Consider the following 143,855-nt stretch of genomic DNA (forward strand, 5'->3'; position numbering starts at 1 on the left):
CTAAAAGAGCAGGAAGCTGCACAACAAGATTTAGTTAATGATTTACTCAAATTAAAGTCTGTCGACACTTCTTCACAAGTTGCACATCATGTTTATCATCCTCCAAACCAAGAAGAACCCACTTCTCCAACTCCTTCTGATTTTGAAACAACATCGGTGAATCACCAATTACTTGTTATAAACAAACCACATAAAATACGATGGAGGAAGCTTAAAGCTGACATTGCTTCTGAGGAAAACATCCCCAGAAGAAATATTTTTAGAAAAAGGTATTGTGATGAAGAAAAGCTAGCCATATATGCCGAATTGAAAGCTTTTGTAGAACAATACCAATTTGAAATATCTTTCTTTGATTTTATTGAAAACCATTATGAAACAAAAAACAAAGTTACGGTTGTTACCAAAGAAAATTGGGTTAAGGAAGACAAAACATTGGTTTCCTCTAGTCATCCTCCCAAAAAAACTATTTTAATTTCCACTGGTAATACCAACATTCCCGCAACCCCTTTCAAAATTCCAAAAGAAGATTCTGGTTTTAAACCTGTCATTGAACAGAACAATTTTACAAACCAAAGTCTTCACACCATTGGAAAACAGTTAGACAAAATTGAAACCAAAATCGACAAATTGTCTCAATCAATTTCTTCTCCAAAAGAAAAACTTTTAGTAAATTTTACTAGTACTTCTTCAAGCTCTACTGCTTTAAAGTCTATAACTACTTTACAAAGAATTGATCATATGCTCACTGAGCTCAAAAAAGAGAAAGTTGTTAGTGTTTTGCAAAACAATGATGTTTCTGTCGAAGAAGAAAACACATCTGATCCAGATTCTTCTCAGGACACGGAAACTAGTTCTGCTATTCAAAATATTGAAAATGCTTTTCACAACATTGATCTTCAACCAACTCTTGATTTAAAACGTATTCGTACTCATCCGGTCAACCCTACTTCTCTCACAAAAAACTGGTATCCCAGGCCAACTCCTCCTGACCTTCAATTTAAAGAACGAAATATTCAAAATCAATTTTCAGTTTCAGCCGACAAACTCTATGAGTGGAACATAGATGGCTTATCCGAACAAGAGCTTTTGAACAAACTTCAACACATGTCCATGGTTGCTAATAGCTACATTTCAAATCACAATTTTACACAAACACAAATCGTTGATCTTCTCGTCACTGGTTTCACTGGAATGCTTCATTCTTGGTGGGAGAAGCACATAACTTCTCAGTCCAGAGATGAAATACGCTTTGCGGTAAAAAAAGATGAGGAAGGATTTCCCATTTTTGACGAAACGATAGGACAGGGAATACCCGACGGAGTAAATACTTTACTTTATACGATTATAGAACACTTTATAGGAACACCCAGCAACGTTACTACGCGTATTCACGACCAACTGAGTAATTTAAGGTGTCCAACCTTAAGTGATTTCAGATGGTATAAAGATGTTTTCATATCCAGAGTTATGCTTCGGGAAGATAGTAATCAACCTTTTTGGAAAGAAAAATTTATCAATGGTTTACCAAATCTTTTTGCTCACAAAATTCGAAATGTTTTAGTAAACGAAGAAGGTGTCATACCTTATCATACCCTTACTTATGGTAACATAGTTAATGTTATTCAAAAGGAAGGATTGAAAATGTGTATCGACATGAAGATTTCAAAACAAGTTCATAAAGACAAATCTATTGCTAAATACGAACTTGGAACATTTTGTGAACAATATGGTTTACCTCCAATCGCTCATTCGAGTAAAAAGAAAAAAGCCCAACAAACCAGCAAGTTTTCTAAACATCAATCCAGATTTTATAAAAACAAAAGATCTTCCAACAAACCTTTTCAAACAAATAAATTTTATGAAAAACCATCTTCAAACAAAAAACCTTTTCGAAAGTCTAAAAAGGATTTTCAAAATAAAAAGGGAAAGTGTTACAAGTGTGGTAAATTTAGTCATTATGCAAATGAATGCAAGGTTAAAAAGGTTATTAACCAACTAAAAATCTCTGAAGAAGAGAAAGTTCAACTTATTCAGGCTTTAGAAATTAGAAATACCGACTCTAGTTAATCTGATAAAAATCCCGATTTTTCCGTCTCCGACTCTAGCAGTTCTAGCGACGTCTCCTTCCCAAACATTAAGTTTGGGTGCACGGACACTTGTTGTAATAAAATTTCAGTGCTTAATAAGCAAGAAGAACAAGAAGAGTTTTTAATGGAATTAATTAGTAAAGTCGATGACCCTGATTTAAAATCTTTTTATTTGAAAAAACTCAAAAATTTGATTTCTTCTCATGAACCTGGCACTAGTCAAACTTCTTCTCAAAAGATTTCTCTCAGCACCACTTTGGAACGGTTTAATAAACCAAAAAAGGATTTAACCATCAAGGATTTACAAAAAGAGATTAATCAAATTAAATAAGAAATTAAGTTTTTAAAATCCGAAAATACCGAAATTCGTTCACAACTCAGTAGAGTACGTACGCAAGAGCTCGTCCAAAAACAAGATGGTTCTCCCTCAAATTCCGATTCCGACGCTCACTCAGCTAAATCTTCTTCTTCAAAAGAACTTGTTTTAAGTCTTTTATACAAAATAAGAATTCGAAAATGGTATTCTAAAGTTACGATAGTAATCGAAGATTTTCATTTAGAAACCATCGCTTTAATTGATTCAGGTGCAGATTTAAATTGCATTCAAGAAGGGTTAATACCTACTAAATATTTTCACAAGTCTACGGAAACACTTAGCGCTGCAAATCAATCCCCGATGAAATTAAACTATGAAATTCCCAAAGCCCATGTTTGTCGACAAAATGTTTGTTTTAAAACTCCATTTGTTTTGATCAAGAATATTTCTGATCCAGTCATTTTGTGACTCCCTTTCATTGCATTAATTTATCCTTTCAAAGTTCATCATAACTGTATTTCTACCAAGGTTTTTGGCCAAAAAATTACTTTTGAATTTTGCATGGAAACAGATCTTAAAAAGTTAAAACAACTTCAAAAAGATAATGTTTCAAAAACTCTCAACCAGATTACTGCAAAATCCCAACAAATTGCTTTTTTACAGGAATAAATTCTTCACAAAAGAATTGAAGAACAATTAACAAACAAATCTTTATTAGATTCTATTCGCCAGTTTTCCGATAAGCTTACTAAAGAAATTTGTTCCGATCTTCCAAATGCATTTTGGCACAAAAAACAACATATTGTTAAACTACCGTATGTTAAAGATTTTATTGAGTCAAAAATCCCCACAAAAGCACGACCGATTCAAATGAATCAAGAAGTTTTAGAGTTTTGTAAAACTGAAATTAATCAACTTTTAGAAAAAGGAATTATCCGTAAAGACAAATCTCCATGGTCTTGCCCTGCTTTTTATGTCCAGAAAAACGCAGAATTAGAACGCGGCGCTCCACGACTAGTTATTAACTACAAACCTTTGAATGATGTTTTAGAATGGATCCGATATCCAATTCCTAACAAAAGAGACTTTCTCAGGCAACTGTTTTTTCTAAATTTGATATGAAATCAGGCTTTTGGCAAATTCAAATTCATGAATCTGATAAATACAAAACTACTTTTGTAACTCCTTTCGGACATTACGAGTGGAATGTAATGCCTTTCGGCTTGAAAAATGCACCAAGTGAATTTCAAAATATCATGAACGAAATTTTTAATCAGTACAGCCATTTTTCGATTGTTTATATTGATGATGTATTAATTTTTTCAAAATCAATAGATGAGCATTGGAAGCATTTGCATGCATTTGTTAGGATCATTAGGTCCAATAGGTTAGTTGTTTCGGCATCTAAGATTAAGTTATTTCAAACCAAAGTTAGATTTTTAGGTTACCATATTTACAGGTCTACCATCCAACCAATTGATCGAGTCATCCAGTTTGTTGATAAATTTCCAGATCAAATTATTGATAAAACCCAGCTTCAAAGATTCCTTGGATCTCTCAATTATGTTTCAGAATTTTATCCTCATCTTCGTCAACAATGTAAACCTTTGTTTGATCGTCTCAAGGAGAATCCTCCATCATGGTCTCAAAATCATACTTCCATTGTTAAACAGATAAAAAATCATGTCAAGACTTTGCCCCGCCTTGGCATTCCAACTCCCGACTCTCTCAAAATAGTCGAAACCGACGCATCCGATATCGGTTATAAAGGTATCCTCAAACAGAAAACTTCTTCCGAATCTCCTGAACAAATTGTTCGTTTCCATTCAGGAATTTGGAATCCGGCTCAAAGCAACTATAGTACTATTAAAAAAGAGATTTTATCAATTGTATTATGCATTAGCAAATTCCAAGATGATTTATTAAATCAAAAATTTTTAGTTCGTGTTGATTGCAAATCTGCAAAACATGTTTTACAAAAAGATGTTCAAAACATTGCATCAAAACAAATTTTTGCACGCTGGCAAGCCATATTAAGTATTTTTGATTTTGAAATTGAATACATTAAAGGCAGCCAGAATTGCATACCAGATTTTCTAACCAGAGAATTTTTGTAGGGAAAAATGGGTACTAATCCTACTCAGCAACGAATGCTCCCAGCCACCCTTACCCAAACCCCAGCACCAGTAAAACAAGAGTCTACTCCCGACTCTTCATCGGCCATCGCCATTACAAACAGATTTACTCCCTTAGGATTAACAGTAGGAAATATCCGACCAAATTACCAAACGGCCTTAGCCACCCCTTATGATCCCTACTTTTCAGTTCGTTCTCCAGCACCTTCACAACCTAAAACACCTAGCTATGCTAAAACATCTCCATATGTCCAAAATCCCAATTCAGAAAAGCTTTTTAGCATCCCTCTTCACATTGACAAAAACCAACCCCCAGAGCGCATTGCCAAATTACTCCTTCCACCAAATTTTCATTTCTTACCAACTGAATCCTATAAAAGCCTAAAATATTACCAGGCTATCCTTTCAGAAACAGAAAGCATTGCTATTAAGCCAATTTACAGTACCACTAACCAAAACAAAATATTGTATCATTCACTCCATATTGGAAAATTCCTTACTGAACTCGAATGGGGAATTCCCCTTTATCACACAAAACCCCTTCATACTCAGCATGTTCTCATCCCAAACAATCATTACAATTACTATGATTATATCTAAGCATGGACCAACATTTTTCTCCACCAGACAGAAGACTTTAGTCATTCATGGTTCATAACTTTTGATAAGAATTTCAGATTGCGGTTTCCTGCATGGTTTCCAGATTGGTGGGCTTCCCATTGCGGTTTCCTGCATGGTTTCCAGTTTTGACAGAATTCGTTTCGACAACAGAGTTACTATTTTTTCACTGCTCATGGCCAAGTACAAGATCCCATGGATTCTCAAATGGAACTTTGAAGTGGACACTAGTGGTATTTACAGAACCCGATGGGTAAAATGGTGGGATAAATTCAACCACCAAAAAATTATTGATCTTGTAAAAGTGGAATTTCCCCAGGCATCTTCTCAGGCACTGCCAATCAAAGTTTCAACTTCGTCCTCACAAGCTCTGCCAGTTCATCAGCAATTTCCTGAGTTGCTAAAAACCCAGGAGCCGATTCAATCCCTATCAGACATTAGTCCGTCATATTCCCTCAAAGGAAAACCTTCTAAGTCCTCCAGCTCAAAGAAAAAGGAGAATTCTGATAAGTCATCCCAGCTTCTGGACTTGGCTCAACAGCTCATGGCTGAAGCAGCAAGGCTACAGAAAAAGAAAGGTTCCGACTCGGACTCTGACGCTTCTGATGCAGGGTCTCAGCCTCCCGCCAATTGGGCTGATCAAGTGGACCTTCAAGATGCTCAAGATCCGTTTGATTATTAAACTGCATTTTTTGCCCATGTGATTGTGTCAGCCCAACAACATCATCAGCAGTAGCTGCTATCATCTCTTCCGCAAAAGACAAGGCATTATTCTTCAATAGTGAAAAACAAAAAGGTCACTATTCATTTAACTTTTGTAAAAGAATCAAAGCATCTTCACTATTCATTCAGCTTTTGTAAAAGTAACAACGTGACTCCACAGTAAAGGATCATCAGTCAGCCAGCTTTGCCAGCTTTCTTCTCTTGCCAGCGGGATTCCCGGATCAAAATGGCATTCTTCAATCATTCTCCTCCCTCTATAAAAGAGGAACTCATCTTTAGAAGAAGCATATAAGTTTTTAACTCAAGTTTTCCAGTTCAAGAATACATCTCTCTGAGATTATATTCCAAACACTTGTAATACATATATTATTCAGGATGCCTACGAGCTCCATCGTGTTTATTTGTTTCATCTGCCATTAGGCAATACCTGTTTGTAATCTGCATTGCAGTAAGTTTTCAATAAAACTTATTTTCAAAATATATTTGCATCATTACATTTAATTCAATATATTGATATGCTACTCTGTTTTTATATGTTTTATTTCCGCACTTTAAATTCTATGGACGGCTATGCCGCATGCTGCTATTTTATGTTTTACTTCCGCACTTTATATTCTATGGCCGGCTTTGCCGCCTGTTGTTAGTTCCGCCCCATTTGGTATCAGATATATATATATATATATATATATATATATATATATATATATATATATATAAGAAAAGACTCACTCACACATACTTATGAGGTCACAGCCGCTTGAACATGTAAATATGGATCACCAATGTTAATTGTACCTAAGCATAATAGAGAGCTATTAGTAAAACTCAATCAAAACATTTGAATTTGGAGAAACAGACGGTGGATTCAGAATCAGCGTGTTGAAATACGGGAAGAAGGGTCCCGAACAATTTTCGTAAAATGTAAATAGTCAACCCAGACACCCCGGTGGTCAACTACATTAAAAATTTGGAATTTCACTAAATGGATGTTAAAAACAGACTCGGGGCATCGAAATTAGCCTATAAGGGTTTCTGAGAAAATTTCGAAAAAGTCAACACAAGGAATATTTCAAGAATATTCCAGAGAATATTCTCATAATATTCTGAGTCCATTTCAAAAATGGGCCGGGCTGGAAAAGTGGCCCAAAGGTTTAGGCTTATGGTTTGCGCTGAGTTTGGGCTTAAGCCTTTTTTTTAATATACATATATATATAAAAAAACAGGTCGGGTTGACCTATTGGACTCGTGGGTTGCACCCGCCAAACCCAGCAAGGAGAAAGCTAGAACTGGAATTGCCTGGGAAACTTCCTCGACTTCGTTTAACTTCAAATTGGTTAGGAAACTTCCTTTGCATTCCAAAAGTCACCAAACTTCTCAAAACTACTTGAAATATACAACAAAACACAATCTACTAGGTTTTAAAAGGTTTACAAACGTTACCTTGTTGGAGACGGCGAGAACTCGCCGCAGTTCTCCATTTTCATTTTTTTTTACTGATATGAGTGCGGGTTTTGAGAGTTGTTCGAGTTTTTTTTTTTTGTGTTTTTTTGGGCTCAGGTAGAGAGATAGACGAGGTGAGGGTGATGGTGGTGCAGCTTGCTGACGAGGTGAGTGGTGGCAGTGCTGCAGTGGAGCACAGAGAGGAGAGAGAGAGAGAGAGGCCCCGGAGATTGAGAGAGATGGGGAGAAAGAGATGGGTGAGTGGAAAGAGAGAATCCCAAAATGTGGGAGACAGTGTGCCAGATGGCAAGGTAGGAGAAGAAAGTTGAGATATGGGCCCCATGACCATAAAATTTTTAATTAAAATAATATAAAAATAAAAATAACTAAAATAGTAATTTTACAAAAGTATTTTTCAAATTCGTAGTTCCATAAAATCTTCATCGTAACCCCGAATTCGATATCACTTGTGCCTACGCGTTTGTACCATCAGGTACTTTGAGAATACGGTAAAATAATAGCTCGCATACTTCACGAAAAGACGGTCAACGAAAAGTCAACAATCTCGCCTGTAGAGCTTTTTTGTCAATTCACTATTTTAAAATTAATAAAATCATAAAATAAGGGGTGGGTTGTCACATCATTTGACTCAACAAAAAAAAAAATAGTAATATAAAAAATATTTCTTATTTCTAGTTTAACTTTGTCACATCTCGGCCCAGGCCCCCACCACATCCTGGGCTCAATTCTATTGTAGCACGATATTGTCCGTTTTGGGCCCCGACCATGCCCTCATGGTTTTGTTTCTAGGAACTCACACGAGAACTTCCCAATGGGTCACCCATCATGGGATTGCTTTCACGCGCTACTCACTTAACTTCGAAGTTCTGATGGAACCCGAAGCCAGTGAGCTCCTAAAAAGCCTTGCGCTAGGTAGAGATAAGAATATACATATAAGGCTTACATGATCCACTCCCTTGGGCGATGTAGGATGTTACAATCCACCCCCCTTAGGGGCCCGATATCCTCGTCGGCACACTTCCAGTCAGGGATTGGCTCTGATACCAAATTGTCATATCCCGGCCCAGGCCCTCACCACATCTCGGGCTCGACTCTATCGTAGCACAATATTGTTCGCTTTGGGCCCCAACCACGCCCTTACGGTTTTGTTTTTGGGAACTCATATGAGAACTTCCCAGTACGCCACTCATCATGGGATTGCTCTCACGCGCTACTCGCTTAACTTTAGAGTTCCGATGGAACCCGAAGCCAAAAGGCCTTGCGCTAGGTAGAGTTGAGAATATACATATAAGGCTTACGAGATCCACTCCCTTGAACGATGTGGGATGTTACAAACTTAACCAAATTAATTAATTAAAAGCCAACAAGATTAGAGTTCAATATGATTACCAGAAAGACTTCAATTAATTAATTTGGTAAAACTTAATTTGGTATTAGCAAACAAGAAATAAGAAATATTTTTTTATACTAGTATTTATTTCACTTGGTTAGCTAAACTAGACAAATCAATGAGTCAGATATATCTAGACATTATACTTAATCCAAATATTAAACTTCACTGTCATTTACGTTAGTCGAATACAAGACTTTTCACATACTAATAAACAAGAATACTATTATCTATGATTATTTTACTTACAAAAAAAACAATGACATCATTCATTCAATGAATTAGGACACTTCAAATATTAGTAATCAAACAAGGAGGTGGATTGTTTACCCTCCAATTTTCATACTCTTCTCATGCCCTCCTGTAATGTGTGGTCACGGTTAAGTCACGTCAATATTATATATTAATTTTTTATAGAAATAATAAAACAAAAGGTAATAGGAATATAAAATGTTGACGTGGTTTAACCGTGATCACACAAACAGAAAGACATGAGGAGAGTATGGAAATGGGAGGGTAGACAATCCACCTCCATCAAACAATCTATTGTGATTTTAATCGAACAATGATGACCAACTTATAACATTTTTGACTAATTTTATTACAAAGTTAAATTGATTTCTAACCAAAAGAATGAAATTGACCACGATATTATAATTCAAAGAGTACAAAAACGGAAACAATATTTTGAGGTCTCTTCCAAACTTCTTCTAACATTTGGGCAGATCAAGTGGTGGCGGAGGCAAAGTAGAGTCTGGAGTCGGTCCATTTTCAACCTCAAAAGCCAAGGCTAGCCCCCATGACAGATGAACGTCCAAATGACAGTGCATGAACCAGATTCCTAAGACAATTGTTTAGAATAAATATCCAAACATTAATTATTAATAATATAACAAAATATAAGACATTTAATTGATGAGGTGATTAAAAAACTAACCCGGATTATTTGCTTGAAACCTAATCACAGCCCATCCTCCGACCGGCACACCAATTGTGTTACGTTTTTGTGGATTAATGAAGTTGAATTTTTTGGGGTCATTAATCGGGTCGTAGTTACCAAACCCTTGTGCCAGCACGTGAAAATTGAAGCCGTGGAGATGGATAGGATGGTTCTCGATCGCCAAAAATGCTGTGTTTTGAAGCACGATCTCCACCGTCGAATTGTACTTTAGCATCTTGACCTTGGTTGATTTTGGTGCGTATATTAGCGACTGGTCGAAGCTAACATTCGTGTCCGTGTAGTCAAACCTCACCGGAGGCTCGTTAGGAAAATCTCTGGTGTAAACCCCGCTTACGTTGTTAAAATGTGCTTCCATCATTGAAGTATTGCTCGGAAGCACGAATGACTCGTTATTCATGCTAGCGGACAATCGGCTAAAGAATGGGCCCTGACATGTGGCATTTTTGGGACACAGTTCCAAGTTCACACCGATTGTCACGAACATGTGCTTGTCTACTTGAAGTGGGACTGGGACCCACTGGGGCCCGCCGATGAGGCAAGTGAGATTAGTATAGAACTTGTGGGCCAACGACGTGTCGTTAGGGTTGGGCAAGGCCGGCATAATGGGGGTTGATGACTTAGAGTTCTTGTAGACGATGACGCCTCTAGTGGTCGTGTTATCAAATGCAACGTTTGCACTAGCATACGGAGTGGCGGCCATGTAATAAGATCCGATAGGTTGATTGAATTTGACAAGAACGTCAGTGGTTTGACCGGGTCCAGTAACCACCACGTCGGTGACATATGGAGTGGTGTAGGAGGCGTCGATGGCGACAACTGTCATTTTGTGATTGGCTATCTTGAAGAAGAGTTGGTTATTAAGTGCAGCATTGATAAGGCGTAGAAGGTAGGTCTTTCCTCTCACCACACTAAGTTGATATGTCTCTGATAAATTGATGTTAAACTGTTAATATTCATCATTCATAAGTAATTTATAAAAATAAACAAATGTACATGCATGCATACATGGTTACATACGATTTTGAGAACAGTCGTAAAGATCACCGGGAAGTCCATTTATGGTGTAAGCATTTGAACTATTAGGAGCAATTCCGGTAGCTAGACCTTCTTCCTCAATGTCAACAACATTCCCATTGTACCACTCTCCTGCAATTCCATCAAACATTTTATAATTAGTCACAAAAATTACTGTTTAAGTGCGTATCATGATGAATGTTAACTATGTTGAATGGTATTGATCGTTAATTACCTAATAAGATAGGAACTTCTTCGGTGGGCTTGAGGAAAGGGAAGGATTGACCGGCTTTCGGGTGGATTATGAGTGCGCCGTGGACGGTTGCGCGGAGCCACGAAACGTGGGCATGCCACCAAAGGGTGCCTTCTTGTCCGGTGATATTAAATTTGTATGTAAAACTTTGTCCAGGGCGTATAGGGCATTGAGTTACATATGCAGGTCCATCTGCCCATGCACTCAGAAGCTGAAAGATTCCATGCCTGCATTCAAAAAGAAACTATAAAACATTAACAAAACATAACCCAATATTCCCCGCCGGGGGGGGGGGGGGGGGGGGGGGGGGGTTTGCTAATCCAGAAAAAAAAAATGACTAAGAAAATATGGATTTGCATTTTGTTCTAAGTAATGTGATTTGGATACACAAAACTCAACACTCTCTAATACTTGTGGGTCCTAAATAATTTGATGGGTCATCTTTATTGAATGGTGCGTCATTAAGTGTGTCCACATAGAATTCTTGTTTTGTTCAAGAATAATGTTGAGCGGTAAATGATTTTGGATATGTAAACTATTATTTACCAGTGAATAGTAATGTTGTAGGGCGACTGGTTTAAAACGTGGACGATAAGTGTGTCTCCATCTCGTGCATATATTGTTGGTCCAGGATAGCATCCATTTACTACAGTAATCGTTTGATTCCGGCATAATCGGCTAACAGTCAAGTTGTTCACCTGAAGCAGTTGAAATAAAAAAAAATACTATTATGACTACTATTATTCAAAGGAAACATTTAAATAATTAGTGAGAAATATGCATGATAAAACAAGGATCCTGAAGGGCATGTTTGAATATTGTTTCGAAAAACCGCTTCTATGAAACTATTTAAATTTTTCCATCAAATTAAATCAGAAGTAATTTTGAACGTCAAAATCCGGTTTTAGCGATGCTAGAAACATTCATGAGCATATCCAAAAATTGAAGCTCGACTTACACTAAAAGAATGCTCAACAATTGCACCAGAGGCTACTGAAGAAGCCAACAGAGTTAGAAAACAAGCTAGCACAAAGGCTGAGTGTGCCATATGGGGAACAAAGGAGCTAGCTGATGGGGAAATGATAAGTTTGAGAATCGTATATTGTTGTGAAGATATATGTTATGTTTATATAGGCATTTGAAAAGAAGTTGCTAACAAATTAAGCAATAAATTTTACGTGCTTTGATAATTAAGGACTTTGAAACGTGGAACGTGCAGGCATATAAAATGAATGGTATTGTATATCCAGCTAACAGTTTGATTAAGTTGGCGATTAATCAATGAATGCTCGCATGAAGTCATGAACACAATTCTGAAATATTATAAGACAATATTATTTAGGATATTTGATTTCCCTTGATTGTAGTAATAGATTGGCTCTATTTAAATCATGTATTGATATCTTATGAGTTTCTGGAATATAGCTTCATTTACAATATATAAATTTTATATACGAAAATTAATAAAAAGGGTTTTAAAATTTTAAATTTTAAATTTCAACAAAAAATCATGTAATAATTTTATTTAATAGTTAGGACATAGCTCAACCTTAATTAGTCCAATCAACATGGCCCAACCAAAATAACCTAACCAGTTTCCAGTTTTACCCCTAACAATGTTTATTTTTTTTATTTTGAACCGACGATATTATTTACATTAAGGGGGAGAAGGTTGACTAAGTCTTACTATGAGCTAGCATTAATGTGGTTCAAATTCGCCTTTAGCGAGAATCGAATCTAAAACCTTTCACTTACAAGTGAAGAGAAATACCGTTAGACCGTAATAAGTGACTACTCCTAACAATTTTAATTGTTCTGTTTGTTAGTTTTCTGTTTGTCAATCTTCCATTTTTGCTGCTAAAATAGAATCTTCACTGCTATTATCCACCAAAAAAGAGGCCAAAAGCCAACAACACTCGAATCAAAACCTTATTTTGTTAATATTTTTGTTTGAATATAAACCGACTTCGGTAAACAAGAACATACTGCAACTGAGTATAATATACGCAAACCATTACTACATTTAGGTTCCGTAGCTGTCGCTTCCTCCACCACTGCCACCACTGTTTTGCCAGACTACCACAAACACAGCCGGCCCCTCTGAGAAGTCATAGCCCTATGCCTATAAATTACTCGCCGATCACCCCCAATTGCAAATCCAGATTACTTGTGAGCCTGATTCCTTGCTCAATGACCCATCATCCATCTCAATTTCTTCACCGCTGCGCTTTCCAAGACTAAAGCCAGTTTGAACCTACCGTTCGCTAAACAGTATTTCTCGTACTGTCAATCGTTTAATTTTGTTTTTTATGAAATCTTCTGCAAATAGTTGTTTGATTGTCAAGGCAATGATTGCAGAGACTTTGAATAATTCAAACAGAAGTAGGTAAGACATAGTTGTTGGATGCAGGTACGGTATAATAATATTATTATTATTATTAATTGGTGCTCCCTTACTAAAATACCCTTAATATTAATATAAATAATGCATCTAACCATATTACCAAAATAATAATAATAATATTATTATTATTATTTCTATATTTCTATAGGATAGCGTATTGGGAAGAGGTTGACCTGAAAGAATTACTATTTTGTTTTATTCTTTTGACTTTTAAAACATGAATGGAAACATATCGCATATTATTTTAGGGAAACAACTTTGCTGCTGAAAAGATCAACAGTTGCTGTTGTTGATGAACTATCACACGCAGATACATGTTTGAATTTTAGTTAAAAAATTTAAAATTTAAACACGTGTTCATGTTTGATTGGTTATCAACAGCAGTTATTGCTGATCTTTCAGCAGTTGTTGCTGATTTTTTATCAGCGAAGTCTTGTTTTTAATTTAGGACGTCAAAACGACTAGCGTTCGGTGTTCCCGCTTCATTGCTTTCCTGGAATCCTGGCTGCTAACAGACATCCATGTGGTGCACAAGTTAATATTTATTTCCATTGCAATTTGCAAAAGTAATATTTAAATACATTTACAATCAGACAAGCTAATGTCCCCTTAATTTGTGTCAGTGACATGAAGTGTCAAAATGGAAAACAGATTGTTTAAGTGCTCAAACTCCAGCGAATATTTTTTAGAATAATGTAAAAAAGATTGTTCAGTTTAAAAAACAATCATTGTTCAATTTTAAAAATAATGAGAATGTTGTAGCCTATATTTAATAAAGAGGTGCGGCAAAGGGAAAAGTAAGAGATTGGAGAATAAGCTTGAGGAATTGTGTGTTAATTCCTCAATTTTTATGCTTTTTATTTATAGTAATAAGGATGAGAGAAACTTGTTCTCAAAGTAATACAAAGTATATTAGAAAAAATCTTCTAGATCCCAAAAGATTCCTACTTTATCTCTACTCAGGATTTACACAATCACATATTGATAAGAACATATGTCACAACACTCTCCCTTAAGTGTGCAAATACTCAAGTAGATAACGCATCAAATCTTCAGGCAAATGTAGAAGCAGTTGATGAAGTTGTCTCATTTAGTCGGCACAAGTAGCAAATGCGAGTCTCAAAACAAACGGAAGAATACATGGGTAGTAAAACTCACAAAACCTTGTTATGGTAAAACCCAAGATAGGAGAAAAACTTATAGGCTAAGGAGAAAAGTGAGAAGTTGCATTAAGTCAAAACTATACGTCTTCTGGAACCAAGTAGAATAGCTCACAAGGGTATGATAAGCCCAGGATGGGTGCCTCGTTAAAACCTAGTTAGGTAGCAAAAACCCAGTGGGAAAAATGCTCCTAATCGTAGGGAAAAAGAGTACATTAAGATCAAGTGAGTATACTTATGGATACTCCCCCTGAGTTTGACAAAACTTCCAAATGAAACTACAAGCATCGCAAGTGAGAAAGTTACGCATACCAATTCCTTGGACAAGCTTCTGAAAAAGGTAGATTTCGGCAATGACGTTGTAAAGGTCGGCAAGGTTGTCTAGGATTGGACTGCTTGACTTCAATCTTCTGATGCTCATGCTAATGTAGACGCAATATGCTTGGTGTTGACTTATTGGATGTATCATGATCTGGTCAATACATACAGCGCTGTATTTATGGATCGTCATTGAGACTTAACGATGAATGAAAATCGCACGGATTTTGAATATGCTTAACAAGAGTTCTCGACCATATCTCTCACGTGATGAGACATAGTGAGCCTTGGAATGATTCAAAGGTTTCGCAACAAAAGGTCTAGCTGGTTAACCTCCAAGATATTGCGGTGTTCCTTAATAGAAAAGACATAACCATGCGGGAACGTACCTTGTGCGGTCAGACAGATGGTTTGATTCAGCAAATCCCACAAGGTAGGCATCATTCCGAAGATCAAGGGGTTTGATCTATTCTGAGATGCATAAGGATAGATAAGCCCAAATCCGTTAAACATCTTTAACACCAAATTGGGTGGTGGCATGTTAGGCATAGTGCTACTTTATGCCAAAAGATTATCAGCGCATAAGATGTTCGATCTAGTGCATTTGAGCTAAGTACAACAAACGCCCATGGTACTTAGATATGGCTGCCTTACGTTCAAATATGGAACCTTATGCTCCATACCCTTCGTAAAGGTCTCATTTGCATCTAGCATATAGACAATCAGGGTATACTCAAAATGTAATACCTTCTGGGTCTATTTTGAGTGGTGGACCATAATACCATTAGAACTAGCTTGAAACTTTAGGTCGAGGTAATGTTGAGATAACTGAAAGGATGTTCTTGTGGTCTAGAACTATTTGAATCAGTAGATGTAAGTCATTTGGAAACTCCATGTAGGTTCATATCACGATCCCAGAGATACTACAACCACGTTTATAATGCTGCAAACAACCACATGGCCTATGAGAGAAACATTGCACCACAAGGCGTCATTCACACTATTTCATTCTTCTCATTCGTCATAGATTGATTCTTCTAGTTGACCAATCAATTCTACGTCAACACTAATCAACGGAACGCAGTTTGTTATCGTCGCTTTTCATTTATGTCGGTAGTAACCATATAAATGAAACATCATCTATGATAATTTCATTCCAATTCCATATCTCATCCAAATTAGCATACAAGACCAAGAACTTCAGGTTTCGGGAGTAATCCGAATTTAATCTCATGAGATGAAAAGGATTGAGACAGCGATCGAGGGGCGGATTTGTTCATGCCATATTCTTCCATATTTGGGGAAATGAATCCTTGAATCGAGTGATCTATCAAGCTTCTGGCGTATGACAGATTGATTGGCTAGCCATTAATGTACGAGGGTCGGCCACAACTATGGCGTTCTTGCTTTCAGGACGAAGGTCCATCGTACATTTGGTACATTCTTCTTTGCAAGCACATTTGCAGCTAGTATATATGATCTCATCATTTTTGCTAGATCAGAGGAAGTGTCTGGTTATACTCTGACGATCTAGATTAGAATCGATATGAGACATAGTGGGGATGTCCACGATAATTCATGTCGTTCTTTTAGGAATGTTGACGTTCTTATCTCCCTCTAACAATGGGAATACTGTTTCATAAAAGTGACAATCCGCAAAACGAGCGGTAAAGAGATCGCCTATCAAAGGTTCTTAGTAACGAATATTAGAAGGAGAATCATGACCGACATAGATTTCCATCATTCCCTGAGAACCCTTTTTGTTCTTTTGTACGTAAGGGCGGCGCAAAATGACACATAGACCACACAACCAAAGACGCACATATGCGATATGTTGGGTTCGTATCTAGTAACCAACTGACACGCGCTTTATAAAGTTGGGTCGTGACGGGCTTCAGGCGGACCAATATGGTTGCTTGCAATATTTAATGGCCCTAAGCAGAGATCGGGAACTTTGGTATGTAGGACCAATCGATTGCGCAATCATTTAAAGGCGTTTAATGAATGCTTTTGCTGGGTCATTCTGGGTATTAACATAGGACTGGATGTTCAACTTCAAAACCCAACCGACATGTAATATCCATCGAAAAATAATGTTTTTTTATGTAAATTCTCCAACTTAGCAAATCAAATAAATTTGATCAGATAATCAGGGTGGTGAGCCCTGAACTTGTTAATCTGAGCTACCAGTATGGAGAATGCAGTTTGTGGACAACAGCCACATGTGTGACAAACGTGTAGAAGCATCAACCGATACTATAAAGTATCTAAATAGTCTGCAGAGTGGCTGAATTAGTCCACAAATGTCCCCTTTGAATCCTTTGTAGAAAAGATGGAGGGTGCTAAGGTATAATATGTGTCCAGGTATGATTTCTTTACTTCTAGTAAAATGATGCCCAAAACGGCGCATCACGAATCATCCTAGATATCCCAAACGTACATCCATAACGAAAATTCCTTTGGAATCGCAGGCTTCTGGCCGGCCACTTAGTGGCTTAAATAGGTGTAATCCACTCGTTAAGCGTTCCATCTTCTTTAGAATATGCATTTGCCTATATTCATAGGAAGTGCAATATAGTAATATGCTAAGGAATTTTACTCCATTTTTCTACATTGGTTTCAATATGGTAATAGTGCTTTCAAATATCCTTAAAACTCAAAAATGGCGTTCTGTAGGAACGAGTGAGTATAAGGCTTCCCTTTATGGTAAACTTAGTACCATTGGACAATATAGGGCAGTGTCAAGCCCCACAATCAGGTTGGATAAGCCTGAAAGGTTGTCAGGGGGTGATCAGGTAAAAAGTTAGCATAGAACCAGACTGCTAACTTCCCCACAAAACATACCTAAGCATGAGTTAATTGTAGTCACATGTGGTAATTTCGTTAATTAACTCTTTATTCAAGAATAATAGTGACATCCAAACACCAATCTTAAATTCGAGAACAAAATAAATTACTCGCAAAGTAAACCAAAAATAGAAGGGGGTTCGGCCAATAGGGCCTTCCATGTCAAATTTCGCTCTTCCAAATGTGTTAGGTAGAGCACAGATTGACTATGGGAATGGTATTCCTCAACAACATTTGTAGAATCACTGAAAATTGCATAACCAATGATCTATTCCGTCAAAATAGAGTAGATTCTGCAGGGTTGAGGTTCGGGAATACTATCCCTTATTCTTGAAGTTTTTAGGTGGACGAGAAAGGTTTTCTCCTAGGAAAAATTCGATTGGATATAAACTTCAGAATTGTATTCATTCATGGACGTAAAGGTTTCAATCATGTTTTGCTTCGGGCAAGAATTTATCTTTGCATGATTGGAAATGGTCCATAGCGTGTCAAAGAGCCATGGAGTCCTCAGCAGTGAGGTACTTCCATTTGATTTTGATTAAGGCATAAGTCTTCGACTGAAGAACTGGCTACAATGATTTTGCAACTAGTCGTAGTCAAGCAAGGTGTCATTTTTTGTATCCACATAAAGTAGTTTCTTATTCAAAACTTCCAAATCAGTGAAATTGAACTTGTTACGGTTTGACAATACGCTGAATGGCTGAAACAAGAATTTGATTGGTGTTTTAGGAAATAAAATTTCCATAAACATCAAAGTTGGTGATTATAATGCATACACAATTTATGTAGAATCTAAAATTCGAAAAACGTAAAGTTGGGTCATGAATTATGGTGAATGTTCATGCTATCAAGGCTATAAAAATATCGCGTTAAAAAACGTTGTTTTGGAAGAACCTGATTGCGTTATGATATTGATGCACTGGTTTAATGCTGAAAATTATTGCTTCAATTTCGGCCTTCCATCTCCAAAGCTTGTATCACGTTCAACATAAAAAATAAAATTGAATCAATAAAAGTATATGAATTCAAATAAAATCAAACTTTAATCAATTAAAAATAATTGAAACGTAATACTCCCCTGATTGAAGACGAATAAATTCTCTTTAGCACAGCGTGAAGAGCATGCTGATAACGTGTTGTGGCCTATATTTAATAGAGAGGTGTAGCAAAGGGAAGAGTAAGAGATTAGAGAATAAGCTTGAGGAATTGTGTGTTAATTCCCCAATCCTTATGCCTTTATTTATAGTAATAAGGAGGAGAGAAACTTGCTCTCCAATTAATACAGAGTATATTAGGAAAGATCTTCTAGATCCCAAAGGAGTTCTACTTTATCTCTACTTAGGATTTATACAATCACATATTAATAAGAATATCTATCACAACAGAGAATACCATTGTTTAGTAAATTAAAAAACTCTCTACAATTCCTTTAATCTTCAAGCTTCCAAGGTGCTCAGATTCATATCTATAAAACCTTTAAGGGAAGAGATTCCCATATTTTTATAAAACTAGGGATTAGTTGTGAGGTCCACACCATGTTTACTTTTCAAGTTGCAGCTTATAAATCATCCTTGTAAAATATTAATCAAATCGGAAATGTTTAAAACATCTAATTAAGTTCAAAGAAATTAACGAATATTTTATATAAGAAATAATGAAATTCTATCTTGATCATTAATTAGGCAAATAGTTTCATATTGAGTTAAATTTTTGCAAGAATGATCTATGAATTGAGACTTAACAAATAGACGGTTCGGATTGTTGAAGTTCAATGTGGAGTAGGCCCCGCACCTAATCCTTTTCTTTTTTTTTTTAAATGAGAATCCCTTTACATAAAAGGCTTGTATATATGTATTCTAGTCTCCTATACCATAAACAATCCAAATGCAAAAGCCATGCTTCAACTTTTCTATGGTGGTATAGGAATAGACAAGGGAAATTTGGAAAAATAACCAAAATTTAGACCCCATGTAGAATTATAGCCACAATTTTAAGTTTATGATAATTATAACAAAAAATTGATATAAAAATACTAATATACCCTTAAAATAGAAATTGAGAGATAAGGAAAGTGTTTGAATACAGATCCAAAAAAACTCAAACACAAGGATTTTCTCAGTTTGATTTGTACATGATAAACAAAACTTGTTATTTGGTTAAGACGGTGGGGAGGGTTAAATTGTTTATCCAAACATCTTGTTCTTGTTTTCAAGGTAAAATGTCCTGAACAAAGGATTGAACATCATGGGTATCCTAGTTTTCTGGACATGGTTTCCTCTCCTCGTTTCGTGTTTGCCCAGTGAGAGGGTTATGTTTGTGCTAGCAGCATTTTCATTGACATCGCTCAAGCACATCTAGTTCACATCGAGTCATTTCTCCGGCAACACCTATCAAACATCATTTGTGTCACGCCCCAATCCCGACATACAACCAGAATCGACACGTGACATCATCAGATACCTGTACCTCGAACATACCCTGCCTTCGGAATATGTACATAGCATAATTCAAGATCCAAATCGCGTAGAAATTTTTGTATACTTTATAGCTGCATCTAATCTCCTTGTTAGATTGCCTACGTATCATCAATAGGGATCAAGTCATTCGTAGTTCACCATTTCACTATACTCGAATATTCATCAATTAAATCGCTATGTCTCAACAATATATCACAATGCATAACTACAATATTACAAGGGACAAACAACGGAGCACAATCATAATCACTAGTCATAAAGTTCAATGAGTCTAATCATAATTACCATAACCATAACCAACATCATTTCATAATCACATCAATCAATAATGTCAACCATCACATCATCAATAACACATACAACACGTCGAAACGCGCAAGGCTAGAGCAACACAATTCAGCTGAAGACTACATCTTTGGAAAAAGGGATTTTGGACCACCTAATGGAACCAAGGCACCAAAGGGGATTCCGGATCATCACTCAACGGAATCCAAATCAGGATATGATTCCGAACCATCACTCAACGGAATCGTGGAGTAGAAGGGATTCTGGACCATCACTCAACGGAATCCAAGCAGAACTCAGTTCCAGACCACACAATAGAATTGAACGGAAGTCCAAGAAGCATAACAACAGCTCGAAGGAACAAGACATGATTCAAGTTACTCAATTCACGAAAACTCAACGAAACGAAACAATATCAAGCAACAAATCCACATCACAATGGGTTATCGGTCAATTACTAGACCTCACATCTCCCAAGCAATTCAATATGCATTTCAATCACATGTCACAACCATTTCCAATACACAAGTCAATTCACATTTCACTTCATCATACCAATCACTATGCTTCCAACATTATATCTCAATACATAGCTTGTAACATATCAAGGAATCACGAAGCACAATATTAATATTTAATTACGTTAATCAATCAGTGAGATAACATATCATTTCACGAATTTAATTAAAGAACTCTACATAATTCCCTACTTGGGTTATGAATAATAACATGGTGATTCTAATTTGTTATCACAAGACCCATTGTTGGTAATTCCCATTCACTTGAATCTAGGATTCTAAGATAACCTTATGAAAATGAGCAAGAGCAAGGATTCCAGACCACCACTCAACGGAATCCAAATCAGGAAATGATTCCGGACCATTACTCAACAGAATCGTGAAGTAGAAGGGATTCCGGACCATCACTCAATGGAATCCAAACCAGGATACGATTCCAGACCATCACTCAACGGAATCACGGAGTAGAATGTGTAACACCAATCAATAAAACAAGACATGGATCAAGTTACTCAAGGTGCAAAGACTCAGCGAAACGAGAATGAATAATGACACGAGGGTCGAAACATGTTTCGAAGCAAAAAACCCCATAACAATGGGTTAGTGATCCACTACTAGCCCTCGCATTTCATCACATCAATCCAATCATACAATACAAACCATATTTCCAATGCACAAGTCAAATCATACTTAATGAAAATAGATCAATGGCCAAAAATAAAATAACACTTCAATAGAATTCACATTTAATTAACATGGGTCTATGGCATATATATATATATATATATATATATATATATATATATATATATAAAAGTCACATTTCAATATGCAATTCCAATCACTTTTCCACAAATATTACCCATCCATGAATCAAACCACATTTAATAAAAATAGATTGATGGCCAATTATAAAAGAATCACATTTTAATAGCTTAGTTTGGTTAGCAATGTGTGCTACTTGTATTTATACTCTTGATTGTACTTTTGTGTTCCGATTAGGCTCTTCAAAGGAACAAAATTAATATTATCTAAAGAAAGTACACTGATTCTGGAATCTACCACTCAAGTAATATCACTCAATTAGTAGTAAAGAAGACTAGAAAGGAATCTGGAAAAGAAAATAGGTGTGGCAAAAACAGTACCCTGCTTCTCCACAAAATCTGCAGAAAACAGCACTATTGGACCAAGTTTAGGCTCCCTTTGGAACATTAAAAACTAAACTGATAGGAGCATATTTATGCGACTTAAATGGCTTGTTCTCGTACATTTACGTTATGTTTCTTTAGTTATTTTAGTACTTTAAGCTATTTTCGTGTGTTTGTAGGTCCAAAGGGCTAAAGGAGCAAAAAGATGCATTTTGGAGACTTTTGGAGCACTTTTGGGCTAAGGACGGATAGCTTATGCTTGAAGCCAAAGTGTTGGACGAAATTGAAGACCTAATTGGAGCCAAAGTGTTGGAACCTTGTTCTCTTTAGTTTTAGGACATTTAAACCTTTCCTAATCCCAATCATGCCATGCATAACACACATCCATTCTAACACATTGTCATTGCACATGCATTTCCTTCATTAGTTAACCCACATGCACTTATCACTTATCATCACCACATATCATATCACTTAATCACTTATCACTTATCATCACCACTTAACCACTTATCATATCATAACCACATATCATATCACTTATCACTTATCACTTAACATATCATCCACCTACTTCACCTACAACATCCACCCACTTCACCTACAACATCCACCCACTTCACCTACAACATCCACCTACTTCACCTACAACATCCACTTCACCTACAACATCCACCTACTTCACCTACAACATCTACCTACTTCACCTACAAATGACATAGCCATATGTTCCCTCCACTACTCCTATAAATACCCTTGCATTCATTTATTCATGGACATCTCATTTCATACACAACACATTACAAACACATTCTCCCTTCCCTAGCCGTGAGCTTCCCATCCATTCCCTTATAATCCAAACACCACTCCTCATCCATTTCCATAATCCCCCAAACCTCACCTTAGACCTTGTGCTACAACAACGAGGAAGATAAGAGGGCCTAAACGTTCATACAATTCAAGTGTGAGTTGTTGGAATGTTTAGGTGTTTCTTTGATTTCAAAGTTTAAATTCAATTCTCTTTGTTTTGTACGTATGAGGAATGGAAGAGAAGAGTGCCTAAACGTTCATACAATTCAAGTTTGAGTTGTTGGAATGTTTAGGTGTTTCTTTGATTTCAAAGTTATGAGGAACTAAACCCCCTTTAGCTAGGGGGTGATTCGAAATATATGTTTATGCTTGCATTTTGATTTGATTACTTCTAATTGCATTTCATAAGTTGTGGATTCAATTTGTTTAACCGTTTGATTGATAACTTATTTATGTATGTTTATTGAGAATGCGCGCTTAATTTTCATGCATGAATATGAGGCTAGAATATAAGTGAGTTTCACCTAATAGTTACGAACTTATATTCACAAGTAGTGGAGGTTGCTTATAAACAATCGCGTTCAACGAATTCTTGGCATAAGTTTCATGCGTATTCCATAGTAACGAATGCCTCGTCAACACTTATAGTTTTCATGATGCTTAATGATCTTTGATTGTATCTTTATTGTGCTTTTCACGTAAAGGACTTTTGGAGAATGTTGTGAATTGCGTTGCGCTAACCCATCCAATTCATTAACTTAAGGAAAACTTGACGGTTAATTTAAGCGGGCCTAATTAACCCGGGGCGTTGAGAATTAATGATTTATTGAAATGCAATTGGAAATCTTTTTATTATGCAAGTGTAACATGTATGGAGATGAACCCCTTAGCTATTCTATCATCCATTCATTCCATTTCATCAATTCCATATTTACATTCTGTTTTAATTTGTTCATTTAATTTAATTTCGTATAAACTTAAATCCCCCTTTACTTTAATGTCAATTTAATTAGAAATCATTTTAGTTTGTGTTTTTAAAAGCATTTTGAGTCTTTGGTTTGTCTTAGTGTTTTAAAGTTTAGTTTTACATTCTTTGAGTCTAGTTTAGTGTTTTATATTGTGTTTTTACGTTTTTGAGTCAAATCCAAGTGATTAACAATCCCTCCTAATCCCCGGTCCAGAACGATCCCTACTTGCATCTTTACTACAATTGTCAAAAGAGGGTTTAATTTGTGCGCGTATAAATCCCGCATCATAAACCAAATCATGTAATATTATATAGGTTTTGAAGCTTGTGTTTTGTACTTTAAAAGCATACAAAGTTCGTAGAAAACGGAGCTCTAAATTGGAAGTTATGCCAAAAGGAAAAACGGAGTCTTGAAACTGGAAACCCAATTTTCTGCTGCTGTTCGGCAGCTCGCGATCCAAATTTAAAGAAGGTTTTGATCAACCAAAACTCAACGGAATTGAGTGAAAACAATTGGGTTACGATCATGAACATATGTACTTTCAACACACTAAAATTTTTCTCCAAAGGAGCACATAAAGGCCTAGAAATTAAAAGCCAAAGAAGGCTACTCGAAACTTGAGTTTTCTTTGCAAAGAAATCGATTTTGTGCAACTTACGTAACAACCCACTTCCAATTCATATAACAAATCCCAAAATACTTCCAGGTAGTCCAGAAGTCATGTATACAACATCCAAAACTAACATGACTCAAAATTAACAAGAAATTCATCTTTTCAACCAAACCCTTGAACAAGAAATTTGATCTACACACCCAATCTGATTTACCCAACTCTAATTCATGTTTAGACTAGTTCACTGAATGATAGAAACCCTAAATAGAACTAAGAACTCCAATATACCATGGCAGTTACAATTCAACTTAAGAAAGTTAAATTCAAAAATCAAGATAATGAAGTAACAAGGAATTTACCCTTCAAATCTCTGAATCCTTCCTTTACAATCACATTCTCTAACTCCTCTCTCTCCAATTTTTTGCCTGAAGAAAGAAGGATTTTCTTCCAAAAGTTATGGAAGAGCCACCTCCTCCCTATTTTTTTTTCTTTCATCACAAAGCCAGGAAGAACGTGAAAGAACGTTCTCCCGCCTTCTCTTTCGCAACTCCCTTTTTCCTTCCTCCCCTTCCTGCCATCTGGTCCCTTCCTCTTTTATTTTTATTTTATTTTTTTAGTTTTTGGTCTGATTGGTCCACCCTAACCCTTACATGATTGGGCCTCTCTCTCACAAAGTGGGAATTTACTTAATTAAAAACTGTAGTTTAGCAAACGATTTCAAATGTCTGTAAATATACCGTTAAAATTCAGATTTGCAAACGGTTTTCGCCTAAGCATTCGTGGCTTCGAGATCTATTTGAAAACATTACTTGTGACCTCGAAAGGTCTACGGATTTTAAATAATTAATTTTCAAACTTCAAACTTCGTAACTAGTTTAATTAAAATCTAAATTCAAACAATTTAAAATAAATTCTCGAGAAATAATATTAAATCTCAATAATACAAATATATAGATTATAATAGTGAAATCCAAGAACGGGATTTCACAATTTGTTTCCGCGAATGCCTTGTGGACAACTGAGGAAGATTGCTCCAACTGTGAACACTCATGTCTGATACCTCTTGGAGAGCATGTATATATAGATTTACTGTGGCACCACCCCGCCACACACATTGATTCGTTTACATTTCGCAATTTTTTTTTACAAGTTTGGGGCATCTAACTAGCATAAAAAAGAAGATGATTATCTATAAGCTGGGTTTTGTCGATTTCGAATTTAATATCATTTTTCATTTGGCATTCCTCTTCTGCATTATATGATTTTGGTATGTTTTGTCTTTGAACTTGCAGTGGAAATAGATTTAAATATCCATTTTGTGAGTTTTAGTTTGATACAATTATTATGCAAGGATATATTAGTACTTTCATATCAAGTTTTGGTTATAATTATCATAAATCTCAAAGGATAGTTATAATTCTATTTGAAGTCCAAATTTTAGTTATTTTTCCAAATTTCCCAAGCAGAACAAAACCGCATGACTGAAGGGACGACATCTGTACTAACTACAAATTGCACATCACAATAACCTTAAACTAACCAGTAGCACCAAACCGTCACACCCGCCACCTTCGATAATGCAAGGACATTCAAATTTTATGAGAGATAACTATTTTAACTGGTCAACTAATTAGGTTAACAAGTTCTTCTATGGAATTAACGAAGTCGTTTGTCTTTGCTCGAAAAAACTACAGGTATTAAAAGCAAATAGTTAATCTATTAATCTCCTTTTGTTGCCTTCTAATTTGTATACGAACAATGTTAGGGGAATTAAATTTTTAAACAAAAATCGTAAACCAAATGATGTGTCATTAATAAAAAAATAAGCACGTTAATCAATACTTGAATAAAAATCCAATCTTCAATAACAACATCATTTGGTTTACACATTTTGATTTAAAAATTATGTCCTGCTAACATTTTCCTTTAAATATATCAACTTTATGTGGTTTTGGTGATGAATTGAAATTATATCAAGAGAGAAAAAAACTGGAAGAACTCTAAAAATTCACACATGTAAAGGAACTTTGATCGAGTCTATAAATAGCAGGTGGGCTATTAGGTGCTTTTATTTTGTTTTAATTCTTGTAAGTGAGAGGTCTTAGGTTCAAATTTCATAGATGACGAATTCGATACCAAATTAGGTTGTTCATTGTGTGGCTTAACCTGACTCCTCCTCCTTTTAATGTAAAATATAGCGTTGCACTATAAAAAAAATTTTTTTTTTTTTTTGAGCTTCTGTAATGCTTTTTTCTTTTAACGATTTTTTTTTCATTTTACATAAATTGAGTAAAAACTTCTTGACAACGAAGAGCATCTCCAGCAAGCTCCCATTTGTATTTATAATTGGGTTAAATTGCTCCCAACTCAAAAAAATATTATCTCTACCAAACCCAAACTGAAAAATCTTTATTGGGCTTAATATTTCCGGCAATTGCAAAGGCTTTTTTTTTATCTTTTTATGTTCAAAAAAACAAGATTTTTTAGATACAACAAGGACAAATCTTTTATATATATATATATATATATATATATATATATATTCAAGTATAATAAAACTAAGTGGGAGTTAGAGACTAGGGTACCAAGTAAAATAATTCGAAATTATAAGAAGAAAATACAAAGAAATATGCCTTAAACAGAAAAATGAGGGCAAAAAAGAGGGATGCAAATAATAGTTGATTAGGTAGCTTTAGAACTAATTTTAAAATCGAATTTTAAAACCTCATTCCTGAGTTTCACTAAACCACAAAGACAAAGTAAACAAAACTGTTAAAAAAATATAAGATACGATGCCATTTGACTCAACCAAAAAATTAGCAGTATAAAATATATTTCTTATTTCTGTTTACCTTAACCAAATTAATTAATTAAAGGCCAGCAAGATTAGAGTTTGATATGATTACCAAAAAGACTCTAATTAATTAATTTGGTATTAGTAAACTAGAAATAAGAAAGGGAATTGTTATTAACACTCCAAAAATCTCATTCTACACTCCAAACTTTCTATATTAGGAAAGAAAAATACACTTGTGAGGAGTGTCGAATGAGATTTTTGGAGTGCCAATAACACTTCCCATAAGAAATATTCTTTATACTAGTATTTTGTCTTGGTGTGCTAAACTAGACAAACCAATGAGTCAAATATAACTAGGTATTATACTTAACACAAATATTAAACTTCATTGTCATTCATATGAGTCGAACATGAGACTTTTTACGTACTAATAAACAAGAATACTATTATATATGATAATTTTACTTATTGAAAAAAATATAAGGTCAGAGGTAACGAGATTAAGTAAACAAAAGGATGTCAAGTCATTCGGTGAATAAGTTAGGACACTTCAAATATGAGTAATTAAATAATCTATTGTGATTTTAGTCAAACAATGATGACCAACTTATACAATACATCTGTGACTAATTTTATTACAAAGTTATTGATTTGTAACCAAAAGAATGAAATCGATCATGATATTATAATTTAAAGAATACAAAAAACGAAACAATATTTTGAGGTCTTCCAAACAACTTCTAACATTTGGGCATATCAAGTGGCGGAGGAGGCAAAGTAGATTGTGGCGTCGGTCCATTTTCAACCTCAAAAGCCATGCCTAGCCCCCACGGCACATGAACGTCCAAATGACAGTGCATGTACCAGATGCCTGGGACAATAGTTTAAAACAAATAATCAGAAATTAACTAGTACTAATATAATTAAAATACAAGACATTTAATTGATGAGGCGATTAAGAAAACTAACCTGGATTATTTGCTTGAAACCTGATCACAGCCCATCCTCCAACCGGCACACCAATTGTGTTACGTATTTGCGGATTAATGAAGTTAAATTTTTTGGGGTCATTAATCGGGTCATAGTTACCAAACCCTTGTGCTAACACGTGGAAATTGAAGCCGTGGAGATGGATCGGATGGTTCTCGATCGCCAAAAATGCTGTATTTTGAAGCACGATCTCCACCGTCGAATTGAACTTTAACATCTTGACCTTGGTCGATTTTGGCGCATATATCAGCGACAGATCGAAGCTGACATTCGTGTCCGTGTAGTCAAACTTTATCGGAGGTTCGTTAGGAAAATCTCTAGTATAAACCCCGCTCACGTTGTTAAACTGTGCTTCCATCATGGATGTATTGCTCGGGAGCACGAATGACTCGTTGTTCATGCTAGCGGACAATCGGTTAAAGAGTGGGCCCTGACATGTGGCATTTTCGGGACACACTTCCAAGTTCACACTGATTGTCACGAACATGTGCTCGTCCACCTGTAGTGGGACCGGGACCCACTGGGGCCCACCGGCGAGGCCAGTGATATTACTATAGAACTTGTGGGCCAACGACGTGTCTCGAGGGTTAGGTAAGGCCGGCATTATGGGGGTTGATGACTTGGAGTTCTTGTAAACAATGATGCCTCTAGTGGTCGTGTTATCAAAGCCGATGTTCGCGCTAGCATACGGAGTGGCAGCCATGTAATAAGATCCGATAGGTTGATTGAATTTGACAAGAACATCAGTGGTCTGACCGGGTCCAGTAACCACCACGTCCGTGACATAAGGTGTGGTATAGGTGGCGTCTATGGCAACAACTGTCATGTTGTGATTAGCTATCTTGAAGAAGAGTTGGTTATTGAGTGCAACGTTGATTAGGCGTAGGAGGTAGGTATTTCCTCTCACCACACTGAGCTGATATGTCTCTGATAAATTAATGTTAAAATTATTAATATTCATCATGCAAAAGTAATATAAAAATAAATAAATTTAAGTGCATCCATGCATGGTTACATACGATTTTGAGAGCAATCGTATAGATCGCCGGGAAGTCCATTTATGATGTAAGCATTTGAACCGTTAGGAGCAATTCCAGTAGCTAGGCCTTCTTCCTCAATGTCAACAACATTACCATTGTACCACTCTCCTGCAATTCCATCAAACAGTTTATAATTAGTCATAAAAATCAATGTTTAAGTGCGTTTCATGATTAATGTAAACTAAGTTGAATTGTATAGTTTGATTGTTAATTACCTAATAAGATGGGAACTTCTTTGGCTGGCTTGGGGAAGGGGAAGGATCGACCGGCTTTCGGGTGGATTATGAGTGCTCCATGGACGGTTGCGCGGAGCCATGAAACGTGGGCATGCCACCAAAGGGTGCCTTCTTGTCCGGTGATATTAAATTTATATGTAAAGCTTTGTCCAGGGCGTATAGGGCATTGAGTTACATATGCAGGTCCATCCGCCCATGCACTCAGAAGCTGAAAGATTCCATGCCTGCATTAAGAAAGAAACTATAAAACATTAACAAAACATAACCCAACATTCCCCGGGGGGGTTTGCTAATCCGGAAAAACCAAAAAAAAAAAAAAAAAAAGACTAAGAAAATATGGATATGCATTTTGTTCTAAGTAATGTGATTTAGATACACATAACTAACACACTTGTTAACACACTCTCTAATACATGTGATTCCCAAATTTGATAGGTGATCTTTCTTGAAATGCAGTGTGCTTGAGTAAGTGCTCCCAAATACAAATCCTTTTGTTCTAGAATATGTTGAGTGGCAAATGGTTTTGGAAATGTAAACTAATAATTACCAGTGAATAGTAATGTTGTATGGGGATTGATTTAAAACGTGGACGACAAGTGTGTCTCCATCTCGTGCATAGATAGTTGGTCCTGGATAGCTTCCATTTACTACAGTAATCGATTGATTTCGGCACAGTCGGCTAACAGTCAAGTTGTTCACCTGAAGCAATAGAAATTAAGAAAAAAAATTATAATTACTATTATTCAAAGGAAACATTCAAATAATTAGTAAGGAAATATGCATGGTAAACCAAGGATCTCAAAGAGCTCGTTTGAATATTGTTTCTAAAAACCGCTTCAATGACTAACAAATATTTTAATTTTTCCGTCAAATTGAATTAGAAGAAATTTTGGACGTGAGAATGCACTTTTAGCCATTCTGGAAACATTCGTGAGCATACCCAAATTGAGGCCAGACTTACATTAAAAGAATGCTCAACAATTGCACCAGAGGCTACTGAGGAAGCCAAAAGAGCTAGAGCACAAGCTAGCAGAAAGGCTAAGCGTGCCATATGGGGAACAAATTAAAGAGCTAGCAGAAGGGGAAATGAGAAGTTTGAGAATTGTGTACTGTTATGAAGATATTGTATCTCTTGTGATATCTCAGAGGTGGATATATGTTATGTTTATATAGGCATTTGGAAAGAAGTTGGGGACCTATTATTTCCACGATTAGGTGACAAATTAGGCAATAAATTGGTATTTGTTTGGTATCATGTATCCAGCTAACAGTTTGATTAAGTTGGCGATTCATCAGAGAATGCTAGCATTAAGATATGAACGGACATCAAGTCAGAAACTTGGTTCTTCAAGCACAAACCATGTTGAATAAGATCCTTTGGACCGTGACCAAACTACGTAATTTACAGGCTGACGAAGTATAAAAAGGGGAACTCCCGCGGGGTATTAGAAGAATTGGATTTGAATTCTCAATGTAAACATAGTAGGACATGTTCTCGCTGAATAATTCAGCTCGGAAGAACGTTGACATTGGAAATACTAATTTCTACAAGGGGAAAAGTTCGTGTGTGTGTGTGTGTGTAAATTTCTTTTTCTTTTTTTAATTTAATTTAGGAGGAATTCTCTGAAGAATTAAGGATAATACTTGCATTCCCATATGGGGATGTACATATCTACTATTTCCGAATAACGTATCTTTAGTCGAATAAAATCAATGATAAAAAATATTTAATTTATTAATTTTCATTTGAAGATCACTTATACAAAAAATCATTCAAATTGGACATCTTTAGTCATCCAAATGTTTCGAAATAAATAGACAGATTATCATGAATATGGTACTTGATATATACATTGTTGATTTTTTCTATATATTAAATGACTGAATGATCTCCGATTAAAATATTTTTTGTATGGATGATCTTTAATAAAGATGAAGAAATTGAACAATTCTGTTTATAAAATTTATACAACCAAGATACGTTATTAGTAAGGGGCTCATGCCCCCAAAGGGGAATGCAAGTATTATCTATAAATTAAAAGGTTTATTTTTAGCTACTCTGAGTACTCTATACAAAGTTTAATTTTTATCCCTACATTATATATTTGTCTATTTCAACTGTTTATCGTATTCTGTTTAACTCTCAATACTCATCATTTGTGTCCTACTTTATCCCATTCCGTAAACTGAATCGAAAGATACGTTGATTTAGCTGTCGTGTGAGGGACCAGGGACTCAATCGGTTTTTTAAGCTCATTTTCTCATTTGGTGAAACCCTAAACCACTACACGTTCATTCCAATATTGACCTATTAAAATCACAGAAGTTAAACAAAATATCTACAAGTCACATCACAGATATCGGACCCTTATTTTAGTCGTCATGTCATATTCAAAAGAAACGTTTTGATCCTTGAAGTTGTCGTGGTCAATATGCATGGGGTGCAGTTGTTGGCAAAAATAATTCCGACTAAAAGCGACTTTGCCTTGGCATTCAAGAATCAACACCATTCATGTCGGTATCGTGGATGAATAAACATTACTATCCAAGAAATTTATATTATCCGTTTTTAAGTGATATTATCAAGAAATGTTTAACAGTCACTTGCCGATGCAATTTACTAATTTGCCATATCATGTCCCGCGAGGATGGATGCACATGAGGACCAAAATGGTCACGAAATCATTCGGAGTTCGAAAAAAAAAAATATATATATCAGGATCTTTTGAGAAATTTCTGAATATCGGTACCGGTTCCTTTTGTACCTATCAAGTGTTTGATATAATACCTGTTATGCATATCTCAATAGGTTGTGTCGACAATACTCAACAACTTCTCTTGATATTACTAATCAGATTGCTTTAGAATATGTCGATATATGTTGACATGTATTCAACGTGGTTTGGTGGATGACAACAAGCCTACCAAATGTTCGACAAAATGTCTCAGTAAATAAATTAAAACTTTTTTTTTGCACGCTTTGCGCTCTATATCTATTTAAAACACTTGAACCTTAATATATGAGATCCCAAAATTCGAATCCTAAATCCGACACAGATGTGCAGTACAATTGCAAAAGTGAGTAATATATAAACAACAATATTTATTAAATACTTTAATTGCCTTTGTCGCCTTCTCATTTATACATGTCAACTTTACGCGGTTGATGATTTGGTGAGAAATTGAAAATATATCAGGACAAAAAATACTGGAAGAACCCTAAAAATTCACACGCGTAAATTAAAAGACCCTTGAAATTGATCGAGTCCACATATAGCAGGTGGGCTAATTAGGTGCTTTTCTTTTGTTTTTGAGCTTCTGTAATGTTTTGTTTCTTCCAATAATTTATTATTTTACATAAATTAAATAAAAACTTCTTGATGACCAAAAGAAAGAAGACTATTCTACCAAAAAAAGAAAAAAAAAGAAAGAAGACTAAGAAGTTGATTCGGTGGAAAGTGGCAACCAAGATTTGGTTTTTCGACGTATGTTTTGCGCGTAAACTCTGTTCATTTTACTATCAAATATTATATTTTGATCAAAACAGTCAATTATGTACAGTTTTTTTTTTTTTTTTTTTTTTTTTTTTAACGACTATAGAACGAAGACTAAAAAATTATAATTAAAATACTTTGTTCAACTGAAAATTTAGACTATTTTAAAAAATTAATAATTATAAGAATAATCATAATAGCAAATTCGAACATCAAAAAGTGTTTCCTAATTTAATCAAGTCCCCAAAACATCTTTCACCGTGAAGGCTTTGCAAGCAAGCCAAAACTTAATTTTTTTTATTAACATATGTACTACAAAAATTAATTATATACAAAATAATTAATATATTTTCTTAAAACGGTGCCATCCAGCCCCTCCCCGAACACCATAACAAAAAATTTCTCCAAGTTCATCTCCATCCCCGCTTTTTATCTTTCATACCAGACCCATTCGAGGCGAAACCCCACGGGAACACAAATCTGTGTGGAAAATTGTTAGGCCTACATCTATATCTTATTTTACATTTCCAAAGATGTAAGCGCGGATTCTTATTTGATAATAGATATGTAAGTCTGGATCATATTTACTTTTCTTTCTTTGATTGGTGAAGCCACTTCCGAAATGAGTGTGTAAATACTCAAATGACGCGTTAGGTCCTCATATGATGATGTAGAAATAATTAGTGAAGTCATCTCGTCTAGTAGTTAAAATGACCGAATGCAAGTCTCAAAATGTACGGAATAGTGCATTGATAGTAAAACTCATAAAACCTCGTTATGATAAAACTCAAGGTGAGACAAAAACTCAGTGTAAGGAGAAAAGTGAGAAGTTGCATTAAGTCAAAACTAAATGCCTTCAGGAAGCAAGTAGAACGCACACAAGGATATGACCAGCCCAAAATGGGTACCTCGTTAAAATCTCGTCAGGTAATAAAAACTCAGTAGGAAAAATGCTCTTAATCCTAGGGAAAAAGAGTAGATTAAGCTCAAGAGAGTATACTTCTGGATCCTCCTCCTGAGTTTGACTGAACTTCCAAATGAGAACTACAAGCATTGCAAATGAGATAGTTATACTTACTGTTGAGAGTTGTCCTGCATCGGTGAGAGACAATGTTTGCTATGTGCTTATATGATCTTGGGCTACTCCCCATATTATCAACTGGTTTTATGGTGGAACCTCAATTTCATCATGGTATCAGAGCAAGGTTGTCCATGTGTGAAGCCCAATGGCCACACGCACTCCACGTCACCCAATTGTTGTCCACGTGTAGGCTTGAAAATCCACCACACGTGTAGGGGTGTGTTGAGATTTGTCCTACATCGATGAGGGACAAGGTTTGCTACGTGCTTATATGATATTGGCCTACTCCCCATATTGCCAATTGGTTTTATGGTGGAACCTCAATTTCATAATTTATCAATTCCTCAGGCAAACTTCTGGAAGGTTGACTTTGGTAGTGACTTCAAAAAGAGGTCAGCAAGGTTGTCTTGGGATCGGATTTGCTTGACTTCAATCTTTTGATGCTTTGTTGATGCGATAACAGCACAATAACTTTGTTGATGTATTATGTCTTAATCTGGTCGATACATGCGACATTGTCTCAACGATGGATAAAAAGCGCAGGTATTTTGAATATACTCAACAAGAGCTCTCAACCATGTCTCTCAAGTTTGGCATGGTGAGGTGCGGTAAATCTTGGAACAATTCGAAGATTCCTCAACTAAGGTCCATTTCATGGACCTCCAAAATATTGCGGTATTTCCAAATAGTAGAGACAAAACCACTTGGAAACGTGCCTTGTGCGGATAACCATCGGTAACATAACAAATAAGGCAAGCATCATTTTAAGGATTAGAAGGTTGAATATGTTATAGATGCATAAGGATAAACCTAAATTCGTAATACCTTCAGGGTAAAGAAAAAAGTCTTTAAAATTCCCAACTTAATAAAATCTTATAAAATCCATAAATATTTTTTAAACACACCTAAATTTGAATGTACTCTTAAAAATTCTAAATGTCTATTAAAGTCCCTAAACCACTATTCTTCATAACCTTTGTTAAATTTCCGGGGAGGGCGCAAAGGTAAATTTATGACAAAACACCTCAGATATTCGAAAGAAAAACAGAAAATGCAGAAAACAATTGTCGTATAAAGTCTTTTGTCGTGTCAACAGCAACAGTAGTAGTACTAGTAGTCTACTCTTGTAGTTAAGTCAGGTAGGTAGTCGAGTACGAGTACTGTCATCCCCTTCCAATTCCAAACACCAATAAATCAAAACAGGATACAGATGGAAACGGAAGTCGCCGACGACCCCGCCGCCGTCGATATCGACGCAGGATACGGCGGAGGAGATAGCGGCGAAGAGGCTGTGGCGGGAGGCGGAAGCCGTAGGAAATCGGGGCGTGACAACGTGAAGGGTCCTTGGTCTCCGGAAGAAGACGCGGTGCTGACCCGGTTGGTGAGTAATTTCGGGGCGAGGAATTGGAGCTTGATCGCCCGAGGAATCGACGGACGATCCGGCAAGTCTTGCCGCCTGCGGTGGTGTAATCAGCTCGACCCCGCCGTCAAGCGCAAGCCCTTTACTGGTATGTACACTTTGTTCTAAACTGAACCCTAAAATTCTTTAATCAAATGTATGATATTCTAACTTTGAATTTCGAATTGAGGGTTTTGCTGCTTTTGCAGCCTTTTCATTAAGATTTTGTTTCAAGCGTTTTACTGAACGAGATTCAATTTGATTTCAAGTTGGGTTTTTGCACTATCTGTTTGAGCACAATGTTAACAAGCTTTCGCATTTGACCATGATTCAGACAGTGTTCTGTATACGTTTGGAGAATTTCGTGTGATGTTTTGTTTGGTCGTGAGTTTGATTCAATCGTTACCTGCCCCGAATCGGACTGCGTTGTTATTCACATGTTCTGCTAGGCTCTCTCGTATTACCTAAATAGAATACATCAATGTGTAGCATACATTGCTGAATTAAACGGCTGTTCTGCGCTTAAGAATCTAAGAGAATTTAACGGATTGATATGAGCTACTGAAAAGACAATGTATATAATACGTTGATGTATAGTAGGAGGGATCTACCTCAAGAACAGGCACACTTGAGTTGTTACATGTAATATGCATATTCGGTTAGTGGAATTGTGCATTATGTTGAAATCTGATATCGTATAATTTCATTCTTATCACTTTCTTCCGTCGGCTATCCAGCCCATTTGTCGTGAATTCATGTCTACATGAGTCTTCCTGGGGAAGAAGGCTGATGGTTTTGAATTGTTTCAGATGAGGAGGATAGGATGATAGTTGCAGCCCATGCAATCCATGGAAACAAATGGGCTGCAATTGCTCGGCTTCTACCAGGGAGGACAGATAATTCCATAAAAAACCATTGGAATTCCACACTAAAGCGCCGGTGCATGGACCCTGACAAAATAAAGTTAGAATCTGGTAATATGGTTGAAGATGTTAGCTTTGACAAAACAAAAGGATCATCTGAAGAGACCTTCTCGTATGGGGACGTCAATTCGTCTAAATCTATGGAAGGAAGAGAAGTCAGTTCTTTAGAGCATATGGATGATCAAGATGAATACAATGGGTCATCGGAAGTTCAGTTTAGTCATGAAGCCACCGAACAGCCTACTCTCTTTAGACCAATGGCAAGGATCAGTGCTTTTAGTGTATATAACCAATCAAATAGCCAGGAGCCTGCATCATCATTCCCCTGGCCGATTCCAGTGCAAGGACCTCTTGTTCAAGCATCAAAACTAGATGTTGGCATAAATAAGTTTCTTGAAGGAGTTTATGGTGAGCGATCAGTGCCTGATCAGTGTGGCCACGGTTGCTGTCGTGCACAGAGTGGTATGAACTTTCAAAACTCGTTGTTGGGGCCAGAACTTGTGGAATTCTCCGAGCCTCCCTTGTTTCCAAGTTTCGAATTGGCTGCAATTGCCGCAGATATAAGTAACCTTGCTTGGCTTAAAAGTGGGTTGGAGAATAACAGTGTAAGAGCAGTGGGTGAAACGGCTGGTAGAATAACAACTCATGGGTCAAGACCAAACGGGGCGTTTTGAGTAGAGTAGAATGAATCATCTTTTTCGCATTGAAGAGAGAAAGGATAGGCTAATGGGCATGAAGTTAAATGTGCTATCAACCTAAGAGCCACGGATAAGAGAAAGGTTCAAAATTTTCTTTAAGAAACTTTCAATAACCTTTTGGCCTGGGTTCCTGAATGTTGTACGACTTAATAGCTGATGCATTGTGTCGGAGGCATACTTGCGATGTAAAAGCATGATGAAGAAATTTGTTTCTCTAGCAGACGCAGTGGCATGAGTTCACAGTTCCATCCATATGTTCAAATGGAAAATGTAACTTGTTAATTCAGTAGAAAGGTGCGAACATCGCCTCTCCGTTCATTCCATATGCTTGTAGTTATTTAGCTCAACAGAACTTGAAGCAACTCTTTTCAACTCAAGAAACTCTCTCCCTTGTAGCTGCTGTCAGCTTAGAAAATATGTTTCATTGTTTCTGTTGTTCAATCTATATTCGACATATCACTTGACATCCATCTTCTCTTTTGTCTCTCTTTGGAGAATCATGCATTTCCAGCTTTTTGACATATGAAAAGATAGCTTGCACATATCAACACTTCCAGGTTTATTGGGCATCCTCAAAACTCAAGTTCTTTTTAACGTTTCATTACTTGTCATGAGATGTTTCGTTTAAGATCTCTCCTTTCCTAATACCAACCCAAATTCTTAGGTCCGATTGGGGGGACCAAGTCACCCGTACGATCTATAGACAAAATATGAGCCTCTGTATTGTGGTCCAACCGACCTCACACTCATCTTTGTGTGATGGGGACGCAACTTGCCCCACCCAAGGGATATATCTCAGGAGAAAAAACTTGCGTAGGGTACCCGATCAATCATCTGTTGGAAGCCTCTAACAAAAACATGATACCCCTGCATTTTTATCACACTCAACTTCACGTTGATCCCACCATGTGTGGGAGATCTCATAGTTAGTTAGCCCTACCGAAGCTTTCGGGTCCTACCCAAATGGATAACTAGGAAGAATGACTAGTTCGAATCCAACTTATTGAGAGGACTCGGAGGAGCAACAAAACCAGCTCCAAAGTGTGGCAGGGGAGAGAAAGAAACAAGTAATTAAAACACGAGTAGAACGGTGGGAGTTCGAACTCTGTTAGTGACAAACTAATTTTAACTTAACAACAATATCACTCAACTCAAAACCAAAAAAACAAACAAAAGTAGACCCAGAATATGGATGGTGTCCTTCAAGCCCCTCCTCTCCTTTTGCAGTGTAATGTAGCTGTCGAGTCGACAAACTGTCCCATAAGGGGGAAGTTACTAGATAAAGGGCAGCCCCACCACGATGTACTATATGACCTTCCTCAAGGAGTACTTGCTCCTCCTTCAATCTCTAGATGGAGGATGTGGGTCGGTTCCACCGGGAAGAGATCCTCTTTTGATCTCTCCCACCAATCAATTAATATACGTTATTGAAATTTGATCCAACGGCTACAAACAGTGGATCCCTTTAAAAGATAATAATTTTAGCTGCTGAATCAAATTTTAAAAGACTGAATTAATTAATTAGTGAACTTTGATGAGAGAGATCCGAAGAAAATCTCTTTCCGGTTCCACCCGCACTACACATGTGAGAAAGATATACAAAGCAAATTCGAAAATGGTGCGTTTGGTCTGCTAATTGGTGTTGTTGGCTTGCTAATTATTTCGTCATGTAAGTATAAAGCAATCCGAAACGGTGCGTTTGGTTTGCTGTCTGGTATTATTGGCTTGCCAATTATTTTGTCATGTGAGAGTGGATAACGGAAGACAAAGCTTTTTTGTCATGAGATGGAGGAATCAAAGGATGACCCGCAACACAAGGAAGGAAGATCATTAAAGCTAAAAGGAAAAGTACAAGAAAGGATGAGATTCCAACTCCTTACCAAACTATATATTTTTAATTCCATTACAATATTTGCAATCACCCTTCTAAAATAACCCGTTAAACCACCAAAATAAAATTAGTTAACAATCTGTTCGAGTTGGAGAGACAAATTCTAAGGTGCAGACATCCAAATGACATGGTAACCCACCTTCACACACAGTTTTTCGTATCTGATATTTCGTTTGGATACATAACTCTTCCTCTAAAAGTAATCGAGAATAACTAAGAATGAGTCCTTGTAGAATACAAAGCATTTTCCTTAATGCATTTAGCACTTGAAAATACAAATGTTTTCAAAAAGAAGAAAAAAACAAAGGAGATTTTAAAGGCCATTCCAATTCCGAGTCGGTTCGTTGGAACTTTAGGAGATGGATCTGCTTGGCAACCTACCAGAATTGGAATGTAGCTCTTTTCAAATTTTCTACTCCATTTTCCTTTTTACATAAGATTTAGTTTTTTATGGTAAATTGTTTTACTTTTTTGTTCTTCACGCAAAGGCAAGATTACATAGGCGACACGGACCATGAGGTGGTCCCACCCCCAGTCAACTTCATCATTACTGGGAAATTCCAACCTCCAAAATTAAAAAAAAAAAAAATTGGGATTTAATATAAATAAAAAAAAAGCTGATGCATTGCTCTGCTTATATCCACAATCTAGGGTATTGATTTCGTCCATTTCATCGTTCGGTTAATAGCACCCGAAAATAGACGGCCATGATCCCTGCATGGAAACACTAGGTGGTAAAGGAGAAAGATGCAGTGAGGAGAATCCTGCATGCAGTTGCAGGTACTAAAATTATTGGAGGCAGATTGTCTGCCCTCAGTGTCCTTCGCATCTTCTTCTATATGTGCGGTTACGATTAATTCACGTCAATATTTTATTTTTATTATTTTTTATCTTATTATTTTTATAAAAAAAATTAATATAAAATATTTACGTAATAACTGTGATCGCACAAAATAAGAAGGAATAGGAAAAACATTCAAACAAAAGGACAGACAAACTGTATTCAAAATTATTTTGTAGTCTAGGAGAAGAAGCAGTAAGCAGCAGATACTGATTAATGTATGTACCGAGTAACTGAAAGTATTAAATAATTGAGATGTAGTTTCTGACACCATTGCTTCTCATCTTCCCAACAGGTTCCGGATGTTTTTGAGGATTTTAAAGATTTATGAATTTTATTTGTTATATTGTGTCGTTAATTTTTGTATTAATTTTAAATTAAAATATTTAAAATAATTTATGAATACATAATATATAATAAACAAATACGATTTATAAATTTTAAAAATCTCACAAAAAGAATCAGAAGAGAATTCGGATTCCTCATCTTCTATCAATCCTCATATTCTTTGCCTTCATTCATTTGTTGTTCAATTGTCAGCAATCGTTTTTTTTTTTTTTTTTTCTGAACTTTCTCCCTTTATTTTTCGATTTTCGTTCCATCTCATAATAATTTCTATTAATTAATGAAACTCTCTTTGTTAATTAAAAAATGATGAAAATACTACTTACTTTTTTATTACACAAAAAAAAAAAGGAGGATGGGATTAGGAGGGTAGAGAATCTTCCTCCAAAAAAAAAATGATGGGCAATAATGTAATTTCACATGTTCAAATTTTACTTTTATCTTATTGAAACCTATCTACAGGTGATGTTAAAATACCTCTAATATTAAAATTAATAAGTTAAAAAAAAACCAAAAACAAAAATCTCCCACTCTCTCCAGGGTCTCTCTCTCTCCCTCTCCCTCTCCCTCTCCCCTTCTCATTTTCTAAAAAAATATGTTCATACACACAAATGGTGTAGGCAAATGCTAGTATTTGTTTATTAGAACGTCTAATTTTAGATAATCTTTTAAAAATTAATTTTTCAAAAATTAACCAATTACATTGTTTAACTGTTCGGTTAACGTTAATAAAATTTCAGTGTTCAAGTATAAAACATTGTTCGTCTATTTATTAGCTAATAGTTACATGACTAAATAATTTTAAATTTAGCTAATTTTCTGCAAATATGATCCTTAAATGGTGACCAGAAAGTAAAAGATTGATATCATTGAACTACATTTTGAAGGTGTAAAATAAGAATGAAGAAGGTAGAATGCGAAAGTCTCACTAAGAAGATTTGGTAGCATTGCCCATGTAATAAATGTATGTATTGTTTGAGTTTACAAATAGGAAATTCTATTATATCAAACAATTAATCTGATTTACACATCCATATCATTAATAATTTGAAGAAGACCTCACGGTTTTGAAGATTTATGAGTTGATATAGACTTTGATTTTTTATTTTTTTTTATTTTTTAAAGGAGACAATCTTTTTCTAATTGGAAAATTATTAAATAAAAAAATAAAAATAAAAAATAAAAAAGAAGAAGAAGAAGAAGAAGAAGAAGAAGATACTTCTTCAAATTTTGAAGTTACAAATGGCTCCTTTTTTAATGTTATTTATTTTTTGTTAATGGAATAAGAATTCGTGTTTGTAATCAGCTAGTGCTCCTTTTTGTTATTATATTTTTGTAACAAAATTTAGCGTAGCCAATTAAGTTAGGCCAATATGCCTCACTTTACACTCAATGCTAGTAAAATAAAACCAAATACAATCCTAAATTACAAGAAAAATCATTAACTTCTAATGGATTGTTCGACAAGGAAGAACATAAGGAGCCAAGGATTTCCCGTTTAGAAATTTATGAAATTATAAGGTGTTCGTATCCCTTCAATCTACACCACAAATTGTGTTCCATGGACATGTTTGTCACACAACCTCAATACTCTAGGGAAAACAAACATTGTGCATTGAAGGTAGGGGACTTCAAATTCTGTTGTTGGAGAGCCATTCACTCTAGATTGTAGCCGCATTGAAGGATTCTTATAAGGTGTTGATTGCTTCAATTACTGGAGCTACTTCTACTCATATTCGTCATCAAGCCAATAACGTTACTCATCTGGTTTCGATTGTCTTTGGTTTGAAGATCCGCCGACCTTATTTTAGACTAGTTATTTGTAGAGTGTTATGTTCTGTTTTGTAGGTTGTTCCTTAGCCTTCTTGTTTCTCTCCGTTTACTTTGGTTAATGAAATTATATTGCAGTTTTTTTTTTTTTTTCGTTAAACAAGATTACTTCCATTAAAAACTAGTATAAGGCTTGAAAAGAGCCAGTTAAACAACAGCAGATAAAAGTAACAGGTCCAAGCAAAAAGAAAGCTGCAACCTGAGAAATAGACACCGGATCCAAGTCCCCTTCACAAACCCTACAAATATATACAAACAAAGTACTTTATGGATAGAAAGTGAGGCTAACGGATATGTAAAATTCCTTTTCTGTGGCGGAGGCCGCATAACACTTGACCTCGATGGGGATCCAACATGCTAGTTGGGGGAGGGGAAGTGGGGAAGGAAAGTGGATCTGATATCTAATTTTTTATTAAAGCCCGCATATCATGTTGTAAACTGAAATAGAAAGAAACGAAGTTAACCAAAAAAATTTAGAAGCCTTGAGTGGTGAATGATTCTTGGGATGAGTCGTGGACTAAGTCGCTCTCTTTAAGACGTTTCACAGCTCTGCCCAAAGTGTGCAAGCAGTTCACAAACACCACGTCGTCCCCAGGATAAAACAGCCCAGAACCTTCTTCTTCTGATAGGTTCTTCCTTGCACAATGAAAGAACCTTCGAACTCACACATTTTCTATATGTTGCTTTCAGAACTCAATTTTAAAAAAATAATAAGCTGTTGTTTCTTTTTCTTCTGCTTCTTTTCTTCGAAACAGGGGACATATATATATGCAAGAAATTAAAATATACGTTGCAAATTTTTGAGATTCAAGGACTTGAAAATCTTAAAGAATCAAAACTAAAGAAAACCAAAATGTTCAAATCAAAACCGTAAATATTCAAACGGAACAAAAAAATGTACAAGGACATAATCTGACCTAATCTTCTTCTCTGTTTAGAAGGGATCCCATCAATTAATGTGAGAAAGCTTTCTCACGTTTCAAAAGTAGTGGAGGAAATTACTCCTCATAAAAAAGTAGGATTAAAGACAATTTAGGTTATATATATATATATATATATATATATATAATGATTGTAATAAACCCAAATATAAAAACCACAACGGACAAAAACATAGCAATTAAAATATTTAAATAAAAACATATTTACTCCAACATATCCGAGCACAAGAAGTGGTGGGGATAGAATCACTTCTACGGAGGAGAGAGGAAGGAAAAGTAAACAACAGAAAGCAGTAAAAATAGGCGAAAAAAAAACTTTGGATAAAGGGCATAAAGCTTGTTACGAACTCAGGAGGTAATTGAGACCAAGCTAAAAAAAACTGAGATAAAACTCAAACGAGAACCAAAATAAAAGAAAAAGGAAAAAGACTGGAAAAGGGGAAGGAAAATGAGGTGAGATGTTGTGAATGGAAAGGGACAGAGGAGATGAGATGGGAGGAAACGATGGAATGGGCAAAGGAGAAGGGAAGGAAGCAGGAGATAAAAGGGAGGAAGTAGCGAGCTGCAGTGGACCCCAAGTAAGAGCAAGGGACAACGGCTGAACTTTGATCTAGGGTTGAGTTTTGGCAGCGGCACAAAGATTTTAGAGAGAGATCTTCTTCTACCCTTGTGTCGCCTATCACAATTTCTTAAAATAAAATGAAAAAATAAAAATATATAAAAGAAAAAACTTTTTAGCTAAAATTGTCCTGAAATTTGCTTAACTCCTCACTTTGATCCCTAAGATTGTCCACTATTAATCATTTTGATCATTCGGTGAAAAATTATGTTAAATAAGGATCAAAATGACAAAATCACCCTCGATATAAAAAACAATAGGCCAAATGATTTGACAAAGATTAAGGGTATTTTAGTCATTTTATTCTTATTTTATGAAGATTTTTCAGTGAATGACCAAAATATTTGATTGTGGACAAACTTAAGGACCAATTTTATTGATTTCAAATTTCAAAAACCAAAGTAATGGGTTATGCAAATTTTAAAAACCATTTTAGCTAAAAAATCAAAAATTAAAAACAAAAAAAAGGGAGCGTTCTAGTATAAAATTACCAGAGCACCAAATATTCCACCAACTTTTTCTTCTTTTTTTCTTTATTTTTTCCACTTATCATTGCTTTTTATAAATTTGCAGTTGTCTTTAATCTTTATCAACGAAAATCTCTCTTCTGAAATAATCAGTGCACCCACTGCACGTTTTCTGTATATCTCTTCCTTCTCCATGAGGGGATCTCAGTTCCAAGTCTCCAAAGCATGACTCTTGGTCTCTGACACCACTCTCTCTCTCTCTCTCTCTCTCTCTCTCTCTCTCTACACTCTTCAAGCTTGCAAGCCTAACCTTTGTCCTTAATTTTGTTGGTAACAAATTTCCAGCATAAACAATCTTAATGGAGTCGATGTGCACCTAATCCAACAAAACCCACTTCCTTAAATCCTCATATTCCATCAAATATTTCTTCAATTTAGTGTTAGAAACACCCCAAAGCTCCAAACTTTAATGTCTGAATGCTCTGTTCTTTGCTTTCCGGCAGAGTTTCAGCTTCTGGGTTTTTGAACTTTTAACCTCGGAACATGTCCCAAGTCGACTTAGAGCAAGGGCCCCACCGCCGCTCCTTCTCCGGAAGCGCTGACGGCGGAAGCAGCGTCTGCTTCTCCGACGCAGACGACGGGTCGTGTTACACTCAGTTCTTCTCGACCAATGGCGGCTCCTACGACGAGTACAATTTTGCGTCTCAGATCGGCGTGGTGTCGGATTCCCGGAGAGCCTCGTCTGTTTCGGACAGTTCGGTCGAGGTTGTCGAAATTGAGATTGGTGTGCCGGAAATTAAGGTGCATTTGGATAGAGTAGAGAGAGATTGTCGGATTTGTCATCTGGGTTTGGAGAGTAACAGCCACGAATCCGGGGCTCCGATTGAATTGGGTTGTTCTTGCAAGGATGATTTGGCTGCTGCCCACAAGAACTGTGCTGATACGTGGTTCAAGATTAAGGGCAACAAGTGAGTTAATTTCGCTCTGTTTTTTTCATACATATTAAATTTCAAGTCCTTTCGGAAATCGTTAGCGTTTTTTTTTTTTATTTTTTTTTTATTTTTAAGAACAGACAATATTATTTACGCTAAAAGAACGGTAGGTTTAGCCTAGCTAGCAATAATATGATTTAAATTCACCTTTGACGATAATCGAACCTAACGTCTCTCACTCACAAGTGAAGAAGAATATCACTAAACCGTAGTATTAAGTGACAGCGACCCCCTAGGACGGAATGGAGAATCGAACACAGAACCTCGGTATTTAGTTTGTAGCATTATGCTTATATTTTTTATTTGGTATAGTTTATGATTGTGATTACATTTGATAATCTAGTTAGCCCTTAATTGATCGAGATTTACCCGATTCTTAGTGTCGAAGTAAGTCTAGTAATAGTTGGATAACATATAGAAAGGCTCTGGATAGGAGATATGTAGTCCAAACGTGAGTTAGGGCAATTGATCTTATTAGTATTGCCGCTCTCTTGCGTTAAAAATTCTCATTATGTAGACTAGATTAATTTAGAATATCATCGTGTCGAAAAAGGAGAGGATTATTCAAAGAGGGCAGACAAAGCAAAGGGAAAGGGGAAAGCATTGAAATGTGTCCAAGTACTGCTTTGTCTTTTCTACAAGTTTAGGAATCTCTGCTCCTCTGTGATTCTCTTTCGCTTTTACGAAAGTAGGGATATGACATCTTATTGATATTTCCACTAGATTTATTAATCCTTGGGTTGTCTGCCTAAGCACTAAATAATTGGTGATTTCCTGTGTGTATATCCACATTTCCTATTCATCCACCATGCTTAGTGACAAATCACTTTTCGTATGCATGTTTTGAGTATGATAGATGGAGAATTATTGGTCTAATGTTTTGAATTCAAAGTAATCGAGCTTTTGACAGATTGCCATCTGTCGTTTATCATGAGGGTTCTCTCATGTCACTATTTCACCATATGACAATCGTTCATTGGATGAATCATGCACTTTTTAAACAAACAATGCAATCATGTATTGGACGGTGAAGCCACTAAGACTAAAACTTGGTTTCTTGAGAGAATCTGTCGATTATATGTGTAGCAATGCCAGAATAGATGCTGACGGTAAGATGTGTGGTGGCATTGCCACTTTTAATCCCAGTTGGCAGCCATTGTGTTATATCTTGTTATTGCAATTTGCATATGTCCTGGTGATGCTCAGAGATTCCTTAGAGCTGGACATTGATATCCAAATCCTTAACAAATACATGGTGCAGATACTTCATATGAAACCTGATAATTTCGATGTTTGAATCTGATGAGATTTTATGAAATTTTATTGTATATTTGTAAAAGCTGTGCAATATGATCTCGCATATGCTGTTCATCTTGTTAGTTGTTACACTCCTACCTTTTAGTCTTAACTTTTATCTCTCACAGAAATTTCACGACTGTTGAGTGGGGTGGTAAACTTCGCGGCCTGCCGACATTTGTATCAAAAAATGGCAATTTGTCTCGTTAAAAGTAGAACTAGGATGTTGGCCTTTGATTCTTGATTGTAGGTTTCAGAGTTTAATTTGTTTTCTCATCCAGCCATAGTGATTCATCTTGGTTTATTTAATTGATATCCGCTTACCTCACGTAAACTTATCGCCTGCTTCTGAGATTGTTATTCATTGGAAATTAGTCTTTTAGATGATAACGATTAGGATACTGTATTGATTTCACTACATGTTTTCCATTTTCCAGGACCTGTGAGATATGCCAGGCAGTTGCACGCAACGTCGTTGGGCCAAATGACATTGAGTTCACAGAGCAGTCGAACGAATCCAGTACTGCCTCAGCAACAGCTTCAGTTGCCGCCCCAGGGCCGTCCACAGAAACTCAAAGTTTCTGGCACGGTCACCGCTTCCTCAACTTCCTTCTTGCCTGCATGGTATTTGCTTTTGTCATATCATGGCTCTTTCACTTCAACGTTCCGTCGTGAAATCCCGAGCAAAGTGTTGAGAAAATTTGGATAATCAAAAGGAAGAAAACAAGTGTAAAAGAAAGCTGCAGCGTTCATATAGATTAGTAGTAATACATCATATGTTCCCTCATGCCCACTTCTCTAGAGTGCTTCTTGTTCATAAGTCGCAGCGTTTATCGGGTCTTCTCTTCAAGGCTTTTTACGTGTCAAAAAATGGGTATCCCTCGATCCTAACCCGAAATATAATTATATAAAATATATATTTCTTTTTTTTTTTTTTGTTTTGGCCGGAGGATGTGGTATTCTCTGAAGAGTAGGAAAATTGCTGAATTGAATTGTAAAATTGCTTCGTTGTTCTTGTATCATACTACATCCAACCACATCATCAAGTTCAACTAATATATGGTACTCGGCAAACCTATATGGCATGTTTACTTACATGGTACGAACAAATCATGAATTAGAGTACGAGATCAATCTATTGTTTCGCGGAGATTTGCTGCTTAGCGCGAGAGCCGCTCAATTTGTGTCAAAAGAGACTCACGCCCCTGTTATTTGAAGTTCACGAATCCGCTCTTGTAATGGATAAACCTCAACATGCTCGTAGTTACGTCAATGCTTGGCAAATTGGTCGTTTCGATGTTGTCCTGGTAACGGAGAATACACTGCACGCTCCTGGTTGCGCCGGCAATGAACCGGTGGCGTTCTCAAATTGAGAAAAGGAATCGGCTTTTGATTCCACAATGCTAAAGTAGGAAAGGCGAACCATGTGTTAATAATCGTTCACAGGGATGCCAGAAACACAAATTATCAAAACCAAGAGAATAATCTTCCGAAAATCCTGAATTGAAGCAAGCAAAGCTTAAAGCCTTAAAATACCCAAAACATAACAATAAAGAATTAGATACAAGACTAAACAAAATACTACGAATAAAAGCGTCGCCGGGATGTTAACGGAGGAAAAGAAGAAGGGAAAAAAAAAAAGAAAATTTCTTAGGCTATACACTTCAAGTTTTGTTCTTTTTGGCTTCCAAATTTGTGCCATCTTTGAGTGTTTCTTGTGCATCATTGTCCATGCCAAGCCTGAACAGGCAAGCTGCTTGAAGATATAAAGCCGCCGGCCACTCGGGAGAAACCACCTGGGCTTGCATAGCGTCCCCAAGAGCTTCTTGTGCCATATCACTCATCAGGTAAGAGAGGCAGCGCCGAGCATACACCGTGGGTGATACCATGGTCCCGCCGTCAATGAACTACAAAAGACACCAGAAGAGGGTGCAAACATAAGTCAGCCAATGCTAGTCTCCTGATCTTTCCCAATAGCATTGCAAATAAGAGAAAACTGTTTGACAATTTATATCATATGATCGACAGTTTACGTACAGAAACAGTGCAGAAATGAACAAAATCTGAAACTGCTATCAGACTCTGAGGCTTACTAAACTGTTTGGGAGCATTCTTGAAAAATAAAATATAAAATCCAGGTACAGGTCACTTTTTGAATGTCTTTAAGTTAGGCAACCAGTTTAAAATTATTCCCAAACAAAAACTCACTTCTGTATAGGAATCAATCGCAGTTGTAAATTCTTTAGCTCGAAAAGCAGAATCTCCACTCTTCTTAGAATTCAAAGTCTCCTGCATTTGATTAGTCCACAGCTGGAAAGAAAGCTGCAGGGCCAAATATCTCGAGCAAAATTAGCACTACAGTAAAAAATTATATTAAAAACAAGCACTTGTTGCTTATCAAACTTCACACACACAATCTTTCTATCCAATATCACAGTTAAAAAATCAAGTACGGGGCAGACAGGAACAAACCTCATTAGCAATGCCTTCATCGTCCTTGTATCCATTCTTTTCCAATATTTCATGTATGGCAGTGAGATCCCTTCTCAAACAAGCTTCTCCAAAAGGTGTTAATGCCAATGGCTGCGTTGAGGATGCGGTTTCATGTGCAATACCCATCAAAACATGTGAAGCAACCTGTTTGAAAACTATGCAATGAGAAATTTTACCCTTCTCAAGCAAACTTATAGCTGTTAAATGGCAGGCTAACACTAAACAATGCCATGTCCACAATTGAATAGGGGAAAAGTAAATTTCACTTTAAGCAAGAAATTTCCTTCCCCGCATCTGTTTTTAAGTTGAAAAAGAAAAGCGGTTAGTATCAAGAAAAGGCGACGGGTATAATCACACTCGAAAAGGTAAACAATTTAAGAATAACATAAGAGACAGATAGTACGTCAAAGTGGGTAAAAACGTAAAAGGCTTAGGGTTTGCGATCTATTACAATGGTACCAGAGACAACACAAGTTTAGAAGAATATAAACCCAATTCATGTCTAGGACTCTACGTTAATTATGTGAAATATCTCAGCTATACATGTCAGATATTACAATGCACAACCTCGGGGTCAAACGACTCTAGCCTATATCTGGCTTGTTTATACAAGTTCAAGGTAGTTTCTCGTTATCACCCATGATTTTCAGATGTTGTCAATGTTTTTCTCACATTTCACATAACAACGTAGACATGTGTTAGGTTCGAATTCTTACCATATGAAATCAAATTGGGATACTGTTAAACTGATTTGGCCAAAAGATATTCGGATTAAAGAGAGAAGGAATATAGACGGTGTGCAGAGATGGTTGGTTGCAATATAACAGATCACCGCGGTGACAGTGATAGCTGGTACTAGCTAACAAATTAGTGAAACCATTAATTGGTGGCTCTGATATCACGTTAGAATAGAGACGCAAAACAAAGAAAGAGGAAATAATGCATGTTGTGAGTGAGTAATAATGTATGTACTAGGGAAAGCCTAGTTATACGTTTGAGGGGTGCAGTGCATTACGAGGACAAAGTAAGAATCTAGACCTAATATTTGTACGGGATTATATGAAATATGTGAGATCCACAGTAACAATAATGAAAGAATCCTTACCTCTGTTTCTTTCTGAAGTGACATGAGAGCAGTGATGAGGGACTTTGCATTTGGCCGCTCCCGAGCTTCATATTGCAGACAACGGGAAGCTAAGCGTACTAACTCAGTTCCGTCATCGTTTGAGAAATTACCCTCCAAAGCAGAATCCATTAGCATCAGGAAATTCTTTCCGCGAATTAGATCTAGTGCCTTCAAACAAGACATGCAAACATGGTCACCCCTAATTCATTAGGAGTCATAAAACAGAAGGGTCCTATGGGTGTTAATAACGGTTAGTTTTCATCAGTTTACAAGTATTACTTCTGCAATCACCAAGGACCAACTTTTGAAGCAAAAAAGTATTAGAGGTAGGAGCATGAAACTGCTTACCAGTATTATTACCCAAACACCAAGCTACAAAGAATCCATAACTACTAGGGACCAAATACAACAACAACAAAGCCTTTTCCCACTACGTGGGGAGGGACCAAATGAAACAAAGAAAACGATAATCAGGGGGAATTCACCCATATTTTGGAATTGTTTAGTTGAGACCAAACATTTAGATATCTTTATTTTCTCTGTTCCCAAACACAGTGCATATTTATGCAAAGATTCCGGGACCCTAGCTTGCTATTAGGCATCCAAAGAAACTCATGTAGTAAGTTTCATTCCAATAGAGATTTTTTTTTTTTTTTTTTTTTTTTTTTTGGGTCCTGTAATTCCCTGCTACTATATATCGTGAAACGTCATTGTAAAGAAAAATCGCCATAGAACTCACATGGCTGGGGGGAATATGTTTGCCACTTAGAAGATCAAGCAACAACGTTCCAAAGCTGTATATTACACTTTCTTGCGTCACCCTACCTGCCAACCAAAGCATGTGTATACTTACGAAGTTATAGTACCTTTTGATCATATTGAAAGCTTGAAACCCAATGCAATTCGTAACTTTAAGGAAAGGGGAAAACAGATCAAATATGTAATCCTGGTTTCCATGCGTGCCACCGACAGTCCAATATACAACCTGGCATCCTTCTAACATCGAATTATACTGAAAGAGATTGATGAAACCCTTGTTCTTATAAAGAATAAAGGTGGCACAAAAGCTTGTTAATTAACTTTTCGGTACAGAAATCCCCAATTCAGTGAATTGATTCCCCAAATTCGAATTCAGTTCTAAGCAAATGGGTCTTCACGGCAGTGCCTCAGACGAAATTCAAAAGCACAATGTCGCTAATACTAAACCAAAATCTTTTCGATCAAAGTGATCATACCTGTCCTGAGGTACTCAGGAGGAGTGAAAGCCAAGTTTGTACTGTAACTCTTGCCATCCCTGCTATTCTTCATGAGGCCAAAGCATGACAGCCTGGGATTACCATCCTGTGTACAAAATAAAAAACCCAAATGGTAAATAATAAAAAACAGATAAACCCGCGATTCGCAACCTCGCGGGAAGTCCTTGTGTTGCATTCCCTTCTACTCGATTATAACAAAAAAAACAAAAAGATTAACCCCCAAAAAATTCAATCCAATTCGAAAAACAGCAGACTTTATAACCTACCTGATCAAACAAAACCCTGTAGGCATTGAGATCATGGTACAAGGCTCGACCTTTGCTGCTGCAATAGTCGAGAGCCTGCGCAAGATACAGCGCCACCCTCAGCCTCATCGCCCACCTCATCGGTTGGCTCTCCCAGTGGAACAAGTGCTTCGCCAGCGTCTCGTGCGCCATGAACTCCGCCACGAGCAGCCGCTCCTCCCCTTCGCAGCAGCATCCGATCAGATTCGCCAGCCTCTCGCTCCTCAGGCTCCCCACCGACCTCGCCTCCTCCTGCAAACAAAAATGATTCAACCTTTCCTTATTTTTTCAGAAAACAAAAATCTGGGACTGAGATTTATCGAAATGTTGAAAAGTGGAAGGAGGGTTGAGTTTGACGGACGAGGAATTGGCGATTGTCGGGCCAGGCGAGCTTGTTGAATCGCTTGACGGCGATTAAGCGGCCGTTGTCGAGCTTTCCCCTGTAGACAATGTTCGGAGCTTTTTCTCCGTGCTCGGAGACGATGTTCTCGGAGGAGAAGCCGGACGTGGAGGCTTTCAGTTGGTCGAGGCTGTACTCCGTGAAGGCCGGCCATATACTTTTGTCGCTTTTGCCCCCATTGTCTGCAACAAAACAGTGACCGAATGGTCCGAATCACACTCAGAAGCTCAAAAAACAAAAACGGAACACAGAGAAGAAGGGTTGGTTACCCAGTTCGGAGGATTCGAGGTCGGAGGGTTTAAGGTGGGAGTGGAACCAGCAGAAGGAGAATCTGGAGCAGCAGGCTCCCATTTGAGATCCAGCAGTGGAGAGCGAGTGTGGGAGTGGGAAAGTCAGATGATCAGACGGTGGACATCAATCAGAGAGAAACAGAGGAAAACAGAGGAGGTTGCAGTTTTTGAATCTTCAGAGTTCAGAGAGTAAAGTTCTGGATCCAAAGCTGATTCATTTCTCAGGAGCTTTCAGTCCAAGTAGCTGCTCCCAGCAAGTTCACTGTTAACAAAGTAAATATAAAAAAATACATCATAAAAAAAAAATCAAATTAAATTCTTAATTACTGTTTAAGATGATTATTATTGTTAAATTGTTAATTAATTAGTGTTATTGTTTGGATTTGAAGGGATCCCATTGGGAGGTGGTAATCAGTGTGAATGTGTCTCTCACGCTTGGTGTGTGAGTGTCAGACTTTCAGAGTGTGCGAGTGGCTCTGTTTTATGTTGCGCAAATTTGAAAAGGAGAGGGCCTTTTTCTTCTGCAAAGTCATGATCTTTTTCCCTCTCTTTTCTTGTCTTTTTCTTTTTTTTTTCCTCCAACGGAATGGATTAGTGTTAGTGGTCAAATCAATGGCCGTTTTGCTTTGTTAATTTAATGGGGTCAACAAAGTCAAACAAACTAATGGATGAGTTGGTGTGTAAAATTCTTTCTTTTGATTAATTACTCCTCGGTAATGGTACGTTTCCTAATCCATAATTAATTTAAGAGCAATTGAGTTGAGAAGGAATTAGAATCGAATTCAAATATAAGTTATTTACTAAACTGTCCAAAATCAAAGTAAAAATAATGCTGATTTTATATAAGTTATTTATCAAATACCTCTGAATCAGAATTAAAACCAATATACTTACTTGGCCCGTATTCTGAATAAATTAATTTTTGTGATAGATAATAACTTTTAACTTCCATGGCAACATATACTTATAAATTATAGAAACTTTCTACCTCTTTACAATATAATGCATAATTTTTTTTTTTGCCCCTTTCCATATATTTGAAACCTTTTTTTTCTCCTTCATAGAGACCTATTTCGTTGTAAACTCGCTCTGCAATTAAGCGTTTATCCGAATTACTATGAATACACCCTAGGCAGACTTTAATTTCTCTAACTGCTTTTGTTTAGGCCATCATCTCCAAACTACTATAAATACACCATAGGCAAACTTCGCATTTTATAAAATATGTGGGGTATAATTGGTAAAAAATCATGCATTCCCACCTCCTATTAAGGAATTCAATTCCTCCAAAAACAAAAAAAAGTTGAATTCCAATTTTTATGTGGGCCCCACACAGTCTGATTCTTCAATATCGTAGTAAACACAAGAATGATCCGTAATCGGAATTAGACTTCTTATTCTCATTCCGATTACGGGTGCGTAAACACGTCATAATATCTCTCTTAGTCTTAAAATACGTGACTAGATTAACTCTCACACCGAATGTGACCTGTTTTAAATAAGATAAGACTAAACTTAGAACAATATTTATGATTTTGTAAACCGCACGTATACAATAAGGTGGTCGGACACCGCTACTTAAGTTTTTCAGATATTCAAGATTGGATTTTATGTTTTGTTTAGTCCCCATCAGTTTATACACATTATATGATCTCCCCACTTTCTTTCACAAATTGACAAGTAGGGTCCCATCTCAGGGAGGCCATTATTCCGTTACAAAATGTTGACAAACAATCGAATTGATGGTAGTTGGTGGTGACAATCTTGGCCTTAAACAAAACTTTATTCACCGTTATGATGTGTGACAACATTGGCCTAATTGGTCTCTCTTTATGCCTAAAAGATGATGACCTTTAATTTTAATGGTAGAGATATTCCATGCATACAATGCCTTGTTGTATCATGATTACGGGTAATTAATTTGTTAATACAATTACTAATACTGTTTTAAAAAAACAAGGTAGTTTGCAAAATAGTGGTACAAGGGTAATTAATTTGTTAATGCAAGTAGGGCTCACTATATTTTCTACTCTGAACATAACAAAAGAGGGTCCTTCCAGAAAATTTGTCATACTACCGGTGATATGCAATTACGTGTCTATTAGGGTTCAAGGTAACTACACTATACCTAATACTGATATACACATGCCACGTGTTTGCAATCTCTTGCTTGTTACATTTGATGATTTTTACATGATGGAGGCTGATCAAGTGAAGAAAATATGCCCAATCATTCATTGTATATAGTTTCTCTCATTGTGACACGTATATTTTAGAGGGAGATACATTTGTTACAAGACAAGAAAGAAAAACAAAAGTTGTACCTTGACTAGGTTCCTTTGGCTTTTGGAAGGGTGGCAATTCCAAATTATAGAAGGAGAATCGTTTTTAACTTTTTACCCGTCTTCAGATTGTAGCAATAGAAAGTCCAATGTTGGGTAAAATTGGCTATGCACGTTGTGGCCGAACAAGGAACTTTTCATTGTTACTTAACAGTCTTTTAACTTACTTGTTTTAGAGAACTAGGACTCCCACACTAGACCGGGAAATTGATTATGATACCAATAATATAGGAAGCAAACATCTACAGTAGTTCGGAAAATCTAAGTGATACGAGAGTGATTCTCATGAGTGTAATACTTATACAATATAGTAGATGGGTCTTGTATTTAATATATAAAACTCATCTGTATCAAACTCACACCACTGAAACAATAGTATAATACAAATTAAATTCACGAGATTTAATTCTTACGTATAGTATCACACTCGCCTGAATTACTGTTGAAGGCTTAGTCGATCAAATTTAACCTTTTCTTTTTGGGAAAAACCAGATCAACCTTTTACCTATTGCATGTTTCCCCAAACAAGAGAAAAAAAAATGAAAGATGAGCATGATTGATCAGACAATAGTGTGACAAGTGTTGCTATAAGTAGTAACAGTGTAACATGCACCCATATGGGTGTCTAGAGGACCCCTTCCTTTACACATTAAAAAGAAAGAAAAAAAGCAAATCGATGGAGAAAAGTGGTGGGTTTTTTAAAAGCCTAGACATGCCTCAATCATGATTTTTCACCTCTTACTTCACATGACAACGATTTTTACAACACAGGTGCATTGTCATTGTATTGTCCCCACATTGTATTTTACGATTTTTTATACGCGACTTTATTTCGTTGACACAAGACAATTCAGTTACAATCTACCTGTATCAAGTAGATTGCTCTTCATATTACCGGACCACATAACAACTGTGTATTGGACAAATAATACACTTGTTAACAACTGTGTATTGGACAAATAATACACTTGTTGACCAACTTTTTGCAGCTGAAATTGCGCCTGCGTGCTTTCTGGCCATGGCAACCAAGTATGGCATTATGCCTCTCATATAACTCATGAGTGAAGAGAGGGGGATGAGGCAGGCAGATTGGGGCCTCCATGCTGTCGAGTATCAACAAAAAAGCTCACATGGCCTAGCAAGCAATTTTTCTGTGATCTAGCCCATGTCTTTCAAACTATAATTTAACCAAGCAAAAAGAAAATAATTATTAAAAGTACAAATTTAAAGATCTTGTTTGCAATGATCAATTACATGGATTAAGTTCAAATCACCATTCATCTATATGTTTGACATGAACATATGCGCTCACGCGTGCATAAGCTTGATCGAAGAACGTGGTCTGGGACAAGAAATTTTCACGTGCACTGCGTCGAGGCACTAATACACAGATGAAACTTGTATGAAAATGAGATTTATATGATTCTTGTGAGTGTCCGACGCAATGCGTTGGGATGCATAAAGGATTGATTTCAACGGAAGAATTGTGTAGAAATGATGAAGGGGGGAGATATTAGGATGCGTTTGTTGTATCGGATTATCTCGGACTGGACTAACTTGAGGGATTAAGCTGGATTGGCTTAGAATAGACTAAACTAGGCTAGCTTAATGAAGCGTTTGGTGCACCGTCGGACTAAAAAACAGAATAAATAATATTATGTTATTTAATTAATTAATATTTTATTATTATCCTATCTTTTTCTTCCTCTTTTCCTTCCTTCACCGTCACTCTCTCCCTCTTTTTCTCCCTCTCCGTCCCACCCTTCCTTCTCCCAGATTAGACATGTTAATTCCAGTCTCTATCTCTCTCTTTTTTCTGTCCAACTCCCTCTCGATTCCACACTCTCTCTCCTTTCTCCCTCGCTCTAGCTCTGTGTTATTCGACGAAACCTCACATCTCCATTTTTTCCGACGAGTTGCAGGTTTTCCATCATGTTTTCCGGGCAAACCTCGTTGAATTGGATGAGGTTAGCACCACCAACAAACTACTCACCATCCCCTCACTCCCAACTTTAGTTTGGTATATTTTTTATGTGAAAATTAGTTGTGAAACGTATTTGAAAGAGATAGTCAAATCAGAAAGTTAACGGCAATGTGTGCTCGAAGGTTACAAGGAGTGGCCGTGAGTAGTCGTCTAGCAAGACAAGGATGAGAGAGATGATGGTCTTAGCTAGTCCCATCGTTCTCGAGGGTACTAGCTAAGACCGGATAGTCCTGCCTTTATTCAAGGCGAGTGAGAGCTAGTCTCACTAAAGCTAATTCTTGTTGGGAACAAACATGAAGCTGGACTAAATCTTAATTTTGTCCAGTCTAGTGAGCTTTAACGAGGGCAAACTAAAGCCCCCTTGGGGTTTAATCATGGACCATTATAGTCTAAGCATGCCAACTTTTATACCAAATATTTTTCACCCCATGTTAAAGAAAATGCAACTTAACCGCATTTAGAATTTGAGTTTGTTAGGGGAGTAAAAGAAAGGAAGCACGTTATCCCTCCACGTGATAAGAGAAGAGGGCACATGTGAGGGTGAGGTCTCAATTTTGTTGGGGAGGGGGTCCTTCCAACTTCCAAGTTCCTACTCAAAAGGAAAAACTGCAGAACAATGTAGGGGGTGGTGGCACATATACCATCATATGCCCTCTTCCCCTCTTGTCCACGTCTAATACAATGTCCAACTCTCAGAATACTATTGTGGCGGTATTTGAAACCAGTTACATACTTTGGAACAAATAAAAAACATGGTAATGTGTATTGGTTTGGGACACTGCCACAGTAACATCCCGAGTGCAGGTAAGTCCTCTTTAACCAGACTATTCGGCCCATCTTACCGGCAAGTTGAAGGGAAAATCATCTAAGATCTATTGTGCATGCTGAAGATGCTGGTGTTATCTGAACTAGAACAAAAGCAAGACTGGAAAACACAAAAACCAACCCCAATCCCTTTTCTATTAGAATACAAATCACGTCGTGTTTCCAGCACAGAACCCGTAACACACACAAGACACAACCTTTCAAACCCAGGGCCCCTATTAAACAAATCACATCAAGTCACCTTGTTGCAACGACATAATCCTTCCGTTCTATGCACCGTTCATTGTAGCATCGGCATGTACTGTGTTTACGTCATCTAGAGTCTTGCCGTTAACTTGAGTTCTTTGTCTCTGGATATATATAGCAGCAAAAAGTTTGTAAGATGACTGCCCAGATCACAAAATGGTGCTGATATGATGATATCAATAGAATTTACTCTTGAAGATTCACTATACCCGATCAGCAGGGTCTCCGACGATTCCATTCAATAGCTTGTGGTTCTCTTCTTTGGTCTTACCATCCTTGTCCTTTGTGCTTAGCGGTAACAAGAGAGATGCAGCTCCGTTGGTCCGGTCAGGTAATTCTGCAATTACAATTATGTTAGTATCACTGCTCATTGGTTGGCATCCAAAAATATGGAGAAAACAGAACGAAAAAAAAATGGAGGCATCCTCACCTGCCAATTTCTTGTCGATAAAGAATACGACCAAATTAACAGTATACCTGCAGGAGATCATATTGTTCAACCAAATAAAGAAGTTAGAAACAATACTTACATGCTTTTATAACATAGGTAAAGATGAAAGTATGCAAAAATCTCCATACCATGCAACAACAACATCAACTGTGTAATGTTTGCGGGATGCCACAATCAAGAAACTCTGGATCACAACGAGTAACCAAGCTAACTGCTTTATAAACCTGCATCGATCAACAAATCAAAAGCAGCATATTTAGCTCAGCAGAAAGTCAAATAACCACCACTTAAAATTGATGTCAGCCATGAGCCAAAGCTATGCTTACCTTTGTGTACCGTATTTCTGATAAGTGCGCACAAAGACTAGACTAAATATCATATGTGACGAGAAAATCAAATCACCACAACCATAAAGTACACCATGCGGAACTGCATATTTAGCAAACACAAATCAGCATAGAGACGTATTATGTAAAGCAATATGCCAAGTGCCCGGACTACTAGAAGATAACTTACTGATCAAGAAGACTTCTAATACACTTTCCGGAGGAGGCAGCCTGGCAAGTTTAGAACCCTGCACAATTAAAATAGAGCTTCTTAGCTTATTACAACATACAGAGAGTTTTGTACCCCGCCAATAGAGAAATAAATTCAAACATAAATAAAACGTAATCTCTACTCTATACTACATCCTAGCGTATACAACAAAACCGACAAAAAGGTAAACAACCAACCTACCTCTCGACAATGGTAATTTGGACCAGGAAGCTGGGTGGAATAGAATGTGATAATCCGCAGAAATTGACAAGCCTGCAATAAACAGTGGAAACAGTCAGACCAAAAAGGTAGGGAATATATTTCTCACCAGCCGAGTGCCTAGACTACTACATGATTAAAACTATAAAACATGGGTTCACGGCACAAGTTAAATGACAAACCCTTGTTTTCTTTTTTGGAAAACAAATTTTTTTTTACACAATTTATCTCTCTAACAGCACCTAGAAAAGAAAGGAACTCATGAAATGACGCAAAATCAGCAGAAAAAAATTGGAAATCTTATGGTCCAAAACATCAAATGAACCATAAGAACAAATTAACTGTCATAAGTTTCTTATGAGTTTGTCAGACAAGGTACAAGTTAATGTAAATAAAATAAAAAGTTCACATATCAAACCAAAATGAATCAATATTTCTCAGTTTTATCACAGAACTAACTTCTCAAAACATGTTATCACCACTTACTGATAAGAATGCTAGAACCCTACACCAGAGGAGAACTGTGTAAATCTTTTTGCCCTTGAAAATGAAAGGATGGAAGGTCCACTGCAACAGAACATGCACCACATGAGGAAAAATATAAATAAAACTGAACTTTTCTGTGAAGCACACAAGCCTGACTGGTACTTGTTAGAGAATAAACCATAATAATAATGCGCAATCAGATGAAGACATATTAATAAATCAAAGAAAAAGACACCCTAGAAAGTTCATAAGGAAATAAAATTAAAACCCTAAATGGACAGCAGATAACATGTTAAATTTAAGTGCTCTAATTTAAAAGATGGTATTGCATAAAACACGCCTAAACTTTTAAAACTTATAAAGAAAAGAAGAATATTAAATAAAGAAACTATCAAAAGGGAGGAAAAACGTCCCATGGCATTTTCTGTTAAAGAAATTGGGAAAAATTAATCAGGAAAATACTATTAATTCTGAAGCGCGTAAGTATTAGTGATGTAGAACTGCTTCTGATTAAGTCACCACCAATAATGTTTCATTTCACTTTTATATCCTGGCCTTCTGAATACAAATACGCATCAAAGCTAACCAAAGAATCAATAGTCATTGAAACAAAAAACACTTTTTAATCACCATTCAAACAATAAATCATCACATCTCAAAGTGTAAATTACAATATTGGACTTGATGCCTTCCATGCATCCTAATATCAGAAACAACATGGATTTTGTTTCACACACCATTTTCTCCAATATATCCACAACCACAACTCCCACTGTTGAACAGAACACCGGCACATGTAATTAAGAGATAGAGATGAAAGCAATATGACAAAAGAGAACACAGAAGAACCTTACCAATACAAAAGATAAGAAGATGAAGGTGAAAAGGGTCTCACTGATGTAGGCTCTGTCTTGCCCAAGTTCCTACAAAAACACCAAAACTCATTATTCCAAAATACCAAAAAATAAATATAGGAATGCACTTTGTATGAAATTCACACTATATAGTTTCACAAAGAAAAAATGATAGGTACGAACTGGAAGAAGAAAGAAACCAGCATCCTGGAGCGTTGGCCCGGGCCGATGTATATAATGAACTCCTCGAGCAGCTAGACCATGTATGTACTGCAAAAGAGATAGACTTGAAATATAAAGATCAATTACCAACATGAGAAGAAGATTAAAAATCGCAACGATCACACGGGAACTTTTCTCATCCAAAGGACTGAAACTGATAGAAACCCATCAATCATTTGGAGATGAAATTTGCTACAACTTGAAGTTTAACACTAATCACACTAATAAACTTATAGGAACTTCCCCCAACGCTCAAAAGCATACATCTCTCAAAGTTCCCAATGCAACCAACCATGATCGAACTTTCTACCAAAACCAACTTCCCACTTTCTCTGTTCTCTCCATCAAAGCGAAAATCCCATCTTGCTAAATCACTTGTCCGATCAGAAAAAAACCATCCTCAACAAAATTCACCTGAACCCTCCGAATTTCAAAAACCCAAAAAGGTAGACGAATAGAAGAACAAAGAAGCACCTGAAAAACTAGACCGGCGAGAAGATACTTCCAATTCGTGGCGAGAAGATTGATCTCGGTGACTACCTCAGCGCAGATTCTCTTCCAGAGCTTCACAAATCAGACCCCCAAAAAAAGAAAAACAGAAAGAAGGACCACCATCAGTAAAGAACAAATAAAGCAAAAACTCAATTTTTTTTAAAAATTAAAAAAGGGAAAAACAAAAGGGCAGTACTGCAAAGTGAATAAAAAGAGCAAACCTTTGACGACTCGCGGCCAATGTAAAGCGTCATCTTCTTCCACTCGTTGTTGTTATTGTTCTTGTTGTTCTTATTGACGCAACCACAACTTCCATATTACTTCACAAGTTCAACACCTCCATGATTGATTGCTGGGCACCTCCATAATCGAATCGAATGCGAGGAGGAAGACGAAGGGAAGCAAAACGGGGTCGTTTTATAGGTGGGTTCTGAAGGGGATCACGGATTGCGACCTGGAGATCCGAGAGAGAGCATTAAACGCGTACAAATTTTGATGAATCGCGAAACGGAAGAGGAATAAGAAAAGGGAAAGGCTTTTGAAATTTTGATTCCTGCTTTGCTTTCTCTTTCTCGCTCTCTCTCTCTCTCTCTCTCTCTCTCTCTCTCTCCTTTGTGTTTGGCTTCGTCTGTCAAGTAGTGCTGGGCCACCACGCGAGTTGAACACGCGGGCGACAGTTGAGACGGAGAGAAAAAGAGAAATACTACCCCCAAATTCAATTCTATTCAAATTCCAAATCCCAAATGCAAATCCTAATCTCCCTCTCTCTCCCTCTCCTCTTTCTCTCTCCTCTTTCTCTCTCCAGAAACGCAAACCTTGAAGATAGGAGAAAAGAGAGAGCCAAATGGAGGAGGGAAAGAAGAAAAATCCCTCCTTTTTATTTTAATTTACTGGAAATCGCCGACCCCTCTCTCTCTCTCTCGTCACTTTCTCTCTCTTGTTCTTAACAGTAATTTTATTTTTTTATTTCATTTTATAAGAAGGGAAATAAATAAATTTTGAGAAAACGAGGTAAAAGCAGATATTCTCGTTCTCGAAACTGTAACTGTAACTGAATATTGCGGTTTAAAAAGGACAATAAATAAAAGAGGGGCGGCGATTTTTTATTCTTTTCCAAAAATGATTTATCTAAAAGGAATGTGGATTTAATTTCATAATAAGTTATTAATAAAGTAAAACAAATTCGTATTTGATGAAAATTAAACATAAAATTTTTTATTTACAGGTAAAATATAATACCGTTAAAAAAAATGTAATACTAAGTAGTTGAGGAACAACAATTTTGCATCACAGAATTTTCTTTTATTGTGCGTAGCCGCGGAGGAGGCAGTAAATAAATCGTCGGGCCACGAACTGCGCAAATTTTGTATTTTTGTTTTATTTTTTTTAATAATTTCAGATTTATGAAATTACTAATGTTTTGTTTAGTTTCTCAATCAAACGATTTATGCGATCAAGTTTGGAGGCTGTAGCCAAATTACGATTATGTCCTTGATTTTAGTGGGAAATGACTAACTCTGGTCCCCGCCGTTTGGGCTCAGTAAACGATGAAAACGGACTCACCGGTCCGCTCATTAAATTTAAAATTTTCATTTCATTAAAAAAAATGATGGAGTTTCATTATTGATTAATTCCATTTTATCATATTAATTCTTGGGTTAAATCTGGATAACTATCTAACCTTCTAAATTGGTTCTATTCTTTTAAAATACTCCAATTAACTACCTTAAGTTTAAAAAAAAAATGACATCTGTTAGGTTTACTAGTGCTAAGTGATGATCTGAACAAATATTAAAACGTATTTTAATTATGAAGTCATCTATGAAACTTTTAATATTCAAATTGATGCATTTAGCTACGTAAATTACTGTTTAACTTGACTAAAAATGGTCAATTTTGGGGATTAGAGCTTCAAAAAAGACGATTAGTAAAAACCAACTTCAGTATTTATCCATCTCATCATTTTATGCTAGTAACGACTTCACCTGATTTAATAATGTTCTCACTTAACACAGGTGTCCTAACAAATGTCCAATTTTTAAAACATTAGGTAGTTATTTAAAATCTTTTAAAAGATTGAGATCAATTTAGAATCACTTTAAAATGTTGCATAGTTATCTATACTTAACCCTTAATTCTATTCATGCCAATAACAATTTGGACAAATTTGGAATCACCTTAAAATGTTTCGTAGTTAACCCTTAATTCTATTCATGCCAATAACAATTTTAAGTAAATTTTAAAGATTTAGGGGAAAAATGGAAGTGAAAAATGGGAAGCAAGCTAAACACATAGAGGGAGTGTTTTAAAATGACTGAAAGCGCTTTTAAAGAAAATGTTTTGAATTCCAAAAATACTTGAAGTGCTTAGTGCTTCTCGAAAGAAGCACCAGTTATATGATTATCATTTCAAGTGCTTTCCAGGATTCACTTGCATTTTACTAAGGATAGGTTTCAAAAACATTTTCACTAAAAGCGATTCCAAGCATTTTAAAAGCATTCTAAATGAGCCCTAGAACGGTTACACATTTTGTATCCCGCATAAAGCTTCTAAAAAAAATGATTTATTCAAAACGAAGTCTAGTTGTATTCCTCTTAACTAATAAGTAAAAGGTGACTCTTGTAAATGACAAGTTTGAAATCAATTTATTTTCTTACTCTTAATATATATATATATATATATATATGGAAGTGTTATTGGAATTCTAAAAATCACATCCTACACTCCACACAAGTGTATTTTTCTTTCCAGATATAGAAAGTTTGGAGTGTAGAATGAGATTTTTGAAGTGCCAATAACAATTCCTTATGTATATATGTATATATCGTTTTATAAAACAATGAAATAAACATTTTTAGCCCAAAATAAAAGATAACCCAAAGCATTCTATCCCAAACTCAAACATGAAGATTTAAAACTAGAAATATTATCTTTAAAAGATGCGTGTCGTTTCGAGCTAGGTAAAAGGCCACGACAAAGTAAGGGATTGATTGACCACTTAGTACTACGGTCTAGTAGAATTCTTCTTAATTTGTAAGTGAGAGGTCTTAGGTGAATTTGAATCACATTATTGCTAGCCTATTATGAAGAGCCTACTCCTCTTCCTTAATGTAGATAATATCATTTGTTGAAGAAAAAAAAATAAAATTTAAGGGTTGATTGGTGGTGGGAGTTTAATTTTCAAGTCCACATAACGTGAATATAATTTACTTTTGGTCCAACACATAAATAAATAAAAATAATATTGGTGTAGCATATTAGCATGTCGAACTAGGTGTATTTTGGCACCAGCCAACTTCCAACTTCTTTTGCCCTTTTCAGTGAGCTTTCGGATTTGGAGTTTCATTTTTCTTTCTTTTTGCTGCTCAGTTATTTATGGGATTGTTGTTATTTGTATTTTGTATTGATTTTCTATTTTCTTGTGCCATATTTTTCTTGGTTCGAAAAGATTAATTTCATTAAAAAGACGAAGAAATACAGTTATTGTGATAGATGCACTTAAAAGCAGTTTCACTCTTTAGGGCAATGATAGCTTAGCTAAATGGATAATAGATAATTATTGTCTTAATGAATAGTAATCATCTAGGTGTATTTTCATCCTGCAAATAAATTGTCCAGACAGTTGCATAAATAAAAAGATAATATTATGTTTAAATTAGAATAAATTTTTTAATCAATCTCATAGTGCCGCATGTCATAAATAGTGAGTTTGATATCAATTTGTTTCCACACACCCTTGGATAGATGGCCGATGAAGTCATGTATTAGAATAATCAAATAGTGTGTAATAAGGCCACTTATTGGACATGAATCAAATGTGTTACTCACGAGGCCACTTGATGAGAATATTTTCAAATGTTTTACATTGGATTTGTTTTTCTGTAGGTTGATGCGTTTATATAATATTTATGAGTAATGCTAAGGAGACTAAATTTTGTAAACTAAATGACATAAAAGTTGATGATTGGATTATTACTAAGTCTTGATCAACGTGCTTATTTTTTATTAGTAACATATTATTTAGTTTGCAAATTTAGTCTACAAATTTAGTCTACATAGCATTACTTGATATTGTGGTTGTTGTACACTGTAATTGGTTTCATTTCTAAGACATACTCTAACCCTTGTCGTAAACTCAAATTTTTGGTTCTAAACCTATCCCAACTTGCTCCAACCCTTGGGCCAAATATGAGTTTTAACGGAAAACTCTTTTTTGGGGTAAATTTAGCCCATAATTACTTCATGTGTTAGTGGGCTGGCCCACAATATATGTGTATTTTTTTAGTTTTATATTTATAAATTCATTAAATCCACCGGTTAAGATTTAATATGATCAAATCTAACGGTAAAAAAAGATGAAACTGTCCAAATTTAAATCTAACGGCTAAAATTATTTATAAAAAATTTGTTTCATGTGTTTTATAAATTCATTGAATCCAATAGCTAAAATCTAATTTAGAAAATTGAAGCAATGGTCCTTAAAATTCGGCTTAATTGAAGTTTGATCCTTGACTTTTAAATTCGTAAAGAGTGTTCTCTTGACTCGTTATAATGTATAGTAATGGTTCTTTGGTTAACTTCCATCCAAAATAAAGAGTTTAATTGGACAAAAAATGAATGGAAGTTCTAACGAAGTTATGGCAAGTTCATGAACTAATATTCACGACTTTTTTATTCAATAGCCAAAGCTCCAATTAAGTTAACATTTAGGAACTATTGCTCTGATTATCTCAATAATACAATCAAAAGAAAATAAAACGGTAAATAGGAAAGGGTAGTTTGGTCATATGACCATGGCGACGTGAGGAGGGCAGAATAAAATGGACTGAAATTAGGAGGGGAATCCTAATCAATATGAGTAATGATTGGTCAAAGACTCGAACGTCGTTGGGGGTTAAGGTTGAAGACAATAAACGGCCATGGCGGGTTCTTCCACGTGATTGCAACGTGTCACGTGCCAAGGAGGTCCAAATTCCCATATATATATATATATGCCCTTCCTTAATTTGCTTATAGCTGATGAGCACACATTTTTTGTGTGTAAACAATTTCATTTTATTAAAGAATCTGATTAGTTTTTAAATTTTTAAAAAGAGTATGAAAAAATGATGGTGAGACACTCTTTCTTAATAAGTGTATATTTTATCTTAATATTACATAATTACTATTTAATCCTTCTTATGTAAATATTGTATATCAAAAGTGAGGGTAAAATGGGAAAAATAGGAATATGATTGTCATTTTATCAAAAGATACAAAATTACTATTTTACCCTCCTTATGTAAGTATTGTGTATCAAAAGTGATGGCAAAATAAAAAAAAATGGCAAAAGATACAAAATTACTATTTTACTCTCCTTATCTAAGTATTGTGTATCAAAAGTGAGGGCAAAATAGAAGAAAGAGTGGTAAAAAGTTGACAAGGATGGTTCTCTTAATAATAATAAATATTATTAGTGCTATTATATTAGATTCAAAGGAAAACTAATAAAAAGAGCTTGAAAACTTTAAGTTTTAACGATAAAGACAAAATAAAGGGTAAAGTGAATAGTACCATGATTGATTTTTTAGTGTAAAAATGTGGTTTTTCGTTAAAGTGAACAGTACCATGAGTTTTTCGTTAAAGTTCTATAGATTTAATTGCCAATTAATTATTGTATGGCAAAGAATGGTTCAAAACATATATAGCTATTAGATAATTAGCTCTACCCTTCTACCAAAACCCTAATTTTGTCACAACATAGAGATTAGAATATCACCTACATATATTGGTAGTTTGAGTTTACGAAAATATTGGTACCAGTGTAAGATCAGTAAACAATGCGATTCAGATAGTTTTTGGTAATGTGTTATTCATAGTCATAGTTACAGTTTTTATTTTATTTTATTTATTTATTTATTTTTATTTTACTATGCAGTCTGTACTTTGGTAACTAGCATCAAACGATAATTTACATACCACTTTAAAAATTCTAGAGTTTTGGGAGGCTTGTTATTGGCTCATTGATGTAGTTGAATGGGCAATGATGTAGCCTTCCATTTGTTAGGCTTCATCAGCTTCTTGGTGTCAAAGCTAGGCAAGGCAAGGGGACAACTTAACAAACCACTTGGTGGTGCACAACGAATAGTCAATTTACTACCTTAACAAATACGCACTCTGCAATTCCACAATTTTGGGTGAAATTATTTCAAACTTTTTCCTTATGAGTACCCTCTTTTGCCCGCAACCTTGCAAAAGATGAAATATCCCATTGTCTGCCAAATAATAAGTTTGGGAGACACCTACATACCCCTACCCCCACCTCTCTATATTCTTAAGACTCATCACATGACTTGCAAGACTCGTTACACGACTAGGTCAAGGGCAAAATTGAAAATTTATAAAGAAATAATAGCACACTTTTTTAACTTTTCACATACTCTTGTTAACCCAAGTCTGTTGATTTGTTTGATTTATCAAATTCGACGACCAGAAGTTAAAACAAATGTATGAGAAGATAAAAAAATAAGTGTGTTTACCATTTCCTGTTTTGTATAAGGCTAGGCTGATATCTAGTATTTGCCGCCGAAGATTGTAGCATACAATCAGAAACATATCTATGAGAATAAGCTAAAAATCTCCGGTTTACTAGATGCCATTCGTTCCATGAAAGCTTCAAGAGCTTTCCAATTTTGACCACATCTCTATCTAGACTTTGAATGTCCGGATGACCACATATAATATAAAGTTTGATTGTATAGAAATCTTGGGGGTTGATAAGTCATATCAAACATGCCGTGTGAGAATGTGGGATTAGTCCACCCCTCCAAGTTTAAATGACAAGAAAATTGGTTGTCAATGAAGTAAGTTTGAGCAATTGAAATTTCCTAGAAAAATATAACAAAAAATCAAAGCAAATGGATATATTTAATATTTAAGTAGCGTTTTGTTTTTCAATTTCGTTAATTAAACATCTATTTCTTTTAAGAATTTGATTAAATATTTTTTCTACAATTTTATTAGAGGTATGTTTGATTATCTCCAATATGGATACATTTGGATTTCTGGTATGTTTTTTTTTTCTTGTTATGTTTGATTAAATATTTTTTTCAAATGTTCTATAAGTTTAAATACATTTTTTAATATAACGACACGTAAAATTTTAACAAGTCAATGAAGTTTTCTTAAGAATTAGTTAAATTAATATTTTTAAGCCACAAATTTAAAATTCTTAGAATGTTCTGGAGCCATTACACGATTAAGCTAACTTGTAATTTGTCTTCGGAAGTTTCGTTCAAAATTCCTCTTTGTTTCCAGAAAGAAAACGACCTATTTTCCAGAAGGTCCAGAGTTGGTCTAAAGCTAAGGCCCAGGCTCAAAACAACCTGGCTTGGCCCATTTTATCTTCTTATTGGGCCAATTTTGCTATTCCCTCAAATGCCCTCCGCACCACTCTAAATTTTCCAGTTCATGCGGAGAACTCTCTCTGTGCGAAAAGCCTAAAGCCTAAAAGCGGGAGCCTCCGATAGCTCAAGACCCTAGGTCTAAGCCCTAACCCTAAATCCTTATCCCTACCCTTTTCATATTTCGAATCATATAATTCTGGGTTGTGCTTGGATTGCAGAAATTCATCTGTCTTCATGGCGCTCCATGGATCTAGCTTCTGCGTAAATGTGAGTTATGCTTACATATCAATGTCGTTTAGTTTGTATTTTGCTCTGTATGTTCCCCGTTTTGAAAAAAGATTGGTTCCTAACGTTTAATTAAGTTACTAATTAGCTTCAAAGTGGGTGATGCATGGTGATTAAACCAAGAACGCTTATTTTTGCATACATATAATTTTTTTATTTTTCAAAGGTACAATTTTATTGTAAACTGCTCTAATGTATGGGGAGGGGATTCGAACTCTGGTGCAATGTGGCGGGCGCATTACTCTAACGAACTGACCTAACTCACATTTGATACGAGCTCACTTTGGTTCCGAGTTTCCATGTCATGATTGAGTGTTGGGAATCTCATATTTCGATTGAGTTTTTCAAGATTAGGAAAGAAACGAGTGGAGTATGTTTGAATTTGTTAATCAAACCCTTTGTTATTGTTTGCATTCTTATTTCGATGCCGATTTTAAAAGGTTGTGTGGTTTGTATTTACTTCGATCTTTATGTTGTTAGGGCAATGTTTCTCTAAGGGAGCTTAATCGCTTGCCGCGTTCCTGCATTTATACTTTTGAGATGCTTCATCATCCTTCTTCACTCTCTTCAAGGAAAAACAATTTAGTTGTGGCAAAGACTTTCGAAAAGGGGTACAAAGTTCCGTTCTTTCCTGGTTATCATCAGCTCAAATTGCGAACTGAAGAGTCCAGTAAGTTTATTATCCCTGCGGCTATAAACTATATGCTTTTCTTGAGCACCTTTGTTTAGGACGTGACCCATAAATTGGAGTACATTGACGTTTAATGCAATGTAGCGTCGGTTTGAATACTTTTAATTCTTACTTTTTCAGTGCAGTATCCTCTGTTCAGGCCTCTCGATTGCGGTCACTAAGACCATGTAATGTGAAAGGCGAGGACTCAAGGGAAAGCTCAAGCAGCGGCGAAAGCTTCATATTGGATGCACAAACTTTAGAGCGTGATCTAGACATTGCCATTGCAGAGGAGAACTATGCCAAAGCAGCACAGATTCGTGACAGCCTCAAACTTCTGATGCAGGATAGTCTAACTTCTGTTAGAGCAGCAAATGCACAATTCTATGAGGCATTCAAGATTGGGGATTTAGCTGCCATGCAAGCCCTCTGGGCCCAAAGGAAAGAAGTCTGTTGCGTGCACCCGGGTGCACGTGGAATCTACGGTTACGAAGATGTTATGACTAGCTGGGACTACGTGTGGGCAAACTACGAATTTCCACTAGAGATTGAGCTGAAGGACGTTAATGTTTACGTTAGAGGGGATGTCGGGTATGTTTCTTGTGTGGAATTGGTTAAGACAAAGGGCAGCAGTTGGGGGGGACAGTTTGCAACAAATGTGTTTGAGAAAATTGATGGTAAATGGTTTATCTGTATTCACCATGCTTCAGTTCTTGACTTGTGAATTTTGCAAACTAGAATACATTTATAATGTACGACTTCCCTGCTTATATCGCATTTTCGAATTTCGGTTAACTATATTTTTCTGGTTTTGAGAACCTTTACTTTCCAAATTTCTGACCCGGAAATGATTTCCGGACACCCATTCTCTCCTTCTACACGCTCCTGTTTTTTTCCGGCCTCCTTTGATTTATTCAATCTAAAAACTAATAATAAACAAGGATGCGTAAGGATGAGACGAGGAACGGCTTGAAGTCCGATGACGTCATCTAAACAGAACTGGTTAGCATGGAGAATTTGTACTATCATATCTGAAATGCCCTAGCATAGGCATATTTACACCATCATTTCGAAGAACGGTTTTTGAGTTTTTCCCTTTACACATGGTAATGCAGTAAAACCAGCACAAAAAGAGCAACGGCCGTGCTCATACATGTTTTCTGTAACAACATGCAAGTCTCCCCAAAAATTTGAGCATCCACGGATTCACACGACAAATGGTTTGTTGGCTACGAGATGTTTCCTGATGTGTTTGAAACCATCGATTGTTGGACTCGAACAGCAAAAAGGATTTCCTCGGACAAAGCTAGACCCTCTCAACAGGGGACAGGGGTGGATTTGTAGCATACTTTGCCGGCCCTGTCACCTGGATTCCATTACTTTGATTCAAATTTGGTTCCTGGAAATCTTTCCCTTCTGTCACGTTATTAACTTCTGAAAGATCTGATGGTTTGCAACTGCTGATTACGACAACACAGATGAAGAACGCTTGTAACAAAGAAAGTGACGTGTTGAATTCAACCGAGTAGTTTCCATCCTTCCCTGGTGCCAAACTGAAAATTGGCCTGTTCTCCTGAGCTCCCTCCTGAAATGAAATACAAAATCAACATGTAAATTGGCTAAAACACCACCATCAAATGTGTAATATTGACAGTGATTTGCAGAAACCAAAAATCATACCTCAGCAAATAGTTCAAAAGTATCCGGAAAAGGGTAACATGCGGAGGATGTTTTCGGAATCTGACAGCATTTGTTCTGGTTGGAGAGAACACGCAGCTTACAATCAACATCCCAGCCTCCACAATCACATAACCCACCAGATTTCCAACGGTCAAGTAATGGTGAAGGTGCTCCTTTGTTCGGTGAGCTATGGACTCCACCTGGAAGTATGACTATAGTACTATCTTCCCAGCTGTAAGAGCAGATATCCTCGGATGAATCTTTGGCGCAGCCCTTCTTCTCCATAACTTCCTCGTCACGCTGCTGTTCAGAATGGCTCAAGTCTTTCCTAGGTAACTTGACAACAGCAGCAGCAAGCTCCACATGTGATACGACGCTTGGTGATTCTAGATCTGCTTGTGTTAGATCAACACCTAACATAACAGCCTCTCTTACCACACACTTGCTTAAGTCCTGCCCGTTAACATCAGATAAGTCAGAGCTAGAAACTTTCATTTGAGCAACAGCGTTGTAGGCATAGCGACAACTTTTGCCTTTACTTCCTTGACTCATCCAGCCACCATTTTTTCTCTTGGCTTCATTAATAGAGTAAAATGTAAAATACTGGCAGAAGTCATCCTTCCCAGATGATAAATTCTTCATGGTTGCCGCAAAACAGTTGATGTTGTCAACCCAAAACTTAAACAAAGGAAGTCCATTCTTGATTGTTATTTGCAAAGATGCTTTAACCCATGATGCCTCAGCCTTCAGATTCTGTAATGACTCGCTGATATTAATTGGCTTGGGGACGAAGGAATTAAAAAGTGATTTCGGGGGTCTAACAGCTTCAGCAGAATGGTGTAGATTTGCCTCCTTGTGCTTTAAAATTGGGTCTAGTAACCTTCTTAACGGGCTTGACCTAGCTCGGTTATGAGTACTTGCTTTCTCTCTGTTTGGATTATCTGGACAATCAGAAGTTCCGGATCTCACAGGACCTGATTTGACTGTCATATATGTGGAACTTAACTGCGGAATATCTGAACTTTCCTTAAAACTTAAACTTCTACCAAGCCGTTCTAAGCTGAAGTTAAACCGGCGATTGGGGGTTGGGCTTCTGCCTTTTCTAGTTGCTAGCTCAACATCTTCTTGATCCAATGTTTTTGAAGTATCAAAACTTGAACGAGTAAGCATTTTCTCTGAACTGTTCTTCTGTACAAATTTATCTTCATATAGGAGGTCTTCTGTTTCGTTTGAGCATCGGCGCATGTGAGCTGGGACAAAGTTAAGCCCTGCACTCTTACCGTTGATTGAGCTATTTGGCACCATGTTTGATCCTGTATTAGTGTCAACTACAGAAGGCAAGGGGCATGAGTGTGTAACTTCAGAAGGAACTTCAGAACAGAGTTCTGCAAAGTCCATCTCCTTGGTAGAAAAGTCTCCCGAGAAGCTGATCTTATCAGGTTCTGTCATACACTCATCCCCTGATGCTCTTGGTTGTGAAAGCTGGAGGACCTCCGGAAAGTCATTTTGGGGCAGCTCCTTTGATGGAGAGAGAACAACAGTATTCTCCGCAGCAGGGCAGTGTTGATGAGCTGTGCTGATGTCTGAGATGTGCAATTCTTCCACCCTATTTTCAGTTTTATCATTACAAGCAATTGCCTTTCCCCTTGAACTCAGCGAGGCATCATAACTTCTGAATCTAGGCGATGGAGCTCCCTTTTCCGTAGTGATTCTTTGATCATTATTTTTCTTCTTGATATCTGATTCTGTTTCCATAGCTCGACCATCCCCCGTGCCCACCTTGTCCTTTGGACCAAATGACACTCCATACTTTTTCAAGTTTGCTGCTGCATTCCCCATTTCTGAAGGGAACTTCTTATCTGAATATTTTCCCTTCCCCTTATCAAGCATCATATCTGAGTGATTTCTTCCAAGAGACCTGGGAAAGGATATCTTTTTCTGCCCATGAATGGCATTCTTTGAAGCAGTTTTGGAGTCCTGGAAGCGCATATCTTTACGGACAGATGGTTTGACACCCTGCGAAAGGCCGTTCTTTTGAGACGACTTGACACTAGAACGCGAAGAGGGTTGCTCAGCATTTGTCCCATTGCGAATTACAACAGATGATGTAGATGATCCAATAGCCCTTTCCAAGGATGACCCGCCGCTAACTTTTTCAGGAAAAGGCTTCTGCTTGTGCTTCCATTTCTCTAGTCGACCCCAATCCAAAACCCCAACATTCAAAACCTTCTCTTGGTTTTTTTCTCCTCTCGCAGGGCGTTGAAGATAACCGGGCAAGTTTGACATGTGCTTGACCAGCTCATCAACTTTAGCTGCATCATTCCCCTTCCCATTTTGACTTCCCGAAAACTTTTCTTGGCCCACAGCATCATCACCTGCATCTTTTCTTGCTTTACAATGCACATCATTCTGCTGCAAACCAACACCAGTTCTCACTTTCGCCTTCTCTACATGTCTTGTTCTTCGACTGGTTTGGCGCTGCACAACATTGTCTTGCACTTTTGAGGTACTTCCCATATCTTCAGCAGGTTCTACAAAGCCAGTATTTAGACATCAATCAGACTGCATTATAACTCTCGAGCTTCACTTTCACACATTACCGACAAAACCATTGCGAAAATTTGCCAGGATCTAAAATTCGGCTGAAAGACTACGGTATTAAGAACAATTTTGTTTGAAGAATCGCAATTGGATGGCAGTTATACAGCGAGAATGATATCACATTCCAATTTTGTCACAAATTATACAGATTAAGAACAAAATAAGAGAACTATGTAAAAGGAAATATAGTTATTTCATGAAACTCTGATTTCATCTTAAAAATATGAAATTTCCAAGATTAAATGCAAGATCAAAGCACATGAATGCCACATTGAAAGCAAGAAACTCATAGATCTAACAAAGCTCACACAGAAAGGAACAAAACTTCAATCCTTTGTTTTCTGTTTGGTTGCAATGAAAATGTAGGAAAATGCGAAACGCGCAAGAACCAAGCTAAAGCTTTTTACTTTCGCAAGTTTCCAATCACGAGCAACGAATGTCAAGCAAAAACAATTCCTCGTCCTTTATTTTCCTTCCACTTTCTTGGCAACCAAACAGACCTCGTCCTTTATTTTCCTTCCACTTTCTCGGCAACCAAACAGAGCACAAAATACACAAAAAAAATCCAAACGGAATGACATGTTTCACAACGAACTTTCTAGAAACGAAAGAAAGCACAAGTTCCTTTCACAACGAGACGCATTCTCCGAAACGCGTCGTTTCCGACACAGATCCGAAACGTAACAAAAAAAGAGTAAAAAAACCGCGAAGCAACGTAGATTATAAGCAAAGAAAATTTTTTACCGCCAGAAGAAAAAAGCCGCGAGCGCCGCCGCTGTAGCGGTTTCGGTTCAATCGGCCGTTGTTGGGATCTGCGTGCTTGCGAAAGGCTGCGTTTTCGTTCCGCCGGAGGCGGAGGAGGCGAGCATTCAGAGGAGAGAGAGGACAGAGACAAATCTGCAACGTTCACACTGTCACTGTGCTTTTGCTGACTCTTGTCAGTCTGAGCTAGAGAGATAGAGGGGGAGTGAGAAAAAGAGGGGGAGGGTTTTTCGATCGGACGGCTGATATGGAGCGAAGAGTGTGTAGGTATGAGGCGGTGATGTTGAAGGGGGGTCACATCATCGTAGGGGCAGGTGGCTATCGGGGGTCCCACAAGGAGACTTCTTACCTTATCACAGATCCCTATGAAATGTGTGGGGCCCGAAAATTTCCCTTGGCTATGTCAGCGGCCTCTCTGATTGGAGGTGGGCTCATGGCTTTAGGCACCTGGCCTATGACTAGGATTACGACAATGTTTGGGATTTTTCTTCATTTGTTTTGGTTTTATTCGGATTTAAGGTTCCTTAACTTGGACTTAACCTTTGTTGTTTTTCTTTCCCTTATCCACCCAATGTATACATATCCATTTGTATATATGTTGTCCCAGAAACCATCAAACAGAGATAAAGTTACCATGGTCTCATTTTGGTTGATTTATATCGGATAAAATATGAATATGGTTCATTCTGATTTAGCTTAAGTCTCAAATTATGCATCAAAATGTAATGTAAGAGTTGGGGGTACTGTAAACTCAGCCAAAATATGACACCCAAGAGGTCTGGCGTGCACAATTCAAGATTTGATTGGACGATTGGGCGAAGCCTAGCTTCTTTCTTTCTTGCCTCTTTTTGAATACTCATTTACTCAGAGTGAATTCTTTTGCGTAAGAATCTAACCAAGCGAAGAAAATGCTATTAGAGAATAGATTATACTTCTGTGAAAATGACTACTCGTTACGAAGAGAAAAGAAGTACAACTAATACTACGGTAAACAAAAGGAATAACCTATCCAATCAATAAAAAAAAATCAATTTTGTTAATCTCAAAGGTATAGATGATTGTTTGAACAGATGGCTGAAAACCTAAGTCTAGTCGTTGAGGGGTTTTAGGATAGAAGTTCAGTTTAGGCCTTACTTTACACATCAGGTTTAGTGTAGGTCTCAAATTACAAATCGAGTTCAATTTAGACTTTAAATTACACAATGTAACGTCCAAATTTAGATGAGTTCGAATTACTCAATTTGGTTTGATTTGGTTCTGCCATTTCTCTTCATAAGCAATTAAGGAAATATTACATGCATCAAATATGGATTAACCCTGAGAGACATAGAAAGAGAGAGAGATCACGTCAAATTCGCATAACATAAGAGTAAAAAATAATAACAATTAAGAATAAAATTTAAGGAAGAAATTTGATTTGGTTTTGGCTGTCTCAAATAGGTTTTGAACCCAACTTAATCTAAAATTTCACCTTATAATGTAAAAACCAAACTAAATTGCTCGGATTAATTCGTCGATTTACGCTCCTTCAACCATCCCAACAATCTTTTGCCCTTGACCTTATAATCAAAGAGAGTTATGAGAACTGATTTTTGCACTTTCATTTTTTTCTTATACGCTTCTCGTTTCTAGTCTTAAAATTAAGTAAAAAAAACAATAAGAATCGTTAACAAAAACAAGAGAATGAATGATACAGTGTGGATTAGACAAAGTCTTTGATTAATGAATCCCAATATATTCGCAGTATGACCGTGATCATGAAAGAAGCAGGTTCCCTGTGAATGGCTTGACTTTCCATTATTCATGCCTCAAATTTCAACACTGTCACGGGCATGGACCACGCCCTACTAATACAATACTCGACAAGAGTAAAACCCTACCTCAATTAAAATGCGTGAAAAAAAAAAAAACTTGGACCCATTTCATTTCATTTTCCGGGATTATTTCCATTTCTTTGTGGCTTCTCCTTGTCCTATTCCAATTTGAGCTTACACTTTCAGTTTCATATTTTGCATTCATTTTCTCGTATCTTCGATTACTAGTTTGAGTGGTGCTATCCACGCACATTGTTTTACCTTCTACACATTTTTCTTAAATTTCGACCGTTTGATTGAATAAATTGAAAAAGATTAAATGATAGAAATTAACAGAGATGTATGAGACATAAAAATGGATGTATGAATAGTATCATCCATTAGTTTTAGCTGGAAAAAGCAAAAATGAGCACGGAAGGAGAAAATAAAGGTGTAAAAATCAAGTATTTCTTCCGATGAACTTTACTATGTGGGCGATCTTTACATTTTTGATTTGGTATTTGCCCTTTTGTGCGTAGTGAAACAAGACCTCTGTGTCTATGATAAAAGGGAAAAGACAAAAAGCATAACTTAAAGTGAAAAGCTGAAATAAAAACACAATGACCACAAAAGCTTCTTCTAACTCCAAGCTACTCTTGCCTTTTTTAGGCTTTTGGTTTGCAGATTTGGCAATATTATGCGAGGAGGAAATGAACCAAAACATATGCTCAGTTCATCAGTTTTCTTCCATAGTATGTATTACTGAGTGGTTTAGAAAATTAACGATTAAATTTTGAACGAGAGATTTATTGAATTTTGGCAACGGCACATTAAACTCATACCACTAGGTATTATGTAACATTGTAGCCCCATATTCATATAACCAACCTCCCATTCAGTATTCAAATTGCCACTTAGTACTATAGTTTAGTAGTATTCATCTTCACTTGTAACTGAGAGATCTTGAGTTAGATTTTCGCTAAAGGCGAATTTGAACCACATTATTGCTAGTTCATTGTTAGGTTTAGCCCACTGCTCCACCCCTTAATATAGATAATATCGTTTGTTAAAAAAAAATTCACCAATTGTTGAGTTGAGAGGATGTAATGCTTAAGATAATTAAGAAATCTTTCATGAGTTTATGAGAAGTTGGCAAACTTTTTTTGTTACTAATTGATTTTGAATAAAACGTATAACTTTCATAATGGTACGTGAAAGCACTTAACACATGTTTCACATCATTCAAGTTATAATTCATGTCTTAGGCTCGATATTTTGCTACACGTAAAGGGTGTGAGGAGGTAATAATAAACGGAAGCAGCCTCTCTCCTAATTTATTTCCTAACCTACCAAAACCAACAAATGTAAATAGGTGTTGAGCACTTGCATAATAGTGTGAGTTCGGTGACTAATTTAACAAAATATATCGTTTGACAAAAAAAAAAGAAGGTAAATAGAGGAATTTCTTTTGCAAAAGAAACAAACAAGAGTTTCTGGATTCTTGCACACAGTCTTCTTCCTTTTATCCATATATTTGTTGCATGTGTTTTTGGTGATAAGTATGTATTTCCGTGATGAATGTATACACAGTATATATATTCATCGAACACAAGCTGCGTGGAGTAGTTTTGGTATTTTATGGGTTTGGATTTATTTCGTTTTAATTATGTTGTGCAATAGGCACGGATTTAAAAAATAAAAATAAAATAATTATCTAACGGACCTATGGTTTGACAATAATGTTATATACTAGCTAAGATCATTTTCCATTAGGACAAAATTCTCTTGGTGAAAGCATTTTTATGTTAAACAAATCTCTGAAAAGTTACAAATGCTCTTGTTAGTGCAAAAAAAAAAAAGCGAGTTCACAATGATATTTTGAAATGTTAAAAATAATTCCTATGTGAAACTGGTTTTTACTAGTTCAGATGTATTTTGTATCCTTGCTAGTATGCTGTACCAGTGTTTTTTGAGCTGAACACGATATATGTATGCTTCTCGTGTTGAAAGAGATCAGGATATGGATCAGCCGATTAGGGACATTCCAGGGATGGAAGGTCTTCTGCGACGAAGGGATCTACCGAGTTTTTGCAGAATGCCTATTGACCGCCCAACTTTTAAATTTTTCATGGAGGAAATTGAGGCCATTACTCGCGTCTCTGCGATCATACTCAACACCTTTGACGACCTAGAACCCTTAATACTCTCCCAGATCGCCACTTGCTTTCCCAAAATTTACACCTTAGGCCCTTTCCACGCCCTTCTCAAATCTCGCGTGGGAGACGATCTATCATCCTCCGTTTCCTCCTTGCGCCACGAAGACCGACGTTGCATGGCGTGGCTCGACTCCCAACAGTTGGGGTCCGTTATTTTCGTCAGCTTTGGGAGTTTGGCAAAAGCTGAGACGCGTCCAGTTACTAGAGTTTTGGCACGGTTTGATCAACAGTGGTAAGCCTTTTCTGTGGCTAGTGCGGGAGTTCCGATGCTTTGTTGGCCACATTAGCAGACCAACAGGTGAATAGTAGATGGGTTAGTGAAGGTTGGAAGATCGGGCTCGAGCTGAAGGACACGTATGATAAGTCTACGATGGAGAAGGTGGTAAGAGCATATATCGATGGAAGAGGGTGATCGAAGAGAGCCGATTTTCAAGTCAGTGGATAATTTTGCAAAGTTGGCTTGCCATGATATTAGTGAAGATGGCTCTTCGTATAAAAACCTGGAAAAACTTATGGAAGACTTAAATTAAAAAATTGTAATGTGAAAATCATCAAAGAAATTGAATATGCGAAAATGTCCCTCACCTTTGCTTGACGAAATATTACATTTTGCCTGACGAAATATGAACCCTAAACCCTAAGCCACAAAGGAAAAGGAGAAGTGACCAACAAAATATTTAATAAATTGGGGTTTGCCTGGCCAAATGGTTCGTTGGGCCAAGTTACGTTCATCGACAAACATGATTTCTATTGGGCAAAAGATGGCACAACACGTGCCAATTTTTTTTCTTTGGCACGAAAACTTTGCCCAACGAAGGTTGTGTTGTCTGTCAAACATGTTCACCGTAAATTTCTAGAAAAAAAAAACCAAAATGTTGACCCATTTTGGCCAACCAAAATTTTTATTCCATCGGGTAATGTTTCTTTGCCCGATGAAAAATAATTCCTCGGGCAAAACTTCCTTGTGCAAATGCTAATTTCTGGTAGTGGGAGATTCGAACAAGAAATCTCGAACAATGAGATCAGATGTCAAAATTAAAAAACGTCTCCCTGACTCGTTCAATGTCAATCCACGTCAAAAATATTGTTTTGGTTGGACTTCTTCCTTGCTGCCTTTTCTATCCAATTCAGCATTCACTCGGCATTTGGTTGGTCGGGTGGAGATACTCTAACACGCATTTGACAAGCAGATTGTATGCATTGTGATTGTATTATTAATACACAACTTTTCTTTGGTAAAAAAAAAAAATTGCATCAATTTTTTGAGAAAGGACCCCTATAGATTGCAACGTTATAATGACACAATCTAAGAGTTATAACTAAAGTGACAACCCTTTAAATCTATAAAAAGCCATGCTTATCAGATAAATTCTTGCAGAAGAAAAACTCTCTCCCATCTATGTGGCTAGATCGATCGAGATACAATGAAGACGATGGAGCAAACACACGTCCTATTATTTCCCTTCCCATCACAAGGCCACTTCACTCCGATGCTGAACTTGGCACAGCTGCTTTGCCACATTGGCATCTTAGGGTCAGCCTTGAGAATTTGGGGACCTTAGGCGAGCATTCGAAGTGGGACTCTAAAATTCTCTGATCTCCGGTTTTTTGTATATTGATTTGTATAAAAAGAAAATCGCTAAATACATAAAAAGTTCAATTTTCACATCAAATATCATTAAAAATTAATATCAAAAGAAGATAAATACACAAACATTATTTAAACATTACACGATTCACGTTTTTAGACACAAATGTACTAAATGTTTGCAGTTAAGAGTTTAAGATTGAGAGTGAAGAATAATAAAACTTGATGATCAAGAGAGTAAATAATAATAAACTTGATTGACGAGTATAATAAATTCAACGCCAATTGTTTCTCTTGTGTTTTTTTTTTCCTTCTAAAATCAACATCACACTAACAAATTGAATATTAAAATAATCCATTTAATAAAAAGTTATTGAAAAGAAATATATAAAATTCAAAGTTTTGATTACCTTAAAGTTCAATCTTTAAGACCATATGATAGTTGGTTTAAACATTCAATAGAAATGGAGAAAATGGAAAGTTAGTTCAAACATTCGATAGAAATGGAGAGAATGAGAAGTTGAAAGAAAAAAGATTGCAAAGAGACTTGAGTTTTATAACTTTATATGCATTCACCCCAAAGAAAAATGAAGCCAACGTTTCCACTGTACTAACAAATGACTTATGATATTTCTTACTTTTTTTTTTTTTTTTGTGTATTTATATGTTAATTATAGAATATAAATTATTTTTGAGAGCCCCTCTGAAGTGGGGGCCGTAGGCGGGCGCCTGCTACCCTCAGGACTGGCCCAGACATCCACGTCACCTTTCTCACCACCGACTACACTCACCGCCGCCTCAGCCAACGCCAGGCTCTCTCCGCCCGATTCCCATCTCTCTGCTTTGATGTCTATCCCCGACGGCCTCCCACTCGATCATTCGCGCAATGGTAACCCCATAATCACCGTCGTGCCCACCCTCAGGTCTATAACGAAGTCGCTTTTGCGTGACATGCTCATCTCCCTAACCAAAAACAAGAAGGACGACGACGAGTCGTGTAACTTCAGTACTGTCAGTCGTCCTCCTGCTTTGAGCTGTGTGATAACAGATGATATTATGAGCTTCACAATCGACGTGGCGGAGGAGCTGGGGATTCCCACAATGGCTCTGCGCACCATCAGCGCTTGTGGCATCTGTACTTATTCCTACGTTCCTGACCTCATTCAACAAGGTCAGCTTCCCTTTGGAGGTATGCTTCTTCTCTCTTTATCTAATAGTATTATTCATTATTTCACTCCAATTTTTGTTTTCTGAGAGATCAAATTCCTAAAGTTATTTCAAAGAAAGACAAACACGTCTAACAGACAGAAAATTCGAACTTTTTATTTTATACTCATTTTTACTCACATGTATTCTTTTATGGGAAAAATCTCTTACAAACATCCATGGAATTGTTCACCCTTCTCATTCAATTACACCCTCTACTTCTAAACCTCTACTCATACACCAACATAACAGAAGGTATCATTTTAATTCCTTTGACCGACAAATGAGGACATGGAAAAGATGGTTAGCAGAATTCCGGGGATGGACGATCTTTTACGATACAAAGATCTACCAAGTTTTTGCAGACTTCCAATGGACGACCCAACTTTTAGATTCATGGTAGAGGATATTCAGGCCCTCCCTCGAGTTTCTGCTCTCCTACTCAACACCTTTGACGACCTCGGTGCTTCAATCCTCCCCTACATTGCCCTTCGCTTTCCCCAAATTTACACCATCGGCCCTATCCATGCTCTCCTCAAATCTCACGTTGGAGACGATTTATCATCCTCCGCCGCCTCTTTGTGTCACGAAGACCGTCGTTGCATGGCATGGCTTGACTCCCAACGGTTAGGATCAGTTATTTTTGTCTCCTTTGGAAGCTTGTCGAAGATGACACGTGGTCAATAGTGGCAAGCAGTTTCTGTTGTGTGTTACGGCCGGATATGATTGATGGTGAGGAAAGAGAGGCAGGCGTGATTCCGGCGAAGCTTGATGTGGGTCCTAAAGAAGGAGGGTTTATAGTGGAATGGGCTCCACAAGAAGAGGTTTTGGCCCATGAGGCTGTGGGTGGATTTTTGACCCACAGAGGGTGGAACCCGACCATGGAAGGAATTTGGGTGGGAGTTCCAATGCTTTGTTCGCCACAAATTGCAGACCAGCCGATCATAAGTAGATTGGTTGGTGAGGTTTGGAAGATTGGGTTTGATATGAAGGACAAATATGATAGGATTACGGTGGAGAAGATGGTAAGGACATTGATGGAAGAAGGTGATCAAAGAGAGGAGATTTTGGAGTCAGTGAAGAAGTTTGTAAAATTGGCTCGTCTTGCTGTCAGTGAAGGTCGGACTTCGTACAACAACCAAGAGAAACTTATTCACAACCTTACAAACATGTGAATTGTGTGATGTAATTGTTTTCTCGCATCCAGTATTTAAAATATCGGTATCGGTGGAAATGTTGATACGCAAATTTATTGAAATACCGATGGAGATATCAATACCAATGTCAATATCAATTGCCTTCGATAGAAATGATGAAAATTTGCTCAAAAAAATGAAAATTTAAAGTTACTGTTTAGGGAATGTCATATGAAACCATAACATATATATGAATCATAAATTAATGATCAGATTGTGTAAAATAAAGTATGTGATATGTGCGACGGAAACTTCTTTCTAATGCTAAGTAATAAAATAAACATTTCAATAAAACAAGTAAATTATACTAATTTAATTGAAATTTTCATCTAGAAACCCCAGATTGTATAGATGAAAATTCAAAAATAATTCATGTTAAAAGAGGAAATAAAAGATATACGTCATTCATTAATGATTAGACTTCCCCCCCTCCCCCTGGGCCCCCCCAATTTTCATATTGTCCCTTAAATTTTTGGACATTTCCAAAGAAATATCGAGCATATTCAGGATATTTCAAACACTGCTCGCATCACACTTAGGTATTGGTTGAGTTATGTACTACGGTGGGAAGTTGTAGGTGCTCTTTTTTCCTTTTAAGGTTTTTTTGTACAATTTTCCTTTTACGGTAGCTGTAACATCCCACATCGCCTAGGGGAGTGATCCTTATATGTATATTCTCATCCCTACCTAGCACGAGGCCTTTTGGGAGCTCACTGGCTTCGGGTTCCGTAGGAACTCCGAAGTTAAGCGAGAAGGGGGCTAGAGCAATCCCATGATGGGTGACCCACTGGGAAGTTGCTCGTGAGTTCCCAAAAACAAAACCGTGAGGGAATGGTAAGCCCAAAGCGGACAATATCGTGCTACGGTGGTGGAGCGGGCCCGAGAAGTGATCCACCTCGGGCCGGGATGTGACAATTGGTATCAGAGCCTAACCCTGGCCGCGAGTATGCCGACGAGGACGTCGGGCCCCTAAGGGGGGTGGATTGTAACATCCCACATCGCCTAGGGGAGTGATCCTTATATGTATATTCTCATCCCTACCTAGCACGAGGCCTTTTGGGAGCTCACTGGCTTCGGGTTCCGTAGGAACTCCGAAGTTAAGCGAGAAGGGGGCTAGAGCAATCCCATGATGGGTGATCCACTGGGAAGTTGCTCGTGAGTTCCCAAAAACAAAACCGTGAGGGAATGGTAAGCCCAAAGCGGACAATATCGTGCTATGGTGGTGGAGCGGGCTCGGGAAGTGATCCACCTCGGGCCGGGATGTGACAGTAGCATTAGTGGAGTAAGTTGTTTGTCCATTTATTTTAGATTTTTTTATATATATTTATTTTTTGGAATTTTATTGGCACTCCAAAAATCTTATTTTTCACTCCAAACTTTCTATAATTAGAAAGAAAAATACACTTATGAAGAGTGTAGAATGAGATTTTTGGAGTGCTAATAACAATTCCCTTATTTTTTCGAAAGATTATATTCATATACCTCAAATTACTTTCCCTACACTTTTTTATTTATTTTTAATATTTTTTGATATTCTACGCACCACAAACACTTGATAGAAAAATATTAAAAAATTAAAAGGATGTGGGGAAGTAATTTTGAGTTTATGAATATAATCTCTTATTTTGGAGAAAATTGTCATTGTGACCAGAACACTGGTGTTACATCACGTGTTTTTATATAAGCAGTGGAAAACTTTATTTTTTAAGTTATTAACTTTTAGCATACATATCTCACAATTTGTATAGTGACACATGTTGTATAATCCTGTCTTCAGATCACATTGAAAAATCTCTCCTCATTTTGAGCAAAATCTAATCTAACCATAAAAAGAGGAATTCGAATACAAGTGTCAATGGAAGAGGGCGCGATTACAATAAAGTTTTAAACTTGACCTAAACTGAGTTTTTAATTTCATGAAGCAATCATACATAGCATCCACAAACGTGTCAATACATAAAAACTTCACCAACAACGATTTAACATCCCGATTTTTTAATTTAAGTCTTCAATAAGTTTTTCCATGTTTTTATACGAAGAGCCATCTTCGCTAACAGCATGGCGAGCCAACTTAGCAAAATTATCCACTGACTTGAAAGTCAGCTGTCTCCGATCACCTTCTTCCATCAATGTTCTCACCATCTTCTCCACCGTAGACCTATCACATGTGTCCTTCATATCGAGCCCGACCTTCCAACCTTCACCAACCCATCTAGCAAAGGGGCGTTGAGGGGGTGCGAAATGTGCAGTCATACAAGACCCCAAATTTGAAGGGACCCCCAAAAGTTTTGTCACCTAATATTTATATGTAATAATATTCTATATTTAAAATTGCTTTTGTTATGAAATAATGTTCTATATTCAACAATTGATTTTGTTAGCACGTTAAAATCTCATCTTACACTCCTTATAAGAGTAATTTTTTTTCTTTCTAAATACAAAAATTTAGAGAACAATAAGATATTTTGAGTGCCAATAATACATCATAAAAGACGGTATTTTTTCAATATTATTATATAATTATGTTATATATTCAAGTGAAACTTTAAAGTTAGAGTTTTTGAAGTTCGTTTTTGTGACATCCCACATCGTCCAGGAGAGTGATCCTTATATGTATATTCCCATCTCTATCTAGCACGAGGCCTTTTAGGAGCTCACTGGCTTCTAGTTCCGTTGGAACTCCGAAGTTAAGCGAGAAGGGGGCTAGAGCAATGTCCCATGATGGGTGACCCACTGGGAAGTTGCTCGTGAGTTCTCAAAAACAAAACTGTGAGAGAATGGTAAGCCTAAAGCAGACAATATCGTGCTACGGTGGTGGAGCGGGCCCGAGAAGTGATCCGCCCCGGGCCACAAAGCTTTTTGGGAGCTCACTGGCTTCGGGTTCGGTTGGAACTTCGAAGTTAAGTGAGTAGCGCGCGAGAGCACTCCCATGATGGGTGACCCACTAGGAAGTTCTCGTGTGAGTTCCCAGAAACAAAATCGTGAGGGTGTGCTGGGGGCTCAAAGTGGACAATATCGTGCTATGATGGAGTCGGGTTCGGGAAGTGGTCCCGCCCTAGCGGGGATGTGACAATATGGTATCAGAGCCAATCCCTGACTGGAAGTGTGCCGACGAGGACGTCGGGCCCCTAAGGGCGGTGGATTGTGACATCCCACATCGTCCAGGGGAGTGATCCTTATATATATATATATATATATATATATATATATTCCCATCTCTACTTAGCACGAGGCATTTTGGGAGCTCACTGGCTTCGGGTTTCGTTGGAACTCCGAAGTTAAGCGAGTAGCGAGCGAGAGCACTCCCATGATGGGTGACCCATTGAGAAGTTCTCGTGTGAGTTCCCAGAAAAAAAACCGTGAAGGTGGGCTGGAGGCCCAAAACGGACAATATTGTGCTACGGTGAATTCGGGCCCGGGAAGTGGGTCCCGCCCGGGAAGTGGGTCCCACCCGGGCCGGGATGTGACAGTTTTCTTTTTTGGTTGTTTAAGATTGAACTACTTTTGATTATTTAGTGAATGTTATGTTTGTAACTCTTTTTACTTATTATTAATGACATTTTTAAATTTGCGTGAGTACTAAACTGTGTTTTGATTTAAGTGATTGTTTTCTATCGTCAATACATTGTCTTACATTTTTTAAAACTTATCTTAAGGAAAGGCGCTTTTATAATTTTTGCACAGAACCTCCAAAATCTCAAAGACGGCCCTACCATCTAGTATTCACCCGTTGATCCGCTAATTGGGGCCAACAAAGCATCGGAACTCCTGCCCAGATGCCCTCAACAGTCGAGTTCCAGCCGCTGTGAGTCAAAAACCCTCCGACAGCTTTGTGGGCCAGTACCTCTTCTTGCGGGACCCGCTCCGCTATAAACCCCCTTTCTTTAATGCCATCCTCTAACTCTACCGGAGTTGCATGCTCCACTTGCTCACTCGAAAGCAAGCCCGATCGCATTACCCACAAAAAAAAGGCTTGCCACTGTTGATTAAACAATGCCATAACTCTAGTAACTGGACATGTATCAGCTTTGCCAAACTCCCGAAGCTGACGAAAATAACGGACCCCAACTGTTGGGAGTCGAGCCACGCCATGCAACGTCGGTCTTCGTGGCGCAAGGAGGAAACCGAGGATGGTACATCGTCTCCCGCGCGAGATTTGAGAAGGGCATGGAAAGGGCCTAAGTTGTAAATTTTGGGAAAGCGAGTGGCGATCTGGAAGAGTATTAACGGCTCTAGATCGTCGAAGGTGTTGAGAATGAGAGCTGAGGCTCGAGTGATGGCCACAAATTCCTCCATGAAAAATTTAAAAATTGGACGGTCGACTGGCATTTCGCAGATAGTCGGTAGATCCCGACGTCGCAGAAGACCTTCTGATGAGTCAATATTATATTATATATTTTACTTTATTTTTAATATAATTTGGTAATTATTTTGATAGAATTTTGATATTTTACTTTATATTTTCAATATAGAACATTAGAATTCCTTTGGAGCGAAACGTGATCAAGCGGATGAATTTTGGAGTAATTCAAGTTGGAGGACGTTCGTGTGTCTCTTGGCTTATTTGTATCAAAATTTGGGATTTTTCTACCAAGCGGTTATTTTCTGGCGATTTATTAAAGAAGCAGTGCGCGTTGCTGAAATGTGATTTTTTGGGCTTGAATTACGTTTTTGGAGTCCAAGATGACCTCAAATGGGTTCGTGGCCTTTTGAAAAAGTGTTCAAAATAGTCCAAGCTTTATATCCAGCTATTTTGGACCAGTTTTGGAGCTGATTTGGGTCCGAAACGTGACTGTGCAGATTTTTGGACGAATATACCAAGTTAATTTAGGATTATGTTTCCTATTTTATTTCATTTTATTTGGTTTCCTAGTTTGATTAGACCTTTGACTAGGAGGATTTTGATTAGATTAGTATAAATAAGCCTCTTTGGCAGGACTAGGGTTTGGTCTCTTACGCAACATTTGAGAATAAGGATTTGGCTAAAGCTTAGGGATTTTCCGACTTTATTCTGTAAGGTGTTTTCATTCTTTTTTCTAGTTGAATATAATTATGTTGATTTTAAGTATGAATATGCGTAACTAATTTTCTTTTGCTAGGGTGAAGCCTTGAGCCTTAACATGAATATGTAGTTTTTATTTAATTACTTATAATATTATGCATGCATACTTTGAATTGTTAATCTTTATTATTATTATTATTATTATTATTGTTTTATTTTTTTTATTTCCTGCTCGAAAAGCCTTGCACCATACATTATATTGTATATATCTATACACAAAAATGGATACATTACATAGGGTTACAACTTAGGCTTACAAGTGATTCATGAAGGTAGGTTTTTCTCTCACAAACCAAGCAAAACCCTAGCTTCTCTCATCTCCCACCCAATTGTTCTTCTCCTTTGGTCCAGTAGGACCTTGCTCCCCATAAAGCTCAACTGGAAGCTTATTAAATATGTTCTCCAATCTGTGCTTAAAACACCACAGGCAAGACATTGATAACCTTATCAAGCTCAGTTCTTGAATTGTACGCTATTGTTGGACCCCAATCTCTAATAAACTGCAGCCAATCTGGCTCACTCACAACCCCGTCTCCAAGATACTCGGCTGCAACAATCTCATACCGAATGCTTGAATCCACAAATAAGTTGCCGCGAGCAGCATCGTTCCTTATTCCGATGCCTGGCTTGTCTGACCCCTGAAGGTAAGTCCCAGGATGAGGGTAGCTCGCGTGTCCATTTTTGGATGAGTAGACAATGGCTTTGTTCCAGTCTGTGTACTCCAAATCATATATATGCATCCACCCATTTGCCACCGCTGTGCTCCGAGAAGTATATGCTCTGGAGCTCTCCAGAAAAGTTGCAGATGCGGAGTGTGAAATGCTCCCAGTCACCAACACGCTGTCCGATCTTGCTAAGAGGGAATATACTTTGAATTATTAATCACTATGCTATAAACTGTTTTTGTGTCTTAATAATTCGCGACCATTGGGATATTTAGATAAGTAATTGGATGCAATTCGGTTGGAATACTACCGAGGAATTGAGTATTGCTTCTTGTGATTAATAGTTGTAATTTCACCTAGGATGAATACGACATCCTAGGGGTTGCATGGTTTTTCAAAGGGTTTTCACAAAACGTAATGATTCATGCATGTTTGTATTTGATTTGAATACCACAGATGCATTGTATGTTTAATATACATTCTAGCTTGAATGCCATGAGTAGAATATGTATTAGGAAAACCTAACCTTCAAAGTTGCATGGGTAATTCATTAGTAATTAGTAAATATACATAGGATTTGTTAAGGGGATGGCGGAACCCTAGTGCTTTTCCAAATTTATTTCTTTGAAACTTTTTCTTTTTGATTTGTTTCCTTTTTAATTGGTTATTAGTTGTTTTCCATAAATTACTTTTATTAAAAGTCGTTTTTATTACTCTTAAATTCAAAATCAACCCTTTTCAATCTTTGTTTGCAATTAATTAACCAAGATTTTGGTTTTGCATAAATTGTTTTGAATAATTCCAGCAGAAAACAACCTTGCTTGAGCTGTTTATGCTACAACTACCTTGTTCTCTTGTAAGTATTTTGTGTGATTTAAACCTCTTTGCGCAGGTAACTAAAAATCCTATCACCTTCCATCCCTGGAATATCCCTAATCGGCTGATCCATGTCCTCATTTGTTTCAACACCAGAAGCATAAACATATACATAGTGTTCATCAGCTCAAAAAACACATGTACAATATACTAGCAAGAATTGAAAATAAGAGCAACAGATATCACCATAAGAATTTTGTGAAAATCAGATTTCTATGATATTAAAGTTTGGGTGAAGTACAAAAAACTACCTAAACTATGGGTCGAACGACATTTTCATAACTTATCTTTTAAAATTGACAATGTTATACCTCATCTTATGAATTTGTGACAATGTCATACCTTCCGTTAGTTTGTCTGTCATCTATTCCATTATGTAGTGACATGGCTTAAAAAAATTAATAAAATAGTAAAAAATTAATTAAATATTAAAAACTAAAATTATAAATCATTTAACAATTTTTTTTTACATGGGGACCCACCCCTTATCCCCCTCACCTTTCTTCCCTCCTCCCGTTTTCCCCTACCCCAAATCCAGATTCCATCCCCACTTCGCTCTCCCTCGCCATGCCTAGAACCACCATCCCTCCCCTCTCTCTCCCCTTTCTCCCTTTCACGTTGCAACAGCAGCCTCGTCGACTCTGCCATTGTTCGCAAGCTTCAAGCCCTAAACTTCACAAACCTCGTCCTCTGCACCCACGTTGAGAGCTTTTCGTCTCTGAGAACCTGACCGATTGGGTCATTGACATGGGCCTCTGCGAGCTCGCCCTCCGCACCTACAGCTTCGCCAATAAGTATGCGTCTTCCGACGAAGAGTACCTCTAGCTATCCCAAGCCTTCAATGATTTCTCCGCCTGCAGCAACGACATATCGAGAGAATTAAAACGGCTCGTAAGCTTGTCGTTGCCGGAAAACGTGCTGACCTCTAAATTATCTGAGGCTGCGCCATAACTGGAACTATGCCGGGGTTTTTGCAGAGGGAGAACTTCTCAACCGAGATCATCGAGAGCATTTTGTCGGAGGATCTTCAGCCAACGATCAAGATTTGCGTCGACGGCCTCCAATCGCCATCACTTGTCGTGAAGCAATCTGCCGCGGCCAAGCTCAGGCTTTTAGTGAAGAATCGGGTTAATAATTGCGCCTTGATCGGCGAGTCCGGCGCCTTTCCCGCTCTAATTCCTCTATTGCGATGCAGCCATCCATGGACGCATGAGCACGGCGCACACCCAGTTTGCGAAATTCCAATTGGGATTTGAACAGGGGAGAAAGAAAAGGATGGATGCACAAGGCAGAGGTGTCAAAGGGGTAGCAACATAGCACACCCAATTTGCGAAATTCCAATTGGGATTTGATTTGTTTGAGTAAATTAAAAATTGGGGACTAAAATGGGGAAGAAGGGTGAGGGTGATGAGTTCGGGGGAGACAAGTGGGGAAGAAGGTTGAGGGTGATGAGTTTGGGGGGTGGGTTAGGGGAAGACGAGAGCGGGTGGGGATGGGATCTGGGTTTGGGATGGGGGAAAACGGGAGTACGGAAGAAAGGTGAGGGGGATAAGGGGTGGGTCCCCATGTAAAAAAAAATTGTTAAATGATTTTATAATTTTAGTTTTTAATATTTAATTAATTATTTTAAGCCACGTCACAACTTAATGGAATAGATGACAGACAAATTGACAGAAGGTATGACATTGTCACAAATTCGTAAGATGAGGTATGACATTGTCAATTTTATAAAATGAGGTATGAAAGTGTCGTTCGACCCATAGTTGAGCTAGTTTTTTGTACTTTACCCTTAAAGTTTTATAAGAAAGAAAAGAATGTTGTGCGGAAGTTTCAAATATGAAACCAAAGCTAATACGGCAAAATATTACAAGATAAATAATCCAAAAGACACAAGGATTTATACTGGTTCGGCGTAAGCCTACATCCAGTTTCGAGACGGCGAGGAAATTCCACTAATATCAAAAGGAGATTACAAATAGAGTTTTAACTCTCAAACCCAAATCCCACATACAACCAATAGCTCTCACTCAAACTAAGAAACAATTGGAGAAGAAGAAACACATATCAAAATCCTTCTCTCCCAAAAGCTACACAAGTAGCACCAACATCTTTGATTGAGTGATTACTAACAAAATGGGATTATTACAAATGGTGGGAAGGAGCAGCTCATATTCAAATGGGAGAGCCGAATGCTCTCCCTGGTTTCTCTCATCTGCCGCTCCCCCACCTCCGAAAACAATGAGCTCTTCTCCCTATATACCAAAAAGAAAAGGCTCTCTTTCTTCTCTTTCAAAACCGAATAATGAGCTCCCTTTCTTAAAGCAACTTTTTCTTTTCCTTTTAGCCAAAACTCACGGGTGGTAGACAAAAGAAAAACAACCCATATTTTCTTCCCCAAAACAAGGAATGATGTCCACCATTTTTCTTTTCCTTTGTTTACTAACCGAGAGTGGATGCCAAGTTGACCATTAATTTGGCCACTATTCAACAAAGAAGAGTGACGGTGATCACATTGGAAGGGAAGCTGGCCTTGTTGACTGAGGTTGGGAATGCACGAACGACACCAGAAGCTGCAAGCGCTTGTTGTGGGGAGGGCAAGTACGGGAATTCCCACCTCCTCTGCGACGTCAATCGCGAAACACATCATCCCATCTATTATGACACAACTCAAAGGAGGACGGCGAGTGGTGGTGGCGCCATACGACTCGTTATCCTTTTTGGTTAAGGTTATAAGAAGGTCACGCAGGAGTGGCTTGGTTACGGACCTGAGCGACGAGACGATGTCGTCTATGGGGTGAATGGTGCAGGGATGGTCCGGTGGGAGGCCATCAGGTATGGACTCGAAGTGGAGGGTTGGGAAGTGGGCGGAGAGGGCACGGCGTTGGGTGAGGAGACGGTGGTTGTGCTCCGTACTGAGTAAGATGACGTGGATGCCAGCGTGGTATAGCAGCTGCGCAAAGCTTAGCATCGGAGTGATGTGGCCTTGTGCTGGGAACGGCAACAATAGTACGTGTGCAGCGGATTCAGATTGCTCCACCTCCATCGACCCTAATCCAGTGGTCGTCGTCATGGCATTGTTGGTGTGTTGGCCCTTTTCATTAGCTCCATTTCTTGCACGTGAGTGAAGGATTTGGTGCCAAATCGTGAAATATGCAAATATGTTTGTATTCTATAATTGTAGCTTTTTAAAATTTAAAATGCTTAGCAAGTTTAAGAGCTTTAATATTAGTTATATTGTGTGGCAGCTTTCGTGCCACGAAATTGCTTGGAAACAGATCATACTATACTCGTAGCACATGTATGAAAATAACTTGCTCACCAAATATCTTAGAAGCAGTATTGTCTCTCGCTCCAATATTGATTTTGAATACAGGTCTCTTAAGGCTTTGCTTTCTTTGTGTTCGATGTCTTATTCGGTTTTGCTTCATTGTGATTGTGGTAGCGAATTTCCGTTGTCTTCAGTCTTGATAAAAATGTACTTACAAAACAATCAATACTTTTGATTAAAAAAATTTATGCCTCACGCGCCCATAAGGTGGGGTTGGGGGCTCAATTGATCTCCGATGCCTAAGTTGGTTCCTCACTAATATATTGAGATAATGGTGCAAGTATCCCTAATTGATTGAAATAGAGATTACTTACTTGGATGGAGTCAATATTCAATTGGGAACGTATTAAAGATGAGATTTAGTAATTAATATCTATCTTTAATGCTTTTGACTTTTCCTTGCTATGGGCAAGTGAGTAGTAGTCGTATTCAGCTGCTTGGACCTTTAGGGTGCTGAGCTGCGCGTGAGAGTATTTGAGAAGTCTGTCTGTTTAATGAGGGCAATCTTGTATTTCTTGAGCAAAACATGTCTTCTAGGCTTCACAAATGCCCCCACACCTATTGGGCTGCATGAAGGAAAATGACAGTAGGTGTAAAAGTCCCAATTTGCCTCCCCAGTTTGATGTAGATCTCCTTCTTTGACTTGGAGATACTCTTCTAGGAAATGGAAACCAAATGCCACCAATATCTATTTAATTTTGCTTTAAGCAGGGGGATTAAACAAATTTGGAGAACTAATTTTTATCCCTACAAGGAAGAGAGAAGCTAGAGGAAATTTGTTCCCCCTTTCCTAACTTTCTTCTTCTCTTGCCCTCGCAAATAATCGTTTCACGTTGTTGTTCTTCTTCTCCGCACCGCACCAAGGTAAGAAAAAGTTTCATTTTTCCTTCTTAATTTTCTGGAGCCTCGAGGCTTGAAAATTTGGCTTGGCGAGGACAAGGATTGGAATTGGCGTGGCTAGGGGCCACGGGTGCTGCTGTGCTGCAGGTGGTGTGGCGGCGGAGATGACTTAAATTTATAGAATCACAATAAAAGTAATAATCCAAATCAATTTAACAAATCCAATGCTTATAGCATATAAGAATTTTTTTTTTTTTTACCAATAAGTTGGAACTAGCTTTTAGAAGGCTTTGAAAGTTTGAAGCCTATAATATAAATTTGGTATGGTGCTTTCGTGCCAGGAACTGCTTGTAAACGAACCAAAATAAAAATAAAATAAAATAAAAAAACAATACCTTTTACTTCCTATAAAAGTGTGACCTACCAGAAGTGTAGAAATAGAGAACCAGCGTGACCTACCAGAAGTCGAGGAAGAGAACTTCTCAGTTCTGTTAGCTCTTTCTTGGGTCATTAAGTCCTTGCTTCCATTTCGCCAAGTACGAAACACCCCTTTAATCTAAACTGCAAGTATTAGATTGTCTTAGTAGTTAAAGTCTTTCTCTTCAATCACTGGTCCCGAATGTAGCTTTAAAATGACTGCTTCACATCGTAACATTCCATCCCCACCAGCAGCGACGCTGATTAACAGCAGTAATAGTGGCGGGTTCATGCCGATGCGTCGCCACAGGATGATGATGCATATGTCATTCTTCTGGAGCCACAGCGCGGAGGTTCTCTTCACGGGTTGGCCAGGACCCGACCGCCCGGCCATGTACGCCATTTCATTGGTGTTTGTCTTCCTTCTGGGCGTGCTGGTCGAGTGGCTCTCTCACAGCCGGCTAATCAAGCCCGGAACTAATATCGTCACGGCGGGGCTGCTGCGGACGTGTCTTTACACGGTGCGTTCGGGGGTGTCGTATCTGGTGATGCTCGCCGTCATGTCGTTCAATGGGGGCGTTTTTCTTGCCACGCTTGGCGGGCACGCGGTTGGGTTCTTGGTGTTTGGGAGTGGGGTTTGGAAGAAGTCGGGCGGTTCGGGTACTGAGAGACCGTCAGATCTTCCTCCCATGAGGTGCGGATAATGGATTGTGGGGGTGGGTTTTACATTTGGGAAATTTTATTTGAACCATGTAACCTTTTTTTACATCTAATTTAAATTTAAATTGTTAATTGTCTATTTTACTCTATTGCATAATCACTATTAAGTACAAAATGAAATAAATAATAAAACTCAAATTTATCAATAAACCCATTAAATCCTACCATCACTTCTTGTTTATCCTACGTTCATTCTGGCTAAAACCTTAATATGTCTTGTAGAGAAAAACAAGTTTTTTTTATTGATGGATATTGATTTTGATGTTTTGAACCCTCCAACTACGATATGACTCAATTTATTAATATTTTGTTCGTTTGACTTCAATTTTTTTAAAGTTTAGAAGATAAGTATTTGGGTTTCAATTTTTTTCATCAATCCCGAATGGTTTGTTAAACTTTCTGCAATTGAAAAATTCTAAGGAAAATGACACACCCGGACCTAGGAAGGTCGAAGCATGCTGGCCATCACCGTGAGGTGACGTAACCATAAGGGTAAGTGATGTGAAAAAGTGGATAAATTTAAAACAAATTAGAACTAATTATACTAAACAGTGAAAGAGTGCACAATTGTGGGAATAACCCACTACAATTATTCAGAGCATAATAGACAATACGACTACCGTAGAGTAGTCAAAGTAGCTAAGTACACTTATTACACAATAGTGGATAAGTTCATACTTCTAAATCAAATAGAATGTCAGAACTGTCGAGGTTCCTCGAATACCACAAAGAGTACAGCTATCTAGGTCCTGGTGTGATATCCCGTCCCTAAAATTATTATTTTATTTTATTCTTGACGTATTTTGAAGATTTGATTGGAACTAGTTCTTTATTTCTCCAATTTGAGAAAAACGAATGGAGGGTTACTTTAGTCATTTCCAATTTTCTCGACCTTTTCGGTCAACTCTTGAATTGGTTAGGTAGAGTTCGATTCCATGAGCACGTAGGCGTAAACAGATCTTATTTTCGAGTCTGAACGGAGAAGTTAGAGTCGTTTAAAGTTGGTGGCATTTTGGTAATATTACCAAAATGCTATAAATGGGAGGAAAACCTCCAGAAAACAGGGGGGGGGTTTCAGAAAATCGGAAATGGGTGCTGCCTAACCCGTTTTAGGAGGAATTTGACCCATAAACCCACCAAACTTGACCCGCTTGTATCTTTCTCATCCGAGCTCCGTTTTGGATGATCTTGGTGTCCATGGAAAACTCTTGACGAGCCCTACATCTCTGTGATGTTAGATTTTCCCATTTCTTTTCCATCTTTGCAGTTCGAGGTCGCAAAGTCCACGACTTTTCCGGCGGTTTTATCATTTTTCCGGCGATTCCGGCAACGATTTCCTTCGAGTGAGGTATGAAACTTCATCTGCTCTTCATAATCTTCAAGTGGGTATGCTTAGTTTGTGCTTTCGTATTCATTTTAGAGTTGGGTGTTTAGAACCCTATAAATCCGGTTTTCTCCGGTGAAATTGGACGGTTTCCGGTTAGAATTTATCGTCGGCCTAGTTGTGAAAAATGTTTCCCTTGTTGAGCTCTAGCTACCACGTAAATTTGAGCTCATCTAGTTAATGTTGAAATTCGGGGTTTGTAAACCCTCCATCTTGACTTCCACCGTGTGTGGCGGTGCGTGGGATCGTGCACGAGTGTTGTCTAGGTTTCAAATACCTTCTAGTGACCATGTGAACCTATGTCTACCTTGGTTTCCAAAGATTCAATTGTTTGGTGTGGTGATCAATTTGGACCGCCACTTGTTTGTGTGATTGACGACAATTCGACCATTGGATCAAAATGAAACTTTAGTATGTTATCCTCGAAGCATAATGTGGACTTTGGGAAGTTATGGATCATAAATCAGATTTGCGAATTGTTGTGGACCCCATCGTTGACCGAGAATTGATTTATGGTCAACATGTCTCGGAATGTTCTAAATAATAAAATTAGTACTATGGGAGACTTAAGTGAAGTCTAATGGGCCTACATTGATTAGAGAGTGACTTGAACATATGAGATATGGTTATTACCTTGATTTCTTATATTGGTATCATCTGTGAATTTGACTTGGTCTTATAATGTGATTCTATTGAAATGTGATTATATATATATATATATATATATATTTATATATATTTAGCCATAGACCTATGTTTATCAAACATGATTTGGCTTGTGTACTGATGATGATCGTGATATGTGAATTGACGTGCATATTCGAAAGGTGGTTGATTTACATAGATGGTATGGTATGATGAAATGTGAGTGATTTTAATTTATGTGAATATGAAATGGTTTTATAATCATTTTTCCTATAAATTGTTAATTTTCATATTTAGCCAATGATATTGTTATATGAAGTGGGATTTGACATGCATATTGGAAATGTGGTTTGTTTTGTATGATTGGCTTGATTTGATGATGGTGAGGGCTAGTGGTGGACCGTTAACCAATTGTCATGGGGTTTGTTGTTTTGAAACATGTGTCAATGCTTGTTTCATTAATTCATTTCTTGTTTCGTTGAGCCTTTATAATTTGAGCAACTTGATTCATGTGTTGTTTCATTGATTGGTGGTTATGCAATGTACTCCGCGATTTCGTTGAGTGATGGTCCGGAATCCTTCCTACTCTACTCTGCGATTCCGTTGAGTGATGGTCAGGAATCATATCTTGGTTTGGGTTCCGTTGAGTGATGGTCCGGAATCCCTCTTATTCCGCGATCCCGTTGAGTGATGGTCCAGGATTGTATCCACATTAGTTCATTGAGTTTAGTTTGAGATGGTTACAAAGGTGTAGGCTTTGGATGAACAGTGTCACCCTAATTCTATTTTCATTGTGTGTATGTGAATATGGGTGTGAGATGCTATGGTTGTTTGAAATGAACTTTTGGATATCTGGGTGACTCCCTCGGAGTTTTCAAAAGTAGGGTATTGAGTTCTTATAAAAGATTTATATTCAAGGTTTATAAATTATGATTGATGACTAGTTTTATTATTGTATCACATGCTTATTTTATTGTCCCTCACCCGAGCCTCTCCGCTTGTCTGGATGCCTGATTTGCCTGTGCACCAATTCCATAATATTGGCATTGACTTTACATATGACAGGTCTGGGTAGATTATGAGAAACCGCTTGATATTTTGGTTCCGTTGAGTGGTCCGGAACCCAATGTTGTTGGATTCCGTTGAATGGTCCGGAATCCTTGCTCTTGTTCATTCCGTAAGGTGATCTTAGAATCCTAAATTCGAGTAGATGGGAATTACCCACAATAGATATTGTGAAATAAATTGGAATTACCATGTTATTATTCTTAACCCAAATTGGGAATTATGTAGAGTTCTTTAATTAAATTCGTGAAATGATATGTTATCTCACTGATTGATTAACATAATTAAATATTAATATTGTGCTTTGTGATTCCTTGATATGTTACAAGCTATGTATTGAGATATAATGTTGGAAGTATAGTGCATTGGTAAGATGAAGTGAAATGTGATTTGACTTGTGTATTGGAAATAGTTGTGACATGTGATTGAAATGCATATTGAATTGCTTGGGAGATGTGAGGTCTAGTAATTGACCGATAACCCATTGTGATGTGGAATTGTGCTCAATATTGCTTCGTTCGTTGAGTTTTCGTGAATTGGGTAACTTGAATCATGTCTTGTTCTTTCGAGCCGTTGTTATGCTATTGGACTTCCGTTCAATTCGGTTGGGTGGTCTGGAACTGAGTTCTGTTTGGATTCCGTTGAGTGATGGTCCGGAATCCGCTTTGGTGCCTTGGTCCGTTGGGTGGTCCAAAATCCCCTTTTTCAAAGAAGTAGTCTTCAACCGAATTGTGTTGCTCTAGCCTTGCATTTTGACATGTTGTATGTGTTATTGATGATGTGATGGTTGACATTATTGATTGATGTGATTATGGAATGACGTTGGATATGAGTATGGTTATCATGAGTATTTTAGTTAATTAATATTGCTAGAGAATAATGTGTACTTTGTTAATTCTTAACTATGTCACACACTATGAAATGAGATTTTATGTGGGAAACGTGATGAATTATGTGATGGATGAAGTGGGAATGTCAATCGTCATGTGGGATTGTTATGTTGGTTATCATGGTTATTGTTATGATTAGACTTGTTGATAAATGTGGCTAGAGAATGGTATTGTGCTTCGTTGGTTCTTTGAAATGATATATGTTGTGAATTGCGGTATCATGTTGCGACGTAATGATTTATATTTAGATGGAGGGGAACTCATGATTTTTAGGTGGGTTTGTTATGTAACCCTGAGTCGAGTAATTTCATGCTTGTCAAGTTCTATTGATTGATTGATTGGATTGCTGCCTTTCGACTTAATCGGACTGTGTTGTATGTCAATTTTTGTGCATGACGAACTACGAATGGCTTGATCCCTGTTTAGGGTACGTAGGCAATCTAACGGGGAGGTTAGATGCAGCCACAAAACATACGAAAAATAATTATGCGATTCGATTATTGAGTTGTGCTTGCCCATATCCAGGATGTGGGATATGATAGATACTGATTTTTTGGTGACGTCACGTGTCAATTCTGGACGTATGTCGGGATTGGGGCGTGACACCTGGAGGGGTGAAAAACAAAGTTGAGTGGGCCATCAAAACAATGCTTATACAAAAACCTTTATTTTCGAATATAGTAACCCCTCGCTGTAAAACAAGTATAGTTTCCTTAAAACATACTACATAGGTATGTAAACAACAATAACAACAATATAACCAGAAATATGCCAAGTCATGATATTTCAATGCCATAGTAATAAAAATCATGTGATAATCAAGTATAGCTAAGTGCTTATCCATCTAAGCTGACACACGAGTTTGAACAGAAAATCTCTGACACGAGCAGAATTGGGTGTAATCAATATGCTCTAGCACTACAATCACACGAAGGCTGGTGCAGAAGCATGGTCACATAAAAGTTGGATTGCCTAATGCAATCTGCCCGACAGGACTGGCACCTAACTTGGATCCAAGGTTAGCGAACGGTGCGATGTGAACATACACGTGAAGGACTAGCAGTTACCCTGGGGTGAATACTAACACTGGTGCAACAAGATGAGCATGTACAAATATGTATGAATGTCACGATAGTAATATCCCAAACATATAACAACATTTATTACATTTAATATCACAATAATGAAAACTTGGCAATATAAACGTAAAAGTGGAGTAACTACGCATTTAGGGAAACTATAAATATGTATAGGTATAAAATAAATTGCCTACTCATAAGTACATCGTAGGGTTATAGCCCCCGAGCCTAGCTTGGCCCCGTAAGTCCTCGGGATACGTTTCCCCTATATGTGAAATAACTATAATAGAATTAATTAAAGCACATATATGGAAACTTAAATAAAACCTCTATAGTTTGCTCAAATCGAGCGTTTAAATACATGAAATCAATCTACTCGACGTCACGGACCTACACAAATTTTTAGATAAATTTTTGGGCCCCGCACGCGCTGACCAAGGCACAGCCAGACGCTCCCCCACCTACAGGCACGTGCCATCAGTGTGACTGACGCCGTCAGGAATATTTCATTAAAACCTTAATAGAGATTAACGGTGTTATCTGACGCCGTTAGAATATTCCGTCAACTTTGATGGAATATTCCCTGACTTCTCTGGCAAGCTTTGTCATCCACTATCGTCCTCCACCGCCGTCTGCAACTCGAATCTTGCCGATTTCTGGAAAAATTTCAAACTTGCATAACTTCTTCATTTCTCAACCAATTTCGACCTACTTTATATGGATTTGAAGCTTATGAAGAGTAGAATCGTGTTATACCTTTTTGGAGTCCAAAAAGTGGATGGAGGTGGTCGGAAATCACCTCGAAAGTTCTGGCCAAAAGTGAACTCCTTGAAATTCGGTTGTTTCAACATTGAAGCTTCTTCGAAATTGTCCTAGAGGTCTCGGAAAGTTGTGGGAAAGCTTCCTTGACCTTCAAAACTCCTTAACGTGGCCTGAAATTTGATTAACTCAAACTCACTAAGTTCGGACCTTCCGAGTTCGACGTCCAAAACTTGGTCAAACTGTTGGTTGGTATGGTTGAGTTCGTGAAGATGAGATGAACGTAATGGTGAGGTTTTTAAGCTCGATCTACGTGCTTTGGTGCTCGTTTATGGCAGTTACAGAGAGAGAGTTTCGGGAGGGGGAGAGAGAATGAAGAGAGAAAGCTTTTTCTTTTGCATTTCTGATTGGGTGCCGTGAGGAGGGAATGGATGGGATTGGTGAGAGATTTGAGGGAGTTGATTGGTGAGGAAGTGAAATAATGGGGAGTGCACGAGTTGGCTTTAAAGAAAACCAAGGATAGACTTTAGATTTTGTACAGAAAAGAGAATCGAAAATCTTTCCGAAATAATGTTTTCACACTAATAAAAATTCTCATACTCTCGCAACAACGTGTACAATTTAAAATCAATAGCGAGGAATAAAATAAAAGCGATATAAACACGTCCACGTCACTTGTCTACAAGGGCATAATAGACAATTTACATAGTCAGGAAGAAATTACATAGAAAATTAAGAACGGGTCGTCACAGAAAAACTTCTTACCAATGTTCTTAGATTATAAACTTCCTTGCTTGTTGATAAATATATGGGGATGAATTGTTTGATTTGTTGCTTATGCACATCACTAGAAAGAAAAAAAGCAAATGTCTGGGTTTGGTAGTAGAAAGAAAAAAAAGTAGCATTGGAAAAACTAGTGGGAAGAGGTGGGTGGGGCAAGGACGCCTCTTTAAAAAATAAAAAAATTCAATTACAAATGTTCTTTTATAAAGGGAATGAGTGTAAAGATAAATTAACATTTTGAATAGGGTTTGAGAGGGTAGTTTAGGTAATAAATTTGTGTTTAAAGAGAGATTAATTCTTTAATAAAAAACAATATGGGTGAAAAGAGTAAATTAGGTGTGAAAAAAGGTTACATGGATTCAAATAAAATTTTCCTTTACAATTTTGTTTGTGTACGTGCACTTGAGTGCATTGGCACTACTATCTGCTTGTTTGTAATATTTCTGAATTAGAACTGTATTAATAACTTAACGAAAGTTTTATATATTCACTTCATGATTTGGTGAACAACAGTGTTAGTCCGTTCTTATTTTTATTTTTTATTGTTGTACGATGATTTAAATCGATTATTTTTAACTTCACATCAACTCTATCCAAAATTAATCAAATGAGAAATCATTAGTCATATGATGATTATCTAATAAATGGATAAATAATGTTATTCATTTAAACATAGAAAATTCGACAACGTTAATCGGATAGTTAAATTAATTTGGTTGATTTTTAGCATAGTTGATATTTAAATAGTGAACTAAAAAGTACAGTTTCGATTACGGTGGGACATTTGGAAGGAAGAAGTTGAACGAAAAGGTCTGACTACAAAGATCAGAAGCATCTCCCAGTAATGAAAAATAAATATAATAAGAATAGGTCTTGTGGCTTAAGTTTCTTTCAATTGTGAAGTGAATAACACATGATGGATCTACATTTTCAGATCAGAATAAATGATGTAACTAGGGAATTTCACAAGAGAGCTTATTGACATAGTTGGGCTTTACCTTCTCATCAATTTAAAGCATATAACATCTTAGCTTCTTAGCACCAACTCCAAATGTGTTTAATTGTACCCATCTTTGGAAGAACTCTAGAGCGGCCATTTGTCCCTCAGCTCTTGTTATCACCTCCAAACCAAGTCCCAACAACATTGTTTTCAACACTTGCATGTCTCGTCTGTAAACTATATTACACCGAAACCAACAAGAAAACCTTGCCATGCCAAAATCTCAAGCAAGGAAAGGATGGAGGACACGATGAAGATGAACATGCAGATGAACTTCCACTGGGGAAATGAGGCTACAATCCTATTCAAAGGCTGGCCTAATGAAAGCACTGGCATGTACATATTGGCTGTACTGTTTGTGTTTGTGCTAGCCTTTGCTATGGAAGCTTTGTCTGCCTGGCCCGTTGTCAAACCTAGCATGAACCCGATTGTGGCGGGGATCACTCATGCGTCCATTTACTCTGTTCGAATTTGCATGGGGTACTTGGTCATGCTCGCTGTCATGTCATTCAACGCCGGAATCTTCATAGTCGCTGTGGCAGGCCACACCTTCGGGTACTTTATAGTCAAGGCCAGTGCTCTTGCTCTTGCCAAACCAGCTGCTTCCCCAGCCTAGTTGAAATTTGATTTTGTTATGCCTAGTTGATGATCAGATTTAGTTTTACCTTTTGTCAATGAATAGTTTTACCTTTAATATTTCAAGAAAATAGCTTTGATTCATCATTTGTAAGGCTAATTAAGCAAACAATTGAGGAGGATCTGTCATGTATTGCAAGGATCTCTAAATTTTCACCTTATTCTATAATGTAAAACATCTTGTGTCCTCCTAACAATCAATCATGGAAGTATTTTCACAGAGAAAACAAATGGAGAGAGTTATACTATTTAAATTTAATCATTAGAGGAGATCCAATTTCAACTCGCATTGATGCAACAATGATATATATAATGTCCCTACCACTATAACCAAGTAGAAACAATTACGTAGGATTTAACCATCGTACATATATCTTTGTTTGCGCATGCAGACAGGTGCATCTCCAGTTTTTTGGTCATTGAACCTAGAAATTCATGGTCTGATCCTTGAATTTACCTAAGCACTGCTGATTCAAAACTAATTAATTAACTATAAATTCAGGATAATCTATACTATTACTAAGAGAACCCTTATTGTCAACTTTTTACTCTTTTTTGTTTATTTTGCCCTCACTTTTGATACACAATATTGATATGAGGAGGGCAAAACAGTAATTTTGTATCTTTTGAGAAAATGACAATCATATCCTTATTTTCCTATTATACCCTTTTTTTTTTCTTTTTTTTTAAATGACAATTATATTCCTATTTTTCCTATTTTATCCTCACTTTTGATACATAATATTTGTGACATCCCACATCGTCCAGGGGAGTGATCCTTATATGTATATTCACATCCTCACCAGCACGGGGCCTTTTGGGAGCTCACTGGCTTCGAGTTCCATGGGAACTCCGAAGTTAAGCGAGTAGCGCACGAGAGCACTCCCAGGATGGATGACCCATCGGGAAGTTCTCATGTGAGTTCCCAGAAACAAAACCTAGTCGGAGCCCAAAGTGGACAATATTGTGCTACAGTGGTGGAGCGGGCCCAGAACTTCGGAGTTCCCATGGAATCCGAAGCTAGTGAGCTCCCAAAATGTCTCGTGCTAGATGAGGATGAGAATATACATATAAAGATCACTCTCCTGGGCGATGTAGGATGTCACAATATTTACATAAAGAAGACAAAACATTAATTATGTAATATTAAGAAAAAATATGCACTTATTAAGAGAAATTGTTACATCATCATTATTTCATACTCTTTTTAAAATTTTAAAAACTGATTACACTCCTTAATAAAATAAATAAATAAAATTATTCACACATACAAAATACCTGCTCATCTGCTAGCGTCATATTGTTTCTTTAAAAGTTTGCAAAACACAGCTCTACCACTAGGTGGCAGTATGGTTAGATATGGTGCACGGACTAGTACCTCTCCTAGACTCCTATACTGAAATACCAAAGACGATTAAGTTATTAGATTCCACTAATCCTGTATTGTTTGATAGTCAAATCCTTATTAGTTCCATCACCTTTATTTCTGTCATTTCCTTTATACGTGCCCACTCCTCCACTCCACTTTCCAAGCACCATTGAACCTTTTTATTTCCTTCTCCAATATAAATTTAATGAACCAACGTAATGATCTTGGCCTAGATATATGATTTATTCTGCGACTGTGGATTTGAACAAAAAGTTATATATATTTTGGTTTTGAAAAATTGGTGTTTCAATTATATTAATTTATTGGGAAATGAGATTCGAATTAAAATGTGTAAAGATAGACACATTACATAACCAACTGACCTAATTTACGTATGTCATGTATCATATTAGAATAAACTTGTTTAAAGTTTTATATTTAGTATGACAACGCAAGTTACAGAACATCATGAAAAGTTTAATATAGTGGAACTGTAGAAATTGTAAAATTACATTAAAAGCTATATGAAACAAACAAAAGCCATTGTAAAATAAAAAGAAGGCCACTCAGGTCTCTCAAACCTCGATCGTCATCATCCCCAACGTCGTTGCTTTCCAGCTCCTCCATTTATATAATATACACTAAAATCAAGAAATAAAAATCACCTTCCATTGCCACCAAAACCAGATTCATTCGAAGTAATCAAACCTCAAAATCTCAAACCTCTTTGTCTCTCTATCTCTCTCTATCTCTCCCTCTCCCTCTCTCTCTCTAGAGAGAGAAATGGACGACATGCCAAATATGTCTCCTCCGCCCAAGGGCGACCTGACGAACACAACTTATGGTACCATGATGATGAGCAGCAGCCTCACATGGGGCAAAGATGTCATCATCCTCTTCCCCAAGTGGCCTAACAACAACCTTGGCATGTACGTCTTGGCTCTCTTCTTCATATTCCTCCTCGCTGTCGCCATCGAGGTATTGTCCGTTTTGCCCAAACACAGACCGGCAGCCAAACCCTACCTATCCCTGCTCGGTCAGACCGGCGTCCACACCTTTCGTACCTGTTTGGCTTACCTGGTCATGCTCTCTGTCATGTCATTCAATATTGGAATCCTCGTCGCCGCCTTGGCCGGCCATGCGCTAGGTTTCTTCATCGTTAAGGTTCGTGATCATGGCCAACACCCCGACTCGCCCGAGCCCAAAGTTTGATTTGTCTTCTTGTTGTTGATCGGTGCTTAAGTTTGTGTGGGTGCTTGGGTTTGTTTCTATCTTCTTTTTTTGTTGGTTTGTTAAATAGTGCGTGACTATATTTCACGGGGAATAGTTTTGCTCACCATCTAATCTATTATTGTCAAATGACTTTAAATTTTGATATCTATGTGGTAGATAGAAACAAATCTCCAAATTTAAATTCATCAAATGATGATAAATAAGGTGGTGAACAAAAGTTGCCCCATATTTTATGTGTGCGCTTGTTGTTGTGGTTGCTTTTTTTTCACCAAAGATTTTCATGTGCTTGTTGTGTTGTGTTTTAGCTTGTTTGCTTGTGGCTCAAATGAACTAATATTTGTATGGCTTGCATATTTCTGTTCGAATGAACTAATATTTGAACTACACCTCAAGAAAGTTGAGGGAGAATCCTACTTCATTATTCTACCCTTCTCGTACCACTACACTCGATACATATGTTACAATTGTAATGTGTTTGATACACCATATCAGCATGTCAAACACATCATTATAGTGAGGTTCATTTGGTAAATAAGATTGGACTAAGCTAACTAAATTAAGGCATGTTGACTATTGAAATTAATAAAAAGGTCCGAATAGGTAGAAGTTAGATTACTCATAAATGAAACTTATTTCAAACTCCACAAACTGGTAAAACATCGATACCTCATAACTTAATTCTTTTTTTGAATTAGAAGTTTTAATACCCACAAAATTATGACCCTTCACCTCGGCCTTCAAATCTTATTTCAACGTATCTCAAATCATATAAGTAATTCAATTCAATCCAATGCAATCATAATCATAATCAACACCTTGGAACTTATCCCTTTTGAATTACAAGTTCTAACACCACATACTGATGAACCTCTTTTTTTTTTTTTTTGAACAAAAAAAATTTGAATCATTTCTCGATTTATGCGTGTCATCCTTTTGTCACCGTCAGAAATGTATAAACTAGAATTATATTTGTCATTAACTTGGGATTAAGAGAAATAAATAGATCAATGGATGGATTAAGGTCATTTGACTCTTGCAGTAACAGCAACCGTCCATGAGATCTCGTTCGTGATTGGTCAGTGGAGCTCAGTCTACCTGAACCAGTTGACTTGATTATTGCTATTTATGCTGTAAAGAACAAGACCCATTCACGGGTTATGGGACCCTTGACAAAATCATTAAAGAAGTTAAAACATTAATTTTCATGATTTCCACTGTTTGCGGAGTATAGAAAGCTCTATAGTCTACCATTGTTTACACTTGACTACACTTCTATAACCTGTCTATAATCGAACCTCCGGTGGGGCCGATGGCCGGAACAGCGTCGCGACGTTAATTTGAGACGTTGATCACAAAATCGTACATCCTGGCCGCCCTAGGGCTGCAAGTAGTCTTTTAGGCCAGAGGAAAGAGAACCAGGATGTTCTGGGAGGGTCATCTGCAGTTTCATGAGATTCGTCTGAATTATCTCCGTCGGAATCCTCCTTATCATCATTCTCAACTGCAGGCTGATCTACGTCTTCAGTTCCAACCTCTGAAATTTCCCCTGGCTTCTTGTCAAATAGTCCCTTAAATTGTTTCCGCACCTTCTTCTCAACTTCCTGATTATAAATGGCGAGACAATGACAATCGCATTAAACAATTCCCGCTCCATCTCTCAAATCATAAACAAATTGTTGCTGATCAACTCACCTGTTCTTTCTGTTTAACTTTTAGCAGAGCAGCTGTAGCATCAGGTTCAGTTGACTTGTCTAGTTTTATCATCTAAAAGCATCGAGAAGCGACTTTGAAAAGGAATAACAAGAATTTAATCAATAAAAATATCACTGAATTATTTACAAGCATTACCGTGTTGAAGTCACTCTTTGCTTCCTCGAAATCTCCAAGAGTCATGTAGGCCATACCTCGGCGGTAAAGAGCCTTGACATGTCCAGGGTTTGCTTCTAAAACCTAGATGTTCCATCGGGAATGCATTACAAACCACAGTGAAAAGACTTCACTTCGGACTACATTACTAATTATTCAGACCCTTTATCTTTCAATATGAAAGTAGCAATACATACCTTGTTGCATATCTCAATGGATTTTCTGCACTCTCCCATCTTCAGGAAGCATGCGGCAACATTCAGATGTAACAGATTCTTCAAACATTCAAAAGAGAACCAATTATGAGTCCTCGACTTATAGTTATCAACCACACAGGTTGTGCAGCTCGACTTAGAGAAAGAAGATGTTTACCATTGCAAGATACAAGAATTAAGCAATTACAGAAAATTAAATACACAGAGGATAAGATCAATAAGCACGGTATAATGGTTACCCTTGTATTTGCAAATATTTTCCCCTCTTCATCATCTTGAGGATTAACATGATTAAATTCCCTAAGCACCTGCATAAAAACCATCTGACAGTTAAGATCATACGCCTATAAAGGATGAGAGACACATTTTTAATGGCTTGGAGCAGAAAGTAGATTATGATTTCATAGAATGACAAATCATAAAAAATAAAAGATTTTGATCAGAATGTAGTGTCATCACCCATCCATACAAAAATCAAATTAAATTGGGTTATACTTGAACAGAAACTGAGTTAATGGCAGTTAGATTCCAGGAATACAACTCAAATCATAAGATAAACTGTGGCTGTGAACTCCTAGCAAAAAAAAAATCGGTTTTGTAACAAGCAACAGCGAACTTGCAATGCAATTAATTGACAGGCGACCTCAGTAAGAAAACATGCTTCTATACGAAGGTAGAATGGGCCCACACCCAATAAGCTCAAATGAACCCTTCTCATAATTAGAATGGATTCTGGTTTGGTCTGGTATGGAATGAACTTATAATCACGGAATCGACTTGATCATCAGATTATAGATAATTAAGTTCATAACCCTAGCCCATTCCCATTTTGGGTGGAACATATCTACTAATTCTTTGGTTCGGTTAGTAAGAGGGATCTTGAATATACACGTAATTTAAAGGTGAAGCATGAAAGCAAGGGCACATTACCTTGTCATACTTTGCCTTAGCAAGTTCAAATTTTCCTTCTTTGAATAGCCTGTTTCCCTGAAACGAATATAGGGTCGAAGAAGTCAAGCTTTATACCACCAGAACAATTTAATTCTGAAGATAAGCATGAAAGCACGAAACTGAGCACTGACACAGCTTTGATGCAATAAGATTCTGGGTCAATATATCATTAGCTGTTTACGGTTTGATGCAATAACCACTTAATGTTAATAATAAATACCGTATTTCTAATCTTCTCTGCTTCATCCATTATGCTTTGAAAATTTAAACCAGTCCAATCCTGCAATGAGTTTGAGAATTAGGCATTAATCACATTGGTAGCGTAGAGCTTAAAAGTAGGTACCTACAGAAGAAGAAAAAAACTCAACGCATAGTTCAGACAAATGTCCAGCTAACCAGAAAAAACATACGAACATGTCTAGTTATGCATAGTTTAGTCAGAGACTCACATCAGCACCTAAAGCATTTAGAGTGCCCATAATTAAGTATTCTTCCATCAAGAACCAGCAGAGGTAATTCTAAAGACAATGTACACAACCACTCTGAAGTTTTTCTAAGCCAAAAGCTAATTCTCGAAGGTCAGAATTTCATCTCATATTGAAGCAACTGCTTGACAGAAAGTTAACACTAACACGAACAATTAAAATTATCAACCACAAATATTCAGAAACTATAACCCTAACAAATTACAAACATTATCAAAACAATTTATTTTTTAAAATAAAACTTCGAAGAAAAACTTAAGATTACCTTTGGCATCTCAAACCCAAGAAGCTCGATTTCCCATTGAATATGAGCACCCTCAGGAACATTAGCAGGCCTATGATATGGAAAGAAAAGCAGTGATACACTTGAACTGGAAAAACAATAGAAACAATGGCAGGAGACTTCCATTTGTGTGTCTAGGTGTTACATTTTAGGATACTATTTATTATCAATTATGATAGAAATTATAAATGGTATGCTAGAATTCTCAAAATAACCTAGGAAATTTGTCATATGCATAATCAGGAGGGCATGTGACGAGAGCTATCTCTTCAGGCACCATCAAACGAACACACATTTCAAATCCCTCGGGCACCTATCATACAACATAAAAGTTTCACTGCAATGAATTTCCGACTAATCACCATTCATATAGAAAGTGTATACAGATTACAGACGCACACATATTGCACAAACTGAAAAAGTGAAGACAAACTAAGCATTCTTCATAAAGCTTACGGACAACTCACAAGGCCTTCTCCAGAACAAAACTCCAAAGGCTGACCATCGTTATCAACTCTTGTATCATAGAAGATTGTCTTTTCCTCGTTAAGAAGCATACCCTTATAATGGACACGTAGTAGGCTGTCATGAAGAGGACAATCCATAGGAAACTCACCTAATTGTTCAAGAAATATAATAGAAACATTACACTTCATGCATAAATATAACTTATGCAGATAAAAGATCCGTGAGGACCAAAAAAACTACCATTTGAAAAGGAACAGAGTCGATGACTCAATTGGGAAAATCTTACATGAAAATAATGGAAAATAATGTATCATGTCTCTATTTATGTTTCTAAGAAACCTTGATTTCACTGGGAACATAAAATTCTTGAACCACACCTTTTCCATCATGAATACGACGTTTTATCAGGCGCCCGTCACCAAGCATGTCACGCACCTGATAATACAGAACCATAAAGCTGGATCAGAACTTGACTACCCTACAAAAGCATATATCCTTGCCAACTTTGCTATACAAATGATTACATAAAGAAGAAAACAAAGAGACATGAAGAGGCACTTGATTTATGATAAAGAAGAACTTTGCACACCTGAATAAAGTGGGCAAGCTCTACTTCAAAATGAACTTCCTCAACACCTTCTACCCCAGGCAGGAAAGGAGATGGAGTTAAGTAATTGCTGGTCACGTATATTATTGCCTTCTCTTCCCGTGTCATTGTACCAATTCCCATCTCAAGACCTTTAGGTACCTAGTTTATATTCAAAGACATTGGAGTGAATAATATAAAGTAGTAGCGCTTAGAGTAATATCCAAATTGACTTTTTCCCCACTCAACCTAAAATCTTGTGTGGTCTGATTACTTCTAGTCTTAATGTACTTTTTAGTGTATGAAAGAAGAAAATTAGCACCAAAAATGCAATTTAAACCCATCAGATACGTACAGCTAAGAGCAATGTCACATGAAACAAAACAAATGAACGACTCAACACCAACAAAGCAAGTAATGAGAAATCGGTTACCAACCTCTGACTTTCCAAAATTAAAGAAAAATGGCTCTCCTTGAGTCCGTGAAACAAGCACTTTTCCATCACCTGTCTTTGCAGAAATCCTGAAAACAACCATATACCTCCCTTAGAAAGTTTCCACACATTCATATTTACAGTTCATTACAGCAACAGAATACTTATTGGGAAGGGAAAAAAAAAAAAAAGGTGTTTACCAGGCTTTGACTTCATAAGGTTCCCTGGGCGATTCCCAACCCTGACCTCCAGTTATTACCTACATTATAGTGATTCACATCAATCATAATTTAACAAATATGCTGAAAGTGTTTGTGAGTTTATCACCATGCTCCTAAGTCAGAACAAAAGCGCAACAATTAATTTCCCGTACCTTCTTTACAACTCCCAAGTCATCACTAACGACCTGAAAATTAACCAAAATGAAATAAATAAGATCAGAACCAATGAGTAGCCTAGTGCATTGATCACCGTCCAATCAATTGTACTGCAAGCAATTTCAACCATGAGATTTCTGTTTTGAAATTCTTGCCTTGGCTTTAAAGAAATCTATCATCTCAATTTCAAAATGAAGTTCGTCATCCTTTGGAAAGCCGCTGGGTGCTGAAACAGGGCAATCATCCTCACTGTAGTGCACTTGGGGTTTCATTTTGAACTGAAATAATAAATAATACAATTTTGTAAACATGAGCCAAAGACACACACATTCACAGCCAAAGACAAAGCTCACTGAACCAAGACGATATTACCATTGCAACTTCACCCTTCAGCATTGTTGGAAGTCCTTCTAGCAAACCCACTATGATCTTGCTCTTTCCCAAAACATGTCGAATTGGAGTACCCTTGCCTGTAAATAAGTATTTATTCAATTCAATGAACATAACAGAGCATTTTACATGGAAATTCATTTACTCAAGTCGAAATAAAATTAGGTTTCCAAAAGTAAAATGCATTACTTTCGTTCGACAACTTTAGGTAAATCATAGAATATAAGACAACACATAAGCTATTTTAGGGGGAAAACATATAAGAAGTGACATTTACAAGTCCACTAAAATCTGGACGATTCGACATACTAAAATCTAATTAGTAGCATGACACCCAACTTGCCTCCATATTCCGATCTGGACGATTCGACAACAACTCCATCCAATGTTCTAACAGTCGAATGATATACAACCTGCAAAATGCACAACATAATTTAGCTTTCGCAATTTCCTTCCATAACGTTATCCACCAAAATTCTTAATGTGACACAATTCAATTGCAGTAATAGCTCATCAAAAATCAGCACAAGCTCTAACCTGATAACCATCTGAAGGGGTTGAATCGCCTCCACCGGGCCTCATCACCGCTTTCATCAAAGCTCCGGCCGCTATTTTCTTCCTCCTATTAATAAAGAATAAATAAAAATCAATGAACTTCAATATAGCATTTCACCGATTGATTCCAATAAAAAAAATCCTACCGTTTCTCATCTTCGGAAGGCTCCTTCGCCTTCTGCGGCGGCGCAACTACCTGGTCGGCAACTTCTTCTACAGCCATCGCCGATCGACGTCAAAACCCGAGCCCTACATGAACAAACAAGCTTCCGCTCAGCTCAACCAGCAAGAGCGGAGATTCCGTACAGTCAATTATCTTCATAATTTCACTCAGCTAACCTGAAATTCGGACGATCGAGGACGATTCCAGACCGATTTGACTCACGAGTCGTTGATTTTCAAAGCCTCCAGTTCAGCAGCCTCTGTTGATATTTTTACTGCTTTCCCAGTCCCACTTCTTAACAAACAGTTACAAATTGAACTACTCCAATTGAAGACGACGAAGAGCAAATTTTTACCGTTGCTGATTGGTACATGGATTTACCATTTACCATTTACCGAGGGGTTGCTGGCTTCTAAAGATGATACGGTGGTGACTCGTGCTCAGGATTGCGCAAGGTCTTTGGTGCCACAGGAGCAGCCTGGTTCGAGTTTGCACCGGGTTCGTTTTGCGTATGGCTCATCGAAGCTCCACCAGTAAAATATTGCGTACACAAAACTGTATCATTCGATTAATATAATTCACAGAACCCTATATTGTGATACATAATTTTTTTTCCTACCGAATACAATATCATGATTAACGAATACTAAGAAACAATATATCATGATTTATGATTACTTTTGACCATTATATGAAAAAGATTTTATACGGTATTCAACCTTTAAGTCAAAATCTTATCATGATATTGTCAGGCTTTTTACACAATCGAACCAACTTACTATAAGAAAAAGTTTGAAACATCTTGAGGTCGGTATTTGACTCGAATTTTTTAAGCTCGCATGAGCTCAGCTTGTGGAAGAAGTGAAGAGCCAAGACAAACCTATCTCGAGTTCAGAAAATATTAAACATGCTAAACTTGAGCATAGTAATTTCGTTTTGACTCAGCTCGTTCACAGCCCTACGGACAAGTGGGGCCAATGATATATATTTACATGTGATAAATTGTAGTTCACCTATTAGCGCAACCCAAGATCCACTAAAAATTGAAAAATAGAAACGGAATCATCCGCCGAAAAATAAATTGTTGTTCACCTAATTAAGGAACCCAATAATTCATTTTTAATTTAAGATATGATTCAGTTTTTTCGTTGAGATATTTAGTTGAGCACTTGATGGGGGTGCCATTATTTGCCTGAGTCTATCCATATCTTCCAAGGCAGGTCTATCGACAGCTTCCAAGGCATGTCCCAATGCCAGTCGAATTATGTCCAAGAAGCATTTCATCATTTCATCATTTCAAGTTCTGTACCAGATCGTCATAGGTCCTTCGGCGACCCTCCCCCCATATTTTCAACTTTTACAGTCTCATGACCCATAGGACCACCAAATTCACCCATGTATGTACATAGTCATAGACTTCAGTAACATCACATCTCAAATCAGTTCCAGTAAGTTGAATCAGTGGATATTTTTGCGAACAATGAAATGTCTCCTAGTAGAATGAGTTATCCTACCTTTTGATTATGGTATGGTATTGTCAGTTTGAACATAGGGCTACTAAATTTGTCTACCATATCTTCGCTAGGTGTTTATGAAATTATTATAGCAGGTTGGTCTAGTAATTAGGGGGCGGCCGGTTGCCTATAACGGCATGGAAGGCAACTCTATCAAGTAAAGTAGTCGTCAGTCAAGTTGTGACAGTAAGGTCGTTCATGCTTGTTTGAGAAGGTAAAATTAGGAAGGCCTTGTTCAAGTTCTATTCTCTATATGAGCTTCGGAACCAATTATGAACTGGTATTATGGGTGACAACGAAAAAGGCACTTGTAACCGATCGCACTGAGTTGCTTACTCGAATTAGTGTTACTAACTACTAACTAAATAGTAATCTTCTTTCTTTGAAACCCATCTCTCTTTGCTATGATCAAGCCAAAGAAAAACATAATATTGATTTAGGCTAGTGCTTGCCGTTGCCATTGGTTCAGATTTCATTGAAGTTCGGGCAAACCAACTCACTCGATTCACTCATCGAGGAGTGCCTCAGCCAGTTCTTGCTGAGGTAGTGGACTTTCTACTTGCCTAACTCATCATGATGCCCAAGGACAAAGCCCATTGATGACTCTAAGACATTTTCGTGTTTCGGTCATACTGAAAAATCTCTCACAAGCTTGCTAACATTGATCTACAACCCTAGAAGACTCGATGACGTAATAACCCAGTGAATAACATGATTCAAAGAGACAACTTGGGGAATTCCTCTCGAGTGCTAAGACGATTGAAATACTTGGTCAGGGTCGCTTTCGTATTTATGAGCACATCTTCCCATTCAGGATTCAGGAGTAGACACCAGAGCAACAAGCAAAAGAAAGGGTTAATTGTTCAGCTTGCTGGTTATCAGGAGTGAACCGGGGAATCGGGCGTAAAGTGGAAGCGAATGCAAACCCCTTTCTAGTTAATTAAAAACGCGAAGGTTAGCAAGAGTGAGAAATCCATTTTCGCCCTTCTAAAGATTTTCTTAAAATCCAAGCACGCTTTGTTGTGCTTAAACTGCATCGTTAACTACTTGCGATGGTATAATTTCTTCCCAGGCTCCAACATTAAGTTTACATTAAAACTTTGGAATCAAGATAAGGAAGAACTCAAGGAGTTCATTACTAAGAAAAGTGGTGATCTCGTCTTGCTTGATGGGAGAGAGGAAGCTTTCAAACCATCTTTCCCAACCAAATAGCGAGCAATCACTCAACAATGATCACTTAGCAATGAAAACTAACTGAAAGCGGCCGGGAATGAGAACCTATCCCTTACAACACTCATTCTCATCTTGTTATTTTTTATCCCTTTATGCAAGTGGTATTTTATTCTAAAATAGTTTAACTTGCACGGAAGAGAAAATCAAATTTGGGTACACAGAGAGATCACACCCTTTTTTATTAGTATTGGAAGATCACATCCTGTCAAACTAATGTGCACGCTTCCAACTCCAAGTACATACACCACGGATCATAGTCATGCTCCAGGGATGACAAGTATTGGGGTGATGGAGTAGTATAGTAGATAGGAATCTGTTCTTTTTTTTTTCTTTTTTTTTTTTATTTTTTTTTTGGCCGCAAAGTCCTCCAGCATTGCTATCATGAGAAGTGACTTTGAGGAGAATTTATTGATAAACAAGAAAAATACAATATGTCAAGAGGGACATGAGGCCAAACCTATACCATTAAAGAATTCATAACAACAATTCAAAACCTCTTTCAGCAAAACCTATAACAAGGAAGCTTAGAAAGGTTGTGAGAATAAGCAACTGGAGCACAAGGAGGGCATGAATCCCACCAATGGACACCGGGGTGATCAACACCATAATTGGCCAAACAATCAGCAATTTGATTACCCTCTTTAAAAATATGAGAAATCTGAACATGCATGGAGGATATTAAAACTCGACAGTTATGCCAACTAACCAAAAGCCTCCAAGGGATAGATGTCAAGGAAGGTGAGGATGAAGAAAGAAGATGAACAACCAGTGAGGAGTCACATTCAATCCATAAGGAATGCCAACCTTTATACCAAGCTAAAGATACAGCATGAATAACAGCACATAGTTCAGCATCCAAAGAAGAGGCCAAGCCTATTGAACCCACAAAACAACCAAGAGAATTACTCGTAAAATCCCAAAAGATACCACCAAATGCAACCAAACTAGGGGAACCTCTTGCAGCACCATCAATATTCACTTTGATCCAAGACTGAGAAGGCGGGTGCCACAGCACCTCAATAATTTTTGAAGCCTTGGCAGGACGTCCACAAACACCAGTAGAATGAAGAATGCAAAGCTCTTCCAAAAAATTCTTCATACAGTCGGAATTGAGAGAATCAATTTCAAGGAGTTGACATTTAATAGACCTTGCAACATAACTGATGGAAACAACCTCCTCATAAAAATGAACATCGTTGCGAGCATGCCAAATAGAATAAAAACCAACTCCAATCATACCCCACCAAAGCAGCCGCACTTGGGTACCAAAACCTTGTTGTAAAGGATAATGGAAAAAGCTAAAATATCTTGAAATAAATATTGAACTCTGAATAATTCCAAAACAGTAGACCAAATTTGACGTGCAAAAGAGCACTCAAAGAAAATAGGTGAAGTAGTTTCCATACCTTCACAACAAAGAGAGCACATAGATGTTATAGCAAAACCTCTTCGCTGCAAGAGATCATCAGTTAACATCTTACCATGTAAATACTTCCACAATGTAATCGAATTACGAGGGCGAAAGCAAGATTGCCAAACCCATCGATCTCATTGAACCACTGGTTGTTTATTACACTTAAAATCATAAGCCAAAGATAAAGAAATGTCACCTTTTGAAGCAGACAACCAAACCATTTTGTCATCAATCCCAGACTTTGAAGGAAGCCCAATAGAAGAAATATCATCCCAAATGGGCGCTAGCCATAAATGTAAAGTAGGTGGGGGAATCCAACAACCATCCACAATAAAATCAGAAACTTTAGCTTGAAAAGCCTTGCATAAATCTGGTGGAATACCAAGCCTATCAACTATTGAAAAATCTGACCATCTCGCATGCCAAAAATTAATATTTTGACCATTACCTATCACCCATTTTGATCCATGAAAAATATTTGAAAATAGAGGAACTCTTGTATGTAGAACACGGTTGTCCAAGACAAATGGAGGAACTCTTGTATGTAGAACACGGTTGTCCAAGACAATTAAAAATCGACCTTGAAAAAACCGTGAAGCCATAGATGAGGTAACCAAAATATCCGAAATTTTTTTCAACAAAAAGGCCTTATTTAAAGCTAAAAAATTACGAATGCCAAGACCTCCTTCATTTAAAAGAACACAACATTTTTTCCATGCCACAATAGAAAATCCACAAGAATCGGCACATCCCATCCAAATGAAATTTCGAGTCCAACTACAAACCTGATTTAATACCGTAGGTGGCCAAAATAAACCGAGAAAGTATGATATAACATGCTTACCACAACTAACTTGACCAAAGTAACTCGATCAGCCATTGAGATAGAGTGGCCTTGCCATTGAGAAAGATGAGAACGTATTCTATCTACTAATGCTTGAAAATATGCCTTCTTAGGTTTGCCTTTAAAAATAGGAACCCCCAAATAAGTAAATGGAAGCTCACCTTTAGAGACATTGAGCTAGAATAAAATACGCAAACGACGCACAGAAGTCGATTTCCCAATATAAATACGAGATTTAGCTTTACTAATACGTTGACCAGAATTCACACCATATTCTTCAATAAAATGCATAAGGTTCATAAGGATGTGCTTGTCACCTATGCAAAAAACCATTATGTCATCCGCACAGAGAATATGAGAAGGAGCAGTCACTCCCCGAGGGGAAGAAATGGGTTTAACTTTTCCAGAATTTACAAGATCCACTAGGCCTCAACTAAAAACCTCAGAAGACAAAAAAGGAGAGGGGATAGAGGATCCCCCTGACGAACACCCCTACTACATCCGAAAAATCCAACAGGTGAACCATTGAATAATATAGATAGCTGGGCTGAGGAAAGGATTACACGAACCCATTGAACAAAAGTGTCATGGAAACCAAAAGCTCTAAGCACCTGATCTAGAAAGTCCCAATTGAGAGTATCAAAAGGTTTAGCAACATCAAACTTAATAGCGACATTACCCCCAAAGCACTTATTGTCCAATAAATTAACACACTCTGAGGCCAGCAAAATGCAATTTGAAATATACATGCCCTTAAGAAATGAGTATTGATTCGGCAAAATAATTCGAGGGGCCACAAGAGCAAGCCTATCTGCAAGAATCTTTGTAATGACTTTGAATATAAAATTAGCCATGGCTATCGGCCGAAATTGAGAGATAGAATCTGCCTCTTGGACTTTAGGAATTAGAGCCACAAAAATAGAATTCAAATTGGGTAAAATATAATGTCTTGAAGAAATCTTGGACAGCCAAAGAAACCTCAAATCCAACGAAATCCTAGCAAGCATGGAAAAAATAACCACCAAAACCAGCTGGACCTGGAGCACTATCCGGATTCATAGAAAATACCGTTTGTTTAATCTCCTCCAATGTGGGAATAACCAAAGGAGGAATAAGACGAGTAACCAAACTTGTGTCAATAGCAAGACAATCATCATGGAAAGCATTAAAAAATTGCTCCACCACATGATTGCGCAAAATCTCAACTTCCTCAACCAATTCCGAATCAATATGCAAAGAAGAAATAAAATTACGAGTCCTATGAATTTTTGCAAAAGTATGAAAATAACTCGTATTACGGTCTCCATCTCGCAACCATTTAGACCGTGTTTTATCCTGCCAAAACTTTTCTTGAACTAGCAGCGCATGAGACAAAGTTGAATGAGCTTGTAATTCAGCCCCATGACGTTCATCAGTAAAACCCTCTGTGGAGATTTCTAACTGAATTTTTTCTAAAGCCTCTCTAGCATTGTCCACGGCAACATTGACATTTCCAAAGACATTAGCATTCCAATGTCTTAGAATAGGCTTTAGCAACTTGAGCTTTTGTTGAAGAATAAACATAGGACAACCATAAACTTGAATAGATTGCCATGAATTTTTAACCAAATTAATAAAATCAGGATGATCTAACCACATGCAATGAAAGCGAAAAGGAGTAGGACCTTGAGCTGCAAACTTTTGAAAAGAAGAGGATTATGATCCGAAGAATGACGAACCAACGTGGAGCAATTGGTCATAGGCGAGGCATCCAGCCATGCAGTAGAACAAAAGCACCGACCTAATAACATTTCAATATGAGATGATATGCCACGTCCATTAGTCCAAGTGAAAGGGAAGCCCTTAACATTAATCGGAACCAAACCACATGCATCCACCATAGCTAGAAACTCCTCACATGCCATTCGACGAGGCAAAATACCCCCCATTTTCTTATGTGCGCCAAGAACCGCATTAAAATCACCCAAAATAAGTGAAGGACCTGAAAAGCCGGCACAAACTTGAGCAATAGAAAGCCAAAGTGGTCGACGTTCCACCACTGTGGTAGCAACATAAACATAAGTAATATAGTGGGCAGTGCCAGCTACTAAAAATTGAATAGTAATATGTTGACTTGAAGTAGATAAAACATTAGCTATGTGAAAAACCCAAATATTAGACAATCTCTAACCTCTATCATTTACACCCAAAAAAATGCATTCCAATAGATTTCCAAAAAAATGGACAAATTCTCATTGTAGAAGTCATAGATTCTGCCAAACAAAGAAAATCAGGAGAATGTTTTCTGACAAGGCTCCGTAGCGCTCGTCTAGTGGGGCGATTTGCTAAGCCCTGAATATTCCAATAAATGGTCTTTATGGATCACGGGGAGCCATAGCAACAACCCTAGCACGAGTTTGAATAGTCTCACGCTCGTAGGTATGATAACCAGATTCCCGTTGTTTTTTCCGTAATCTTCTCTTTTGAGATTCTGATAGAACCAAAGTCATGTCATCCTCAGAAACATTATTTGCACCATCTAAATCACTGTTTTTTCTACCTGCAACATTATTTTGAAGAGCATCTTCCTCCACCATAGTGTACCAATAATTAACCTTTTGAATTTCAGAACGAACTTGAGGAGATAAAGAAGGAGGACTAGCCTCTTGAACTTGAGAAACAACTGGAACTCAGTCATTAGCATTACATCTCTCAGAGAGCACAAGAGAAGAGTTTAACTGAATATCAATAAAGGGAGTATCCTTCGGAGTATCAGAAACATGGTCACAAGTTGTATCATTATCATCAACTAAACCTTCCACAAAATGTGAGGGAGAAGCATCATCCAAACCTCTCGCACTAGAGAGGGAGTTCTTACTAACCAAACCAGCCTTAGCCAATTGACAAACCACATGATCATGAGAACCTGGAGTTTCTAAAACGTATGCAGAGGTTGTCCCATTATTTTCTAAACCATCCACAACATGTATGGGCAAAACATCACCATCATCCAAACCTCTCACACTTGAGTTGCACTCATTATTAACACAAACCTTACCTTCCGGTTGATTGCAGATATCAGTTTCAACTCGAATGTTATCCTAATTGTTCTCATTGCGCTTCACTATTCGTGATCTTGCACCCACATGCCTACGCTTAATATCCGTTGCAGCAACACGACAAGTAGCAGGCAGATGCCGAATATTTCCACAAACAGAGCAAAAATCAGGAAGTTTTTCATATATTATTTCCACAAATAAAACCTCCCCACTATCACGTTCAACCATAAGTGAAGTGGGAGGCTTATTAGAAAGGTCAATATCCACTAATATTCTAGCATACAAACCAAAATTCACAGAAGCTGTCGCCCTGTCCAATTGGATTAGTACTCCAACCCCCAAAGCGATTTGCATTAAGGTTTGAGGTTCCCAATATTCCAATCACAAATCATATAGACGAATCCAAACTTGCGCATGGGTCGACTTCTATTTGGAGGGTGAGAAATTTGGGGACCATTGGGAAATTCTAAATAGAGTTATTGTACAAAATAGTTCCTGAGATTTGCATGATCAATAGAAATGGTCCCGAAGATTGAAAATCAATAAAAATGGTCCATGAGATTGTGAAATCCATGATTTTGGTCCTTTCGTTAAAAAAGATTTTGGGCAATTGTCAAAGCTTTGTAACTCAATCGTTTCTTAACCAAATTCGACCAATAATATATCAAAATGAAGATAGTAAAGTGTAAAATAAGATTATACCTATTTGGAAGCCCAATGGTTGCCGGAGATGGCCGGAAATAGCCTGAAAGGTGACTGGTCCGCGGGAAAACTGAAAAACTCGCCGGAAACTGGGTAAACTTTAAACGTTCATAACTTCTTCAATACTCAACCAAATCGAGTGATTCAAAAATGAAAATAATACTTTTTGACAAGACAAAGAGAATGGTATCTTTTTCGAAGGCTAACTCACCATGGTTTGGTCGGACAACGGCTTGAAAGTGGCTAACCATTTTCGAGTTAGCCACTTTCGAGCAGTTTTCCGGCCAAATCACGGCGAGTTAGCTGTAAATAAAGACACCATTCTCTTCATCTCGCTGAGAAGTATGATTTTTGTTTTTGAATCACTTGATTTTGTTGAGTATTGAAGAAGTTATGAATGTTTAAAGTTTACCCAGTTTCCGGCGAGTTTTTCAATTTTCCCGTGGACCAGTCACATTTCAGGCTATTTTTCGGCCATCTCGGGCAATCATTGGGCGCCTAAATGGTATAATATTGTTCTACACTTTCTCATCTTCATTTTGATATATTATAGATCGAATTTGGTTAAGAATCAATTGAGTTACGAAGCTTTGAAATTTGCCTAAAGAGTTTTTAACGGAATGACCAAAATCATGGATGGTGGACAATCTCAGGAACCATTTCTATTGATTTTCAATCTCAGAGACCATTTCTATTAATCATGCAAATCTCAGGGATCATTTTGTATAATAACCCTTCTAAATAATCCAGGATTAATATTAAGTGTACCAACTGCCCAAACTCGTCGACGTGGTCAAAAAAGCAGGGAGAAAAAACCTTTCCCCAAAGGGATTAAAAGCCTTAAAACCCCATATGGTCTCAAGCTTATTTCTAAGATCGACCATTTGAATTGGTGTAGAACCCTTAGGTAAAAGCACACGACTAATAAAAGATTGTTTGCAACGATCCAAGCCCTTGGAAAAAGCATCTTGAGAAATCTTTACTGATACATAACCACCCTTTTCACATGGAATAGGGAGTTGAGATAAAGAAACCACAGCTTGTTTGAGCAACTGGGCAAACGATTGCTTGGAAGGAGCGGGTTTCTCGGTGGCAACATCGGGTTCGCTGCCTAAAAAACTCCAAGGAACAATAGCCAAACGAGGACCAGAGTGGAGATTTGGCGCAGCCGTCATAGTGCCAGCCGCAAAACTCAATCGTTCATTGGTCTTACCAGCTCCAAATTCTATTTTTTCTTTTATTAATATCTTCTTCTTTTCTTTTCTTTCTGTTTTTTTGTTTAAAAAACCACGACTGATCACCTCCTCTTTCCACCGCCCCGATAAGCACCCATAGCAATCACCAACCTCCGCTTTCCCGTTTTCTGATCTTGCTTCCATACCCCCTTTCATCTGCCAACCCACCTGGCGATCATCCCTCTAACTTTGGCGATTGCAGAGGCATGGAGGTGGCATGTTGAACTCCAGTCTACTAAGTGCTACAAAACAAAAGTTAATTAACCAGAAACAACTATCGAGTTTTGACATGTTCGATAATTTGTATACTACGCATGTAACGACTGTGCATATATCACATCCATTGTATTATAAGATCCTATATTTGGAGCATCTTTGTTAAATCACATGTACTGCTAACCAGCTAAATCGAGTAGATGTAATTTTGATACAACTATAATAAATCGAACTTGTTATCTACAAGATTCGAACCTAAAATCTCTTACTTAAAAGTATAGAGTAATATCACTAGACCATGGTATTAAACGGCCGAGTTGATGTAATTTAAGAGGAGGGATTTCTATGTCATCTCAAATTATAATATGGGTCGAGTTTTGACATGTTCGATAATTTGTATACTATGCATGTAACGACTCACGCATATATCACATCCATTGTATTATAAGATCCTATATATTTGAAGTATCTTTGTTAAATCACATGTACTTCTAACCAGCTAAATCGAGTTGATGTAATTTTGATACAACTATATATTTAACTAGACAATGGGTGAATAAATCGAACTTATTATTTACAAGATTCGAATTTAAAATTTTTCACTTAAGAGTATAGACTAATATCACTAGATTGTGGTATTAAGTGGCTGAGTTGATGTAATTTAAGAGGAGGGACTTCTATATCATCTCAAACAATCATGTGAAGTCCAAAGTTCCGACTTAATACTTTGCTTGCCTTGTTATTTGGTTTGGTTCAGAATTTTACGACGGTGTATAAACGTATAAGTATGCCTTTGTCTTAATTTAGGTTTTTGTGAGTGCATAAAAATATATAAGGGAAATGCAAATTTCAGAAAACAATAGAGACGGATAAAATCTAATAAGCTATCGTAGATAAGAGTGGACATCAATCCGACCAAATCAAACAAACCAACTAATATTTTTCTTTTTTTTTAGAAATATTGACGGTACAAGAAGAATTTTATTAATATAAAAAAAAGAGTACACCTAATCAGGAATGACATAAACCTAACGCTCATAATACAAGAAAAAATGATTAAAGATATATGAAAAAGAAGGGAAGACATAAACCTTATCCTTCTAGAAACAAAAGCAACAAAGATACAAGGTAAGGGAGGGTGGGGGACATGAAATCTAACCTCTTTAAAAACGAACCTAACGGTTTAAACCTGCAAAACAAAACAAGCAACATCACAAGGTTAAGAAAAAAACCAGAAAATGAAACAAAATGTATGTCAAGATGCACATTAATTTGAGAAGCGGAAGACAGAAAAGCCAACATAGTATAAAAACAAAGCAACCCAAACTGCCAACAAAGAGGAATCATGACATATCAAAGTTGGAGAAGACAATCTCATATTAGCAAAATTGTCCACAAACCTGCTAATATAAACTGCAGTAGTAGACTTTCTTCTTGCCTAACTCATCATGATGCCCGAGGAGATCATGCCCATTGATGACTCTAGGACATTTAGGTACATGAGAATGGCCTTCCATGAGTTGGGGGGACCAATACTGGTGGATTCAACAAGTCTTCTTTGATCTTGTCGTAGGCTTGCTAACATTGATCTGCAACCCTAGAAGACTCGATGACGTAACAGCCCAGTGAATAACATGATTCAAAGAGATAACTCGGGGAATTCCTCTCGAGTGCTAAGACAATTGAAATACTTGGTCAGGGTCGCTTTCGTATTTATGATCACATCTTCCCATTCAGGATTCAGGAGTAGACGCCAGAGCAACAAGCAAAAGAAATGGTTAATTTTTCAGCTTGCTGGTTATCAGGAGTGACCCGGGGAATCGGGCGTAAAGTAGAAGCGAATGCAAACCCCTTTCTAGTTAATTAAAAACGCGAAGGTTAGCAAGAATAAGAAATCCATTTTCGCCCTTTTAAAGATTTTTTTTTTAAACCAAGCACGCTTTGTTGTGCTTAAACGGCATCGTAACTACTTGCGACGGTATAATTTCTTCTCAGACTCTGACTGTATGTTTACATTAAAACTTTGGAATCAAGATAAGGAAGAACTCAAGGAAGTTCATTACTGAGAAAAGTGGTGATCTCGTCTTGCTTGATGGGATCACCACTCAACAATGGTCACTTAGCAATGAACACTAACTGAAAGCGGCCGGGAATGAGAACCTATCCCTTACAACACTCATTCTCATCTTGTTATTTTTTAAGGAAAACTAATGAAAATGACTTGAAAACTTTGAGTTTTAACGATAAGGACAAAAAAAGGGTAAAGTAAATAGTATCAAGATTAAACTTTTAATGTAAAAATGTGATTTTTCGTTAACGTGAACATTACCGGAAATTTTTCGTTAAAGTTTCCTATTTTTTATCCCTTTATGGAAGTGGTATTTTATTCTAAAATAGTTTAACTTGCGCGGGAGAGAATCAAATTTGGGTACATAGAGAGATCACACCCTTTTTTTAATTAGTATTGGAAGATCACATCCTGTCAAGCTAATGTGCACGCTTCCAACTCCAAGTACATACACCACGGATCATAGTCATGCTCCAGGGATGACAAGTATGGGGTGATGGAGTAGTTTATTAGATAGGAATCTGTCAATCGTTCATTGGTCTTACCAGCTCCAAATTCTTCTTTTCTTTTATTAATATCTTCATTTTTTTGTTTAAGAAACCACGACTGACAACCTCCGCTTTCCCGTTTTCTGATCTTGCTTCCATACCCCCTTTCATCTGCCAACCCATCTGGCGATCATCCTCTAACTTTGGCGATTGCAGAGGCATGGAGGTGGAATGTTGAACTCCAGTCTACTAAGTGCTACAAAGCAAAAGTTAATTAACCGGAAACAACTATCGAGTTTTGACATGTTTGATAATTTGTATACTATGCATGTAACGACTCGCGCATATATCACATCCATTGTATTAAAAGATTCTATATTTGAAGCATCTTTGTTAAATCACATGTACTGCTAACCAGCTAAATCGAGTTGATGTAATTTTGATACAACTATATATTTAACTAGATAGTGAGTGAATAAATCGAACTCGTTATCTACAAGATTCGAACATAAAATCTCTCACTTAAAAGTACTGAGTAATATCACTAGACCGTGATATTAAGCGGCCGAGTTGATGTAATTTAAGAGGAGGGACTTCTATGTCATCTCAAACAATAATGTGAAGTCCAAAGTTGACTTAATACTTTGCTCGCCTTGTTATTTGGTTTGGTTCAGAATTTTACGACGGTGTATAAACGTATAAGTATGCCTTTGTCTTAATTTAGGTTAATGTGAGTGCATCAAAATATACAAGGGAAATGCAAAATTCAGAAAACAAGAGAGACGGATAAAAACTAATAAGCTATCGTAGATAGGAGTGGACATCAGTCCGACCAAATCAAACAAACCAGCTAATTTTTTTTTTTTTTTTTTTTTTAGAAACCTCGACTGTACGAGGAGAATTGATATCGAAAAAAAGATACACCTAGTCATGAAGGACATAAATCTAACTCCTCATAATACAAGAAAAAAGGATTAAAGATATATGGAAAAGAAGCGAAGACATAAATATTATCCTTCTAGAAACAAAAACAACAAAGATAAAAGGTAAAAAGAAGGGGGGCATGAAATCTAACCCCTCTAAAGGCGATCCTAAAGATTTAAACCTGCAAAACAAAACAAATAACATCACAAGGTTAAGAAAAAAAAAAACCAAAAAATGAGACAAACCTGTATACTGAGATGCACATTAATTTGAGAAGCGAAAACCAGAAAAGCCAATATAATCTAAAAACAAAGCAACTCACACTGCCAACGTAGGGAAATCATGTTATACCAAAATTGGAGAAGACAATCTCATATTAGCAAAATTGTCCACAAACCTGCTAATATAAACTGCTGTGGTTGCAAAGGTTTTGGTTTCGTTCAAAGAAAAACTAAAAACGGTTTTAAAACCAAACTAAACTATAATGATTGATTTCGTTAAATTTTTGTGCCTGTGTAAACCAACCTAAACCTAAATGTACCAACTACTTACATATTAACCTTTATATGATTTTGTTTTACACGTGTACTTTCTATTAGCTATTAATTAAGGATTTTGAATTTGAAGGTTGATGAAATATTGAAGTTATATAGGAACTATAACTAAAAACTTCTAGTACTGTTCTATTTAACGAAAAATCATATTTTTACACTAAAAAAGCAATCCTGATACTATTCACTTTACCCTTTATTTTGTCTTTATCGTTAAAACTCAAAGTTTTCAAACTCTTTTCATCAGTTTTCCTAAATTATTATTCTTCGAGTTGTAACTCTAGTAGTTACTAAACTTTGAACTTTGATGGCATGTAAGATTTTGGGACGGTTTGATGTATTAGGAAATAAAAATGTGGCAAATTATGATATTTTTGTTATTTTAACTAGGTAGAAATTCAAAAAAAAAAAAAATACAATTAATATTTATCTGGTTTGGTTTTGTTTTGTTTTCGTAAGAATTAAAATAGATCAAAATCAAAGCGTTATTCTTTTATTTTTATTTTTTTGGAGTAAGTTAAGGGCTGGTTTGGTATTGCTGTGCTTTGAAAAAAAGCTTCTTCTACTGTGCTGTGAGAATAAGCAGCTGTGAAATAAAGCAGCAGAGTGTTTGGTAAACTTTTTTGTAAAAGTGCTTTTGAAAAAAAAAGCCAGTATTATAGTGTTTGGTAAACTTTTATGTAAAACAGATGTGAAAAAAAGCTAGTTTTTCAAAGCTGGGTTTTGCAGCTTCTTGTTTTTGGCTTTTTTTCATCCAAAACTGTGAAAAAAAGCTGAAGCTGAATGTTTACCAAACACAAAAACAGCTCCCAGCTTTTTTTTATACCAGCTTTTTTCAGAATCACCTCAGTACCAAATCAGGCCTAAGTCTTACAAAAATAATAGACTAACCATAATGTTGTGGTTTAAATTTACTTTTGTCGAAAATTAAACCTAAGATCTCTCAATTTTTTTTTGAACAAACGATATTATCTACACTAAATGGAGGGATGGCTTAGCCTCATAATGGGCTAGCAATAATGTGGTTCAAATTTGCCTGTGACGAGAATCAAATCTAAAACCTCTCATTTAGAAGTGAAGAATAATGCCCTTAAACTATGGTACTAAGTGGCAACCTAAGATCTTTTACTTATAAACAAATAAAAATAACACTAAATCGTAGTACTAAGTGATCATCAAAGGGTTATACTTAAGTGATTTAGTTAATTTTTTATTTGTAAGACCGATTAAATCTAGCCCGTGTCCACCCCTATTCGTCCAAAGATTGGAGGATGCGGAAAAGAAAAGAAAAGAGTGCACGCAAGACTGAGTCAAACTCACATGCAGCTAGATGGAAGACATATATTAACCAACAAGGTACTCATCTTTTGGTGAGGATTCCGAAAATCTATAAATCGTGTTTGTTCATCGTAAATCATACGACCAGTTTTTGTCAGATCTTATTTATGTTTAATTAAAAAAAAATTATTTAAAATAATTTATGATAATATAATATACAACGAAATCACACAATTCACGAATTTTCGAAATTCTCAAAAACGAATCAGGCAAGGATCCTATTCAGATATTAACACACACATATACAGTAGGTAGTAGCTAGTACCACAAAGCCCAACTTCCCAAGTACCCACCCACCTCCCACCACCACCACTAAGGACACATCGATCGACGTGGGCCCATACCAAACAACCATCCCTACTCCCCTAAGCGTCAATCACGCGCGTTAAACCCCCATGACCAGTGGTAGTGCGCTCCATGTGAATTCATTTCAAAACAACTTTGCATGGCCCTCCTGGCTGCGGCGTGCTTGACCACCACTCCACCGCCACCACTTCACCACCACATGCGGCAGACAGTGGCCTTACTGGTGATTTTATGCGGGTCCCACACTTTCAATTTTTAAGAACAATTTACATGAAGGGATTCACACATCTGTTTTTATTAATCGATGTCATATTGAATAAGTCTAACATAATTTATAGTCAAATTAAATAGGAATGTGTAAGAAGCTAAAAGGTTTAAAAATAACTTTCCTACATTAAACGAATTCTACAATGTAGTGATCCAATTTAATAATGCAAAATCATGTGGTGTCATAATGTTTTGATCTAATAGTACAATGTCATGAAAGGATTTCGATACAATGATACTACGACATGATACCTTCTCATCCAATAATACAATTTCATGGAAACAAGTTCACTCCTAGTTGTTGAGATTAACTTATATGAAATTGAGTTCACTATTCAGTTCACATACAACAATCATGAAGCAATTCAATCTAATAAAACAAAGTTAAAGAGATTTCATTCAGTAACAAAAGGTCACGAAAGTGTTTTAATTCAATAATACAATTATATATAAGAGGAATGTAAATGAGACTCTTTTTAAAATAAGACTCTTTGTCATCTCATATTTTTTATAATGTTTTGTACAGGTAACACGAAATTAACATTGGATTGTAAGATGACGAAAAATTCATAATAAGTTCGTCTTTTAACAGAGTACTAACATTTCTCTAAAATATAAAGGAAAAACTTACACATAGAACAAAAACTCGTTTCATAAACTCTTCTCCTACTTCCTACATTGCCATATATATATATATATATATCTTCAGAACAATCAGCCTATGTGTAAATAAAGGACAAGGAGTGTCTGTGCTTCCACTTTCGGTACCCTTTCGTGCCCTTCTGTTTGTGCAATCATGATTAAACCACGTTAACATTTTATATTACTATTTATTTTTTTCTTATTATATCTATAAAAAATAATATAAAATATTAACATGACTTACCAGTTACCACACAAAATAAAAGGACACGAAAGAATATCGGAAGTGAGAGGGTAAACCTTGTTCGTAAATAAAAGTGAGATATATCAAAACTGAAAAGCGAAGCAAAAATGGGCCACGAGGGAGTCCGCCACGTGAAAAGCATGGTCCCACTAATTAACATCTGGCGAGGGGCATCGGTGGTGCTGCTTCCCTCTTAAGCAAACCCTGTGTCTGTCACTCTCATAAAATCTCATTCGTCACCTTTTTCTCTCCAAAACCAAACCAATTTCGTTTCCTTTTGGATTGTCTAATCAAATTGTCGACAGTTTTTCTATTTAAACTCCACACCCCGTATAAATTTAACCCCAACAAGTTCCTTTTTCACACTTTAAATTCCAATTTTAGCCTCTTACTTAACAGTTAAACACCCACAAAAACTAATAAAATAAAAAAATAAATTGTCAATTTAGTCCTTCAATTATCAGTGAAAATTACGTCTTTAAACTATTTTTTTTTTCATAAAAATAAGTCTTGAATTATAAAAATCTGCTAATTACATATCTAATATTATATTGGAGCTAATATTCAATTTTTTGGCAATTCAAGTCACATTACTCGCATGCAATCCACATTGGAGGATAAATTAGTAATTTTACATAATAAAAAATAGTGTGAGAAGTAACAAATAATGTGTAAGAAGTAAAAATGAATGTGTGGATAGCACACCACTTTCCTTTTCCATTTTTTTAGTTTAGTTTTTCTAGGGCGGGCCAAATAAGGCTAAAATTGGAATTTTAAGTGTAAAAAATTCCAATTTTTTGTTTTTTTTTTTTTTTTTGGGGTTGAACTTAGATTGAGTGTGGGGTTTAAATAAGGAAATAATGTTAAGGAGATCAACTATTTAAATTAAATTTCGTTAGAATGTGGTCAAAAATCCATAATAGAGTCCTCCCACAATGACCGAATTGATTAGAAATCATATGATGCAATTGTTAATAATTGAATTATTATTTAACTGTTGAATAACATTTTTATTTTTTATTGACGACACATTACATGATTTATAAATGTAATAAAAATTTGGTCTACCGACATTACTCATAAAAAAAACTCAACAGTTTGATAATTTCTAAGATACTAGTTTTTATTAAACTAGCAAGCGAAGAGCATCAAAAAACTATTTCAACTATTTACAACATCTATTGGAGATGAATTTTCAAATTTAACTCTTTAAAACAAACTTTTGTTATCTTACAGCATCTCTTAATTAATTAATTAACTAACTAAACCTTGCTTTAATTAACAACTAAAACAAACATAATTAATGGTTAATATGTGACCATGGAACTAAAATATCCATCTTGCCGGACTTACGAAAAAGCAGAAGTCGTAATAAGCAGCTTCTTCTGGAGCTTTTTGAACTGCCATATAATTAGTATATGCTTTTTAGCTTCAATCTAATACAAGTTGAATAGAACCAAGTCGGCCAAATATAGATGCAACTTGGAACCAAAACCCAAATCCCTCTGCCCCAAAAATCTAAAGAAAAATTAATGAACAAAATTTGAAAATTTTAGTTTACAAAATAAAAAATAAAATAAATAGTATCATGATTAACCTTTTAGCATAAAAATATAATTTTTCGTTAAAATGAACAATACTGAAAATTTTTCATTAAAATTTCCAAAATCTAAAGCATGATTCTACGGCCATAGTAACCTCTCGTGTCAATAATATACAGTCATCCCATTACATCTCATGCCAAAAACACCATCCAAGAAAGTCACAAATTTTATATCACCGGCACTATACGTCACGATATCAGTACACATGCCGTGCACGTGACAAATAACTCAAAAAAATTAAGGAAAAACAACGGAAATTGCATATAAATACATCCATTTTATTATTATAAATACTAACTGCACTTGCATGGCCATGGTGGGTGGACTGGATTAAGATTGGAATCCAAAACTAGGTCTTAACCCTTTTTAACAATTTCAGACTTCACTGATAATTTTTTCTGAGATCCCAAACACAACATTATCCCAAAGGACTAAAACAAAAGAGGGATAACAGTCCAGTCCACCACTGCCTTGTTCCTTGACAAAAGCTGATTCTGCTAAACCCTAAAACAGCTTGTACCATATCCACTTTTCAATCAAAGTAGACATTTTATTTTTCACCCTAACCCTAATCCAAAAAACATTTTCTTCTTCTTCTTCGTCTTGTCCAACCGGTTTTGCTGTCCTGTCCTTGTCAAAAGCTACTATTATCTTCTGTACTAAAACCTCCTACTACTGTAAAATAAAACCCCTTAAAAACCCTATTAGCAAGCTTGCATTTCCTTGCCTCCCTAAAATTCCCAAAATCCAAACAAAGCCCTAATAAGTCCACTCCTGGGGGAGCCTAATCTCGCTGCCTACTGCCGCCTGCGGCCGAATGTTGCGGTTCTGGTGCGAAATGGCGGTTCTGGCGGCAGCGTTGCTCCGAAGCTGAAGAGCAACCTCTGCAAATTCAACGAAACAAATGAGTACACAAAACACAAATTGTAAATTTAAGATAGGCATATCAGTAAAACTCAAAAAAAAAAAAAAAAAAAAAAAAACACAGTAAAACAAGAGAAAAGGTGTAAATTTTTACCGTAATCAGAGTTCAGTTTGCCATTAAAACGACGCTGGAGCTGGGGATGTTGCATGTCATCAATGTTCAGGTTCAGAGCCTGCACGACTCGAGCTGGGAGTAGAACTGTGGAGCAAACTGTACCAAAAAAACACAAATTTCAATCAGCCACCCAAATCGAAAGAGAAAGTGAAGACCAAATTAATGCCTTTGAAGAAGAACGCCCAGATCTGAAAAAACCAGAGCCAAAGAGATTTGAATAAATGTTTTGAGTTTTTTTTTAGTACCTGAGCGGCTCGCAAGTGCTTGTGAGAAAGCGACTGCTGGTGGAAGCAATAAGCAGCATCTGGGTTGTTAGTCGGGACCGAGACGGGGGAAGGCTTTCGTGGAGGATCCAGAAGGCCTCTGCTTTGGTTCATGCTCATCTTGGCAACTTCCCCTGCAGCTGCATGCAGCAGATCCCAGGTGGCCGGCGGCGACTGGGCGTTTGGGCTTCCGCGGCTCGAGCCCTGTCCGCAACCGCAACCACTGCTGACTGCGTAGAGAGTCGATTGGGGAGAACCAGAAGCGACCCAACCCTGCGAATCAGGCAAAAAATCAGAACCGCCATTAAAACGGCGTCGTCTAGAAACACAACAGAAATTACTACTCTTTCTAATACCTTCGGCTTCTCGGAGGCGAAGGCAGAGTTGGAGTGCTTGAAGTTGAACTCGTCGTCGAGAGTAGAGTAAGCCATTTGGCGGGTCAGCCCGGTGAGGTAGTCTTCCTCATCGCTCTCAGTCTCGCTCGACTCGACCGGCGAACTGAAATCGGACGAAACCCCAAAAGCGCCGCCGTAAGGAAACTCAAACGGCGACAGAGCCTTCAGAGCATCAGCGTTGAACCGTAATCCGAACCCCCCACTTTTCTTGGCGTTGGAGTTGAGCTCCATGGCGGGTGGGTCTTCGTCGTTGAGAATTTGGGTGGGGAGCCAAAACGCAAGGTCGTCTAACGTATCAGCCATCTGGGTAGTCCTTGAAATAGCTGAGAAGAGCAGAGAGAGAGAGTGAAGTGGAGAAAAGAGTAGAGAGAGAAAGTGGGGTTTGATGGGTTTGAGATATGGGGGTTTGCTGCTTGGTGAAGGTATAATAATGGCGAAGCCAGCTGGGTTTGATGGCCCTACAGAGAGACTTACAGGGACCCAGCAGATGGAGAAGCAGAGGTTAGTGAGAACGAGAGAGCAGAGGAGATGGAAGATATCTCTGGGACGAAGAGCGGCTTTATTGAAAGTTGAGAGGAAGCCCCAAAGGCCTTTTTAACAGTGAGTCGGTTTATTAAGTTATTAATTTAATTTATCGACTACAGAGAAAGTGAGGAGAGAGAGAAGGAGGAGAGAGAAGAAAGCAGGAAGGAGGAGGAGGACCGAAAAGCAGTACGACGAATACGAATGGCAAACCAAAAACGCAGAAGCAGTGAGTAGAAGAAACGCGTTAGCCAGCAGGGTGCTCACGCGGAAATGTGGACGTGGGTAACACGCGGGAACTCCCTAGAGGAGATGGTGGGTCCGGCTAGAAGAATTTGATTCCAATTCAGTCCTACTGTTTTCTTCCAAGAGCATTTTTCTCCCCGTTAACTATCATGTAAAAGTAACTTTTAACGTGAAAATTAATTAGAATTAGATGAAAATATATGTGATAGATGATTAGGTGTATAGTAACATGCAACATAGTTTATAATGGTGAACAAAAATTATGTTGTCTATTATTTTTAATTCATTCAATCCGTCAGATAAAATAAAAAGAAATTTATATAAGATAAAGAAGAATGTATGGGTGTTACTAAAAAAGAGTATGTAAATAATACCATCATTTTTTAGTGAAAATAGTTTTTGGTCAATTCATGTGTTACAACGTAAATTGACGTCATTGATGATAATTTTTTTGAGCGATAAGTTTTATGTGTGGCGAGTTGTATTGTCATTGTGTTACTAATAAATGTATTGAAACATGAATGAACGACATGGTTGAATTTTTTTTTTTTTTTTTTTTTTGGCGTGACCATCACAATTGTTATAAAGTGTTGATAGTTCACATGTTATAACGTAAATTGACATGATCAGTGATAACTTTTCTGAGCGATAACTTTTATGTGTGGTGGGTCGTAATATCGTTTGCTATTACTAGTAATTTTTTGTAATATAATGGACGACATGATTAATATAAGACGAACTTGGCCCATGTTTGAAAATTAAGAATGGATTGTACTAGATAAAACACTAAATTCAATGTAATTTTTAGTACGAAATGAATGTTAATTTTGGAATTTTGTCTAAGCTAAAGAAATTAAATAGATTAGAGATCAAGTAAAACTTATTCCTTTCAATTCTCTCAAAAGAGATATTATATTCACACACCCCAAATCACTTCTCTCATACCTTTTTTAATTTGTAATAGTTTCTAGAACAAACAATATTATTTACACTGAATGTTTAAATTTTTAATATTTTCTAGAACAAACAATATTATTTGTACTAAAGGAGAAGGGGTCGGTTTACCTCACAATAGCCAGCCATAATATGGTTCAAATTTATCTTCGGTGAGAATTGAATATAAGACATCTTACTTACAAATGAAGATAAATATCATTAGATAATAATACTAAGTGACTGATATACTAAGTTATTCAAATTCAATTTAATCATAGACACCTGACGTAACCACAAACCGATAATTAATCACACAACCCGTCATATTATAATATAATTAAACAATATGATGATGAAACAATCACGCCGATAAATCTCTTAATTTAAGGGGATGTGAGTGGGGGCCTTGTTCTGAGGGATGTGGAAACCCCTATGTGTGAAAGTGGTGGAGACGTGGAACGTGAGAGAGGGAAGTGGGCCAGTCACTCACCCCTCGTTCGTTTAAGCGGTTGAGGCGCAGGATTATAAAGCAATACAGTCCGACTCTCTTATTGGACCGGAACCAGGCCTTAATTATGAGAATTTTATAAGAATTAAAAATCATAAAGAGAAAATAATTTAATTATTTTTAACAAAGAATTGTGAAATTGCATAAGAAGGGCATTTGTCCTTTGCATGCCATTTCACCGCCTCATTCCCCTCCATGCAATGTAAACAAGTCTGCTCTCTCACTGAAATCTGCTTTTGTCTCTTTGGTCCCTCTTACATTTCTTCCCTTGATTTTTTGCTTTTTTCTAAAAAGAGGAAAAACGGATAGCTTCGCACGACAATCTATTTTTTTCAAGGTCAAGAAAATTTATTGAAGCATTTCAATCATCTTTGGGTACTATCGTGCAATTTATCTGTAAAAATCGAAACGACCTATTAATAGAATTCTCTTTTATAAATCAAAAGAGAATGAAAAGACAATTTGATCTTCTATCTCAAAAAAATAAATAAATAAATAAAGACAATAATGTAATTTTACAAAACTAAGTTTTACTGTTTTCTATTGAAGCCTCATCTACATGATTACATATGATTTTACCATATATTAATATTAAAAAAATAAAATAAAAAACAAAAATCTATCTTCCCACTCCAACTCTCACGTTCTCTCTCACCTACTCTCCTCTCATTTCAAAAACAAAATTCTTAGTTTTGATTGATTTTTTGCAAAGTTAATTTTTACATAGTAAAATATAATATTAACGTTTCTTATTATAAACACGAAATTTTAAAAACTAATCACATAATATTTCAAAGATGAAGCTCAACCTAGTCATGTGAAATGTAATCAACTTTTTTTTTTTTTTTTTTTTTAAGAAAACTAATGAAAAGTTCAAAAAAAAAAAAACTTTAGTTTTAACGTAAAATGACAAATAAAGATATAGTGAATAGTATCAAAAAAATGTAAAATTTGATTTTTTGTTAAAAATGAACAGTATATGGAGTGTTTCGTTAAAACTGTTTTTTTTTTTTTTCTTTTGATAATGTTGGTACTTTTCCTTTTTCCTGTTTTGCTGTGTGAGGTGAAATGGTTGGCATCGATCGGCAGGAAAACAAAAACATGATACTGTACCAAATTACCAGTTGGTTACTTGCAGCTAAAGCCTGTGGGCAGATCAGCAGCCAGCAGAAACACGATCTCCGCGCAGAGGCCATGAGCCAATGGAAATAATTCCTTCTGTGTATTCCTGTGATGATGATGAAGGTGACAAGTTTTTTGGGCTTATGCGAATTTTTCTTTTACCATCATTTGCCGTTAAAGTGAGATTAGGGCAAGTTAACTTCACACCAACCTGTCATGTTTTTTTGGCAACACCATCCAATAGACTTTCTTTGTAATATGTTTAGAAATTTGGGACCCGTTTAGTGGTTTGAATGAGATTTGATTGACTGGGATATGTAAAACAAGAGTTGTAACTCAATACAAAGATATGTTCAATAACAAATTTTATTATAAATTCATAACCAATCATATCCAGACATGTTCATTTTACATTTAGACACAACGAATAAATGATTGAATTAAAGTTCATTTTTATGAGTCACAACCTAGAAGAAAGAAGAACTGTAAACAGATAGGATATGAATTGCACTAGTCAAGGTTCGATTCGATTCAATTCAAAACAAAATTTGATGTGAAAATTCGAGGGATCAATTGATAAGCAAATCCATATCCCTAGAAGATTCAAATTACCCTTTCATATGTTTTGTATATAATAATAAAAGATATATGGGCAGATAATATGTACTAAGTTGGGTGGATCATCATAGCATCATATTCATATTCGGTTTCTTAAGCTAAAAAACTATTGAATTTGGATTATGAACGGATTATGAAAATAATCACTTTAGTTGATCGAAACCAAATCATTCAGCTCAAAATTCGATAAATTGATAGGTCTAAAAGTAGCAGGAGTGGAACAATGCTTCCTTAAATAATCTTCTAATTTTCACTTTTAAAGTTCAATTCTGATTACAAAGCTATGTACTCTTTAGTTTTTCCACTTTGATGAATGAAAATTCTTAGTTTAACAGACATCAGCTGACGGTATAGAGCTCTTTAACTGATCGAGACATTTTAAAAGATTATCAACATTATTTTTTCTGTTGCAAATGCTCCCACTTTGCATCAAATCAGCACCCTCTGGAAATCTCTACATATTCAAAGAGATGTTCCATCCGAAAGCAAACATTTTTAGTGAGGGGACGGCGGACATATCCTCCCTCCTTTGTCAAATGTTATTCTCATTTGCAAGAAATTTTTTATTTAGATGGGAACACGAGTAGTACACCACGTGTTTTTATGTAAATGGTGGGAAATTTTATTTTTTTAAGTTATTAACTTTTGGATTAATCTCAGTTTACTACCCTGAAGTTTCTTGATTTTCAACATTTGGTATATGAAGTATTTTTCTTCCCATAATGGTATCTAAAGTCATAATTTTGGAACAGTTTCATACATCCATTAAGTTTTCTGTCATAACCTCTGTTAACTGATGATGTGGCACCCATGTGGACAATGACTGGGTGTCATGTGTCAATATGGATCCATATGAATATTAAAAAAATTAATAATTAAAACAATTAATAATTAATAATTAAAACAATTTAAATTTTAAAATTAAAAAAATTAAAAAACCAAACCTAGACCTAAAAAACCAATATGGGTTCATCTCTCTGTTTCTTCTTCCCCACCCAACACAGAAAATCACGATCCTTCATCTTCCTCTGCCTCTCCCTCTCCGCTTTCTCCTTCGTCTGCGCCGCTCTGCTCACAGCTTTCTTTTCTCCCTCTCATCCAATCCAGTGACCAACCTCTCTTTTCTGCGACCCCCTCCCTCCCTTATCTCCTCGCTCAGCTCCAACTACCTTTCCCTCCACGCCTCGATCAACACCGACGTCGCCCATTCGCTCCAACAATCTTCCCTTCCTCCACTGCTGCTTTGCCCTTGCTGCTTCCCCGATGATGGAAGATCTAGGGTTAGGGTTTTGTTCTGAGTCGGAGTCAGTCCGATCTGACCGTTTTGCCTCTGCCACGCAGGAGATCGGCTTCCTCCAGACGCCGTTGATAGGATCTCGTCGTCCTTTTCCATCGATGTAATTGTTATTCCACGCCGATTTGGATTGAGAGAAAGGATTATGGTGCCGTGCGCCAAAACGGAAGAGATGAGAAAATGGAGGGAGGGGGTCAGGGTTGAGGTAGGGGACGGAACCCAGAAACTTTTTTTTTTTAAAAAAAAATTAACTTTTTAAATATTTATATGGGCCCCTATGACACACCCCAACCCGAAAAATGAACTTGGATTCCGAATCGAGTTGTGCTGGCCGACACCTGGAAGGTGACAAAGCCATAAAGTGTAGTGTAATGGAAAAAGAATGTGAATAAATTTAAACCCAAAAGTGCCTAAACAAAAGAGTGCGCAGATGAGCGGGATTGCACCCATTTCACATGTGATGGTAGAGCATAAGAACAATACAGTAATTAGGGTGAGGGTTATACCACTAAAGATACCCATCTACTGAGATTTGCCAGAATCCTCGCTTACACGTAATCACAGCTACTAAACCTGGAAGGGCGAAAAACAAAGTTGAATGGGTCAACAAAACAATGTTTTGTAAAAACCTTTATTTTTGAATATACTAACTCCTCACCGTAAAACAAGTATAGTTTCCTTAAAATATACTACGTAAGTATGTAAACAATAATACAACAACATTATAACCAGAAATATACCAAGTCATGATATATCAATGCCACAGTAATAAAATCATGTGATAATCAAGTATAGCTAAGTGCTCATCCATCTAAGCTGACATACGAGTTCGAACAAATAATTTCTGACACAAACATGACTGGGTGTAATCAATACGCTCTAGTACTACGATCATGTGAAGGTTGATGCAAAAGCACGGTCATATATAAGTCAGATTGCCTAATGCAATCTGCCCGACAGGACTGGCACCTAACTTAGATGCAAGGCAAGAGAACGGTGTGATGTGAACATATACGTGAAGGACTGGCCCTGGCCTTAGGGCGAGTACTAACACCAGTGCAGCAAGATGAGCATGTACAGATATGTATGAATGTTATGACAGTAATATCCCAACCATAAAGTAGCATTTATCATAATTAATATCCCAATAACGAATGCTTGGCAATATCAGCGTAAAAGTGAAGTAACTACGCATTTAGGGAAACTATAAATATGTATAGGTATAAAATAAACTGCTCACTCACCTGGAGTCCGCATTACAACTCCCTAGCACGAATATCAAGGCGTCACGAATGACTGTCGCCTAGAACAATTATCAAATCACAACTCAGGATTTGTCACATCTCGGCCCAGGGAGGACCACTTCCCCGGCCCGCTCCACCACCGTAGCACAATATTGTCCGCTTTGGGCCCCGATCACGCTCTCATGGTTTTGTTTCTGGGAACTTACACGAGAACTTCCCAATGGGTCACCCATCCTGGGAGTGCTTTCGCGCGCTGCTCGCTTAACTTCGGAGTTCCCATGGAACCCAAAGCTAGTGATCTCCCAAAAGGCCTCGTGCTAGGTGGGGATGAGAATATACATATAAGGATCACTCCCCTGGGCGATGTGGGATGTCACAAGATTCTTATCGATAGAACACGTAACTCAAGTAAAACACATCCCTAAGGACGTTCTAGAATGATTTGAAACCCATTGACCAAAAGTCAATCGTCAATCGTCAATCAAAGGTCGGCGGTAGGGTCCACAACCCTACGTAATTCGATCCGGAAGATCCGTACCTTAGATTTCTGATCTATAAGTTCCTATGGTCCTTAAATATTACATACTATAGGGTACTAAGGTTTGGTGACGATCTAATGGTCGGATCGTCAATTCATGCAAGGACTCCGTGACGGTCAACTAGGTGGTCAACTACGAAACTATATTAAAACATTGTAATTTCACTAAACGGATGTCAAATATGGAATCGAGGCTTCAAAATTAGCCTAAGATGGTCAGGTGGAGTCTCAGCCCACGTGCTGCCACACGCTTCGCCAAATTGACACACCCCGACCCGGAAAGTCCAATTGGACTTCGAATCGAGTTGTGCTGGCTAACACCTAGAGGGTAATGGAGCCATAAAGTGTAGTGTAGTGAAAAAAGAATGTGAATAAATTGCAACCTAGAAGTACCTAAACAAAAGAGTGTGCGTATCAACGGGATTGCACCCATTTCACATGTGATGCTAGAGCATAAAAACAGTATAGTAATTAGGGTGAGGGTTATACCACTAAAGATACCCATCTACTGAGATTTGCCAGAATCCTCGTTTACACGTAAACACAGCTACTAAACCTGGAAGGGTGAAAAACAAAGTTGAGTGGGTTAACAAAATAACATTTGTAAGAAAACCCTTATTTTCGAACATACTAAGCCGTAAAACAAGTATAGTTTCCTTAAAACATACTACGTAAGTATGTAAACAATAATAAAACAGCATTATAACCATAAATATGCCAAGTAATGATATATTAATGCCACAATAATATAATCATGTGATAATCAAGTATAGCTAAGTGCTCATCCACCTAAGCTGACACACAAGTTCGAACAGATAATACATCCCAGTCTCAACTCCGCCGTAGCACGATATTGTCCGCTTTGGGCCCCGACCACGTCCTCACGACTTTGTTTCTGGGAACTCAAACGAGAACTTCCCAGTGGGTCACCCATCATAGGATTGCTCTTGCCCGAACTCGCTTAACTTCGAAGTTCCGATGGAACCCTAAGTCAGTGAGTTCCCAAAAGGCTTCGTGTTATAGGAGGTGGGCATGTACATATAAGGCAGATTACCCCCTCTTCGTTGGTCGATGTGGGATGTTACAATTTTGTCACATCCAAGTCCCAGCTCCACCGTAGCATGATATTGTTGTCCGCTTTGGGCCCTGGCCACGCCCTCACGGTTTTGTTTATGGGAACTCACACGAGAACTTCACAATGGGTCACCCATCCTGGGATTGCTCTAGCCCGAGCTCGCTTAACTTCAGAGTTCTGATGGAATCCGAAGCTAGTGAATTCCCAAAAGACCTTGTGCTATATGAAGGTGGGCATGTACATATAAAGCACGTCACACCCTCTCCGTTGGTCGATGTGGGATGTTACACCCTATGACATGTAGCACCTAGTTACTGTGCCACGTCACCAGTTGACAACTAATTTAACAGCAAACTTAACAGATATATGAAACTGTCCCAAAATTATAACTTTATGTACCACTTTGAGATAAAAAAAACTTCATGTATTAAATGTTGAAAACTAAGAAATTTCAGGGTGGTAAACTGAGATTAACCTTTAGTTTTTTAATACACATATCCCACCATTTGTATAATGACACATGGTGTACCACCTCGTGTGTTGATCACACTGAAAAATCTCTCCTCACTTGCAGGAAACATACCTTTCCACCTCCAACGCTTATCCTTTAAATTCTTTTCTTTTTTTCTTTTGTGAATATTGCTTATTATTTTTGTATTATTTATGTCAGGCCATATATAAGACGAATCGTATCGCAAGTGAGACAAGTTGAACTTAGAAAACAACGTGAATAAAAACAGACAAGAATATCCAAGATTGTAAACGACAGGAAGCGAGGAGCACAAGTAACAAATATTTGGATTTTGGAGTCAACATAATAACAAATTTACATGCATGGGGCCATATATCCCTCAAACCACATGTGCTAAACAAAGTTTTAAGTCGTCATAAAACCCAATCAAAGTATTGAAGCGGTAGATTGTTCTGGTGAGTATGATTTTTTTGTTTAACTCATCGTGTTATGAGTACACACTTTCATCATCCTTCTTTATATCGCTTTAAGTAGTAATATTCGTTTGTAATAAATACTTTGAATTGAATTATAATTATTTATCGTACAATATTGGTGTGGATCCTAGCATGCCTCTTGTTTAACCAATGTGATTAACAAATTTTTATGATAAACATGTTATAATTAAAATTAGCTATTTCTTAGTCACCATACGTATCAAATACAAAAACAATTCATTTCAATGATCTTAATTGTCATCGAAACAGTCTAAAATAAAACTCAAATTTGAAAAAATAAACATATATAGTGTTTAAATATTCTTACAACCTAATTGCCAGAGTTTTTCTTTTTTGAAAATCAGTGTCGAAGAATAATTAATTTTGTTGAACAAAAATTCAATAAAAAAATATTTTGTTCTAATGAAGAAGGCAAATAAAAGAATCCGTGTTTTGCAATGATTTGGCACCTTCAAACCGTCTATTATTTTATCCTAGTCAAACCCAAGACGCTTTAACCCTTCTGTTTGTTTCAACCGCCGTCGTTTTCCGGGAATATTATTCCGGCGCGTCGTTTTCCTTCTCCGCTTGGCAAACAGCTGCCGGCGTTGGCCGACGCTCTCTCCTGTCCCACTCTCGTCACAAAATGTATGCACAATTTGCACATGAAACTCATCTGCAAAAGCATCAAAACTCCACTTAATAGTTAAGCCCGATTAAATATAGTAAACATAGTTAATTAAGCATATTCTTTGGTTGGATAGAAAAATTAAACAAACTGATTAAAGAATTAAAAATAATTAAGGGACATGCTTGCTTGTTTACTGCAAGGAATACTGGATAAAGACGTTCATAGCTTTTTAAATATTTTTTATTTTGTAAATAAACAAACTTTATGTTATTTTATGAAGCCAGTTTTCCACCGTTGATCATTCAAAGGTTTTCGGGTTTAGAGGATGGTATATATGATATATGAAGCGCATGCTTGCCACGTCTTTCTGTTTCTGAGTCACACATGCAATGCTTACACGTGTAAAAGCATAAACTTGCTTCTAATTAGTGCCACCGTTTTGAACTTTCCCGCCGAAAGAGATGTAATGTCATTTTCACATCTTCGCTTAATTTGACTGATAATATTATGCAATCCTAAGCCCGTTTGGTAAGTTGGATGAGATATGTTGTAATTAATTGAAATAGATTTGAATTTAATCTGTTGTTTATTATGTCAACATATAAAATAAACAAGATTAGACATGATGAGTTGTTAATCCATAATAAAGTGGGTTATATAACCTCTCATTTTACATGATTACAAGTTATGTCTTACGAGTCTCAATCCAATCATATTCTAAGACTCAATCTCATCAAACCCACCAAACATGCGAGTAAGAGGCATGGTTTGGTTTGGCAACTTGGAAGTTATGCAAAATCTCAATCAATTTCAAATTAACTAGTGCTTGCGACATTTGTCTTGATTTAATCTTTGCACTGAAGCCCCTTCGTGTGACATGGGGGTTTTTAATTTTGCCTTCTTTCATCTCCAAGTGTATATTGGTTAAGATTTTAGAGTTGAGAATGCATGCCAACTACTAATTATATTAATATTATTTCAACTTAAGTATGTGCACAACTCGAAATGTTAGGCTGTATCACAAAAAGATTTTGGAACAACTAAAATTCAAATTATTCAACATAAATTGTAAAATATTATTCTTTCAATTTTTTTTATGTTAACTTGCATTTAACAATCTCAACTTCAAGGTTATTCGAGGATGATCTTACAGAAAAAGTAATACACATATAGTACATTTGCTTCCGTTAAGCCTCACAAAGTGATTAAATTAGACAAAAAATTAACCTAACTACCCCAGTCGGCTTATCTAATCTTATACTACCTGGTACATGCATCCACGTTGCACAATTTGACTACTGCGCCTCAAGTCCAATCAAGTCCAAAGCTTCAGTTGTAAGGCATGTGCTTCAACCGTATTATATGTAAATGCAATTGGTCGGCACATGCATGGCTGATGTAACCCTAACTTAAACCTAGTACCCTTGCCGATTTCCATGACTAAATCAAGCCTGCCTTTTGTCTACAAGGCATGCCCTTGCGTTAATAAATATTGTCAAGCTAGGGTGTACGGGTAATATTATGAAATTACTAACTTTATTGACGAAGGAAAAAAAAAAAATACATCTAGTCAGGAACATAAATTTTACTCTTTTAAAAACATAAATAAAAAAGATATAAGAAAAAGAAGAGGAACATGAGACTTAACCCTTCTAAAACAAAATGTAAAAGATAATAACCCGCAAAGCAAGTTGCAAAGCAAATTAACAAGAAATTTAGGCAAAAATAAATTCATAAAGAATGGGAGACAAACTTGTAGGCCAAGATGCCCAAAAAATTTGTGTGCAGTAAAGGGAGAGTCTCCAAGGGTAGAACCGGATGCCACACAAGGAAAGACCAGAGCAACCCTTAATTTCCTAATTTATTCGTGACCGCATTCTTTTCTCGAAAAATATGAAAGCAACGGAAAATTATGTGTTGCAAAATGGGAAGATGATTTTTCCAACGAGTTAAGAGCTGTCAAGGAGGAGAAAAATGGTCAAAAGAAAAGAAGATCACGTTGGAATAGTTACTTTCTAGTCACAAATTTTGACAGCCTTGCCCATGGATC

The 143,855-nt window shown here is 37.0% G+C and overlaps 10 protein-coding genes and 6 pseudogenes across 11 annotated transcripts; 8 read left to right on the top strand and 8 right to left on the bottom strand.

Moving 5' to 3' along the window:
* Nucleotides 1–9,233: 9,233 nt before the first annotated feature.
* Nucleotides 9,234–12,053, bottom strand: LOC137744114 (laccase-7-like). Its single transcript, XM_068483981.2, has 6 exons — nucleotides 11,917–12,053; nucleotides 11,505–11,656; nucleotides 10,941–11,185; nucleotides 10,709–10,837; nucleotides 9,668–10,615; nucleotides 9,234–9,571 (listed from the first exon to the last, which is right to left on the bottom strand). Exons 1-6 carry the CDS (start codon nucleotides 12,004–12,006, stop codon nucleotides 9,441–9,443), a joined length of 1,695 nt encoding a protein of 564 aa, XP_068340082.2. The 5' UTR covers nucleotides 12,007–12,053; the 3' UTR covers nucleotides 9,234–9,440.
* Nucleotides 12,054–27,886: 15,833 nt separating this feature from the next.
* Nucleotides 27,887–30,697, bottom strand: LOC137744026 (laccase-7-like). The gene is made up of 6 exons (XM_068483886.2): nucleotides 30,531–30,697; nucleotides 30,117–30,268; nucleotides 29,549–29,793; nucleotides 29,313–29,441; nucleotides 28,273–29,220; nucleotides 27,887–28,174 (listed from the first exon to the last, which is right to left on the bottom strand). Exons 1-6 carry the CDS (start codon nucleotides 30,618–30,620, stop codon nucleotides 28,044–28,046), a joined length of 1,695 nt encoding a protein of 564 aa, XP_068339987.2. The 5' UTR covers nucleotides 30,621–30,697; the 3' UTR covers nucleotides 27,887–28,043.
* Nucleotides 30,698–35,250: 4,553 nt separating this feature from the next.
* On the top strand, nucleotides 35,251–37,634 carry LOC137745809 (transcription factor MYB1). The gene is made up of 2 exons (XM_068485821.2): nucleotides 35,251–35,652; nucleotides 36,353–37,634. Exons 1-2 carry the CDS (start codon nucleotides 35,355–35,357, stop codon nucleotides 37,138–37,140), a joined length of 1,086 nt encoding a protein of 361 aa, XP_068341922.2. The 5' UTR covers nucleotides 35,251–35,354; the 3' UTR covers nucleotides 37,141–37,634.
* A 6,588-nt stretch (nucleotides 37,635–44,222) lies between these two features.
* LOC137745521 (uncharacterized) lies at nucleotides 44,223–47,318 on the top strand. The gene is made up of 2 exons (XM_068485483.2): nucleotides 44,223–45,066; nucleotides 46,824–47,318. The coding sequence occupies exons 1-2, from the start codon at nucleotides 44,642–44,644 to the stop codon at nucleotides 47,059–47,061; spliced, it is 663 nt and encodes a 220-aa protein (XP_068341584.1). The 5' UTR covers nucleotides 44,223–44,641; the 3' UTR covers nucleotides 47,062–47,318.
* A 550-nt stretch (nucleotides 47,319–47,868) lies between these two features.
* On the bottom strand, nucleotides 47,869–52,725 carry LOC137744631 (serine/threonine-protein kinase BSK6). Its single transcript, XM_068484404.2, has 9 exons — nucleotides 52,215–52,725; nucleotides 51,907–52,127; nucleotides 51,528–51,797; nucleotides 51,241–51,346; nucleotides 50,745–50,830; nucleotides 49,985–50,173; nucleotides 48,859–49,023; nucleotides 48,595–48,708; nucleotides 47,869–48,293 (listed from the first exon to the last, which is right to left on the bottom strand). The coding sequence occupies exons 1-9, from the start codon at nucleotides 52,294–52,296 to the stop codon at nucleotides 48,051–48,053; spliced, it is 1,476 nt and encodes a 491-aa protein (XP_068340505.2). The 5' UTR covers nucleotides 52,297–52,725; the 3' UTR covers nucleotides 47,869–48,050.
* A 4,685-nt stretch (nucleotides 52,726–57,410) lies between these two features.
* On the bottom strand, nucleotides 57,411–61,882 carry LOC137744632 (phosphatidylinositol:ceramide inositolphosphotransferase 2). Its single transcript, XM_068484405.2, has 12 exons — nucleotides 61,115–61,882; nucleotides 60,876–60,965; nucleotides 60,363–60,449; nucleotides 60,180–60,248; nucleotides 59,326–59,406; nucleotides 58,822–58,893; nucleotides 58,600–58,657; nucleotides 58,410–58,512; nucleotides 58,212–58,307; nucleotides 58,063–58,109; nucleotides 57,842–57,969; nucleotides 57,411–57,736 (listed from the first exon to the last, which is right to left on the bottom strand). The coding sequence occupies exons 1-12, from the start codon at nucleotides 61,145–61,147 to the stop codon at nucleotides 57,656–57,658; spliced, it is 945 nt and encodes a 314-aa protein (XP_068340506.2). The 5' UTR covers nucleotides 61,148–61,882; the 3' UTR covers nucleotides 57,411–57,655.
* Nucleotides 61,883–68,310: 6,428 nt separating this feature from the next.
* On the top strand, nucleotides 68,311–70,033 carry LOC137746029 (uncharacterized). The gene is made up of 4 exons (XM_068486076.2): nucleotides 68,311–68,414; nucleotides 68,497–68,545; nucleotides 69,044–69,233; nucleotides 69,380–70,033. The coding sequence occupies exons 2-4, from the start codon at nucleotides 68,513–68,515 to the stop codon at nucleotides 69,955–69,957; spliced, it is 801 nt and encodes a 266-aa protein (XP_068342177.2). The 5' UTR covers nucleotides 68,311–68,414; nucleotides 68,497–68,512; the 3' UTR covers nucleotides 69,958–70,033.
* A 203-nt stretch (nucleotides 70,034–70,236) lies between these two features.
* LOC137745376 (uncharacterized) lies at nucleotides 70,237–74,476 on the bottom strand. Of its 2 annotated transcripts, none has more exons than XM_068485324.2 (3): nucleotides 74,259–74,476; nucleotides 70,914–73,444; nucleotides 70,237–70,818 (listed from the first exon to the last, which is right to left on the bottom strand). In XM_068485324.2, the coding sequence occupies exons 2-3, from the start codon at nucleotides 73,428–73,430 to the stop codon at nucleotides 70,540–70,542; spliced, it is 2,796 nt and encodes a 931-aa protein (XP_068341425.2). In that variant the 5' UTR covers nucleotides 73,431–73,444; nucleotides 74,259–74,476; the 3' UTR covers nucleotides 70,237–70,539. The 2 variants fall into 2 exon arrangements, with proteins under 2 accessions (XP_068341425.2, XP_088537675.1); XM_088681549.1 differs by having other exon boundaries at nucleotides 70,914–73,970; nucleotides 74,015–74,476.
* A 3,580-nt stretch (nucleotides 74,477–78,056) lies between these two features.
* Nucleotides 78,057–78,830, top strand: LOC137744291 (7-deoxyloganetic acid glucosyltransferase pseudogene; annotated as a pseudogene).
* Nucleotides 78,831–79,718: 888 nt separating this feature from the next.
* LOC137744292 (7-deoxyloganetic acid glucosyltransferase pseudogene) lies at nucleotides 79,719–82,254 on the top strand (annotated as a pseudogene).
* Nucleotides 82,255–84,220: 1,966 nt separating this feature from the next.
* Nucleotides 84,221–92,017, bottom strand: LOC137744293 (7-deoxyloganetic acid glucosyltransferase-like; annotated as a pseudogene).
* A 1,487-nt stretch (nucleotides 92,018–93,504) lies between these two features.
* On the top strand, nucleotides 93,505–94,262 carry LOC137744213 (copper transporter 6 pseudogene; annotated as a pseudogene).
* A 7,764-nt stretch (nucleotides 94,263–102,026) lies between these two features.
* On the top strand, nucleotides 102,027–102,404 carry LOC137744294 (copper transporter 2 pseudogene; annotated as a pseudogene).
* Nucleotides 102,405–104,576: 2,172 nt separating this feature from the next.
* Nucleotides 104,577–105,005, top strand: LOC137744295 (copper transporter 2 pseudogene; annotated as a pseudogene).
* A 1,199-nt stretch (nucleotides 105,006–106,204) lies between these two features.
* Nucleotides 106,205–112,597, bottom strand: LOC137744979 (peptidyl-prolyl cis-trans isomerase PASTICCINO1). Its single transcript, XM_068484817.2, has 21 exons — nucleotides 111,975–112,597; nucleotides 111,782–111,884; nucleotides 111,618–111,702; nucleotides 111,424–111,493; nucleotides 111,063–111,160; nucleotides 110,846–110,968; nucleotides 110,687–110,719; nucleotides 110,514–110,572; nucleotides 110,318–110,402; nucleotides 109,884–110,042; nucleotides 109,672–109,729; nucleotides 109,294–109,442; nucleotides 109,042–109,139; nucleotides 108,809–108,878; nucleotides 108,279–108,338; nucleotides 108,038–108,094; nucleotides 107,347–107,415; nucleotides 107,090–107,167; nucleotides 106,875–106,976; nucleotides 106,719–106,790; nucleotides 106,205–106,627 (listed from the first exon to the last, which is right to left on the bottom strand). The coding sequence occupies exons 2-21, from the start codon at nucleotides 111,856–111,858 to the stop codon at nucleotides 106,376–106,378; spliced, it is 1,854 nt and encodes a 617-aa protein (XP_068340918.2). The 5' UTR covers nucleotides 111,859–111,884; nucleotides 111,975–112,597; the 3' UTR covers nucleotides 106,205–106,375.
* Nucleotides 112,598–130,683: 18,086 nt separating this feature from the next.
* Nucleotides 130,684–132,783, bottom strand: LOC137745291 (uncharacterized). Its single transcript, XM_088680903.1, has 4 exons — nucleotides 132,085–132,783; nucleotides 131,711–132,001; nucleotides 131,445–131,577; nucleotides 130,684–131,310 (listed from the first exon to the last, which is right to left on the bottom strand). The coding sequence occupies exons 1-4, from the start codon at nucleotides 132,424–132,426 to the stop codon at nucleotides 131,186–131,188; spliced, it is 891 nt and encodes a 296-aa protein (XP_088537029.1). The 5' UTR covers nucleotides 132,427–132,783; the 3' UTR covers nucleotides 130,684–131,185.
* Between the last annotated feature and the right edge of the window lie 11,072 nt (nucleotides 132,784–143,855).

This window comes from Pyrus communis, chromosome 12, assembly GCF_041283825.1.
Source record: "Pyrus communis isolate YQ-2024b chromosome 12, ASM4128382v1, whole genome shotgun sequence".
In the NCBI taxonomy this organism is placed as follows: Eukaryota; Viridiplantae; Streptophyta; class Magnoliopsida; order Rosales; family Rosaceae; genus Pyrus; species Pyrus communis.

Coding starts and splice junctions, on each gene's coding strand:
- LOC137744114 (XM_068483981.2), bottom strand. CDS start 12,006: ATGGCACACTCAGCCTTTGTGCTAGCTTGTTTTCTAACTCTGTTGGCT. Junction 11,657..11,916: donor TTGTTGAGCATTCTTTTAGT/GTAAGTCGAGCT, acceptor CAACTGCTTCAG/GTGAACAACTTGACTGTTAG. Junction 10,838..10,940: donor AGAAGTTCCTATCTTATTAG/GTAATTAACGAT, acceptor ATGGAATTGCAG/GAGAGTGGTACAATGGGAAT.
- LOC137744026 (XM_068483886.2), bottom strand. CDS start 30,620: ATGGCACGCTTAGCCTTTCTGCTAGCTTGTGCTCTAGCTCTTTTGGCT. Junction 30,269..30,530: donor TTGTTGAGCATTCTTTTAAT/GTAAGTCTGGCC, acceptor CTATTGCTTCAG/GTGAACAACTTGACTGTTAG. Junction 29,794..30,116: donor TACAACATTACTATTCACTG/GTAATTATTAGT, acceptor TTCTTAATGCAG/GCATGGAATCTTTCAGCTTC.
- LOC137745809 (XM_068485821.2), top strand. CDS start 35,355: ATGGAAACGGAAGTCGCCGACGACCCCGCCGCCGTCGATATCGACGCA. Junction 35,653..36,352: donor CAAGCGCAAGCCCTTTACTG/GTATGTACACTT, acceptor GAATTGTTTCAG/ATGAGGAGGATAGGATGATA.
- LOC137745521 (XM_068485483.2), top strand. CDS start 44,642: ATGTCCCAAGTCGACTTAGAGCAAGGGCCCCACCGCCGCTCCTTCTCC. Junction 45,067..46,823: donor TTCAAGATTAAGGGCAACAA/GTGAGTTAATTT, acceptor TCCATTTTCCAG/GACCTGTGAGATATGCCAGG.
- LOC137744631 (XM_068484404.2), bottom strand. CDS start 52,296: ATGGGAGCCTGCTGCTCCAGATTCTCCTTCTGCTGGTTCCACTCCCAC. Junction 51,347..51,527: donor ACAGGGTTTTGTTTGATCAG/GTAGGTTATAAA, acceptor TTTTGTACACAG/GATGGTAATCCCAGGCTGTC. Junction 50,831..51,240: donor TCCTGAGTACCTCAGGACAG/GTATGATCACTT, acceptor TTTGGTTGGCAG/GTAGGGTGACGCAAGAAAGT.
- LOC137744632 (XM_068484405.2), bottom strand. CDS start 61,147: ATGACGCTTTACATTGGCCGCGAGTCGTCAAAG. Junction 58,658..58,821: donor CAAATTACCATTGTCGAGAG/GTAGGTTGGTTG, acceptor TTAATTGTGCAG/GGTTCTAAACTTGCCAGGCT. Junction 58,513..58,599: donor ATTAGAAGTCTTCTTGATCA/GTAAGTTATCTT, acceptor CTAAATATGCAG/TTCCGCATGGTGTACTTTAT.
- LOC137746029 (XM_068486076.2), top strand. CDS start 68,513: ATGGCGCTCCATGGATCTAGCTTCTGCGTAAAT. Junction 68,546..69,043: donor GATCTAGCTTCTGCGTAAAT/GTGAGTTATGCT, acceptor TTATGTTGTTAG/GGCAATGTTTCTCTAAGGGA. Junction 69,234..69,379: donor ATTGCGAACTGAAGAGTCCA/GTAAGTTTATTA, acceptor TTTTCAGTGCAG/TATCCTCTGTTCAGGCCTCT.
- LOC137745376 (XM_068485324.2), bottom strand. CDS start 73,430: ATGGGAAGTACCTCAAAAGTGCAAGACAATGTTGTGCAGCGCCAAACC. Junction 70,819..70,913: donor CTTTTGAACTATTTGCTGAG/GTATGATTTTTG, acceptor ATTTCATTTCAG/GAGGGAGCTCAGGAGAACAG.
- LOC137744979 (XM_068484817.2), bottom strand. CDS start 111,858: ATGGCTGTAGAAGAAGTTGCCGACCAGGTAGTTGCGCCGCCGCAGAAG. Junction 109,140..109,293: donor TTTGTTCTGGAGAAGGCCTT/GTGAGTTGTCCG, acceptor GTTGTATGATAG/GTGCCCGAGGGATTTGAAAT. Junction 107,416..108,037: donor CTAAGGCAAAGTATGACAAG/GTAATGTGCCCT, acceptor GTTTTTATGCAG/GTGCTTAGGGAATTTAATCA.
- LOC137745291 (XM_088680903.1), bottom strand. CDS start 132,426: ATGGCTGATACGTTAGACGACCTTGCGTTTTGGCTCCCCACCCAAATT. Junction 132,002..132,084: donor TCGCCTCCGAGAAGCCGAAG/GTATTAGAAAGA, acceptor CCTGATTCGCAG/GGTTGGGTCGCTTCTGGTTC. Junction 131,578..131,710: donor AGCACTTGCGAGCCGCTCAG/GTACTAAAAAAA, acceptor GATTGAAATTTG/TGTTTTTTTGGTACAGTTTG.